The following is a 124889-nucleotide window of genomic DNA, read 5'->3' on the forward strand; positions in this document are numbered from 1 at the left end:
TTCTTTATTTCTCAGTTGGCTCAGAAATTGAGCAGGGAATGAGGGGTTAGTATTTATTAAGGCACCTAAATTCTCCATCCACCACCAAGGATTAATAGACCAGTTACTTTGACTAGACAAACTTCCATGCCTACCTAGCTTACAGGCCCTGTGAGAGTCGGCCATACCTAACGTGTTCATCCCATTCCCTCACCCCCAGGCAACTGATGATTAGACTGACCCAAGGCTACCAGTTAGATGCTCCCTCTCTTCATTTTTTTTTTCTTTTTTTTTTTTTTTTTGAGACAGAGTCTCGCTTTGTTGCCCAGGCTAGAGTGAGTGCCGTGGCGTCAGCCTAGCTCACAGCAACCTCAAACTCCTGGGCTCAAGCGATCCTTCTGTCTCAGCCTCCCAAGTAGCTGGGACTACAGGCATGCGCCACCATGCCCGGCTAATTTTTTCTACATATATTAGTTGGCCAATTAGTTTCTTTCTATTTATAGTAGAGACGGGGTCTCGCTCTTGCTCAGGCTGGTTTCGAACTCCTGACCTCGAGCAATCCGCCCGCCTCGGCCTCCCAGAGAGCTAGGATTACAGGCGTGAGCCACCGCGCCCGGCCCTCTCTTCAACTCTCAAGAAATTCACCTGTGACACAGTGACTGCAATCATTTGATGGTAGGCACCAGGAGCAGAATGGAGCAGGCACAGAAAGAGAAGGGGAGGACAGTGATTAGGCGGCTCTTGAAAATCTCTCTTCAAATTCACCATTCTTCCTGTACCCCAGTGTCCCAAATCTGAGTGTGCTAATTTGAGTTAGGGTCCCCAGGACTTTAATCAGTTAACAATGATGCCTCTTGCCACTCAAGTCTTGCAGAATTGTGTGTAAAGGGGTTGGGTGGGGGTGGAAAAGGAAGAAGAGACTCTAGGTTTGCAATTAGTTGTGGATTTGAATCTCCCTGGCCATATTTCCTTTTCAATATTTCTACATGTGTGAACAGAAATCATGTTTGTTCATTTGATTAATAGAATTGTGTTATCAGCGCATGCACTCCTCTCAGGAACAGACATTAACTTTTAGAGAATACAATCTAAACTCATATTGAAAAAGGATATATTTCCTCAATTAGAAGGATGTTTTGCCTTTTCCCCCAGAGTTAGTGGGCCCTATTATTGTGCAGAAAAGAGGTCTGGTTTCTTTCCTGTTCTGCCTGGAAAGCTATTGAAATAATAAATAAGCTATATTATCCTTTAATGGCTCCTCCTTTTTGTTATTCAGGAAGGGCTCCAGACTCAATAAATTGTTTCAACAGTCTACTTTAGGGGCTGGAGTGGCCACCAATTATTTTACAATAAACCTACCTTCACTTGAATTACCCAAGATAGTTTCCTTTACATGCAACTGACCTGATCTCTGTCTAGAAGAGAAATGGGTTCTGGCAAGTAGGTTTGCAAGCAATAGAGCCTCAAAGAATGTGGATACTGTCCCCAGCATCTTGGCATGGTCCCAAGTGGTAAAAATTCTCTCATCCTGGAAAGAGTAGTTTGATGAGGTTGGAACTATGGGACCAACCCAAACTGGGACTACTCACTTGATAACAAAATGTCAAGTTACAGAGCCCAGGCATGTGTAATAGAAAAAGCTTCGACCTCTAACAACACCAAGAATCAACAAATCCTTCCCTTGGAACCAAGAAGACCAGGCCATGACCAGAACCTGAACCCGGGAACCCTTTTAGAAGTGGGATCCATTGGTCCAGAAGATCTGGGGCAAAAATCCATCTCAACATATCTTTCCCTAAATGGCCAAATTTAAAGCCCTCCAATCATATTCTGGCAAACCAACATTCCTAAATCCTTTCCCTTGCTCAACTCAGCCCATAAATTTACCCCAGACCCCAAACTGGGGAGACAGAGTTGAGACTATTCCTATCTTCTTGCTGACCAGTTTTGCCATAAAAGCCTTTCTTTTCTCAAAAGCTGGTGCCACATAGTATTGGTTCCTAGATGTGACAGGCAGTGAGCCCATTTGCTCAATAACAAGGCCTAGCTAGCTTAAGTAGCCTTCTGTTCATTGTAAAAAAGTGATGCCTGACTAGGATCCATAATGACAGAAGCCTGGAGGAATATGAGCAGAATATGAAAGAGTCCCTGGCATGACTTTTTATACTGCCTTGCCTGGTGGTAAACATTAATTAAAACATTAACGTAATTCTAGGCTCATTCCCCAAGGATTCAGACTCCTCAGGTATGAAGGTTTGAGTCAGTTCACCCAGTAAAGAAACACTAACTAGTGTAGATACTGGTTAAAAGCATTAGAAATGTGAAATGGATTAAGGAGGACAGACAAAATAAAGATCAGCTGGCTAGGTGTGGTGGCTCATGTCTATAATCCTAGCACTCTAGGAAGCAGAATTGGGAGGATTGCTTGAGCTCACTTAGGAGTTTGAGACCAGCCTGAGCAAGAGGGAGACCCCATCTCTACTGAAAATAGAAAAAATTAGCTGGATGTAATGGTGTGTGCCTGTAGTCCTGGATACTCAGGGGGCTGAGGCAGGAGGATGGCTTGAGCCCAGGAGTTTGAGGTTGCAGTGAGCTAGGCTGATGCCACAGCACTCTAGCCTGGGTGACAGAGCAAGGCTCTGTCTCAAAAAGAAAAGAAATAACATAAAGACCAGCTTTACTTCTTAGATTCAAATATCTATTTCTTATCTAATTGGCATCAGAATTTTACTTGACTTTAAATTCAGCTTATTTTTACTGTGTTATTTTATATATGTGTGGGTATACAAGGGCTGTCCAGAAAGTATCCAGCCATGTAATATGAAAAATAGAGACATTTATTGAAGAAGGTACAAGATATAAGAAACATTGTATACAGGACAATGATGCCTCAGTCCACTTCAAAGTAGGCACCTTGGGACCTCACACAGCTCTCCCAGCATCTCTTAACCTGACCCATACATGTTCAACACTCTCAGGTGTTCTGTTTGTGTCAGGCCTTCTAGAATGTGGATCACTTTCAACAGATTCTCGACCATCTTTGAAGCGTTTGTGCCACACTTTTATTTGCACTGGACTCATTGCATAGTCCCTGAAAGCCTTCTGAATCAGCTGAATAGTTTCCAGGGAGGATTGTTCAAGCTTAACGCAAAATTTGAAGCAGATTCCTTGCTCTACTCGCTCAGTCGTTTTGCAGTGGCCACATGGTACACATGCTCACTCAGTGGCATCTAGAGGCCCACTGACTAGCACAGTGACACTGTCATTGTTCATGCATTCCAGTTACAATCCACTCTCCTTGGCTGCCAGATTACATCAATGCTGAGCAAACTGTTCTCAGTATATTAATGATGGCTGGATACTTTCTGGACAGCACTTTTGTGTGTGTGTGTGTGTGTGTGTGTGTGTGTGTGTGTATTTAACCCAATCTGTTTTCTGATATTTTAATTCATCTTAACCTACTTCTTTCCCTCTCTTTCTCTTTCTCTCTTTTCTCTCACAATATTTGGCATTTAAAATCTTGTTTCTTTCCCCTCTTCATTCTAATGGTCCCAGATTGATTAAAAGAATGAGAGAGGGAGTCCTTGACTTGGAGAACTTAGTCAAGGACTAAGCAGCACAGGCTACCTCCTGAGAGTACGACTACATGAAAGAGTTAGGAGGTCTTTTCTGCATGGCCCCTCTTCAAATCCTGGTCCAGAAAGGTCCGTATATGATATAGGTAAATACAGTTTCTCTTGTCGTGTTTGCTTTCAGTTTCAAGCAAGAAACTAATGCTTTGGCTTCTTGGGAGAATCTTATAGAGGCTTAAGTCTTAGATCTGGCCTGGGATTGGGGCAGGGATAAATATTTCAGCTGTAGAAAAAGCTTATTGTTGCCTCTTCCCTCCCTAACTCATTTGTGTAAGTTAAACAAATTACGATCTTTGAGGAGCCTAGAGCAGATGGTTGGTTATTTCCAGAAGATGAAATAGACACAAACCAAAGCAGTGCATTAATTCTTCTCATTTCTCAACTTTTGTTGCCAGAATATCCCCATGGTGTGAAGACTCTGTTCAGGGTGCGTATGTCTGGCAATGAATGCGGTTGATGACTTTCCTTGGACTGGTTGTGGCTTGTGTCCTTTCAAGGGTGATAGTTTCCTTAAAAGCCAAGGGACAATTGACAATTAAACAAGCAGAATCTATCCCAAACACTGCAGCCCTGCCCTGTGACGAGGCTCAGTATACTCACTGTGTTTCCTGCACTCCAGTCATGGATTCTCGCTGGTCTAGCTCTCTCAAGGTTGTTATGTCACAAGCAGAAGCTTAACTCTTATTAACATGTTTATGCTAAGGATCGTTGCAAGCATGATTCACTTCTTATTGGTGATTTACCTTGCTTAGCAAAGTAAGCGTTATTTTTTTCAATCAACAAATTTATACTGGGCCCTTTTACAGTCTAGGATCTTCTGTGCTGGTCACTTGTCAAAACTAAGAACTAAAATATCTGGTCAGGGTGCCCCACAGCCTCTGACTGAAATGATGTCTTCATCTAGCCTCAGCTCAGCTGCAGTACCTTTCTGAAGCTCCTATAACTGAAGTGCAAAAGGAGAATATAAGCTTGAGAGGGATGAGCTCCCTGCCCACCTGTTCATCCACAGTCCCTCAGACAAGCTTGCAGATATATCTGTGGCAAACAGTTGCAGATAAGTGCAAAGTTACATTTACTTTTTTTCATGCAAAATTGCATGCTCCAAACTAAACATACTCATTTTTTTTCATTACCTTCACGTCCCTTTTCCAGGGTGAGGCAGGATTACAGTGAACATTCTGAGCATTTTTACTATATAGACAGAAAGGAATCTTGTTACTTTGCCAGACACAGGTTTTGTTATACTTCTTCAAAAAGGACAAAATCAATAGCAATAATACTTCCATAATCAAGGTAATCCACGTTGGAGGGTATATATATTTGAGAGTGCTGATCTAGGTTCCCAAGCCTGGGACCACTTCAGAAACTGCTGTCCTATATCCTTTTCTACCAATTTTAAATGGTCCCAAATGCTGATGGAAAAAAATCACTTCTCCATTAATTGCTCTGTAATTTCATTCTTATTGATCATCTCTTGTCAAGACACGGCTTTTTGGCTAAATAGAAGATTTCTTTGTTTCTTTCTCTGAGAAACAGAAGCCCATGGCGTTGTTATTGGAAACTTGGAAGTTTGGGGAAGCACACTCACCCATGGCGTTGTTATTGGAAACTTGGAAGTTTGGGGCAGGACACTCACCCATGGCGTTGTTATTGGAAACTTGGAAGTTTGGGGCAGCACACTCACCCATGGGGCTGTTTTAATGAGAGGGATGAAGTCAATGTGGTAGCCACTTGCCACATGTGACTGTTAAGCACTTGAAGTGTGGGTAGCATGACTAAGAACTGAGTTTTACATTTTATTTAACTTCAATTAATTAAAATTTAATATGAAACAGTCACATGTGGCTAGTAGCTATCAAACTGGACAGTGCAGGGCTTGAGAAACCCTTGGATGAATTTAGGAAAATGGGTTTTGGGTCACACTGCTTGTTTCAGGCAGTGGATTGTGTTTGTCAATGTGCTTATGAAATATCTGCAAGGTTGTCTGAGGGACTGTGGATGAACGGGTGGGCAGGGAGCTCATCCCTCTCAAGCTTATATTCTCCTTTTGCACTTCAGTTATGGGAGCTTCAGAAAGGTACTGCAGCTGAGCTGAGGCTAGATGAAGACATCATCTCAGTCAAAGGCTGTGGGGCACCCTGACCAGATGGGGACAGTTTTGGAAAATATTTTCAGCTGCTACTCAGAGAATGCCAGTAATCCCCCACCTTGCAGGTTTCTCTCCTCTTTGAAGTTTCATTTCTTCACTACCTACTCATAACACCTACTCATCCTTTGGCAGCATTTCGCAAAGCTCTCTCTCACTCACCATCTCTCTGGGGGTGATAGGAGGAATGGTCTGAAGATCAGAGAGGGTAAGTAATATGGTTAGGGTTACCCAGCAAGTAAGTGGTGAGTGGCAGCAATAGGATTCATAGCCAGTTCTCCATTGTATCCAGGCCTTATTCCTCCTTGTTGAATCCATCTGAGTTCCTCCTCGCTGTCAGTCATGTACATCATTAAAAATACCCAGCATTCATAAAACCTTAAAAATTATTTTTTTAAAAATTAATTTCATTCTTGCAAGGGTATAATGCTTACTCTAGACCAGTATCAAAAAGAATAGAATTCAATAGAGAGAGAACATGCAGATGGTATGCAGAAATGTATTGATAATTCAATATGTGCTATCAGTGTGATCAGTATCACTACCAACTCAGTTTTATAAATGTAGCAAGATTTAAATTAGGTGATTGATCCAGGGTTCACTACCAGGTATTGGCACAGCTAAGATTTGAACCCAGGTGTGCTGGTGGAACTCCTCACATTCTGCAGAACAGGGTGGGGGCTGTTTTGTCCCTTCCCCCAAGGTTGTTGTTGGCATCAGGACAGACTAAGTACCCACAGGTCAGCTGCTGCTGGATCCTCCAATTCACAGAGCATTCTTCCCAGCTCACCCTGTGTTTCACTCATCTCCTTAATTCTCCTTTTGCTTTCCTACAGCATCTGCCTAGGTCATGGGTTGGGTTGCCAGATAAAATATAAGGTGCTCAGCTAAAATTGAATTTCACATAAACAATGAACAACTTTTTTAAAGTTTATTGCATGGGATGTACTACTACTAAAAAAAAATTCATTGTTTATCTGAAACTCAAATTTTCTTTGCTAGATCTGGCAACCGTAACCACTTGCAAATCCTCTGTCATCAGCATTAATGCAGTTGAGGTCCCGAGCTCCCTCTAGTCTTCTGAGGAGTTGAGTAGCATCTAGTCATTCAGTACAGAGGCAGGACACAAATGTTTAACATCAACTTCATGTAAGCACTGTGCTGGGCCCTCCGGAAACATGGGACTGTAACCTGATTAGCCCCTCCTGGCCTGAGTTTCTCTCTATGGGAAATGGACAGGAAATTTAATCTGGACTAGGCTCAAACCCTGACGCTGCCACTTACAGCTGTGGCCATTGGGCATGTCCCTTCCCCTCTCTGATCCGCAAGGCTCCCTCACTGGGTGGCAAGTGAGAAGAGAGAAACCGAAAGAGTGTACGCAAAGCTATATGCAAAGAGTCATGTGGTGGTTAGTATTTCTTTTTCAACAAATCTATTTTTATTGGATTTAGACTGCTTCTCTAGCTGCTGCGATATTTTTGGTAGCAAGTTTATTTGTCTAAGGAGCAGATGCCTGGGACGGATCCCAGCTCTGCTATTTATCAGTAGTGTGGTCTTGGCAAGTAATCTAACCTCTATGTTTCCCCACCTCTTCCCTGTGAAATGGCACAGTAATATTGTGTATCTCAGAGGGTTATCGTGAGGATTAATTGAATTAATACACACAAAAGGCTTAAAACTGTGCCTAACAAAAACCAATTGTTAGAAGTTGCTAGAGTAGCTACCCTCCAGAACTGGGATGGGAAGGAGGTGGAAGGGAGTCGATTTTTTATTTAAATAGAGCTTCAGAATTAGCAAATATATCTGGGAGAACTTTAAGCTTTCAAAAGCTGTGGAATGCATAGGGTCCAAGCTGAGATTTCCAAGGGACTATGGGGGCCCCAGCTGATACCTGGATTATAAGTGGACTACACAGAAAAGAACACTAATATTTGATACATATGTAACATGTATATTATATTTAGAGTTATATACACATATATAACTCTATTTATACATATATATAACTCTCTCTATATAACTATATATGTTTATATATATAGTTATATATATAACTCTCTATATAACTCTATATGTGTATATATAGTCAATTCTCATTATTTGCTGTAGTTATGACCTGTGAAGTTTCTGTGAACACTGAATTAGTGAGTATTGAACCATTACTTCTAGGGAAAACACAGGGTTAGGTTCCTGCAAGCCTCTGGTCACAATATTTTCATTAACTGATCAATACATACCCTTATTTTGTGTGTCTGGTTAAAAACACCTTATTTAATAAATATTGTTGATTCTTTAACATTGAACTCACGGCTGACAGCACTATAACTCATACCTGAACAAAGCTATGTAACCCATGTTATTTTCTCTGTAAGACACAGCACAGCCAGATAGTATTTTAGCCCTATGCTTGGGGGCCACTGTAAACAGTGAAATCACCAACAAAAAACACAAAAATGTGAAAAATGTGGCACTAAATCAACCATGAGAAGGGCACTTGTTTACAGTATCATAGCTGAAACAAGAAGGCAAAGCTTGTCTTGCTGGACCTCAGTCAGGAACATGTCCTATTAGGCAACTCAAATTTTTGGCCACTTTGTGTATGTCTGCAAGTGCCCACAAAAGCCCCTGAGTATTGATTCTGGGGTTACAAGTAAATTTTAGCAAGTAGATGAATTTGTACATGCTGAATCCACAAATAATGAGGATTGACTGTATGTATAAAAGAATAGAATCAGCAAATAGGAGGCCCAGAGGAGGGTGGACGGATCTAGAGGCTCAGAAAGCATGGAGCCATCAGTCCGCTGGGTTGGGGAGGGCCTGGGGTTCTCCTTTTGTCTCCTCCACAACCTTCGAGAACTAGCGACTGGTCCAAAGCTCTGTAATATGAGTCTGTAACTCTAGACTAGAGAGCACATTCTTGGTGCCCGTTGCCTGAGTCAGCAGTGTGCTCAGCTGATGAAGCACTGTTTTTTCCTAAAGAAATTTACAGCCTTGGGACATTAATTCCACCATTTACTTCCTGTGTAGGATTGGGCTCCTCCTCATTTGTCACTCTACAATTTATAATACAGAAGAGTCAATTTTTGCAAAATTGAGAAAAATAAGAATATCAATCCTATAAGGGAACCTTAAGCCCAGCCCCCCGAAGAGATTGACTCTTGATTTTCCTTTCTCTTCTCATGTAATTTAATTTTAATTAATTTAAAAACCAATATTTGATTTAGTTATTGAAAACTTTTACGTATATTTGGAACAACTTGGGTATATAAATCTACTTTTTCAACTATAAATTTTATGAAGTCTAAATATAGACCAATTATTTCCAATGAAAATGTAGTATCCAAATAGAGATGTTCTATGAGTGTAAGTATACACCAGATATCAAAGACTGAAAATAATGTGAAATATCTAAGTAATGCTTTTAAAATGATTACATGTTGAAATGGCAATATGTTGGGTATATTGAGTTAAATAACATTTTATTAAAATTAATTTTACTTGTTTCTTTTTATTTTTTAATGTGGCTGGAAATTTTAAAATTACTTACATTATATTTATATTGGACAGTGCTGAATTAGAACCATATTTTCTCCTTCTCACATTTTCTTTGTGATTATGGCACCAGTAGAAATACAGAGTGACTCCTCATAAGTCACATACCTGACCTATTGAGACGTCACAGACCTTCTCCTGTGGTCTTAGCCATAGAACATGACCCCCTGGAGCCCAATTCATCCCTCTAACCTTGCAGGGATCCAAGTTTGCTTTTCTTGGTAGGTCTTCCAGGCTTCGCCAAGTGGCACTCTAATCTGATTTCCCGAGGAAACTCCAAATCCTAACACATGCAAAGAGCAATTTCCATTTTTCCTTTGAGGATTCACGTTTCAATTTTACACGTTTCATAAGTACAGTACCATTGGAACATTACATTTTTCTGTCTCCATAAATGTTCTCATTCTAGATAGAGCCTTGTAGGTATAGGGCCTCCTCAATATCTTTTACAAATTTTAGTGTGGAAGTATAAATGAATGAACAGGCAAGTTGAACAGCAGGCAGTACATTGATTTTGCACAGTGTATCACCCCCGGGGGACTCAGTGGGTTACTCTTGATGCCATCATACTTAACAAGATGAAGTCTTGATGCCAAGAAGCTGAGGTACCATTCTCAAGGACCATTCTACCAGTCTCAAGGATCATTCTTGCTTTTTGATCAAATGGATAAGCCTTTAGGTCTAGTAAAACCTTTTAACCCTTTTCAAAGCCTCTCAACTGCTATCTGTGGCTGGCTTAGTGAATATATTATTGTACATCTGGTCTGGTTCTGAGCAGCTTTCTATCCCACTTCTCTTAATAAAATCCACCGAATCCTAATAAGATAAGAAATAATCGGTTGGGTACTTTGTGTTATGCAATATTGCTAAACCATGTCAACTGGCCTAAAGTGAGATGGAGTGGAAGAGTCATTGTTATTCTTTGCCCTGGGTGGTTTCACTTCTCCCACTTCCTTAATTGATTAGCAACTGTCTTTTCTTTAGGCACCAAACAAATGACAGTTATTTTTCAAACAAAATCTCATAACTATACACCATCCAACTACTGTAGTGCTAAATCATTATTATTATTATTTTTGAGACAGAGTCTCACTTTGTTGCCGGGGCTAGAAGTGCCATGGCATCAGCCTAGCTCACAGCAACCTCAAACTCCTAGGCTCAAGCCATTCTCCTGCCTCAGCCTCCTGAGTAGCTGGGACTATAGGTTTGTGCCACCATGCCCGGCTAATTTTTTCTATATATATATTTTTTTTAGTTGGCCAATTAATTTCTTTGTATTTTTAGTAGAGACAGGGTCTCACTCTTGCTCAGGTTGGTTTTGAACTCCTGACCTTGAGTGATCCACCCACCTTGGCCTCCCAGAGTGCTAGCATTACAGGTGTGAGCCACCACACTCGGCCTGTAGTGCTAAATCTTAAATCAGATTATTTTCCAGTTATGGAAGATACTGGGTGGCTCATAATGACTTCTTCTTCCTTGGACCCAGCCCCAGATACACAGGGGCATGTTTGTGCTAAGTTAAAAGTAGTTGTAAGACTATAGCTGTATACAAGCTTCTTTAAGTCACTACTCATCTGGAACTTCTGCCCATAGCATGGGTAGGCCCCTCTTCAGTGGTCCATTCTATCTCTCAGTCTAGAAGGCTGCCTCTGCAAAGTAGGGCACACCATTCCCCAATGATCTGCCCTGCCCTTCACTATGAGAGTGGTAAAATATATTCCTGGATCAGACAGACACTGTAGTTGAGAAATGCCATATTAGCTCAAAGTGGAGGGCTGTAGTCCCTTGGGGGCTGATGGCAGCTTCTCAGTGATTTGTCTAAGAACGCGAGCCCAGGTGAGCCCTCCCTGCTGTCAGAGCCCACTGAATTCCTCAGATTTCTGAAAGAGATTCAATAGAGTCTATTTAGTAACTGCTTCCAGGCTTTTTGCCTCTTGGAATGAGCCAAGGCATTTTTGTGGGAGGAGCCCTGACAATCGGCTCTAGCAGCAATTATATCCTCACAATTCTGGGCTTCTGCCAACCTGGGTTCCATCTCAGGTACATGGTGCTCTGGTGCACCCAGTGTGCCTTGGCCAAAACATATTGATTGACCTTTACAACATATTGATTGATTTACTTGTTGTTAAATTGTTTTTTCTGCTCCTAATCTGTTTGGTAGGTGTCTATATGTGTACTAGTTTCCTAGGTCTGCCATAACAAATTGCCACAAATTTAGTGGCTTAAAAAAACAGAAATGCATTCCTTCAAGGTTCAGGAGGGGGAAAATACAACATCAGTGCTGGTGGAGCCACACATCCTTGGAAGGCTCTCAGGGAGAGTCCAGTCTGTACCCCTTTCAGCTTCTGGGGTATATTAGTCCTTACATTCTTGGCTTGTGGCTGCCCTCTAATCTCTGCCTTTATCACTGTCTTTTCTGTTTCTGTGGCTTCTCCTCTACTTATGAGGGTACCAGCCATTGGATTTAGGATACACTCTAAATTTAGAATGATTTTATTTCATGATTCCTAACCTAATTATATCTGCAAAGACCTTATTTTCAAATAAGATCACATTCACAGAACTAGGGGTTAAGACTTGAAGATACCTTTTGGAGGGTGTACTATTTGCTATGGTTTTAATGTGTCCCTCAAATTTTTATGTGTGGGAAACCTAATCATATGTTGATTGGAGGTGGGGCCTTTGGGAAGTACTTAGGATTAGATAAGTCATCAGGGTGGGGTTCCCATGATAGGACTGGTGGCCTTATAAGAAGAGGAAGAGAGACATCTGACACACGCTCTTGCCCTCTTACCATGTGATGTCCTTTGCCATGTGAAGGCCCTCACCAGATGCTGGCACCATGTTCTTGGATTTACTAGTCTCCAGATCCAGAAGCTAAATAAACCTCAATTATTTATAAACTACCCAGTCTGTGGTATTCAGGTATGGCAATAGAAAATGGACTAAGACACTATTCAACCCACTAAAACATGAAATATAAAAATAGTCATTTGAGTGAACAATATGCCTGATTCTTGCCATAAAAGATATCCCCAAACCTATTGCTCATAATATACCATTCTAGATGCTCTATCCATTTGAATATTTTGATTTCTGGAGTCAATACAAATTCACTTCTTGCTGCCTCAAACTTATAGCTTTTTTTAATTGCCAGTGACACAGAGCTCCCTCATTGTGTGGAACGGCTTACCCCTTCCGTAGACAGGATGTCTATGACAAAAGGTGGAAGGTGGTGCATGTCTACTGAGGCTCATTCCCTGTTAAATGTGTGGCTCTGTTTGTGCCTCACATTGTTATTTATTTATTTCTATTAGACAGGTCATGTTGCCTGGGCTAGAGAGTACTGGTGTCATTATAGCTCCTTGTAACCTCAAATTCTTAGGCTCATGCAATCCTCCTGCCTCAGCCTCCTGAGTAGCTACAGGTGCACACCATAATGCCCAGCTAATTTTTCTATTTTTTATAGAAACAAGGTCTCACAATTTTGTTCAGGTTGGTCTCAAACTCCTGACCTCAAGTAATTCTCCTGCCTTGGCCTTCCAAAGTACTGGGATTACGGGTGTGAGCCATTGCTCCCCATCAACATTGTTACTTTTGAGTCAAAGGTTAAATCCCCGGAGGATGCCCAGTTTATCTTGGAAGCTAAAAGTGAGGGTCAGGGTTAGGGATGTTTCTGGAATAATGAACTCACATAGATAACTCTCATCCCTTCTTAGATTTTGATTTTTCTATTTAATAATCAAAGACTGTTAGACTATATTGCTATGTGAGACATAGGGCTCCAATACATAAAGCCACCCAACAACCACTGGTGAATCTCTCCACTAGCATCCAGTAATAAGGCAGCAATTGTTTTTCTTTTTTTTTTTTTTTTTTTGTCTAACCTATTCTGTGCTATGTTTTTCAAAAACTGCTAAGCCCATCAATGTTTGACACTTTCATAGCCACAAAATTTGGAATGACCATGTAACTCTGTGGAAGGCAAGTAGAAAAATTAGAGAGGGCTTCTGGGACATACGTCTTCTAAATGTTAAGTTGGTTTTCTCTTTCTTTTAGATCTTGTGCAGAGACGTGAGGCCTGGAACTGCTGTAGCTACCTTATTCCCAACCTGAGAATGATGCTGAGACCTGTGTGTGGGGTGTGGGGCCGGGGGATGCAACTCAGAGTTGAGCAGTTGAGAGAACTGTAAAGAACCAGACTTGGAGCTGTGATTCACAATCATCACTTTACCAGTGGTCTTTTCCAATTATGCTTGGATTGGGTTTCCTGTTACTAAGAACTGTTTGAATTGGGGTTTTGTCCCCTCAATCTGAAAGCATTTTAACCGGCACATCCTTGATGGGTTTCTCTGGGAAAATGTAGGTTTCCCTGGAAGAGATGGTGATTCCACCAGGCTCCCAAGGGAATCCATTTTCTCTTGTGGCAAGCAGGGGGACCAGGCTCCCTGACCTTGTATTTGCAGATGTCAGGCATGAACTTAGCATCACCAGATTTCTGGTATTAGTTGCCCACTGTCTGCTGTGCTTTTGACGCTGGGTCCTTTGATGCCCACATAACTATTTCCTGAGTGACACAAGTTTCTTCCACAGTTGTTATCAAGTGGCCCTCACGGGTTGGGTGAGGAGAGAAAGAGGAAGAGGAAGAGAGGTATTTGGATCAACAGACTACTTGAACTGTGAGAGGACAAATGGCTTGCAAAGTATAGCCAAAGACAAGGCATGGGGTTTCCCAAACTGATGACATTACAAATTCATGATCTACGTCATTAGCTGTACCCTCCATGCTCATTTTCTTCCTCTCTATAGCAGCAACATCAAACTTTCAGCAGATATCATCACCTATTTCCAGAGAGAACAAAAAACAAGAAACAAAAAACATTAGGCAGGAGCTGCAACCAACCTCCATCAAAATAAAGACATACCAATACCTACCCTAACCCTTTTAAGGGTTTCAAGGAAGAGGTGCCCTGCCTGTCCCCCAAGCTTGGGTGCAAGAGCTAAGGGCTGTTGAGCTTACCCTCGAAACCCCAAAAACCAGAGGGCAGAGAACTAGAGAAAGAAAACAGGGTGATGCCACCCAAGAGAAGAAATAGAGAAGCAGTTAATGAAGCCTGGGGCCTGCAGCTAAACCTTGGCAATGACTGTTATGAAAATACCAGAGGATGCCCCGCCCGCCAGCCCGCGCAGTGCAGCCAGCTCAGTCTCAAAGCCGAGCCTCCTGGATCAGCAGCGGAACATTCCAGGGCCTGCCTGCGGCGCCCAGCGGGGGGCGGGGGGGGCCGCGAAGCTACATTCGTCAGCAGTGTGGGAGGCCAGGGGTGGGCGGCAGCAGAAGCCCCTCTGGTTATCTCTTTCCAGCCCTCTCTGTGCCCATTCGATACATGAAATAAAATTTTCCGTGACTCGTCCGTTGGGCTGGGGAGTGTACGTCCCAGAAAGAGGGGAACTGGAGAGGAGGAGGGGAACTCAAACTCAGAGCCAGAGGGTTTGTGGGGAGCCGACTGGGGTCTCCTTGCTTCCCAGCGGGTCCCCGGGGCTGGGCAGCAGAACGGGGAGTGCTTCCGAAGGACCCCGCTGCCCACATCCCGCCAACGGTCCCCCGCCCCCGCCCGGCCAACTCCGCCTGCCTGAGTCACGGCTGGAGCTGGGGAGGAGCCCGGGAAAGGCCGCCCCAGCCCACAGTGTAGCCGGCGGCTGCAGGCTGAGCGGGCAAGGCGGTCAGGGATCATGGGGGAGAGCGCGTTGGAGCCGGGGCCTGTGCCCGAGGTGCCAGTGCGGGGCCCCGTGCACGCCGTGACGGTGGTGACCCTGCTGGAGAAGCTGGCCACGATGCTGGAGACGCTGCGGGAGCGGCAGGGCGGCCTGGCGCAGAGGCAGGGCGGCCTGGCGGGCTCCGTGCACCGCATCCAGAGCAGCCTGGGCGCGCTGAGTCGCAGCCACGACACCACCAGCAACACCCTGGCGCAGCTGCTGGCCAAGGCCGAGCGCGTGGGCTCGCACGCCGACGCCGCTCAGGAGCGTGCGGCGCGCCGCGCAGCCCAGGTGCAGCGGCTGGAGGCCAACCACGGGCTGCTGGTGGCGCGCGGGAAGCTCCACGTTCTGCTCTTCAAGGTCAGTGACCTCCAGCGTCCCCCACAATCCGGGGCCCGTCCAAGCCTCTGGGCCACCGTGTCGGGGATCCCTCTTCCCATCCGCCTACCACACGCACATTCCTGACCCCACCCGCCCTCGGTGGCAGTGGAAACGGACGTCAGGAGCCACGCCCACTTCCCACACCCCAGCCCCTGCCCTCCCTCGCACGCCGGAGCCGGCCTGGCCAATCCATGCCCGCCCAGCCCTAGCTCGGGCCACGTCCGCACGATTCGGTCTAAGTCCCAGCGTGTCCCCACAGTAACGGTGGTAAAAGTACATTCCGTGACTGCGGCCACCGTCGTCGTCTCTCGTCTCTCACCGGGTCTCACCCACTTCACAAACTTCTGCAGTTCGCCCGCAGCTCTCCCTCCCTCACTCCTCCCCCGCGCCCTACCTTTCCAGGCACGCCTTTTTCCCCTCTCCAGTTGCGGAGTAGAGGGTGGGGCGGGTTCCCCTTGTGCAGTTAAGGAGCGAGTCTCCGGCTGCTCTGGGCTAAGGGGCCGCCTGGGTCAGTGCCTTGTCTGCCACTTGCAGGAGGAGGCTGAAATCCCAACAAGCGCCTTCCAGAAAGCACCAGATCCCTCGAGCCCGGGAGAGCAGTCCGAGCTGGGCCCGGAGCAGCCAGAGGCCGACGTTGGAGAGAGCTCGGACGAGGAGCCGGTGGAGTCCCGGGCTCGGCGGCTGCGGCGCACCGGGTTGCAGAAGGTACAGAGCCTGCGGAGGGCTCTTTCGGGCCGGAAAGGCCCAGCAGCGCCACCGCCCACGCCAGTCAAGCCGCCTCGCCTTGGGCCTGGCCGGAGCGCTGAAGGCCAGCCGGAAGCCCAGCCTGCGCTGGAGGCCCCGCTGGAGCCAGAGCCTTCGCAGGACATCGAGGAAGATCCCGGGAGACCTGGGGCTGCCGAAGAGGCTCTGCAACAAATAGAAAGCGCAGCCTGATGGCTGGTGCCGCCCGCCTGCCTCCTCTGCCCCTATGCCTTGTCCCAAAATAAATCCTTTCAGAATGTAGCACTCACGTCCTAATAAGGAGCGAGTCCTGCATCTTGCAGTCCCTCTCTGGCTCTCCTTTCCCAGTTCCTCAAGCTCAGTACCCTGTGTCCTCTGAAAGAGGTGCAGCCACTCACATCTGCTTGCACTCACCATCAATAAAAGTAATTTCACCTTATCCGGACTCCATGTGAAGGGGTAGAGGTGGGGGAATAAGGCAAATGTTGGAACCTGGAATGTGGTTTGAATGTCAAATATTAATAGGTCACTGTACAATTTCTCCAGTTTCCACGGAATCCTGGGCTCTACTCTAGCGGTACATAGACGTATCCTGCTGGCCACTTGCTCCGTAAACACGTTTCTCCTGGGGATACCTAGTTGCAATTTTTAAAGCATTCGGTACAGTTCCTTGCTGTAGGTGCTCAATAATGGCAGCTAATGGCTTTCCTCTTAGTCTTTTCTTCTACCACCTCTTAAAAGTCGGGCTTTCCAGAATTCCCTTCTCAGCCCTTCTTTCACTCTGGGCCCTTTTTGGTTGACATTCACTCTTGGCCCCTCCCACCAGCCACATAACACCCTGCACCACTGTCTTGAGTAGCAGTTGAAATGTACTCCAAAAGTAGCCATCTACTGCCTTTAAGTTCCCTTTCAATTCAACAGCTATTTATTGAGCACCTACTCAATATGTGACAGGCCCTTCTATGCAAGGTTCAGAATTTCTCCCCCTCCTGTGTTTTATTTACCAATGAATGGCACAGTCATCTACACAGAAACCTGGGAGTCCTTGTTGGCTCAAGAATGCTCTCTAATCCCCCTACATGGAAACAGTTATCCTGCTGACTTGACCTCTGCCATCTGCTTACTTTTCTTAATACCTATGGCCACTGACCTATTTAAGGCCCTGTCTTCCTCCCGACTAGTATTCGAACTGCCAGACTGATTTCATCAATGTCCTGATTCAGACTTTTCAATGTCTCCCCACCATTTTCAGAATAAAGACCAAACTCTTTAATGTTATATTCAAAGCTCTTTGTGATCTGGTCCCTGCCCATTTTTGTAGCCACGCTTGTCTCAGGACCAGGTGCTTCTCTTCTTTGCTCCCAAAGCAACACTTGCACACCGAGTGCTAACTGCACTGATTGCGATTGTCTGCGGTTACTCCCCCACCCCACTCCACTAGACCGTGGCTCCCTTGTGTTAGGGACTCTTTTATTCATTTCTGTATTTTCCACTCCAAATCCTGTGCCTGGCACACAGCAGACCCTTGTGAAGGGCTGTGGATTGTTCCTGCCAGCAGTAAAGCAAGAACATCATAGAAAAATGAGAATCGGGAGAGGGGTGGCTAAGGATGGGGAGCATGATCACCTGCTCTTCAGTCACTGTCGCATAAAAACATTTTGAATTCCTACTATGTGCCAGGCCCTATGCTAGGGCTTGTGAACACCAAGATGGGACCATCTCTGCCTTCAGGGAGCTCAGGGTTATGTGGCAGATACAGACACCAACAATTTTAATGAATGACATACACGCAGCAATAGTTATGTGTAGGTTAATTCGAGAGCAAACAGGGAAGGGGCACGACCCAACCTGAAGGAGGATAAGTGGGGGTTGTTTAGGAAGTATTTTTGGAAATGGCCAATAGTGAGATGGAAATCGGGCATGGTGACGGGCAGTAGATGTTAGTGGTCATTAGTTTGGGTTCTCAGTTCCTTTATCTACAAAATGGGATAATAAATAGCCCCTGTGGGGCTGTTGCAAAGATTAGGTGACATGAGTCAAGTGCCTAGCACAGTGCCTGGAGCACATTTTCTGTTCCACAAATTTCAGATACACAATTCATTTGTCCACTCATTCAACAAACAAGCATTTACTGAACTCTTAGTGTATAACAGCCACTATTTTATATTTTAAAACCATTTTTTTAATTTTAATTTTTTTTTTCAGACAGAGTCTCTATTGCCCAGGCTAGAGTACAGTGGTGTGATCATAGCTCACTATAACCTCTAACTCCTGGGCTCAACCTATCTTCCTGCCTCATCCTCCCAAGTAGCTAGGACTATAGGCAAGTGCCGTGTCTGGCTAATTTTTACATTTTTTTTTTTTTTTTTTGTGGAGATGGAATCTTGCTATGTTACCCAGGCTGGTCTTGAACTCCGGCCTCAAGTGATCCTCTTGCCTCGGCCTCCCAAAGTGCTTGGATTGCAGGTGTGAGCCACCATCCCAACCCCTGGCACTATTTTAAAACCTGAGGATTCAGTGGCAGATAAGAAAGACAAGATCCCTGCCTTCATAGAGTTAAGTTCAAGAAGGAGGAGACAGATAATAAACAAGTAATCATGTGAATCAGAAAGGTCTCTGAAGAAAAGAAAACAGATTAAGAATACAGATAATGACTGGGGGGTGGTATAGTTTAGATAAAGACATTGGGGATTAATACTGGGACCAGAGTTACATGAATAAATTACTCCTCAACACTTGAGTTCAAGTAGTGTCACATTTTTTAGTTTCCTCAATTCAATAAGAAGAGTTTAAGCCCCTACATGCCACAATTGCTGGTCAGTCTATCAGTTATTTTAGTTATCCTTCCCTTCCCTAGATTGTAGGTAGCAGGGGCTTCGCACTCTCTCAGCTTTTGCATATCTCTGCTGCTCTTGCTCCTTTTGACCACACGATGTCACTGTTGGGGAGCCAGTGTGCTGGTTGATACTTCATTTCCTGTCCAGCTCTCCTGGGGTAGAGGGGATGTGGTGGAAACGGGTCTTCAATAGCTCCACCTGGGAAAATTTGGGATCCTCCTGCTGGCTCCCAAGACTAGTGCTGAGAATGCACCAACTTCCCAGCAGCCACCCCTTTCAAGGCTCTGCCGTCTGAGAGGGGGCGGTATGAGCAGGCTCAGTTCTCAATCCTCAAGGAAAAGTAAATCTTGTTTTTCCAAATCCCTGGCAATCTACCTGATTTTCCCATTTGAACCACCAAACAAAATTAAGAACTTAACTGTGCATTTCCCATATAAAATGTCTTGACCCCTAGAAGCCCAAAGGCTTGGCTAATTTTGGGAGGAAGAGGAATGGTACTTTTTATTGTCTACAGTAGCAAATAATAAAATCAAGTTTAAACAAAATTAGTTCAATTTCTTAATAGCTCCTTTTGTTACATTATGTTCTCCATTGTTGCTGCTAGTTATTATTACTAATATTATTATAAATTAAAGGGAGTAAAGACACTGGCACAGAGTACCTACTTGTTATCTAGCATGTGTAGCATTTAGAAAGCCTCTTTAAGCAAGTGAAAGGAATGCTGGTGGATTACTAAAATTCAGAGTTTGGTTCTCAGCTTATCAGGCCAGAAGTACAAATTTATGTCCTCCAGTGTTCCCCTGGATAAGCTTGTATTTTTCTTTGATTTTCAGAGAGATTTGTGTTAAGTTCAGATGATGATGACACCTATTTGGATATATAGTCTATAAAATCAATTTCAATATTCTCAAACTGAAGAAGGAGGGAAAATGATACACATTTATTACACTATGCCCCATATTTGCTCTACCAGTGTATTTTTACCTTGTTACAGAGTATATTAGTTCTTCTGAAAGCCCAAAGTGAGTATTCTTTTATAATATGCTTGGATAAAATGAAATTGTGTTTTAAAAAATAAGTATCAGGTTTCTAGTGTTTTAAATAAGAATATTACAAACAAATGATTTTGATCTGACAATATATAATATTAACTCATCAAAAGTTTGTGAAAGTATATTGTATTAGAACAAAAAACTAGTTGCTCTGAGAAAAGAACAATAAATTGAAAATATTAGATTAAAATAAGGAATAATTTAAAGTTAAATTGAATCATCAGAATAACCTCATGACTTTAAAAGACTTTCATTGTCATAAGAACACTTAAGGCAGCCTTTGGTGTCACCCTGTCTGCAGCCAGGAGTCATGGGAAAAAATCTATTGGGTACTTGGACTTGAGTCTCTTATGCTGATTTCCAACAGAAGAAACTAGGGCATAATTGGGGCCAAATATTACAACAAAGAAAATGAAGATAAACCTGGAATAGACTGTTGTTACAAGAAAACAAGAAAACCTTCATAGATGACTCTCAAGTATTTAAGGAATAAAAAAGACAAAGAAGCTATCTTAGTCTGTTTTGTGCTGCTATAACAGCCTAAGACTCGGTAATTTATAAAAAACATAAATTTATTTCTTATAGTTCTGGAGGTCTGAGCATGGGCATAATTTTCTTCATCACAGTGGTTCTCATTCTTCCTGTGGATTAGCATTACCTGGGGGCTTTAAGCATCACAGCTCCCTGGGCCTCAGAGTAGAGAGCAGTCAGATGTGGTAGGCACAGGTCCTGCTGCTCAGCGTGGGGTCCACAGACCAGCAGCACCAGCATGGCCTGGGCCCTGTCAGAAACCCAGATTATCCATATATTACTTTCCCTAGAGGTTGTACTATTAGTCACACCTAATGGGTATGGTGCACACCATCTGGGAGAGGGTAAGCGTGTAGCTCTGACTCAGGTGGGGCAAAGGCAATATATGTAACCTAAATGTTTGTACCCCTGTAATATTCTGAAATGAAAAAAAAAAGGGAAAAAAAAGATAATTCAATCATGTTTTCATTTACATTTAGTTGTCACAAACATCAAGCCAGATATTATAATTTTTAAAAATAAAAGCAAATACAGGCCAGGCGCAGTGGCTCATGCCTGTAATCTTAGCGCTTTCAGAGGCCTAGGTGGGAGGATCACTTGAGCTCAGGAGTTTGAGACCAGCCTGGGCAACAGCAAGACCTCCACCTCTACAAAAAATTAAAAAAATTAGCTAGGTATAGTGGTGCATGCCTGTAGTCCCAGCTATTTGGGAGGCTGAGGCAGGAATATTGCTTTGGTCCAGGAGTTTGAGGTGGCAGTGAGCTATGATGATGCCACTACATTCTAGCCTGGGCAACACAGTGAGACTGGTCTCAATAAATAAATAAAAATACAAAAGCAAATAGAGAATTTGAAAACTTTAGTTATAAGAAATTTCTGTCATTTTAGCTTTAATATAAAAATAACTGACTTTGCATAGATTAAAATGCCATTTTTTTTTTTTTTTTTTTTTGAGACAGAGTTTCACTTTGTTGTCCAGGCTAGAGTGAGTGCCGTGGCGTCAGCCTAGCTCACAGCAACCTCAAACTCCTGGGCTCAAGCGATCCTCCTGCCTCAGCCTCCCGAGTAGCTGGGACTACAGGCATGTGCCACCATGCCCAGCTAATTTTTTATATATATATCAGTTGGCCAATTAATTTCTTTCTATTTATAGTAGAGACGGAGTCTCACTCTTGCTCAGGCTGGTTTTGAACTCCTGACCTTGAGCAATCCGCCCGCCTCGGCCTCCCAAGAGCTAGGATTACAGGCGTGAGCCACAGCGCCCGGCCTAAAATGTCATTTTTATATAACTTAAATGCATTTTCTGTAATAATTTGCATGATTGTGTCAGAGATAAAATATTTGGCTATCTTTAAGAATTAAGGTCCCCACACAACTTATTTCACCAATAAATGTTTTTCTATCATAATTAGCAAAATCAAATAAGGAAATGTCCAAATTGAGAGATATGATGTCTTTTAATTATATTATACACTTTTACCACTGTATTTTGGGGTTTAAAACAAAACATTTAGTATAAAAGTCACCAAACTTGAAATTATGCAAATTAATTTAAGAAACCTCATATAGAAATTTTGCTGAAACTAGAATTGTGATAGATTCTTTCCCCTTCTTGATTCTGAAGCACCATCTCAAGGCAGAATTTTTAACTGTCTCAAAAAACTCCCTCCACCCTCGTTTCTCCCACAAGAATCTGTCATGGGAGAAACTTCTTGTTAATTGCCTGGGTGTGTTTCACTTTAAGTATCTTGTTTTTTTTCCTCCCTGATATGTGGCTTGATGCAGCCTATCAAGATTTTACTTATCCTTAAAAGAGAGGATTCATGGAGAAAACCATTCTGAAAAAAAAAAGAAATTATGGCTTTAGACATGATTTAACACATGGTGGCATTTTACTTTCCTTGAATAGAGTCCATCTTACTTCAATATGCTTGAGCCATACATCATTCCAGAACAGACAAAACTAATAGTTTTTTTTTAAAGTTTTCACAGACAAATCAATTTAACCCAAAACTGATAAGATTCACGATTTTGCAATTTCTCACACATATAAATCACACGTTTATTCTGGCCAAAACATACTCTTCAAAAAATAAGTTTCTTGGAGGCTGAAGCAGGAGGATAGCTTGAGCCCAGGAGTTTGAGGTTGCGCCGAGCTGTGATCCTGCCACTGCACTCTAGCCTGGCTGACAGTGAGAGATCTCATGCCTGTAAATTTTAAAAAGTTTCAAAAATAAGTTTCTTGTATTTATAAGTGGAATTTTCTTATTCACAATTAAGTATTTTAAAACATTTGCTTAGAAGGCATCTATTCAAGCAAACATATTTTGGAAATGTTGTTACGTAATTTCTCTCTTTCTCTTTTTTTTTTTTTTTTTCCTATTTTTGGTAGAGATGGGGGTCTTACTCTTGCTCAGACTGGTCTCAAACTCCTAACCTCAAGGGATCCACCCGCTTCAGCCTCCCAGAGTGCTAGGATTACAGACGTGAGCCACCACGCCCGCCCTGTGTAATTTCAAGGTCAGCACACATCTCCTCTCCCCACTCCCCCCAACTCCTGTGAGACATTCCTTTCCTCCAAGGGTGGAAAGATTGAACATACACATTCCAAACAGAATAATGTAGAGTTAAAAGTATCACTTTACAACCAGCGAAGGCATAAATACTTACAATTTCCATGTTTTTAGTTGCTTCCAGTCTTTTCTTCGCCATTCCTCTAGAAATGGTTGGCGAATTTAGAGAATACGTACATATCTCCACTGTCATGCCCCAAACCTTGACTTATCCAACTTCCTCTTTTAAGCTGGGGTTCTTCATTATTTCAGATCCTCTCTAATTTAAAGTTGACATGTGAAGGGACAAGAGGACATAGAGTAGGAATCATTACTTCTTTAATTGGAGAGAATTTGTCTTTAAAACCACTTCGGGACCAGCATCAACTATAGTCAATAGCCACAGATGAACGCGCACAGCCGAGCATTGACTTTAGCCGACAGCCGTGATATGACTTTTCTAATTTTTCATTTATCAAAATAAAATTGTGAACATTTAAAAATACTGTAATGAAAACATATATGTATATGTTACCTATTCTGATTTACGTTACAAGTAAAGTTGCCTGTAAAGTAAAACAAGCTTTCAGAGCTTTAAAACTTTCCTCATCACACAAAAGCAAAACAGATTCGTCATCAATGCACAGCACAAACTGTCGTGTGGACTATGAGTGCCGGCTGTGGGCAACGTTTCTCGGCTGGTGATTGAGGTGCCAAAGTGGTTAAAATTTGCAGAACATGATGTGGCTTTCAGGCTGTTGATGTGCCCAAGAATACACAAAGTGATCAAAGGGTTAGAGACAACAAGACAAAGGAAAAAATCCCCACATGGTATCCATCAAGGAAAGCCCTTAAAAGATCATGTCAACAACTGCTAACCTCATTCGAGAACAGGTTTTTGTATGGGGCACTTACTAATCCGTAGATGATGGTACAGACTCACCAGAGGCCATAATGAAAACTGTGGCAGGCATGTGATACATTTGTAGAGAGGGGAAAAACTGTTCCCCACTACCAAAGTAGGCTCCTGTCTGTTCAGTGAATAGGTGAACTGCTTATAGCACATAGTTAATGGAAAAGGATGTCTAGACAAGGATGTCCACTATGATTATTATTTTAACAATTATTACCCTGGGAATTTTAGCCAATATAATAAGACAAGAACAAAGTACAAATATATGAAAAGATGTTAATATACTGTTAACTTAGCAAATGTAGAACCATGTAAATTGTGTGATTACATTAAATATATATGTATACATATTATATGAAGTATAATATATATGCAACATAAAATACTTTGTAATGGGATGGGGAAAAATACACTTACATTTTTTATTTGCTATACTTTTCCAATTGTTTGTATTTATGAGTATGTATCAATTTTGGCAATAAAAAGAGAAAGCTTTTCTTAAACCTAACTAAGCCCCTAGGCTATAAGTAAAATGGCTTTCTACTTCTTTCTAACTTTCAAGCATATATAAATACTTCACATACTCATTGTCAAAACAAAACTGTATGTTTCTTAACCAAACTATATATATCTTTCACAGCAAAGTATAAACAGAAATTTTCAATTAAGAATTATGTCATTTTTTTCTTTATATAAATTTTGATTTTTATTCTTTCCTTTTCCTCTTGTAGCTATATATAGACACATGCATAGCTCAGGGAAATTTTGTTATAAAGAATTAGGCAATCAGCATAGAAGATAATACCACAAAGAAAAATACATCTACAATAATGAAATTTCATGCAGCTATCAAAAATGATTCAAATAATATTAATATGAGAAAATTTTCAGAATATAATGATTAAACATATCAGAAAATGAAATCATTTATACAGTATAATCTCAATTATGTTTTATTTCTATTAATTAGTTAATTTTTTTGAAGACAGAATCTTGCTTTGTCACCCTGGGTAGAGTGCAGTGGTGTCATTGTAGGTCACTGCAACCTCAAATTCCTGGGTTCAAGTGATCCTCTTGCCTCAGTCTCCTGAGTAGCTGGGACTGCAGGTGTGTGTCATGACACCCAACTAATTTTTGTATTTTTAGTAAAGATTAGGTCTCGCTCTTGCTCAGGCTGGTCTTGAACACCTGAAGTCAAGAGATCCCCTGCCTCAGCCTCCCAGAATGCTGGGATTACAGGCGTGACCACTATGCCTCAATTAAGTTTTAAAATTAAAATGTGCCTAAGAGGAAAACAACTAGAGCAAAATGTTAACAGTGAAGAAAATTCAGTCACATACTTTTTGGTTTATACTTTTTTCTCAGTTTTCGAAACAAGTTATGTTTACAATGAGTACATATTACTTTTACAAATAGGAAAAAAATTTAAAAACATTAAGCAACACTAAAAAATAGACCCAAGTAAATAAAAGCTGTCAGAAGTGAGAATGAAATTTATGACCATAAAATTGAGGAAGGAAGAATGAGGCAATTCGGTGCTGACATGGAAAATTCAGAGAAGAGTTGAAGAGACTCAAGTTAGTAAGAGTGCCTCATTTGATTTATAGAGAATGGTGTCTTGAGACTATAAGTTTTATTTTTCCAACATCCATGTCAGAGACTCTCAGATTGTGCTGAAAGGACAAAAAATGCAGAGCCTGAGTTGCTGCAGTCAGTCACTCCTCCCCAGCAGAGCTTTAATAATGGAGCACTCCTACGTTGCAGCTGAGCAGGTTTGTCCCTATCATACAGGAAAATCACCCAGCATATATAGGAAAATAAAACTGCAGGCATCTGGGTTACTCATAGGAAACTAAACCCAAATAAAGAGGTGACAGAGTGGAGGCAGTGGTAATGGCATAAATCCTAAGCACTGGCTTTCAAGGTATAAATACTTAGTTTCTCAGAGTATCTTTAAACTAGGGGTGTGACTGTGAACAGACAGAATCAAAAGACAGAAGTTTTCACAGGGGGAAAATAAGACAAGAGGGCAAAATCCTATACAATCACCAACTTCTTGTATACTCAGTGTGCCATCCCATATAATTACCAACTTTTTGTATATTCAACATGCTGTATTTAAAGCAGGATCTCAAAAAGTAAGCTTTCCATCTTCCACCCTATTTTGTTTTTCTTCCTTACTTCTGTTAGCCTACCTTCATTGTCCCAATTCCCAATGCTCACATACTTTGTTGCCTCCCTCTCAATCATCTCCCATATGCAAGTAGTCAACAGATCTTGCAGAAGCTAGCTCTCCAGCATTTCACAAATCCATTCCCTCATTTCCATTTCATTGCCACTGTCCTAGTAGAGAATCTCATTGCCTCTCACATGGGCTCCTAAAGTCATCTCCTAAATGTTTGTACTTGAATATATATATATATATTTTTTTGAGATAGAGTCTCACTTTGTTGCCCAGGCTAGAGTGAGTGCCATGGCGTCAGCCTAGCTCACAGCAACCTCAATCTCCTGGGCTCAAGCAATCCTGCTGCCTCAGCCTCCTGAGTAGCTGGGACTACAGGCATGTGCCACCAGGCTTGGCTAATGTTTTCTATATATATTAGTTGTCCAATTAATTTCTTTCTATTTATAGTAGAGATGGGGGTCTCGCTCTTGCTCAGGCTGGTTTCAAACTCCTGATCTCAAGCAATCCTCCCGCCTTGGTCTCCCAGAGTGCTAGGATTACAGGCATGATCCACCACGCCCGGACATTGAATGTATTTTATATACTTTGTCAGAACACTATTCTTGATTTTCTCAAAAACTTGTGACCTTTTCTTCCTTTAGTCAAAGTAAGTATTTTGTATGACATTTGTGATATCCCATTTGTATAATTGTTCCATTCCTCACTATGCTGTAAGCTCCCTGAGGGTAAGGTTATATTGAATTTATCTTTCAGAAATTCACGATGCTACATGCATATTTAGAAGTCATAAAATGCTTATTCCACTTCACAGTGGGCCCTTGGTATGTAATTATTAACTTGGCTTCTCTCTTCTCTTCCCCAAGTGATAAAAAGCTCCTTCCAAATCATACCTTAGGTAAGAGAAATGGAGCTGATGTGTCCTCTGTGAATCATAAAATCTACCCTCTGAACACTTGTTTTCCCCCAAATCACCAATCAATGATTGAAATACATTATTGGGAAATAAATAATGCCCAGCTCATCCAAAATAGGTTGAGGTTATCATCACTTTTTCATAACTGCCTGTTTCCTGGGAGGTGTTAGCACCTCCATCTTTGTTGGGGACTGATACACATGAAGCTCTTTCTACTAGGCACACGTAGTTGCAGCTGCTGTACTTTAATAGACAACCATTTTTTACTGCACTCAACTCTGGAATAACTGCTGTTACACTGTCACCACTACACAGGATGCTCTGCTTACATTCCTGGAAGCTATTTGCTTTCACTAGGAATCTCTGTTCCTCTTCCATTCTACCATTGCCCGTACTCCAATATTCTCCTATAGAGTTGAACCCCCTTGCCCTTTCTCCAACCAGAGTTGGGGTTGAATAATTTCAAAGGGAAATCTTACTGATCTCACCATGTCCCTTGAAGCCCAACTCTTTCAAGCATTCTTGTTTCAAAAGGAAGTTCCTGTTTTATGGGATTTCTCTCCTGCTCTACTAAAAACTCAGCTTGCAACCTTTCTCTCAAGGGAAGGGCTGGGATCTTGTTTTTTTCTCCAGGTCATTGGGTTGGAGGATCTAAGACAATACCTTAACCAGATTCATGGTCTTTTTATTTTAAGCATATTGCCCAGCCAGACCATTAAATACACTGAACCTTATGATAGTGTGGATTTTGTTCTTCTAAGCCTTTGTTATTAGTTACTACCATGGCTCCAGACTTCCAAGGTTTATAAGAAAATAAGCATCAAATATTTGGTCATGAATACCCATACCATTTTTCCTCCTGAAAGATAGACACAATAAGACTCATAAGTTTACCCTAGTAGCTTTCAGATTATACTAATGAGACAGAATTGAATAGAAAAACAGAGTTCTGATTTAGATTAAACAAAAATCAAATTAAGGCTTATTTGAAGATAGTGGACTACTAAAACTATAAGGATAATAGGCATACCTAAAAACAGAGGAAAAACTTCAAAAACAAGAGAAGAGATTTAAATAACTACATCTAAAAATATAAAACAAATATAATAAATTAAAAAGTTTAACAGCATGTCTTAGTCTATTCAGGCTGCTATAACAAAATCCCATAAACTGGGTAGCTTACTTCTCACCATTCTGGAAACTGAGGAGTCCAAAATCAAGGTGCTGGCAGATTCAGCGTCTAGTGAGAGTTTGCTCTCTGGTTCATAGATAGTGCCTTTTCTCTGTATCTTCACATGGTAGAAGGGATAAGAGGTCTCTCTCAGGCCTCTTTTATAAGGGCACTAACCCCATTCATGAGGGTTCCATTTTCATGAGCGTATCACTGCCCAAGGGCTCCATCTCCTAATACTATCGCCTTGGCTGTAAGGATTTCAACATAGGAGTTTTAGGGGGACACAAACATTATGACCGGAGCATAGCTTCCGCAAAGAACAAAGTTATAAAAGCCAAACTCTAGAGGAAATCTCTTTAGTATGATAGACACTTAGTGGATTGACTTTTCAGCCTCCCTTAAAGTAGCTGCCACATGGATTTGGCTGGAGTTACGTTGTAAATTAACAGATCCCTGTTCCTTGGTCACAGCTGACTGGCCCAGGACTATGCACTCCATCCAAGCTGGGTCTACTGTAGTCTTTTCTCTAGACAAGTTGTTCCAACTGTAGGCAACTTCTTCCTCCACGGGACATTTGGCAATGTCTGGAGACAATTTTGAGTGTCACAACTGGCATCTAGTAGGTAGAGATCAGGAATGCTGTCGAACATCTTACAATGTACAAGACATTCTCTCACAACAAATAATTAGCTTGTCTAAAATGTCAATAGCACAGAGGTTGGTAAACCTCACATTTGATTGATCCCTGGTATGAGCCTTACCCCATCTATTTATTATTTAAGTATCTATTAATATAATTAAGAATTGGGTGGAAAATATTCTGCTGGCATGTGATGAAAGGTAAGAAGGGGGAGCTTTAAGTTTTACTTGTTCTTTAAGTTATAGAGAAGACATTGCCTAGAATTCATAAAAACACTACAATGAGAAGGTTGTAATTCAGATAAATTGGTGGAGTTGGGTTTATTTATTTTTTCTTAGCTAGTAATAAACTTAGCCTATACCTCTTTCTCCACGGTACTCAATATGAGACTGTTAAAGCATTAATTTAACAAATATTTACTGTCAGTAAAGATGAATCCCTCACTCAATGTGGCATCTTGAAATAGAGAACAAGCTATTTCAGTTGGGAAGACTCTACAATCTATGTTTCTCCATGTGGTGCATGATGGAAAAAGATGCAGAGTTAACTTGAGGTGACCCTTTTACTCTGCCAATGATATTACATCAGAAAAATCCCAGGAATGTGAGAAAATATTTTCATAGGGATGTGGGGCAATTTTGTTCTTCGTTTTATTTTCAGAAATACTTGTACCTATTATCAAGGCACATGTCTATGTCTTTAGTGCAATAGAACAGGATTCTGGAGTGTTCCCACAAAAATATACCAATGAACACACAACATTAGAGCCATCAGCAAAGCAAAACAAAAGGGAGTGAAAACATACAAGATTATTTAAAGAAGTAATTTTTAGGGCAAAATACAAAAGGATAGGTATATGTATATGTGTGTGTATTTTTAAAATTTAGTTTTAAATATTATTTTCTGATTATGATTTAGGAGTGATTGCACAGAAAGCGGGAGGGGACATAATGTGGATCCAGTACAGATACACGTCATCACATCACCAGAGCAGGAAGTTACAAAGGGGCTTAATGACATAGAAAAGGGCATTCAGGCCAGTGTTTGCTGACCAGGCTCGTCAGCAGTCTGTCCGAAAGTAATGAGTAAATTACAGCCTCATGCCTGCTTACAAGTCAGGCCTCTCACAAACATTGTTATTGCGTAAAGGCCACCTGTACAGCCTGTCATGGCAGCCGCATCGCTGTCCATGGTGCCTGGTGTGGTGGATTGTCCAACCTAGTCAGGCCTCCAAGGAGGGAGCAGAGAGGGCTTCTGAGACAAGGGAAAGTGCTGACACGCCTAGGGGAAGCTGGGTGGTACCTGGGGCCCCTAAGAATAATGTTGGGAGGTAGTAATATATTTCTGGAAAACTTTAAATACTGGAAAAGGCTTTTGGATCATATTGGAGTTGTTAAATATTTTAATAAATTTTGTTTCTGTTTAATTTAACATCCTAGAAGGTGGCCAAGGGGGTATCCAGAGATTGCTGAATAAAACCAAGACGTAGGCAGGGCGTGGTGGCTCACATCTATAATCCTAGCATTCTGGGAGGCTGAGGCAGGAGGATTGCTTGAGCTCAGGAGTTCGAGACCAGCCTGAGCAAGAGCGAAACCCCATCTCTACTAAAAGTAGAAATAAATAGCCAAACTAAAAAAAGAAAAAATTAGCCAGGCATGGTGGCCCGTGCCTATAGTCCCAGCTACCCGGGAGGCTGAGGCAGGAGGATCGCTTGAGCCCAGGAGTTTGAGGTTGCTGGGAGCTAGGCTGAGGCCACAGGCATTTTAGCCCAGGCAACAGAGTGAGACTATGTTTCAAAAACAAAACAAAACAAAAACCCAGAAGTAAATAAATGCTGAATATTGCATTCAGCTCCCATAAATTGGAGAGGGTCAGGCAAATCATTGTTCTCATGGTGTGGATAGCAGTTGAGTTATATGTAGGAACTGTCCCAGAGCACGTTTCAAACATATTATAGTAATTTGGAATTTGTTGCAGACGTGTTGTCCAAATTAACAGAGACTATTAGTAAGAATAGGGGTGAACAGAGGACAGAGAACGCATTTTTCATCTGGTAATGTGCACCAACACATCCTGTGAACTGTAATTATCTGGGGTGGAGGGTGAGGGGTGGTTAATGTGACCCACAGTGGGAAGCTGTTGAACACATGAGCAAGACATTAAGCAGCTGCTTTACGGACTCTTTAATCTTCCCTGAAGCTTATGGAAGCCAAGGCCTTTCTGGAGAATAAGGGAGAACTTCTCACATCTTTTAATATGTCTCTGAGTCACCATTATGTGCATCTTGAGCCAGCTATCAAAATGACAGCCCTGGGCAGATGAGGAGAATAAAACATAAGACACTGACTCTTTTCAGTATGTTATTCTGCTGTCCATCCTCATGGCTTTATATAAGCCTTAATTTTTACCAGAAAATTTAAAAACTGCTTCTATCACCCTCCCCCCTCAGGGCTCCTTGTCTCCATCCAAAGACTGTGCCATTTGGCTCACAGTTGAGGGGCTATCCAGCAGGCTGGGCTGCCAAGGAGGGAAGGGTCTGTCCCAGGAGCTACTTTGGCTTTACAGGATGGATTTGCAATGATCAAAGGAATCAGAGCTGCCTTTGAATTCAATGGTTGTTCTCCCTGACCCTCCTATGGCTGTAAGAGACTACAACCCTGCAAAACAAATCACCTTAAAACAATATTACAACAGAACATAGGTCAGATCTTGCCATGTGGACAGCCTCAGGTTTCTGGTATATTGTTCATTTGGGTGGCACAGTTACATAAAAGAACAAAAATGATCAGGAAGGGACATCTCCTGGTTCAGGCCTTTTTTGGGTGTGCCATATATCCATCACCTCTCGAACCACAAGAAGCAACACATGGTAAGGATCGTGGCTGTTGTGAGGATGGTTTTACAAGTAATTCCAGTTTACTCTGCTGCATTGCTTGACAGCAGCATCTTGGAGGATCACATTCCTCCCTTCACACTCTCCTGAGAATGTGAGATGTGCACGGCCTGCCAAGCAGGTGTGTGAGACTGATTCTCGGGCAGTACTTGTCAGCATAGGGACTTTTAAATCTACCAAGAGGATATCTTGAAGGGGCTCTTAGTGGTATTCTGCTTCAAGAAAGAAAGATGATGGAATGAGACAGAGTCTTGCTCTGTTGCCCTGGCGAGAGTGCAGTGTTGTCCTTATCTCACAGCAACCTCAAACTCCTGGGATCAAGTGATCCTCCTGCCTCAGCCTCCTGAGTAGCTGGGACTATAGGCATGCCACTGTGCTTGACTAATTTTTCTATTTTTAGTAAAGACAGGGTCCTGTTCTTGCTCACGCTGGTCCTGAATTCCTGAGTTCAAGCAATCCTGTCTTGGCCTCTCATAGTGCTAGGATTACAGATGTGAGCCACCACATCCAGCCAAGTTGTGGTAGTTTTTTAACAAGAGCTAGGTATTTAGAATTCACATTTATGGTATTGTTTCTCTTGCCCTGGCAGGATATATTCTGAATGATGCAAGGGATTCTGAAACTCTGAACATTCTAGACATGGAAAAGCATAGTTCCATTATACTCTCACCGTGGGCTCTGTCCATTATATACCCACAATCACCATGTCTACAGTATCTATAGTAATTGGCTTTTCACATGATTTTCCAGGGATATTTTCTAATTTGGACATCAGGTAAATGATATTGGGACTCCTTTTACAATGACTGTCAGAAGCTAAATGTCCCAGGCAATTTTCTAAAGAAACTTTGATGATAAATCTATGGATATTAGAAGACCCAGTAAATGGCACCTCTTTTCCCTGCTTGACTTCTGAAGGGGTAAGGCAGATGGAGGTGAAAACCCATTTTCATTAATAAAGGTTGGGTGCAAGTACGTTGCTATGATATGTGGCAACAGTAGACTTCCCAATCCTGAACTCCTCCAGTATCAGGCACTTTTACTTAGTTATAGTCCTATCTAAAAAACACAGGGTCTAGCAGCCATCAGGGCTCCTGCTATCTGCAAATAGGAAAATTCCCAGAGTGAAAGAGGAGAGCAGGAGGGCAGGGCTGGACCCTTTGTGTGCAGTTCCCCTACCAAACTCAGGTAACTCACTTGAGAGGAGGAGTAAGACCTATGGCTAGAGGGTTTAGGGAAGAAAATCCTTCTCATGAAAACCGTAAGAACTAGAAAGTTGCCTTCCCCTACTAACAGTATCTTTTCTCAATTTTCTAGAAGTTTCTTTTTCCCAGCACACAATAGCTTTGTCCCAAATTAGATGATTCCGAAACAAGGGACTCAGTCATAACAGGCTGCACAACTCCTTGCTTTACTTTCTTTCTTTCTCTCTCTTTTTTTTTTTTTAACTTACTGTGACTCACCTGTCACAGAAGCCTTTTGCTAAACAGAGATTCTTGTGGGTGTTTTGTCCCTGAGCAATAATTAAACAAAGTTTTTGGCCGGGCGCGGTGGCTCATGCCTGTAATCCTAGCACTCTGGGAGGCCGAGGCGGGCGGATTGCTCAAGGTCAGGAGTTCAAAACCAGCCTGAGCGAGACCCCGTCTCTACCATAAAAATAGAAAGAAATTAATTGGCCAACTAATATATATAATATAAAATCAGCCAGGCATGGTAGCTCGTGCCTGTAGTCCCAGCTACTCGGGAGGCTGAGGCAGGAGGATTGCTTGAGCCCAGGAGTCTGAGGTTGCTGTGAGCGAGGCTGACGCCATGGCACTCACTCTAGCCTGGGCAAGAAAGCGAGACTCTGTCTCAAAAAAAAAAAAAAAAAAAAAAAAACAAAAAACTAAACAAAGTTTTTTAAATTGTCAAAATTATTCCAGCATTCTGGGTAATGCCCTTAATCTTGATGATGGACTTGCCATCTGCTGACTTGGGGCTTTATGACTCAGAGCTCCCAAGGAAGCATTATCTCCTGGGTTTGCTTAGTATTGTCCCAGGGGATGGTCCTAGAGAGTCCTACTCTCTGCTGTTAGGAATTAATATTTTGGTAATGGTAATGGTCCCATACACGTTTAAGCAAGTCATAAAGACCCAGAAGGGAATATGCGATGGTGAAAGATGCAGGTGGTCTTCTGAGCTAGAAAGGTATCCTCAGCATTCTTTAAGCAAGCCATTATCACCTAGGCATTGACAATGGGAAATGTTAGTCATCTCTAAAGTTGGGTCCACAATTTCAGGGTCACTCAGGACAGGCTTTTTAAAAATTTCTATTTTATTGATGGAGTTCCTGGTACCACTTCTTTGCACATTGTATTAGCGACTGGTCAAAGGACTTGTGACCTAGACTGCAGCAAAACTCAGCAGGGCCCCCAAGAAACTCTGCTTTCCTTACTTGCCTCTTGATTGTGAAGGCAACTGTCTTATTTTCCAGATTTCTTTTTAAAAAATCAACTCTTGCTTTCTTTATAAAATACTAGACCAGTGCATCAAAAGAGAAATACATACTTCCCTTTGGTCAGGTGACCTCCTTTTCCACTTCTCATCAAAAACTACTAAACAGTATGTTGGCCATCCTTGAGGAAAACATGACCACCCTTCCTATCTGCCATCTGGGCATAAGCATAAAGCTTGCATGGCCTTGATTTTAATAAGCTCATAAAACTCTATGTGGCAGTGGTTCAGCATTATATCAAACTTGTCTATGAGAGTTAATAAGAATATGAGGCTCTTAAATTTGTATTTTCACTCTGAAGTATACTTTTGGGGTATACTTTAAGTATACTAAAGTATAAAGTATACTTTAAGAGGAGCTGAATGACAGGACAATGTCTGCCAAGAAATGTCAGGCCGCTTCAATCAGTAGAACAGAAGAAAACACCAAGTGGCTTCTGAATAGGAGTGCCACCATAAAGGTTCCAGAAAGTTCCTGTGCTAGGTTGCTGGTAAGGTCACCAAAGGTGCTGGGCTGCCTCAAAAGTCTCTTTGACACTGTTGTTTTAAAGCCTTTAGGCCTTCTGTGGCTAGGCAAAGATAGGGCATACCCAATAAGCCATTAAATGATGGTTTGGTTCTAAGTAGGCATTAAAAGATACCTACTTTTGGAACAGGTAAAACCAGGACACTTAAACAGATTAGAATAAACATGAGTTAAAGATTTTATTTAACTGATTCATGAAGAAACTAGTGAAGTGTTATAACCAAAGCAATGGAAAATCCTAAGAACATACACATTTATAGATCAGAAATATTGAAATGACTATAAATAGAGCCAGAATTGTTTTTTTTTTTTTTTTGGTTGCTTCCCCACTGGACAGATTCATTTGCATGTCTGTGGGCAAGAACACTTTAGCATTGCTGTCAGTTATCTACAATTCACAGAGCTCTAAAACAGCTCCCACTGTCAGAATCAGAATCAGAATCAGACAACCCAGGTGTGCTTTGGGATGACAACATATAATTTTCCATTTAAGCACAAATTTTTCCTAATAGTCTCCTCATTTTTGATTTAAAAGAACATCAAAAAGATTCTTGATCACAAAATTAGTATGGCCCCATTAGATTTGGCCTGGTTATTTACACAGGTATAAGAATCTTAATTTAACATATGTTACTATATCTTCTTCAGGTTTGTTTTGCTAGTGGTTTCTATAAGGAATCTCATCTTGGACTTCTAAAAGTTTCTATTAATTTGCTGTTCTGAAGCTAGGAAGCTAAGGCCAAGGAACTTTCTCTGTAAGATTTCATCTGCAGTACCTATACATTTTGGGCAAATTCCTCTTTTCTTGAAGTTTTCAAAACATCCCAAGGATCTTGGCTGGCCGGGGACATGACCTCCCTTACCATCTCTAAGTGTGGACTATATAAGCCAGGTACCAAGCCAGTTTTCCTTGCAGGACTTTGCCAGCACTGGCTCCAAAAGTCAACCATAGTTCCCTAAAGTGACTGGTTAGGCACAGCCTACAGCTTCCCCAGGCAGGCTAGGAGTCCCTCCTCCACTGCTTGGGCCCAAGGGAGCCTGGTCAGAGAGGACTGGGGTGGGGGGAAGGGAGTGTGGCTTCTCCCACCTTAATGTGAGCTCTCACAACTCTGTTGGAGGTGAGCCCTGGCCAGAGCACCCCACCACCTGTCCCTGGTTGTCTGAAATCTTTTCCAAAGGGATGAAAGGAACTTTTGTCCAGTCAGTGCTCCTAATTGGAAATTATTTGGTAAAGTCCCTCACTGAGAGAATCTTTAGAAAATTTCTAAAAATCATTCAACAGAAAAAACAAAGCACAACCAGGCAGGACCTGTACATCACCACTTCAGTCTTCAAGACAGAAGCATTTTGAATTTGAGCCATTTTCTACCACTGTTCTGATTCTTAAGTGTGGGCCATCATATGATTAATTACTGCTTTTGTGTCCTGCTTAAGAAATCTTTGCCCACTCCTAGGCAATCTTCCTGCCAAGTCTGTAGAAGAAGCTCTAAGTCACCAACAAGAATGTGAGACTGTGACTAAGCCTCAAATTGAGAAATTAAGGCAGTTCATAAAGAAAAGAGAAAGAAAAAGGATAATTTAAGCAGGAAGAAAATATTGCCAACTGCAATGGTTATTTGGACCAGTGAAATACCGCCCAACTGGAAAATAATGCATAATCAGAGAAAAGGGGAATTGTGATGTATGGGTTGCCCCCTCTTGTTCCTTGGTGAATTTGGAGTCTAGCTGTAGGAAATGAATGAAATATCGTTCCTGACCTTTATGAAATGTTCCTCTCAAGAAGAAAGAAATGATGAAAAATCTTTGGTGAAATCAATTCCCTCGGAACATATCATTCTCTTTGATACAGAAGGTCTGTCTGTTGGTGAGCCAGGTACCAGTCTGGAATTAAGCTGGACAGATCCTATGCATATTCATCTCTCTACATCTTTCAGGTGGCCCACATCACGATGTTTTACATAGTGTCTTAGGAGCACATTTATGTTACAGGACTTATGTTAGGTCCCAGGGATGTCCTTCATTGTGGTAGTGCTCATTCTCAATTTGAAAGAGGCAAATGCTTTCATTGCATTTGCCAAAATCTCATAAATAAGCCATGCCAGTTGGCCTTTTTCTATGTGGATCACAGCAAGATGTTGAGATATTTTGCAACCATTGAAGTATTCTTTGAAGAGAATCTCTCCAAACTGTTTCTTCATGTCAAGTCTTATGGTCTTACACCAGACAGATGCTTGACAGACTGGATCTTCACACTGTGTTGGAAATTACCACTCCGCTTGATCTGGCCTGTCAAGTCTGGGATGTGTTTTGCAAAGATGGGGAGGAGTTTTTATTTAGAACTGGACTAGGAATCCTTCAACTGTGTGAAGATATTTTCCTACATATGGGCTTTTTTCATATAGCAGAGTTTCTAACCAAATTGGCGGAGGATATCATGTCAGAAAAGCTGTTCAGCTGTGTTGCAGCCACTCGGATGTGAGAAAGCACCAAGAAACAGACTCAGGTCTTTGTGTCTCTGATGAAGGATATTAAAGAAGGAGACAAAAATATCTTTTAAATGTAGCACGTTTAAACTATTAGAAGTTCAATTACACTATTTTCTAGGAATCTTAGGAATATTCTTATTATGTAAGTGCTTACTTATCTCTATCATCCAATCAGAAAAGAGCGTCTTTAACAAGAGACTATAATCTAATTTATTAATATTATACCACCTAGAGGTAGGAAAATTTTACATATTCACACAGGGAGAGGTAAAGGCCTTTCTAAACTATAGACATATAGACACACAGAGACAAAGAGAGCTTATAGCTTCAATTTAAAATTTTAGTCATGGTTTAAGAGTAAATACAGAAATCCCAAAACTCACCAGTCTTGGTAGGAGACTTCCCAATGTGCTCAGGATTCTTAAGTGATTTGGGTTTAAAACAAATAAACAAAAAGGACTAATAATCCAAATTCTTCATTATCTCTCACGCAAAATAAAATAGATCTCTATAAATCATTAATCCATTGAAAAAAACTCCCAAACTCTGTAAAATAATTTAAACAAGTTTATTCTGAGTCAAATGTATGTGACCGGCCCGGAGCACATGTCCTTAAGAGGTCCTGAGAAAATGTGCTGCAGTAGCTGGGTTACAGCTCAGTTTTACACATTCATGGAGACAGAAATTACATATAAGACCCTAAGTCAATATGTGGAGGGCATACATTGGTTTGGCCCCGAAAAGAGGGGTCTTGTAGGACATAGATTAGTTTAAAGATTCTTTGATGTGAAATTGGTTAAAGAAATGGAGCTTCATCTAAAGGCTTATAATGTTTTAGGCCGGGCGCGGTGGCTCACACCTGTAATCCTAGCTCTCTGGGAGGCCGAGGCGGGCGGATTGCTCAAGGTCAGGAGTTCATAACCAGCCTGAGCAAGAGCGAGACCCCGTCTCTACTATAAATAGAAAGAAACTAATTGGCCAACTGATATATATAAAAAAAAAAAATTAGCCGGGCATGGTGGCGCATGCCTGTAGTCCCAGCTACTCGGGAGGCTGAGACAGAAGGATCGCTCAAGCCCAGGAGTTTGAGATTGCTGTGAGCTAGGCTGACGCCACGGCACTCACTCTAGCCTGGGTAACAAAGCGAGACTCTGTCTCAAAAAAAAAAAAAAAAAAAAATAAAGGCTTATAATGTTTTAAATTAAAATAAGGAAGTCTGTTTATTGGAGACAAACCACTGGACATAAACCCAGACTCAAGTGATCTGTTAAGTAAACTGATGACTGAAGATGTGGTTTAAGCTTTGCCTTGCATAGCCTTAAGGCTGCTAATGAGCTACAAAGGGCATCTCCAACAAGGGAGGGGGGAATGATGAGGCATGTCTAACCTCCCTTCTAATGGCCAACAACTCAGCTTTAATGTATTTCTGGGGTCCCCATGGCCAAGACAAAGTCTATTAAGTCAACTGGGGGGCTTACCATTTTATTTTAGTTCACAATAGAGATCACCAAATGGTCAGACCATAAAATCAAATTCTCAGTCATTGCTACCACTAATGATTATTGGCTATAAATGAACCAAGACCAAAACATGAAATTAGTAGAGAGAAAAATGAAATTAGAAAAATAGCAAAAATACATGTATAAATTGAGCCCAAACTATTCTGGGGGGAGAAGGGGTAGGGCAGGGGGAATGCTGTTTTGCATTGCTTATATCTTGTGAAAGAGCTCCCATAGAATCAGAATCAGATCATGAGAAGGGTTGGGCTATCAACAACTCCATCATTTTATTGAAACTCAATTTTTTCTCTACATAAGGTTTTCATTAAGGTTGAGATGCTAATGCCACTTCTGATGTTAGAAAAATATGGTCCCACTGAACCTGCCTGCAATCCAGTCACCTCACGTCCCACCTCATTACTCCAGGATTATGCTTGCCACCCTTCCCCGACTCCAACCATCCTCCCAGCCTCCATCCAGTCAGGCCAGGCACCCCCACCCAGCACCCCCAGTGTCACCAGTCAGACCACACGACAAAAAAAAGAATCAGTCCTCCTCTCATGTTCTTGAAATCTCTATGTGAAAAGCTAAAAATGATTTATTTAAAACTAGAATTTGTTTAAAATCTCCCTAACTTCAGTTTCCAAAGTAAAAAGAAAACACCCACAGATCTAAAAGCATTTTCCTTAAACTGCTTTCAACAAGAAAAACAACAGGCTTCTCCTACTTCTCTTAAGCCCCTACGTAAAAATTCTTTTTGACTCAGCGTCACAGTGAATTGCCCTATCTCATTTCTCAATGGTAAAAAAAGAAAAAGAGAAATCTTCACAAAAATATACTGTAATAAACTGTTAATAAGGACAGAAATTAAAAAAGAAGGAAGTCTACCATTCCCATGTCTAAAATAGTGCTCAGAAAAGGTGGAGACGCTCCTTTCTCCTTTGAGGGCTTTAAAATGGAACTTTATGGATGCGTTGTGGAACTTAAAAGCAGGCCATGACGTTAAAATAGTCTCTCTCTGTCTTGGATGTGGCTGAAGGCCAGAAACAAAGGAAAAAACCAGTAGGTGGCAAGTCCCATTACTTCAAGGTGGGGTGCTAGACCACCTAGGTAGGACCAGCAAAGGTTTTGTGAACTTCAGATGAATACCCGCCTCTCAGCGCCTCATGGTTTCAGATTGAAGAACTTAAGAAGAGAGACTCCAGGAAAAACAGTTGAGGCACTGTGGCATTTTTTTCCTCCCACTTCCTCGCTCTGGGGTAGGGTTGGGAGACGGTGAGTTCTTCCTCATCCCAATCAGCTGGAAAACAGTGTCCCTCAGGATTGAGAGGGCCTAATGGACAGGAATTTGACCCATGTGGGAGAAGATTAAAGGCAAGGGCTGTGTCTGGGCCCTGGTGTTTGAATGGAGAGGAGGATCTACACTACTAAAAGCAGAACAATCATGAAGGTTGTTTTGGAGGAGTCCTCACCTATATGGGCTTCCTGCTAGAGGCTAGTAGGCAACAGGTGGTTGGAATAAATGCAGAAGCCAGTGGAGTGAGTGGCCAGCAGGGGAAGCTGTTACAAGCCCATGTGTTCAGTGGAGCCACCTCTGAGGACCCCACATGGGAGGAGTCCATATTGAACGTCCACCAAGATCATGGGAGCACTACCACCAAACAATGCAGTTCCCCTAAAATAAGGCCCTTCCTTCTCTCCCTCTTTCCTTCTCCCACCTCCACCCCAAACCACATAGGATACACACCCTAGAGAGAGTGGAGGAGAATAAGTGAAGCATTAGGTAGGAAAACAAAGAAGCCACCCCATTCCCTCGACCCTGACCTCATTTTCCTCACTTCCAGCTTCCAGCTTGAACCAACCTGGTGAAGGAGAGAAAGTTGAAATATTTGCCTGAGATAAAATTGAGAGTTTTGACGATTGTATTGGACTAGACATTTCAACTATGGAAGTGAGACTGTTTTATGATTAAAAATGAGAGGAAGACTTTTATTTTATTTATTTATTTCTTGAGACAGAGTCTCCGTTTGTCGCGCAGGCTAGAGTGAGTGCCGTGGCATCAGCCTAGCTCACAGCAACCTCAAACTCCTGGGCTCAAGTGATCCTTCTGCCTCAGTCGCCCGAGTAGCTGGGACTACAGGCATGCGCCACCATGCCCAGCTAATTTTTTTCTATATATATTAGTTGTCCAATTAATTTCTTTCTATTTATAGTGGAGACAGGGTCTCACTCTTGCTCAGGCTGGTTTGGAACTCCTGACCTCAAGCAATCCACCTGCCTTGGCCTCCCAGAGTGCTAGGATTACAGGCGTGAGCCACCACGCCCGGCCAGACTTTTAAATTTTTCTAAGAGTGTCTGGAAAAGCTACAGGAATGCAACCTGAGGTTTCATTAAGGGGCAGAGAAGAAACTAGCTCCTGAGAAGAGGGAGCAGGCAAAATACTAAAGTTGCTTTATGGGTACACCCTATCAAATACCACCTGTCTTAGTCTGTTTTGTGTGGCTATAACAGAACACCACGGACTTGGTTCCTTATAATGAACAGAAATGTATTGGCTCACAGTTCTGGAGGCTGGGAAGTTCAAGATCAAGGGGCTGGCATCCAGTGAAGGCCTTCCTGCTGTGTCATCCTCTGGCAGAAGGGCAAACAGAGGGCATGAGCACAAGAGAGAACAAGAGGGGGCAAACTTGTCCTTTTATAAGGAACCCACTCCTGCGATACCAAACTCACCCCCACAGTAATGGCATTAATCCATCCACAAAGGCAGAACCCTCATGGCCTAATCACCTCATAAAGATCCCATCTCTTAACACTGTTACAATGGTGATTAAGTTTCCAACACATGCTTTTTGGGGGACACGTTCAAACCACACATCACACTTTTAACATAATGGCTATACAAGTTTGATCCAAAGAAGACAGCCTCTCTTTCCCCACCTCTAGTAAGCCAATCACTATACCCCTAAAATAGTTCTACAGGACTTCAGAAAGTCCCATTGAGGATAGCCTAACCAGGAAAAGCTGCTGCAGGCTCCGAGGAACTTGTAAACCACAAAGGACACAGCAGTCAAGCCAGAAAATAACTTTATGACTTTTTTTAAAGGAAGGTCTTTTAACATTGGCTTCAAATTTTGAATATTCCATAAGATTCATAAGACAGAAAGTTGTATAGATATGTGCTTGTCAAAGGAGAAAAAAACAAAACTAGTATTGGCTTATCCAGCTAGTCAAAACCATGGAGAAATCAAGTTGGACGGAAGAGGCAAGATGCTCTACAAAATTAAAAGGCAGGTCTTTTATTTAGTGAGACTGACATGGCAGGAAGCATGCCAAAGATCTGAGAGAAATCTAGAGGCTCGCACCTTAGAGTGCCAGATGGGCACCTCCTCTCTGCTGAGAGCAGCAATGTCCTTAAACCAATCTTTGATACATGTTACAAGCTGAGGAGAGAATTATTTTCAAGGACCAGGTGCATGTACAATTTAAATGTAAGCTGTGCTGTTTATTTCTAAGCACAGTGAATGTTTGTGTACATTTGCTAACAAAGTAGGTACATTATAACCATTCTCCTCTGTACAATACATTGAAATATCTTAAAACACATCTGAAGAAGAGGATACATGGAGTTACTGGTGCAGATGATGTCAACATTCCTTCAAAGTGAACAGATGTGAGGCTGCTTAAATGGAATCCCTGCAGAACTACTGTGGCAGACCCTGTGGGCCAATCAGCTCAGCAGCCAAGGAGTCCTTGTTGACAATAAAGAACACAGGCAAAAGGGGGAGATGGAGCTGTGGGGGCTAAAGATGAGCTTGAATATGAATAACTATGGTGGGAGAATCTCAAAGTTCTGTCCTATATATCAGTACTTCTCAAACTGCAATGTGCATAGGAACCACCTAAGGATCTTGTTAAAGTGCAGGTTCTGATTTAGAATATCTGGGATGGGCCTGAGATTCTTCATTTCTGACAACCTCCCTGGGGACCACCCTGCTGGATCATACTTTTAAGAAGGGACTAAATTGAACAAAGGATAGCAAAAGAAGGAAAAATTGAGTGAAGGTGGAATGGAGGATTGTAAGCCCCCATGCTCTCCCAGCACCATGCTCTAGGACCACTTGAGGGGGAGAACTTTTATATTCCCCAGCAACCGAATCACCTTAGAGCAGTCCACTGCGGAATCCCCTCACGGGAACTGCACTGCCTTACTTACCTTGACTCTCGGTGGTGCAGAGTCGGGGAGGAAAATGTCATGGCTCCAGAGTAGTGAAAACCAGGTGGCAATGACAGTAGTGTCCCAGGCCAGTGGGAGTGCTATGAAGAATGGAACTAAGAAAACAATGGCAAGAGCTGCCAGGGAGCTCATGGAGAATACACATGAGATGTCACTGGGGATTCCTAGGAATACATTTCTGGTAGGGAGGATTTTAAGGGGCATGAAAAACATTGGAGAAATATGTGATCTCCAAAAAACCACATGTGTGCCCACAAAGAGTCAGCATTTGGACACCTGCCTCACAGGGCCATGGAGCCAGTCTGTGTTAGCCAGAGGAGCAGTAACAGAGGAGGGAGCACAGCATCACCTGGCCGAGGAAGGGGACACTTGCCTTTTTGCTTTACCTTCCTCCCCAACACTAGTGGGAGGAATTGTAAGAGGGATGTAACAGGAGTATCTAAGAGCCAAACTATGTTCCTATCTCTCCTTCTCTCTACTTTAATGGTACATATTAAACATTTTAGAGCATATTTCTGTGAATTTGCACATTTACCATATTTGTCCATTTCTCTATTGTGCTTGTATTTTGTTATTGATTTATATGAACTCTTTATATAGATTAATAAAATGAGGATTTTCTTGTGGAAAAAAGCCCAAGAGCTTGAATCTTATAGATCATCATTTATTAATAACAATAATAATGGCAGCTAATCTTTATCAGTCACTATTTTCTAGGCACTATACTAGATGTTTTACATGGATTCTCTCATTAGCCTTCTAAAAACCCTGTGAGGCGGGAACTGTTATCATTTGAGTTTTACAGGAAAAGGAAACAGATTTAAGCAGTATGGACAGTTCATCCTGTGCAACACAGCTGGTGAATAGTGGTGCAGCACAGCTAGTGCACCAGGATTTGAACCCGGGCACACTCTCTGGAGGAGGAGACAGGAAAGGCAGGAGGGTCTTGAGAATGCAGAGCATTGTGGAGAAGGAGTGTGCCAAGGCCATGGTTACCATCCCTTCCTCCTCTTTTTTCTGTTTTCTTTTTCTTTTCTCTTTTATAGTTGATACATAATAATTGTACATATTTATGGGGTATACAGTGATATTTCAGGACATGTAATGTATAGTATTCAAATCAGGGTAATTAGTATATCCATCATCTCAAACATTTATCGTTTCTTTGTGTTGAGAACATTCAATATCCTCCTTCTATCTATTTGAACTTCTCTTTTTAAACAAACATTAATAGTGAGAGCAAGCTCTGGGCTACCTACTGAGTAAAGAGTGGAGAGGGATACAGGTCATGGAGCTTACTGTGTGAAGGCAGAGTGCCGCAAACAAAAATAAGTATCTAGTCTTAAGATACTTACATATTTGTACATGCTATGAAGAAAAATTAGAAGAGCATATAAAAGATAATGAGTGGAGGACAATTTAGACTAATGGAATGGAAAAAGCTTCTATAAGAAATATTTAAACATTTGGATATCTCTTTCTGTGAGGTGTTATTTATTAATTGTGTTGTCTGTTTTTTTGGTATTGATTTGTAGTTTTTAATATACACTAAATACACATTTTTTGTTGTATGTAATTATAGTAAATCTCTTCTCCCACCCTCTAAATTTTCTTAATATTTTTCAAGAAAAAAATTTTAAATTATCTTAATGATGTCTTTTGAAGGAGAGAATCTTCTTGTTTTAATACAATCTACCTCATTGATCTATACAATTATGATTTTTGTACTTTTTCTATTAGGATATTACACTTCCATAAAAAATGAAAAGTACTGTTACTTAAAAACAAGAAATATTTAAACAGAGACGTGACAGATGAGTATAAGTTAGTCAAATGAAGAGAAGGGTGAAACATTTTGGGCAGATGGAATTGCTGCTAAAAAAAATAAGAAATTGTTCCTGATGTAGGAACAAATAGGGCTTTGGAACAAATGGAAGATGCTGGGTCAGTGGGCAGGGGTTAGAGCAGGCAGGGAAGTGTTCCAAGTGTCAGGAGGGGAATCACAGGGTTTCTGCTATTATTGGGGTGGATTAGCAGAGGATTTCGGCCTTTTTGGGCAAAATCTCAGAATTTGCCGGTCAGTCATGGAGTCAGAAAGTGACCCTTGAAAGTGTGGGTATGGGACATCTTGAGGCAGGAACTGACTTTTCTCTGCCTCAGGGGCTTCTGGTCTCAAAGGGGATTTTTCAGGTTTCTGTTCCCTCTTCTCACCTATTCGCTCCCCTAATTTTATCAGACCTCTAAACTGGGTTTCAAACTGTCCACTTAATTCCACCTGGAACTTTTCTACCTACCTACCCTCTTAGCACAGCATTTTCCCTGCAGGTATGGAAGAAATAGCTCAATTTTCTCTCTTTTGCTCAAACCAACTTTGGCATCCCCCCCCCCCCCCCCCCCCGCCCCAAATCAATAGGTTTTTTATTGCATCATCAAAATTACAACTCTGGCATTTTGTACCTTTCTTCCTTTGTTCAAAACTACTTCTCATTCCTGGAATTCCACTTTCTTTTCATAATGCCCCTAAAAAGAATTCTAGAGCTCTAGAAGAGAGCAGTCCAGCTCAGAGATTACTTTCTTCACAAAGCTTTCTCAGACCTCACAATCAAAAACCCTATTTTGCTCCTTAATGCCCATTCAAGGCCAGCATAATCTGCCTGCCTTAAAATATTTGATGTACATCTGTGTCTTCCAAAAGTGAGGGAGCCTGTCTAGGCATGGGCCACGTTACATCCACTTTCATAGATCTAGCCCCTTGCCTGCAGTTTCTTCTCTCCTTTCCTGTAATGGGAAATATTTGTTTACTTAAATTGATCAGTGGCTTGGCCAACTTTGTAAAACACACCTCTTAATAGTCCCAATATTCCATGAAGGTAAGAGTTACCTGGATGTTTGCTAAAATGTCAGAATCCTGGGTTTTGCCCTAAACCTAAAGAATCCGATTATCCAGGGGAAGAGAAATAAACAGTAACTTGTTATTATTAACAAGTGCCCCAGTTAATTCTTATCAAGTCAAAAATTTTGAAATTACTGCTGAGTACATTTTAGGTCAGAGAATTATCAGGTGCATGCTAAACGAGATGTTTATTCACTGACTTTTTTTTTCCACCTGTGGTTGAGCAGGTGTTATTGCAATATGATTGCTTTTTCTGGAGCTTCCTGCCTTTTATAATGGATGCAAATATATTTTAGATATAGAAGTATTTCAAAATGGATGTTTGGAGTTGAGAAGAAAGCCTGGGCTGGAGACCTAAATTGAAGAGTAAATTTGCATGGAATGGACCAGAAACCTGAGTTTGGAAGAGAATCTGCATTGATCAAGAACACCTAAGAGTACTAGGAACTATTAGGGGTTTTAGATATAACTCTGCACAAATTTAATCCTCACAATTGTCCTTATAAAGTAGGTTTTGTTATCTGCATTTTGCAGATTAGGAGATTCACTTTCAAAGAGATCAAGTGACACAAGTCATAGGATGAATAAGCAGAAAAGCTCCCAAATGTAGTGATTATTTATTCATTTAACAAACATTTATTGAGCACTTCCATGTACCATGTACTTTCTTGAAGACATTACCTATCTTTTTCTCTAGCAGCTTATAAGATTTTCTCCTTGGTTTTCTACAGTTTCACTCTAATGACTCTAGCTGCGTATTTTCTTGTATTTGCAAGAGATTAAAGGTATAGATTAAAGATTTCTTGTATTTGCAAGAGATTAAAGCTACTTTAATCTCTTGCTAGAAGCTGCCCTAAATTCCTTGCCACGTGGGCTCCTCCAACATGGTCACTTTCAAAGCCAGCAATGGAAAGAGAGACTGTGTCTCTTAACAAGAGCTAGTCTTTTATTTACAACATAACATCCTGGGAGTGACATCCCATCACTTTGCCATACTCTCTTGGTTAGATGAAACTCTCTGGTCCCTTCCCCCACACCTAGGGTAGGGGACCTTAGAGCTTGTCCACCACAGTCTCTTATTAGACTAATTACTTTGCCATAAGACCCCTGGTACTGTCAAAACAAAGACTAGAATTGGTGGAATATGCAAGTGCCTTCAGGGCAAAAGTGGCTGCCATGCCCTCTTTACCCTCTAAGTTTCCCCTTCAATTTTTGGCATAATTCCTTATTGTTTTGTCATCTCTTCATTTATTTTAAGGAAATGTTTCTTATACTTTGTACAGTTTTTCTTTTTGAAGTTGTTTTTAGCAGAATTGATCCAAATAACCAAGTCCACCATTATTGGGAAAAAGAAGTCCTGATTTTAGGACTTTAGATGTTCCAAAACTTGTTTAGAAGTTTTAAGAAGATTCACTCAGGCTGCTTTTTGGGGAACAGCCTGTGAAGATGTAAGCATGGAAGCAGAAAGATAAATTAGTTATCACAATAACCCAGGTGACAGATGATGGTGGCAACAGTACAGAAACACCAGACAGAAGGGGTAAATAATTTGAAAATAGGCCCTTTAAAACCAAACATCATTTTCATCATTTTCTCTCAAGTTTTGAGTTCAGGTGAGGGTTGTATACAAACTCATAACAATTCTGAAATCTGTAGTGTGGTTTTACCTTCCAGAATTTTTTTTGCCCTTCAGGACTTTATCCTCCATTGTACCATATTTACCATCAAACCATCTGTTAAATCCCTAAATATATTCTAGCTATAAATTTTTAGGTGACAAATCCTGGGCTAGTGAGTAATATAATCCCATGCACTGCCACCAATAAAATAAAAGGTTTCCCATTTTTCTATGTAGAGGACAATAGGGAGGTACATCTCCATCATCAGAAGAATCCTCTAGAACTGTGGTCCCCAACCCCCAGGCTGTGGACTGGTACTGTCTATGGTCTGTTAGGAATCAGGCCAGACAGCAGGAGGTGAGCAGTAAAGAGAGCAAATGAAGCCTCATCTGTATTTACAGCCACTCCCTGGTCACTTGCATCACCATCCAAGCTCCATCTCCTGTCAGCCCAGTCACTGTCTCCTATCACCCTCACAGTCTAGTTGCAGAAAAACAAGCTCAGGGCTCCCACTGATTCTGCAGTATGGTGAGTTGTATAATTATTTATTTATGTATTACAATGTAATAATAATAAAGTGCACAATAAATGCAACACTCTAGAATCATCCTGAAACCATCTCCCCCAACGCCCGGACCCCATAGCCCAGTCCATGGAAAAATTGTCTTCCATGACATCAGTCTCTGATCCCAAAAGGGTAGGGACCTCTGCTCTAGAGGGAAGTCACTTAAGACAGTTTGCAGCTTTGAATTGGGTTAGTGTCTCAAATATACTCTCAGACCGCTCCCGTTTTCTGAGTTTGAGAAGTAGGTTTAGCTCTTAATAAAGTTCTGTAGGCCACTTGCTCTATGTGTTGCAAGCTGGTAGTCTTTGGATTCCCTTCCCACTGCCCCACTTTATTTCTACCAGCCTTCTTCATTTAGGCAGCTCAGCCAGGTTGAAATGGGTTTCCTCAGTCTCACCTCCTTTGCTGTCTGCAGTATTAAATTGAAGACTCCAAAGAGTATGTTTCCATCTCTTCCAGCAGCCTGCCCCTTCCTGGATTTCATATCCTAGCCTGCAAGAGCCCTGTGGTTGAACCCTGCCTTTCCCTCTGACTTCATATCATGCACTTTCCCTCTGCTCATTGTGTTCCAGCCTTACAGTGCCTCCGTTTCCTGAACTTGCCAAGATCATTCCTATCCTAGAGCCTTTCCATCTCTGTTCCATCTGCCTGGAAAACTCTTCCTCAGACCCTCAGGTAGCTTGTTCCTACCCTCCAATGCAAAGTCCCAAAATCTTCCCTGGGGTTCAGCATTAATAGATTAAATGACCACCTACCATTATATGGTTTCTGCATACCAATCAAAAGAAGATGTTAACCACAGTCTAGCACAATAGGGAGGGCAGGCAAGCCAGTCTTGAGATAAGTTAGAGGGCTGTAACACTGCCTCACTCTCAAAGACCAAAGGAGTGATGATTTCACCTGAGCATATCTGACACCACCTAAGCAGTAAGAGAGGTTTTTAGGGCTACCAATTACTAAATTGATAATTGTTTTCAGTAACGGCATGCCTGATACAGCACTCACACTGAGGACTCTCAGTGATGCTACAGAGCAGTGGTCCCCACTGCTGTCTGCAGTATTAAATTGAAGACTCCAAAGAGTATGTTTCCATCTCAAAAAGTGGTCCCCAACCTTTTTGACACCAAGGACGGGTTTCATGGAAGACAACTTTTCCACGGACTGGGGACAGGGGTGGGGTGGGGCGTCGTTGGAGTGGGCAGTGCAGGGCTCAGGCGGTGATGCACGGCCCATTTCCTAATAGGCCACAGAAGGTACCAGGCCATGGCCCAGGGGGTTGGAGACCATAGCAGAGAGACCTGAGGCCCAGGTTGAGGAGCACCTGCCTTCCTGGGCTTTGTGGATGAGGAAAGAATGATTCTTGAGTGTGCGGACATTTTTTTGTGGGCTCAGTCACTCATCACCTCTGTGTTACCTCTTATAGAGTCATATGCTGCTATAATCATTTTTCCTCCAGAGGGGCCAATACTTGTTTTAATAAAGTCACAACCAACCTGTTGTTTCCTACTCAGTCATTTACTTGATCTATGGCTCTGGGCAAGTCATTTCACCTGAGACTTAACTTCTTCCCCTGCAATACGGGGATATTATGATGATCTCATCACGTTACCAGTATTACAGGGACCAGATTAGAACAAGGGAAAGCGCTTTGAAAGGGCTCAGTAGTGTTGATGAGGAGGTAGGATTGTTACAGTTATTTGTGCTTGCCTGATTTCAGTTACAGTGGTGACTGCCAGGTCCTGCGGAGTGAGGGCCCTGCCGGATCCGCAAAACATTAGAGTCAAGGTTTACACAGGCAGCGACTTCTGGACTTCACAGAAACACGGGTCTTTCCCGTCCCTGGTGAGGGCCCTCCCTCCTGGAGGAAGTGAGCACACCGGCTTTCCTCCAGAGTTCCTTCTTTTCCCCAAGATAAATTTCTATCCTTTATTTCATTTTCCTCTTTCTCCTCCTCGCCCAGCTATTCCCCCTCCCTAGATCCTGTCACTCAAACCACACCTCCCGCTCAGGCTGGCCCTGCTTCCTCTCATTGCCCTGCCTTTGTCCCCGTCCACCTGGCCAGCTTCTCCCCAGCCCTTCGTCCTCCTATCCCAGACACTCTTCTTCTCACGTCCTCCTCCTCTGCCTCCTGTCTGGAATGCCCATTTCAGCCTGCAGCACGGCGGTGCTGGCGGCCTCTTTTCCTCCTCAGCGGATGCTGGCCTCAGCGGTTTCTGTGTGAGCACAGCTGTCAGCATCTCCTGGCTTCAGCACCCATGGGTGGGGGGCCCAGGAACAGTGTGAGGTGAGAGCCCGGCAAAGCACCTGTGAAGGCTCAGACCAGCTTTCCCTGGGGCTTGCCAAAGAAAGGCGACTTATCCTTGCATCTTCACATTCCTGACCCAGCTTGGGTAGGTCCCTCCTCAGGGCCTGAACTTAAGACGACTTACTGGGAGGCAGCCTGACAAGGCAGAGACCTGGCAGGCAAGACCCAGTACCCATCTGCAAGGTCATTCTTTGTTGTACAAAGGTGGCGATTTTGTCTTTGCTCTTTATATAAAATAACTGTTTTTATAATTGTTAAATTGTAATTGTTATAATTAAAAGGGTTATTTGAGGAATGCACTGAATTGTTGATAGTGAAATCGTAACACATGAGCACCCCACAAGCTCCCTTAAAGGCCTAAACTTTAACTTCCAAAGCAGCCCACCCAGTGCTCTATAATTCAATAGAAAACTAAGCTGCCAAACAGAAAAGCCAAGAATACTCACATGTTATACAAAGATGTGGAGATAAATACCAAAAAAAAAAAAAAAAAAGGATAAAAGATTTGAAAGTGATTCCTTCTGGGGGAGGGGAATTGAGAGAGAGCAAGGAAAGGCAGGGAGCTGGGACTATTTGTCTTAATGTTGTAGAACTAGTTGGATTTTTAAACTATGTACATATATGACTAGTAAACTTAAAATAAGTAAATCAATGCTTGACATTTCAAAAAAATACTCTGAAGTACCCATGATGGGTGAAGGAGCAAGTTTATTGAACTTCATTACCTGACTATTATGCTTCAGTGTTATTTTTACTTTGGATTACATATGGGGGTGGGTGCCAGGACTGTCTCAATCTAGGGTCTCTAACAATTTTACTGAGCTTATACATTTTCCTGAGGAGATAGCTCTTCCATCTCATGTAACCCTCACAACTATTAATACATAGTAAGCCATGAGGTATCTGCAGGTGAGAGATACTGATAGATAAAGGAAGCTAAAGGTAAGAAAGGAAAAGTAACCAGTCAGAGCTTGTCTTCCCTTAGTAACTGGTGTTGAAGAAAACTGAACGCCAGATCCTTCTGCCAGCCAGACCAGTGTTCACACCAGGGCACTAGTACTAGCTGCCTATACTGTAGCTGCCTGTTTGTCTCCTCTGGCCAGACTTCCACTTTTGCTGTCTGGTTCTGGCTTCACCTGCATCACCATTCCAAGCTGGTGGGTGCCGCTATTCCCTGACATATATGAGGGCTGTCTCCCTCTCTGGCTGCCGTAACTAAAAATTCCATGCTTAAAGTCAGACTTTTCCTGCTTCAGCCACCTCACATTGCTCTTGACCTTGCCTTTTCTGGGGCTGAACTATAGGTCCACACATCTAGGCAACACGGGGGGCTGACCTTCAAATGCTCTGAAGTACCACCCCATTGTTTCAGGGAGGGCCTATACTGCTAAATTTGGAAGAATCAGGAAGTCATCCCTGGTTTGCGGCAAGAAAGGGATTTCTTTTCCCCGTCCATGAGCTGAGTTTCAGCTGGCAGGCTCTGCCCCTGTCCAGGTGGGGCCTTTACACCTGTCCCTCCACCCCACATTCAATATTATAGCCCTGTTTCTTGAATCTTAGTTGGGATCATATATCCCAGTAGGGAATGTCTCAGGTTTCTGCCTCTCCCACATTGCTGAAAGCTGCTTGTTTCACCCTGGGAACTTGGGCAGCCTTATCACTCAAACCAGCCTTATCATTCAACTGTACATTCTTCAAGAGCCCTCCATGGCTTATCTCTTACTACTTATATGCCTAGTCAGGGTTCTGACGCCGAACCTGTTTGATTAAGACAAAGTGCTACTTCACTGGACCTAATTGGTTAACTGTTTCCTGTCCAAGATGTGACCACATGGCTGGGTCAGACTTCTGTTTCCAAAAGACTGGGCCCTATCCAGAGGGAAGTGCTAATCTTTGTGCATGTTGCTAGTGATGAACTGAGAGTCTGGCTGACCACGTGCTCCCTAAGGTTGGGAGGCAGTGAATGAGGCTCAGAGCAGGAAGCAGCCAAAGGACCATGTCTGAATCAGCAATGAGGGCTACAGTTTCTAGGAGGCCCCCACCTCTAGGCATTGTGTCTCAGCAACAAAGCTTAGACCCCAGATGGGACCTGCTTTCTTCCTCACCCCTTCTACTTTCTTTCTTTCCCTCCCATCTGCCCTGTCTTGTAGATAACTAGAAGGAACAGAGTTTTTCCAGAAAGTGTCCCTTGCTTCCCACTAGTCAGCCCTGACTAACCAGAGTGCGTGGTCCTCCAAGACCCTGGCTGGAGATGTCTGGGAGAGGAGCCGACTTCTGGCCTGGGTCCACCCTGTGTGTGTTCACTGTGACACCTCCCTTTTTCTGGTTTGCCCTCATTTCACCCCGTAGTTTCTGAGACTCAGCCATGAAGCCTGGTTTCCTGGAAGGTTTGAGGGTGTGAGATTTCCAGGACAGCTGCTCCCTGTCTTGTTTTGTGGAGGTCAATCGCCAGGGGCTTCCCTGCAGGGATGGGAACACTACAACTGGGGCTTGCTGAGAGGTCCAAGCCTGCAGAGCTATAGACTTAACATTGGTTCTTCTACTCTGAGCCCTGGGGAGAGTCTTGATTGATTCCAAATTGCTCCAAACCAGTTCATTCCTCTCCAACCCTGAATGATCCCTCTGGAAGATCAGAGTCAGCATATGTACCGAAAAGAGAGTATAGGCTTTGGGATCAGGCAGACCTGGGTTCAAATCCTGACTTTGCCACTTTCTAATATTGTCTTATAACAGGCTCTGAGCCTCCCCTTGGACCCAGAGTTCTGTCCTTGTTATTTATGTTTGGCTGTCTGTCTGCAGAGGGTCCTTTTTTCCTGGTGTCATTGCAACCCCAAGTTGAGCCCTTCTTATGCTACATACCTGGTACAATGGTAAGCATTTTTTGAGCCTTGTTTTACTTACTTTTCCAAATGGCAGTATGAGATTAATATAATTATTCCTGTTTTATAGCTGAGACTGAAACTCACTGGGATAACTTACACAAAATCACTCAACTTTTTAAAGGCAGGGCCAGGACTTGAAAGGTCTTCAAGACTTGAAAGAAGGTAACACAGTAAAATGGAAGGAGAAAAAGCTTTTGAGCCAGATTCCTGAGCTCAGTTCTTGGCTCTATTCTGGCTGTCGGACCTCCTATAACTCCCTTTCAGTTTTCTTAGCTTCACTTTCCTCATTTGTTGAATGAGGGGAAATGGTCTGCAGAAATGTTCTAAGAATGAAATGAATCAGTGTATATAAAATGCCTGTCACAGAGCACCAAGAAGCGTTAGATTTCACCACCACCTCCTCTATCACCAACCAGCCTCAGTCATCTTCCTAGTACATCACGCCATTCCCAGCCAAATAGGAGACATCAGGCAGGAACAAAAATGAGTATGATAGAAGAGAGAAAGCAGTACTGTATGAGAATGCAAGCTTCGCTAGAGTGACCAAGCAGGACTTCCTGGGGACAGTGACATGCTATCTGGACCTGTTTTGTCAGAATTCAAGAAATGGAAAATAGATGGGAGGATCCCAAGATTCCACATCTGGAAACTGAATGGAGCATAGTGGCAGGAGATGGAGGTGCAAATGGTCCCATAGACTAAAAGGCTGCAGTGTGTGAAGTGGGCCATGCCTTTGTGCTAGGTTGTAGGCAGGGCCGGGGCAGCTGCAGGCAGGTGCACACTCCAGGCTCAGAGGCCAGACCCAGCCCTCCCCCAATACAGAGCCTCGCTGCCCCCTGGTGGTCAACAGTAGCCCAGCCCCTAGCTGGAGGGGCTAACAGTGGGGTGGCCTTTGCCATCCCTTCAGAAGGGACAGTGGGAGTGCTGGGGAGCATAAGGGCAAGCCTTACTGCCACTCTGCAGAAAAATTGGCATGAGAGAGAAAGGCCCAATGTCTGCCTTCAGCTGCTCAGACCAGCTGGGATTCTATTTTTAACCATCACTGTCGTAGGTTGACAGCTTGGAACGCCTTCTCCCTCCTTTTCTTCCTTCCTCCTGCCTCTTGCAGCCCAGAATCCTGTAGAAACGATGGATGGGAGCAACCCTAGCTCTGGTAAACAGAAGACCCATGCTCCCTTCTCACTGTCATCCCTCCATCCAGCCTTTCTCTCGGGTAATTAGTGGGTGGATTTTAGAGGCACATTGGCTATGATTAAGACAAAGTGATTAAGACAAAGCTAACGAGGCTTAAATTTCAGGGCTCCTCACATGCATAAGCCTCTTCCAAGGCCCTGGTCAGGGTCCCAGCAATTTTGTATCTGTAATTTTGTATTTTTTTAAAAAGGGCACCCAATTTTATAAACCTTAGGTCCCACAAGACTTGGATCTGCCCCTCACGCGTGTGGCTTCTTCCCCATCTCCAGCTCAGTGTCTAACTCAGTACAATTATTTCTGTCTTGCTCTAACTTATTGTATGACCTTGGGCAACTTTCTTTCGAGCTCTGGGTCTCAGTTTCTCCTGTCTGTTACAAGATGAAGTACCAAGACGCCCCTCTTCCAACATGCAATACCTCCGATTATCCAAGTGTGTCCCCGTGGTGAGGTCCTCAGTTCCTGTTCTTTGTCATCTGTGTGTCATTGTGTGGAGAGGTGATGTTGCTGGCCTCTGCCTCTCTCTGGGGCTATATCAGTCTTATAGTCAAAAGGAATCCTCAGACTCTCACTCAGATCCAGCCTGTACCTCCCCACAGCTGTCCCCAGCCCAGGGCCTCTTTGCTGTTGTGGCTCGTAGGGTGCTTCCATTTGGCAGAATCTTGGCTAGGTTCTGACGCTGGGGATGAGTGAGCGTGCAAGAAAAAGGCCCTACTCTTTAATTAACTTCTGTACACCTGTCATGGTCTGGTCCCTGATGTTTCAACACACACTGAATAAACCGTGCCTTATTATACAGTGCTTCCTCTTTTATCTTTTCATCAGAATTTTAATACACATCCATTAATATAGTACATTACCAATGGTATCGCTTTGGGAGAATGTGATCAGGAATCACGACGTATCCTAGACATACCACCTCCCAACCCACTCCCAGTTACTATAACGCTGGAGTGTCTGTAGGTACAGGATGACAACCCAGAGAGAACACACACCCAGCCTGAGACCAGGGGCTTTTTGGCAGGGAGTTGTGCACGCACAGGAGTGGGCAGCAGTCGGAAAGGCCTGAGAGGGAGGACACCACACAATTCTTTGCCTCCTCACCTGCCCCCCAAAAAGTCCAGACAGAAACAAATTCCAGGAGGAAGCTAAGTCATTTATTATTTCTTGAAGAGTTTGGGTGAGGAAGAAGGGGGCAGAGCCATAGTCCTTCACTGGAAAGGGATGACGGGATTTTCAGTGCAAAATAGTCAGGGAGGTGTGAGATTAGGCCTGATGGTATTTTCAGTGCTGGTTGAAGAAGGACATTGTGAGGACAAATGCTGGAGACAGCCCGCAGCATCCCAGGAGTCAGTCCTGTGCCAGGCTCCATAACCCCTAAAGGAGTCAGTGCTGTTAATCTATGTTTGTTAGGGGCAGGTCAGCTCTTTCTTGGCAGTGTCCCCACTGTGTAGAAAGCGTTCATTGCTAGGAATGCCGTGTGTGTATCTGTCCAAGGTCAATGCCATATTTCTACAGGCTGGGCTCTGTCCCACGTCAGGAGTATACCTCCTTTCCTGTACAAGGCTCCCTTCTTGTTTCTTCTGTGTCAGGTAAACTACCTTTTTCTGTGCACTGTGGTTAGTCCATGCTGTTGGGTGTCAGTTTCTTGTGTCAGCTGTGGTCAGTGTGTCTTGTGTGTGTCTAGATGGGTCAGTGCTTTCACCTGCCCTGCCTCAGCCCCCACACCCCCCCACCCCTCAGCCAGGCCCCAGCGTACTGATAGTGGTGTAGCTCAGCCTGGACAGGGAGGCAATGGAGGGGGTGGGGGGGTCCTCGTCTGGAAGAGGCCTGGGGCGTCTTCGCGGAGGCCGGGGACAACAGCGGGAGCACGTGTCCAGGCAGGCCTGGCGAAAGCGACGGTGCATGAAGCAGTAGACCAGGGGGTTGACACAGGCCGAGGCATAGCTTAGCAAGTGGATGAAGGAGATTGGGGCACCTGAGAGTGCGCGGTGTGCACCCGGGCCGTCGAAGGCGCGCCACGTGTTGGCACTGTACACTGGCAGCCAACACAGGAAGAAGAGCACAACGATCACCAGCAACATTCGCACCACACGCTTCTTAGCCAGCAGCTTGGCCTGGGTGGGCCGCGGGCCGGGCCCTGACCCAGGAGTGGGCGCCGTCAGCGCTGACAACTCCAGCGCAGGCCGAGAACGCGGAAGTTGCACATAGCAGCCATCACTGTCCTCGCCAGCCAGGCCAGTCTCAGGCCGGCAACGCCCGTTCTGGTGGACAGGGCCTGCGCACAGAGAGTGGGCAGTCAGGGCAGAAGCCAGAGTCCTCCCAAAGTCCAGCCCAATCCCCACCTGACCATCTCCGCCCTTCCCCTGCCACCGCGCCGCCTCAGCCCTATTTCTGGCCTTCTTCTTGCACCCCTTTCGGCCCCACCCACTCTAGTAGGCCCCACCCCCTTTCCAAAGCTCTGCCTCTCCTGGATTTCACCCACCTGGTCCAGCCCCGCCCGGCAATCCTCCTTGGCTTCGGACCCGGCTTTGGTTCTCGCTGTCACTGTCACTGTCAAAGCGAAGCCCTAAGTAGAGCTCACGGGAGATAAGCCCATAGGCCACGGCCATGACCACACCCGGGACGAAGAACAAGAGCAGCAGCAGCAGCACCGACCTGGAGACGGACAGAACACAGCCCAGTCACGCGGGTTTCTGTCCGTCTCTAACCACAGGTGGCGAAAGAGCCAAGGGTTGGTGTTTCTAGGGCTGTGGCCAGGTACCTGAAGTAGGAGTAGGGTTTAGGGGTGCTGCTGGGAAGGGCTAGAGAACCGGGTAGGGACCCCCAAGGTGGTGGATGCGGAATGGGAATTGGCGTGGCGGTCCTTGCAGCAGCTAGAGGCAAGTTCTGGGAATGGTCGTAAGCATCTGATGAAGATGGAGAGGGGATTTCCTTGGATAGGTTGTGGGCACCCTCACCAGGTCTGGCGGACCCGCGCACTGGGCCAGCGATGCACGCACTGCAGCACACGAGGCCCCACGGGCTGCACGACGGTGTACACAGGGTAGGGCACCATGAGCAGTCCCGACAGCAGCCACGTGGCTACAATCACTCGAGCCGCGTGGGAGCGCGTCTGCCACACGCGCGCCTGTAGCGGTCGGCAGATGGCGCTGTACCGTTCCAGGGCGATGGCTACGAGGCTCAGCGTGGACACACTCACAGACACCCCTAAGCGAGGGAAGAGGAAGGAATCACCTAGGAAACTTGCACTATACACTCGCCAGTGTGACTTCCTCCATCCCTCCCCACCCCTCCACCCCCGCGACTGGGAAAGACCCCTACATCCGGCTAGGACTTGAGGAGGGGAGGCAGGGGTGGCAGGGCGGTTGTGTCGCTCACCCATGAGGTAGGAAACCGCCTTGCAGATGACTGTGCCAAAGATGAATGTGCCCATGAGATTGGGCAAGAGGGTGAAGGGCATGCAAGCCACAGCCAGCAGGAGGTCGCTGACTGCCAGTGAGAGGAGGAAGGCATTGGTGACAGTCCTCAGGCGGCGGCTCAGTCCCAGGACCACGATGATAAGCACATTGCCGCCAACGCTCGTCAGGAAGATCACCGCGTAAAGCGTGACTCTAATGGCCAGCTCCAATTCTGGGCAGTAAAAGGGAGAGGTGGCAGTAGGGGGTCAGCAATCACTCAGCGAAACCCCCATCCTACTTAAACCCAACCCTCACTACCCACCCAGATCTCTGCATCCCCCACCCATGATCTACTCAGTAAAGTGAATTCGAATCCTTTACCCTTCTAATCCCTTGAGGCTCAGCTAAATTGGCCTAAGTCTACTCTTCCTTAAGAGAGCCTGTCTCTTCTCAAGGTTTATTTCAAATCCTTTCTTCTCTTTGCAGCCAAACTTCTTGAAAGGATATTTGTGTTTTCCCATTCACTGAATCCATTACAATCCAATGCTCTGTACCCCATCACTGTTTGGACACTTCTCCCCAAGGACACCAATCTTTAATTGCCAAATCCAAAGGTCCCTTCTTAGCCTATTCTATTTGACCTCCCTGTAGCATTTGACACTGTTGACCACCCACTCACTGCATTTTGAATCATGTCAGATTATGTCCTCATTCTCTTAAAAAAGCACCCAAACCCTTAGCTCTCTACTACCTATGACCCCTTGGCATGTCATCAAGATCCTCTGAGAACGGCCTTCCTCCTCCTCCCCCCACCTCCTCCATGCACTGTACCTACTTAAGCCACTAGATGACTCAGTTTTTTGAATGCATCATGTGCACTCGTGACTTCCTCCCTGCTCAAGTTGGTTTCTCAGCCTGGAATACTCTCTCACCAACCCTCCTCCCCACTTCCATCCCCCATCACAAGCTTATTTTCTGTAGCTGGTAAATTCCTATTCACTCCTTGTCTATTGAGACTCAAATTGACTGCCATCTCTTCTGTAATGCCTTTCTGGACACTTCATTTGGTATTAATCTCCTCTTCTTCTGACCCATGCATGCTCCTTATACAACTATTAGAGCCCTTTGTACTTTCTGCCTTGTGTTTTAATTATCTCCAAACAGTCATTCTCACTTAACAAACATTTACAGAGGACTGTCTTTGTGCCAGGCACTGGGGACAAAGAGATGAACATGACAAACTCCCTGCCATCTGAGAGCTCACATGGAGAGAAAAGCTCAGATACACAAACAGGTAATTGCCACATGGTATGATAAGGAGTGAGACTGGAGGATGTACGAGGTGCTGTGGGAGCTCACAGGGGGGCACTAGTGTTGCTGAGAGTGGCAGAGGGGCTGGGAGGCTGATCCCATTTGTTCGTGTCATTGTCTATTGAAAGATGGATTCATCTTTGGACCTCCATATCACAGGCAAGCAGATCTGGACTGAATTTCCCATACCCATGGCTTCAGCATGAGGGAGACTGGCACCCAGGGAGAGAGGGCAGGGGGCAGAGCCTCCCAAGTTGGGAGGAGGGAAGGGATCAGAGCTGTAGCCCTCTCTTCCACAGCCCCATACGTGGGTTGACTCTTGTCTTAGCTCCTAAACTGAACTACAACCATGTGCCGCATAACTATGTACCAGTTAACAACAAACTGCCTATACCTATGGTCCCCAACCCCTGGGCCACAGACTGGTGTTGGTCCGTGGCCTGTTGGGTACCCGGCTGCAGAGCCCCGTCACCACCCCTCTCACCCCTGTCCATGGAAAAATTGTCTTCCATGAAACTTAGGAATGGTGGGGTCTGGGGGGGACACACAGCAGGAGGTAAGCTAGTGAAGCTTCATGTGTATTTACAGCTGCTCCCCATGGCTGGCATCACTGCTTGAGCTCCACCCATCCCCCCAAGAAACCAGTTCCTGGTACCAAAAACGTTAGTAGTAGGGGGTTCAGCCCTCTACTAGCATAGCTAGTTATATGACAGTGTACTCATAAGATTATAATAGGGCTGAAAAAAAAATCCTATTGCCTAGTGTAATGTCAAGGGCAACACATTACTCATTGAGTGTGTGGTGATGCTAGTGTAAACAAACCTACTGCACTACCAGTCTTATAAAACTCTAGCACGTATAATTAGGTACAGTACATAATACTTGATAGTGATAATAAATGACTATGTTACTGGCTTATGTATTTACCATACTATTTATCATTATTTTAGAGTGTACTCCTACTTATTTAAAAAAAGTTAACTATAAAACAGCCTCAGGCAGGTCCTTCAGGAGGTGTTTTAGAAGAAGGCATTGTTATTATAGGAGATGACAGCCCCATGCATGTTATTGTCCCTGAAGACCTTCCAGTGGGACAAGATATGGAGGTGGAAGACAGTGATATTGATGATACTGTCTCCATGTAGATCTAAGCTAATGTGTGTGTTTTTGTCTTAGTTTTTAACAAAAAAATGTAAAAAGTAAAAAAAAAATTTAAAATAAAAAAAGCATATAGAATAAGAGTATAAAGAAAGACAATATTTTTGTACAGGTGTACAATGTATTTGTGTTTTAAGCTAAGTGTTATTATGAGAGTCAAAAAGTTAAAAAAATTTATAAAGTAAAAGTTACATTAAGCTAAGGTTAATTTATAATTGAAGAAAGAAAAATATTTTTAAAAATAAATTTAATGTAGCCTAAATGTACAGTGTTTATAAAGTCTACAGTAATGTACAATAATGTCCTAGGCCTTCACCTTCACTCACCATTCACTCATTGATTCACCCAGAGCAACTTCCAGTCCTGTAAGCTCTACTCATGGCAAGTGCTCTATATAGGTGTACTATTTTTTAAAAAAATCTTTTACACTGTATTTTTACTGTTCCTTTTCTATGTTTAGATATGTTTAGATACACACATACTTACTATTGTGTTACAATTGCCTACAGTATTCAATACAGTAACATGCTGTACAGGTTTATAGCCTAGGAGCAATACACTATAGCCTTGGCGTGTGTCAGGCTGCTATACCATCAAGATTTGTATAAGTACACCCTATGATGTTTGCACAACAATGAAATTGCCTGACAATGCATTTCTCAGAACATATCCCTATCATTTGGTGATGCATGACTGTATTTTCTCATAACAATAACCAATTTATTTAGAAGTTGTTGTAGCCATCAAAGAAGTGTTATTTATAAGATATTTCCAAACCAAACTCAGCAGTAAGATTATTTGCTCAGGACCACACAGCTAGTAAAGGGCTGACTCCAAATAGAAGCTAAGTCTCTGGATCCCTAAAATGCTTTCCCTCCTACTGCTTCCTGGCTGCTCTGTCATTCATCATGCTGCCTCCTTCTCTCAATCAAATCTCAATCTATATGCCTCTTTCTTCCTCTCTCTATACTCAATCCTGGCATTTCACTGTTTATGTTTAACTCTCTGTCTTTCTCACTAGACTATGAGCCTCTTGAGGATGGGGCAAGGTCCGTCTCATTCTCCAGTTTATTCCTAGCATTCGGCATAATGTCCAGCACATAGGAGGCAGTCAACACCTGATTGTTAATGAATCTTGAGTGAACTTGCCTTTCGAGAGAGAAATGCACCTGCTTCTTTTCTCCTCATCCCTCACCTCTGTGGAAATACTCCATCATGCTCTCTCTCTCTCTGCCTCTATCTTTTGGAGACACACCTTGGAAGATCCTTGGAGGGTCAGTGACAGGCTACAATTTGGGATGCATAACTTTTACTTTTATATACAAACCATCTGTATCTCTTTTGGAAGCTGGAACCTTCTCTGTAGGGAGGGATTATGGAAGGCTTATATGTGACAAATTTGAGAGGAGTGTGTGTGTGTGTGTGTGTGTGTGTGTGTGTGTGTGTGTAGGGTAAAATAAAGAACCTTTGGGAGGGAGGTCTCTGTGAGGGAAGTCCTTGGTCTCAGAAAACAAGAGCTGGTGGTCTATCTGGCACTCTTGGTGTCTCTTCCAAGACATCATTGTCCTCCTACCCCATCCCCCACCTCTTTAATCTCTCTAGTTCCATCATCTCTTCCACATCCTCCTCTGGGTGTTTCTCTTCAACTGATTCTTGATGCAGTTGCCACATCTCAAGTTAGTACATAACTCTGAAGTGTGAAAAGTACATTTCTCATCCGTCCATCCAGCTGATGTGCCCCATATGTGTGCCCTTGAACTGATTAATAGCTAACTGTGAGGGACCAGAAAGATGAAGCTAACTCTTACCCTTATGAAGTTTCTAATCTGCTTGGGGACTCCTGAAAATTAGAGGACAAAGTCCCAGTAAAAAGGACCAAAAACCATACAGTGCTTTGCTGTTTTACTGGACATTCCTAGTTATTATCTTATTCCCAGCCACCACAATCTCTCCAGGTCTTTACTGTTGAACAGTTAGGAGACGTGAAAAATTCTATAAAAGCAATCTTAGAGCCTGGCGTTTTGGGAGAAGGAAGGATGGATGAATAGATAAAGCACAGGGGATTTTTAGGACAGTAAAACTATTCTGCATGATAGTGTAATGATGGATACATGTCATTATACATTTGTCAAAACCTATAGAACTGCACAATACAAAAAGTGAACCCTAATGTAAACTATTGAATTTAGTTAATAATGTATCAATATTGGCTTATCAATTGTAACAAATATATTACACTAATGCAAAATACTAATAATATGGTAAAATCATGTGTGTGTATGTGTGTGTCTGAGGGTATATGGGAACTCTCTGTACTTTCCGTTCAATTTTTCTGTAAACCCCAAACTGCTCTAAAAATAGTCTATTAATTTTGAAAAGTCACATGCACATGAAGTAAATATTAATGTGTGTGTATGTGTGTGTGTGTACATCCATGTGTATTTGTGTGTTTGAATATGAGTGACTGCAGTGGCTTCAGTGATCGGGAACCTAGGGCAGGGGTGGAAGGATGGGAGACAGCACCTCCTGGGGTACAGCCACTTGAGCTTTGATAGTCTACCTGTGGGTATCATCTTCCTGGGGATGTATTTGTTCTATCCAGATGATGGCAGGAGAAGTAAGAGCACAACATTCCAGACAGCATGGCATAAAATGAAAACCAGGCTTTTCTAAGAAAGGATTCTACAGAACACTGACACTGCTGATGCCTTGAATTCTGCCTTCCACTAGCATGTTGGATCTGGTCACCCCCACACACAGACATCAAAGACATGTCTCTTTAGTAAGCACGGATCACATCCAACTGACTGTGCAATAGCTGGGTGAATAGGGGACATCCAATTGTCAGTGGGTACCAACTGAGGGAGCAAAAGCAATCTACAAGGGTATGTAGAGTAAGCATTGGGTAATGCTTTAGTCTTTGAAATAATACACGGGTGGGCAAAAGTAACACTTCTGTGGGCAATATCTGGAGAAGGCTAACATCTACATGTCTTTAGGCAATATCTGATAGAGTGTGGGTTATATTTAAGTTTAGGTAATATTGGAGTAAGTGTTGTAACATTTGAAAGAGTAAGGGTAATATCCAACTCAATAGATAACATCTCATTTTGTAGGTGTCATCTTCAGGAAGTATGGGTTACATTAAGAGGTCTTTATGTGAACAGGGGAATGGCTGAGTGAGCAGATATAATATCTAAGTATGCATGGGCAGTATTTAAGTGAGTATGGATGTGAGATGTTAGCATGTCAAGATATTAATCTGAGTAAAATAACTAAGCATCTGAGTGAATTTAGGTAATAGTTGAGTCTTTATGAGTACTATATGAATATGTGAGGGTAATGTCTGTGATTTTAAGGGTAATATCTACAGAAGGGTTACTTAAGTGGGCATAGGTAATATCTGATTGTGTGTGGATAGTAATAAAATGGAAGTGAGTAGTATTTGATGGACGGGTAACATTTAAATGACTGCGGGCAATGTCAAAGTGAGGATGGTAACATCTGTCTTTTTCTGGGTAGCATCTGAGTGAACATGGGTAATATTCAAACCTGTGTGGATTACATAGGAATAAAGTGGTAACATCCAAATTTTTATGGTAACATTGAAGTGAGCCTGAGTAACATATGCATTGTGGGGTTAGTACCCGAATGGGAGTGGTGAACAATGTCTCTGTGTGTAACATCTGAGTGTCTGGGTAACATCCACATGCACATGAGCACTGACATCCAGGCAAGTGAGGCCAATTCTTACACCTGTGCTCTGAATTGCTTTATGTCCTGCTTTCTCAGGGGCCCTTGCTCTATTGACTAGCCACTTTCTCATCTGTACCTCCAAACTTCCTCTCTCTTGGCCCATTATCCATCAAAAATTTTAAAGTGCTCTTGTTTCTATTATACACACACATCCAAAAGACAAACCTACATTCACATCCCCTTCTTCCTCAATTCCATGCTATTTTTGACACTACTTTTCTGTCTCTCTCCCTCTCCCTCCCAAACTTCTTGAAAGTTTTGTCTACACACCTGGTTCACTCCTCATAACCCATCCCACCACTGGTCCAGTCATCAACCTATGGTAGTCAGGCCTCAATACCCACGGCTTCTCCTAAGAATGTCCTTGTTATTGAACCCAAAGGATGCTGTTCTGACTCTCCTATCAGTATCCGACATCTGTTGGCAGCATCTGACATCACTTACCTCACCCTTCCTGAAACTCTCTTTTCTCTTGCCTTCTGGAAGAATGTAGCTCCTGTCTCTGATGGTTCAGGGACTCTCCTTCCTCTGCCTGGTTTTTAAATATTGGTCTTCTGCAGGGTCCTGTCCAAGGACCTCCACTCTTCTCATTCTACACAATCTTTTATGATATTATCTATTTGTATGGTTTTTACCTCCTCTAGGCAATGACCTTTCAAATCTGTATTTCTACCTCAGACCTCTCCTGTAAGTCCCAGAGCCCTGGAATCCATAGTTTACTGGGTAACCTCACCCGGATGTCCCACCAGCATCTAAACTCAGTGGGTTCCAAACTGAATTTATAATCCTGTCTCCCAAACCTATTTCTGCTCTTTTGTTATCTTCCTCATTGTATAAAGAAGCGACATCCATTCAATTGTTCAAGGCAGAAACCTGGATGTCATCCCTTGACCTCTTCTGCCCTTTCTGCTTCTAATCAATTGCTAAGTTCTATTGATTCCATTTCTAGCAGTGGCTCTCAAATCCATCTACTTCTCTCCATCCTCACTGCCAGTACCTTTGTCTAAGCTAGCACCATCTTTCATTCCAACCAGTGTAATATAGTAACTTTCCAAAGTGTCCCCCTGCCTTCCATCTCATGTCTCCCAGTCCATCCTCTGCACTACAGAACAAATCCTGGCAACACTTCATATAGCCCTCAGAATAAAATCCATACTCCTTAGCCAGGTCTCTCATGCTTTCTGAAAACCTGCAATTCCCTACTTAATTATCTGTCTCCTCCACTAAACTCTGAGCTCCATGAAGTAGGAATTGTGTCAATTTTGTTCAACTTACATCCTCACTGCCCAGCACAATTTCTCATTCAATAAATATTTGTCGAATGATAAACCTAAGTGAAAGTGCGTAACAACTAGGCTGAGAAAGCATAGATTATTTTGTGGGGTAAATAAATACTTGGATTACAATTTATTCCAACTTTCCCCTCTTGAGTTTAGAATGATTTCCTCCTGCTTAATATTGTTCCCTTACCTAGAATTCCACTCCTTCCTTTTCCACCCACTGAACTCTAACTTCAAGACCCAGCTGCCAGGTTCTATCCTTTGTGAAGTTCTCGGACTCCATCTTCTTTGGGTGCCAACAGTTCAGATTCTCTCATGGGACTTCCATGCCTACCGTAGTTTTCCATCTGCTTGTTTCTCCTTTGCACTTGACTATGGACTAAAGAGGGTCCAGACTGGGTCTAGTTCAACCCTGTGTCCCCAGAACCTAGCTTAGGGACTACAAGCCTAGGGCTTGGGAGAAGGCTTAGAAAGGACTTGCAGACATTACTTGGAGACTGAACAAAAGAAAGCACAGAGCCTTGAGAACTCCAGCGTGGGAGGCAGAGGGGTTTGAGGATGAGTGAAGTGGAGACAGGCAGCTCTAAGGAGCATCCCCATTGTTCAGCCAAATTCCGATTTGAAGATCTTTTTTGGGAAGGCTGAGGGTTAGGATGGAGGACACAGGAGATTATAACTCTAACTTCCCATTCAGACCTTTCAGAGTGCTCCTTCCCTCAATCAGCCCCCTTCTTCTCCCAGTCTTGCCTGTTTCTCCCTTCCCGTGCCTGCTGTGGCTCTGTGAACTGAATCTAAAAGGAAAAAAGAGATCTGGAAGGGTTGGCAAGAGGAGGTCCTTGCCTCCCAATGGTCTGTGTCTAGGAGGCGGCTGTGCGTTGGGGTGTATGCTGTGTTCTGGGGTGAGCAGGAGCTCTGGGTGTGACCAGGGGACCAGGACGTGAAGGAGTTCTAACTAGGTGGTGTGAAGCTGTGATGGAGTTGTAAGAGCTGTGGGGGTGAATATGCGAGGGGGAGCGGTTTGGAGGCTGAGGGAATACTATGAGGGGGATGGGGTGGGCATTTGAGGGGGTAGTGTAGGGATCATGAGGGCTCTGTTAGTGTTATGGGGTGCAGTGATGAGGAGCTTATGGAGGGGGCTGAGGGAGGCACCCACCTCGTGTCCCGGCTCCGCGGATGCGAGGGGGCTCGCAGCTGAGGTTGCCCGCACTGCTGCTGTTGAGGAGATGGCCACCTGGGCGGCACAGGGAAGCCCCGGGCCCGGGTCCGGATCCAGGCACGCTGCGGTTCAGCTTTAGTAGCTCCATGGCCCCCGCCGAGCCTGTCGCCTTACTCAGCTCGGCCCGGCTGCCTCCCACCGCGGCTCCACCTGCTCACGCTAGGATTCCGGCTCAGGCTCCCGCCCACCCCACTCCGCTCCCGGCTCCCCGCCTGGTCCCCGCCCCCAACCCTGGCCCCAGCCCCTCCACTCCCTCTCCGCTCGCTCAGCCTAGGTCCCCGTCCCTTCCCTGCTCTGCTCCGTCTCGGTCCCCCCAGGTGCCTCTCCGCCCCTTCTCCCGCTCCGGAGTTACACGCCTCCCTGTGTAACTGTTCACCAGGATCGCCCCCTCCCTAGACCTCTCCTGTCTTCTCTTAGAGATTTCTTTCCTGCCCACCCCTCTTTACCAGCGCTCCCGATTCCTGGGAATTCGTGTGTGTGTGTCTGTGTGTGTGTGTGTGTGTGTGTGTGTGTGTGTGTGTGTGTGTGTGTGTGTTTACGCGCGCGCGCTGGCAGCGTAGGAAGGAGTGTAGTAGGGTGGGATAGGGAGCGGCTGCTGCGGGGTCCAGCATCTTTCTCTGGTGTGTCAGGGGACGTGGAGGTGGCGTTGGAGACCAGGTCTGCGTGCGTCACCGGCTGCGGCCAAGGTGCCTTAGCCTACGCTCAGCGCCGCGTTTACCGTTCTGTGCTGCAGTGGCCGCAGTGACCGTGACACTATCACTACCGTAGTTCCCTTCAGCTCCTCGCCGTGGGGCTGGGGTAGCCCCTGCATGTGCCCCCGCACCTTCCACTGTCTATCTGAGGCCCAACACCCAGACTTCCACCTAAGGCTCCCAAGGAACCTTCAGCAGCGGGGCCGGGGCGGGGCACACGCGTCCACAGGGAAGCCTGGGCAGGGGAAAGGGCTGCTGGAAGGAAGAGTCTGACTTGGGTGTTGAGGGCGGCTGGGGGTGGTGGCGAGAACTGCCCGGGATAAACCCAGGTGAGGTGAGGGTGGGGTGGGGTTCCAACCACAGCCAGGAGCAGGCAAAAGAGGGGAGGAGGCAGCTGGCTTTCTCAGTGGTCTCCAGGCAGCGCCCACCCCCACGCGACACGCCGACACTCCCTGTTTGCTCTCAGAGCACATGGAGCCGCCTGTGTAGGGTGCCCGGTTCCCACGAGAGGGGGCTGGAAGGGGACTGGGTCACTGGGGTGCAGCAGGAACAAGGCTGAGAGATGGGCCTGCGGGACTGAAGTGAGTTCAGCTTTTCGGGGAAGGGCTTGCTTTTTCTACTATTTCAGCCTTGCTCCCTATCCATTCTCAATTCTAAAGAAACTCTAATACCATGTGAGATTCCAGCTTCTGGTTCCCAGCAGTAGCTGTAGGAGATAGGGGCATCGGTGAAAGAGCAGATTAGAGGATGGGGTCTGAGTTTATGGGGAATTCGGAGAGCCCTTATCCAATCTTTTGGAGAGGACCTGGTCCAGCCAGCACTAAGTTTATAGGGACCGAAGCATTGAAGGAGGGTGTAAGCCTGGGGTGAGTGTGGATGTCATCACCTGCTTCCCCCGCCTCCTGGCACTGCCTGTCTTGCCCATCAGAGAGCCCTGCACCAGAGGAGCTTGACTTGCTGTTTGTTCAGCTGCAGCACAGGTGGATCGTCAGATAACCTGCTGGATTTTTCCCACATTGCATGGTGGTAGGATGTAGGGGCATGGGAGCAAAGGAAAATGTAGGAGAGAGAGGAGTGGAAATAGAAGTAGACAGACATTCACTTATTCAGCAAACTATTTTCCGGTTACAGGGCTGTGCAGTAGTTGTGCAATACAGTCTGTCCCTGAGTAGCACCCACTCTAATGGGGATTTTCCCAAGTAAATCAATGATTGCAATTTATGGTTGCTAACTGCATCCACCAAGATGTGTACAACAGAAATTTAGGAATCACTCTTGATGCCTTGCTTCCTTATGCTCCTTTTCGCCTGTTATGGCGGCTGTGACACAAATGTTAGACTCCTTTTCAAAAATGAAGACTTTTTTCTCCAGCCACTGAGACTGCTGCTGAAGGGTGGTGCTCAACTGTCAATCGCTTTCAGGAGTTGCCTAGCACAAGAAAGCTGGCTCATTCAAGGTCATGTTCCCTTTCTGGGGCATCCTGTATCCAGTGACTAGTCAGCACAGAGGTAGAAAGGTTTAGTCCCCTTACCCCGATGGAGGACAACTCTGAAAGATGTTCACAACTCCAAAGTTCCTCATGGGGTTCACTGAAGTCTTTGTTGGGACTGAATTACTGCTCAGCTTTTCCTTTTACCCAATCCTATTTTCATCCTCTTTCTTACACAGGTGTTGACTCCAAGAACACTCCTTAGTAAACATCCTTCACAGTAATCTTTGTTTTAGAGTCTGCTTCCTGAGGAACATAACTACATCACTCCCATATTCAATCAATCACGAAGTCCTGTTGATTTTAGCTACTGAGTGTTCCTTGAATCCGTCTGCTTGTACATCGACTGACATTACCCTATCCTTGCACTACTCTCCTACCCTCCACCTTATAGCCAGAGTGATATGCTCAGAACCCGGGTCTGATTATACCATTCTTCTGACCTTTCTTTTGGGCTCAAGAAAATCTTTTAACAGTATCTACGGAGCCCACATGGCTTGACTCCTACAGACATCTCTAGCCATCTTATTTCAAGTCACTATAGTTCTTGTTCTTTCCACTGTGGAGTCACTGGTCTTTCTTTAGTTCCCCCTCCCTTTTTTTTTCTTTGCTATAGGTCCTCCAGTTACATGGCTTTTGTGTACTCATCCATCTGATCTTATTTCAAGCAACCATTCCTCAGGAATGTGGTGTTTTTTTTGTTTGTTTGTTTTGCTTTGTTTCTTTTTTGAGACACAATCTCACTCTCTTGCCTAGGCTAGACTCAGTGGTATCATCATAGCTCACTGCAACCTCAAATTGCTGGGCTCAGGCTCCTGCCACAGGGTCCAAACTAGATGGGACTGCAGGTGCACACAACTGCACCCAGCTAATTTTTTTTCCTACTTTTAGTAGAGATGGGGTCTTGCTCTTGCTGAGGCTGGCCTTGAAATCCAGAGCTCAAGTAATCCTCCCGCCTTGGTCTCCCAGAGTGCTAGGATTACAGGCATGATCCACCATGCCTGGGCCCTCAGGTATTTTTTCCATGGTTTCCTCCCCTGGGATAGGCAGAATTATAAGATGATTCCCAGTGACTCTCACATTTGTATAATTTTCTTTGAAGTGTGACTAGACCTGTGAACATGATGGGATATTACTCCCATGATTATGTTCTATGGCAAAGAGATTTTGCAGGTGGAATTAATGTTATTAATTCAGTTGACCTCAACATAGATTATCTGATTAGTCCTTACCAAATTACAAGTTTTCTTGCACTGGCAGCAGAAGAGGAAATTAGAGAGAATGGAAGAATGAGAAGTATTCAACACAGTGTAGACGGCTTGAAGATAGAGGGGACAACATGACAAGGGATGCTAGTGGCTGTTGCTGGCTTGAGGATGGAGGAGGGCATAGGACAAGTACCTGAGAGTACCCTCTAACTGAAAGCAGTCCACAGATGACACCCAGCAAAAGAACAGGGACTTCACTCCTTCCCAGAGACTCTATAAGAGAATTCGATCTGGCCAACATCTTGACTTTAACCTTGTGATAGCCTGAGCAGAGAACTCAGACATACTGTGTAGACTTCAGGCCAACAGATGCAAGAGCTAACAAATGTTGTTTTAAGCCACTACATTCATGGTAATTTGTTACAGCATCTATAGAAAAATAATACACCTCTCATCTCAGGAGGCAAGCCATACAAGGAAGAAGTGAGAGCATGGGAAATGTGTTAAGATTTAGAGAGATTTGGAAAGATTGAAGTGGCAGCTAGTGTGGAGAGCAACTTAAAAGGTAGGGTCAATTTGGAGTTCATGAGAATAATTCAGGTGAGAGATGATAGTGGCTTTAAAGTTATGGAGGTGGTGGAGAAGTTGAATCCAAGAGCTATTTAGGAGGTAGAGAGAGTTTAGAGACTGTTTGCATATGGAGAGTGAGAGAGGAAGATAAGATGAAAATGAATAAGGTTTCTGGCAACTGGACAGAAACCAATGATCACCAACTATGTTCCAGGCACATTACCTTTAATTACGTTGAACCTTCATAAAGAACTACAAATTTAGGCCCATTATTATTGATCACTATTTTAGATGAAAAACCTGCAGCCCAGAGAGCTTTTAAGTAACTTTCCCAAAGCCAAAAGCTACTAAGTGAAAGAGCCAGAATTCAAAGTCAGGGATTTTGGAAATTAGAATTTAGGTGTTCATACTATGCTGCTTCCCAGAATAAGCAGAAGTCTTACTAAATTTCTCTGATCACCTTATTTCTCCCATTTTACACAGTATTTTTTTTTCAAATTTTCTTGACTCATAAAATCCCTAATTTCATCTCCCACCCTGACACACAGACACACACAGCGTCCTTCGCTTTCAATTAACCTAGACTCCAACTTTATAGAGAAAATAGTAACTAGCAGAGAGCAACTCCCACCAGCAAATCTGTTCTGTTTTGAATATGTTGAGCTTCAGATGCCTATTAGACATCTAAGTAGAAATTCTCATAGGAAGCTGAATATACAAATTGTATAAGAAGTAATGCAAACCACAGAATTAGTGAGAGTGTGTAGAATTAGAAGAAATATAGGACCAGGTCAGATTTGGTGAAGGCCATTATTTAAAGCCTAGATAAAGAAAGACCAGCCTGCAAGAGAGACAAAGAAAGAGCAGAGAGAAAGGAGGAAAACAAGGGAGCAAACCATCATAAAAGTTAAAGTAGAACACACTTATAATCCTAGCACTCTGGGAGGCCAAGGTGGGAGGATTGCTTCAGCTCAGGAGTTTGAGACCAGCCTGAGTAAGAGTGAGATCCTGTCTCTACTAAAACTAGAAAAAGTTAGCTGAGCATCGTAGTTTGCACCTGCCGCCCCAGATACTTGGGAGGCTTAGGCAGGAAGATCGCTTGAACTCAGGAGTTTAAGCTTGCAGTGAGCTATGATGACACCACTGCACTGTACCAGGGGTGACAGAGGGGGACTCTGTCTAAAAAAGAAAAAAAAAATTAAAGTAGAAGAGATTCAAGAAGAAAGTGTCAAACTCATTCAAATGCTGCTCCTGGATAAGAAAAATGAGGACTGAGAAATGTGCTCTGAATTTAGCAACCTGGAGACCCTTGGCAACCTTAGGAAGAGACATTTTGGTGAGGTTGTTGAGGCAGGAGACAGGGTGGGTGTACTGAAAACTGGGTGTGACAAGAGGAAGTGGAGTGAATGACTTCAGGCAAATCTTTAAGAAGTGTTAAGTACTCAGGAAAGGAAACAGGATAGAACTAAGGGAGAGTGTGGGATGTTTTTTTTAGGATGGGGAAACCAGATTTTTTTTTTTTTTTTTGGCAGATGGAATTAATCCAATATATAGAAAAGACTAAAGATACAGGAGACAGACAGAGTGGTTAACTGACAATGCAAAGTTCCTGAGAAGGCAGAGAGGTATTATGTTACATGGTAAAGGGGATATGGGAATCAAGAGCAGAAGTGGAGGGTTGTAGCTTTTGATGGAAGTAGAGACTAAATCATGAGAAGAAATTAATAGAAGAGAATGATTATAAGTGAAAATAAGTTATGGCCAACTGGATAACAGCTATATTTCCTAGACTGTCTTTGTAGCTAAGTTAAAAAATGTACTTGATGACTAGAACAGTGACTGTAGGTGGAAGTGATACGTGCAGCTTCCAGATCAAAGTCTTCAAAGAGAAAGGTAGACCTTCTCTTCCTCATTGCCTCTTCCTGCAGGCTCCATGTGGATGTGAGAGTAAGCCAAGTTTGATCATGTAGTGAAGGCAACAGACGAGGGATGGCAGAGTGACAAGACAAAAGGAGTCTGCGTCTCCTATAAACTGTTAAGCCATTTTACCATCCCTGGTACTGCTGCATGAAAAAGAAAGAAACTACAATCATAAGTCCCTGTGATTTTTTCTCTATTGTCATAGCGACCTAATTTTCATCTTAAGGTAGTATATGTGTAGATTTGGTGGGAAACTGCTGTCTAATAGTTTTTATTTTCTCTATTAAGTTGGAGATCTGATTATCAGTGAGTGGTGTGCGTGTGTGTGTGTGTGTGTGTGTGTGTGTGTGTGTATGAAATTGAAATTATAGGAGTTAAGATGGTTTCAGAAAACCACATATAATGGGAGAAGGAAAGTGGATACCAGAGGAATGTAGTAAGAAAATTGGAAAGTATTAAGGGCCCACTTGAGGGTTGATGACCATGAATTTCTAGAGGTATCAGTTTCTCCAGCAGAGCTCAGCTGGTTGGATGCAAGCATGGAGAATGTTGATGGTTCAGTTCATCTAAAGCTGGGATTTTACCAGGTAGGTGGGATGAAAAAATAAAGGGATCAGGGTGAAATAATGGGCCATGAATTCTCAGCTGGTCACGGAGAAGAGAGAACTGTAGCTTAAAGTGACAGAGCCCAAAGTGAGTAATAGGTAGGCACCAGAAAGTTGGTAGTTGTTGGCAATGAGGAAGAGAAGAGGGTAGCATAATGAGTGTGTATGAACTTTAAGGAGCTGGGATCTACTGAGAGTCAAGAAGAAGCATCAGTGAGTACAGGACCCCAACTCTGGTACAAGGTTGTGAGAGGATGAGAAGCCACCCCTTTTTGCAGAAGATGTACCATTTTTAGGAGACTGCTATTTTCGTTAACAAAGGTGTTGGGAAAGTGTTCAATGAAGTTGAGGATATAAGAATTTTCTGAACTTGGAAAAGGAGTTAAAGAGGAAAAAACTTCTCTGAGAAGTTTTCCTTAATCCCACAAGTCTGGGCTAGGTGTCTCTCCTGTGTGCTTCTGTAATATCCTCTACTTCTCATAGTAATTCTTATAATTAATGCCTTATAATTGTCCTTTTGCTTTTCTGGCTCCTGCCCTGTGACTGTATTTGGAGATAGGGCCACTAAAGAGGCAAGTAAGGTTAAATAAAGTTATAAGAGTAGGGCTCTAATTGGATAGGATCACTATCCATATAAGAAGAGGAAGAGATCTCCCCCTTTCCCCACTGCTGCCACACATGGAGGAAAGCCCATGTGAGAATACAGTGAGAAGGCAGCTGTCTGCAAGCCAGGAAAAGAGCCCTCCCGAGAAACTCAGTCTGCTGGTACCTTGATCTGGGAATTCCAGCCTCCAGAACTGTGAGAAAATAAATTTCTGTGACATTTTGTTATGGCAGCCTAAACTGACTAATACATGCCCATTCTCCAACAGTTTCTCAGATTACTCTCCACACTACTCTCATTACTTATTTTCTATCTTTTCTTTATTCTCACACCCAGACACTGACTCCAGCTGGATGGTCATACTTGGCTTCAGGAACCTTGAATTGCTTCTAGTTTCTTTGTGCATGTCATATTGTTCATCTCTTTTTACCTTGCTCATATTCTCCCCTCCAACTAAATGCAGATGGGAGATGTGAGGTGAGGGCCAGGAAATGGTGGGTATAGATTGATTTCAAGAAGATAGTTTGTAAACAGGATAAAACCTAAGTAATAGATACAGTGAAGAAGAGGGGGGTATCATGAGCAGAGGAGAGAAGGGGAGAGGATGAAAATATAGTACCAAATGGGGTAGAAGCTCATTTCTCAAAATTAGGAAATTCCATCTATGTCAGTGATAATCCAGCATTTGGAGAGAATGGGATTACTCAGGGCCAGGAAGAAGGGAGGCCTTAGATCAGAGGAAGGAGGGAACTGCAAAGTCAATATCAGCAGCCAAAGGAGAGAGACCTGGACCCTTGTCCAGGAATAAGTCAGAAACCTGCCAAGGTTATTTGTTCTTTGGTTTTGGTTTTTATTTTTATTTTCTTGGAGGGGGATTTTGGACCACCTAGTTTGATTCTTGTAGCTGGAACAGTTTACCTTCCCCTTTGGGGAGTCTCAATCAGCAATGACACTGCCCCATTAGTCTAAGTGTGGCAAATGATCCTTCTTTCAATATCCTATATCACAATTGAGATAAGAGGGGAACATTTAAGTAACACTTCAGTAAATATTCAGGGGAAACAACCACAGAGAGCAGGATATGGTGCCTAATGCACAGCCAGATAGCCTGCTTTATAAGGTACTGCTTATTCTAGGTAGCTTGCAGGTCCACAGAATATCAGTGCTTTACCCAGGAAACCCAGTGTTCACAGATGTAGTGGCATGAGGGTCATGTTACAGGCTCTGCCTCCAGGCCCCTGGCTCTCTGGTGCACACACTTGCAGCTGGGATCCAGTGCTAGGAGAGAAACCAGCCATAGTTTGGTCCTTGGGGTGCTCTGCTCGTCCTTTTCCCCCTTTGCTCAGCCTCTCCCTCTGTGTCTGATTAGGCTGCCTTCTCTCCACATCTCACATCTCCACATTTCAAGGCCTTTTCTCTGCATTTTTTGATATGCAGATATGCTTCTGTACTGAGTTCCTGCCCACACATTCCCTGCCCACACAGGAGGCCCTTCTCTTGGGATAATTAAACAGAGGGAGCTGGCTGAGAAGGCAGATGAGCTAGAGTCAGAGCAGGCAGGGAATGTTGGGGAGAGAAAAGAAACCAGAGCAAGGACTTGCCTTCTAGGTTCCTGGACCTTACGTTGGTGTAAGCAGAGGCACATATGCGGGGCTGGCTCTGGCCTCATGGCCATACTTCAGACATTGACCCTCACAGGTGGGCCATGAGGGACCTGGATCTCTCAGGTCAGAGAGATTTTAACCTTAAATGAAAGTTTAAAAAGCCAAAGGAAGACCATTCAGAGAGAGGGCTTCAATGAACGCACCCAAGTTAGCAGCCTCTGGGGACCTGCTGGTGAAGGGAAAGGCTGAGGATAACAGGCCAAGGCACCAAAACTGGAACGGCAACCACAGACACAGAGAGGGCCCCTGGGCCTCTGGAGGTGAAAAGCACAAGGAATTTTCAATCTGTGTGGAAGGCAGTCCTGAATGTTCCCAGCATTCAGTGGTGCTGCCTGCCACAGGGCTGCTGACCTCCTCAGTAATGTCTCTCAGCCTCACCACTGATGTATTTTAGCCCTTGTGAAAAAACCGAACGAGAGTTTTCACAGACCACTTGAGATCAGGATTCCCCAACATTGTTTTCCTGACCCTGTGATTGAGTTTATCCCTGGGAAATTCTCCCAGCTTTTCCAGGCGATGCAATCCTGAGGCCCCGGAGGGAGCTGGAAGGAGGGGAGGGAAGGAGTGTCTTGCGCTCTCTGCTGGCCAAGACCGGGCATTGCCGGCACAATCAGAAGGTGCAGCCAGAGGCCTGAGACAGGCAAGAGCAGCACAGCCTGTGCCCAGGGCCCTCAAAGACATAACAGCTAGCTGCCAGCAGGACGAGAGTAAGAGTCATAGCTACTATTCGTTATTAAGGAATTGCTATCTTCCAGGCACTGGTAGGCAGTTTACATTCATTATCTTATTTACCTTTTAAGTCTTCAGCATTTCTTTCAACAACCCTGAAAGATTTTGTAGCAGAGTCTGAGACTCCCCCAGCTGGGACACAATGTTTCAGAACAAAAACTCAACTCTGATTGGCTTCAAATACATGCCCTTTTCCATCCGTTGTACTTTATGGCCAGCCTAACACTCGCCCTGATGTGAGCCAGGCTGTGATCCCAGCTCTGACCCAGCTTGATGATCCATTTCTGACCCTCACCTGGAGCCCTATGTCAGCGTCAGCCTCAAACTGGAATCAACCTACACTGCCTCCTGCTCCTGGCTCCTAGTGTTTGCACTAGATCTCTCCTTGGGTGGAATGGCCCTATTCGCTAGGAATCTGATTTCTTCCCAAGCTTGATACTTTATTTCCATCTGTCTTCTGGGGCTAGCAGCCAAACCCTAAGAAAGAAAAGGGTGGGGTGGGGTGGGCCAAAGAAACTGCCATGGGGGAGTAGCTAACCGGGAACACTGAGCAGGGTGTACATTCCAGGGTCCTGCACCAAGGAGAGAAGTGGGTGAGGCCTGTGGGAGGTCCTGAGGTCCTGTGGGAGGAAGGAGAGCTAAGCCAGAAGCATCTGGGCTCTCAGCAGGAGGGCCCTTGGAACAGCCTTGAAAACGCTGTAGAAGTCTAGCAGTGGCTCCCAAAGCCCTGCCCTCCTCTCACTGCTGTGTGGGTGTGGACTCTGGGGCTGGAATTAGCAACTCTTTTCCAGAGCAGTGGGCAGTGCCTTGTCTTTGCCTGCAGGCAGCCTTGCCAGCAATTCACAAGCTTTGCCTGACAACTGGCTCCTTCTCCCCCAGTTGCCACAGTTACTGCCCATGAGGGTCATTCTCAAGAAAGGAAGGAGCTTGCTTGGCCTTAACCTCAAGCTGATGTAGTTCCTTTCCTTATCTTCCTAAAAGAAACAGTATGACAGACTTGGGTTTCATTCCATGTGACTTAGGAGCCTTGTGATATTGGGCAAGTTATCTAATCCCAGAGCCTTGGTTTCAAAATGGGGTAATAAAGGCATCTTTCTCATATAATTGTAAGGACTAATTGAGACAAATACACTTAGCCCAGGCTTTGGAACAAAGTACTTATAATTTCTCAATAAATAAAATCTACTGTTTTTAGTTGCTGTATGGGCTTCAGTTTCCTGATCTGGAAAAATGAGCATAACAATAATTTAACTTTCCTAACATTGTTACAAGAACCAAATGAAATAACCTATGTATAGCAGTGTGTTATGAATGATTGTATAATTGTGTGTAAACTATTGGACATGCCCTTGATTCTCTAAATCAGACAATTCTCATTTTTTTCAATGACTACTTTATGGGAGACTTAGTCTTAGTTGTGTTTTGTGGCTGTCTTTCCACTCTCTCTTCCCTAATTTAGAGTCTTGCAAAAGTCTCTGGGGGTTTTATGTTGGACAAACATCTGGGGCCAGGCCTCTGATATTCAGACCATGCTGGTGATGCTGGTGTGTTCCTTGTTCAAGACTCTAGAGGAACTAGAGTTCCCACCTCTCGAGGGACTGCTCTGAGGCTGTAGCTCTGGAGAAGCCATTTCTACATCCAGAATAAGCTATGTAACCAGTTATCCCCCTACTTGTGCCCTGGACCAGGATTCTATAGAGTAGCAGGTGCACTTGTTCTAAGAGATCCTTTACTGGAACAGGATGTAGTGTTGTAATGTGTCAATGAAAAGCTTATTCTCAGCTCCCCAAATCCATCAGATACCACCAAAATGGCATTCACAGCATATCACTCATTCTAATTCATTGTGATTTGAGGGCAGAGATGGTAGAAAAACATCTTGAGAAATTGACACACATCTTCCTCCAATATTTGGTCTCTATCTGGTTCAACTCTCCTTCTTTGGTTAGCAAATATATATTTGGGTGCCTACTATGTGCCAGGCAGTTTTGGCCCTGGGGACACAGAGATGAATAAGACAGATCAAATGCCAGCCTTATGAATCTTATATTCTGTGAGGCAGATATTACAAAATAACTGTATATTTTTAAATGATTTAAAGTGCTATGGCCTTTATAATGTCTCCTGAGGGTAGAAACTCTTCACTTAGTTATACCTGTAAGTTCAATCCTGGGTACATTTAAAAATACCACTTGGCACAGCTCAGACATGAAGACTGGCTAGGCCCTGGAGGAGCTGAAATGGTGACCCTGGGTGAATCTGATTCAGAGAGGACATCAGACTCCTCCCCACGGACTGTACAATATCTTCCCTGCCCCATCCCAGGCAGCCCTCCTTCCAAGTACAACAAAGTTACTCTAAAACTCCTGACGCATTTATCTCTAATTGTCCTTGACCATGGTATTCCACTCCATCTACCCTTTACTCTCCCCCCTATATTTTGGAATACTGTGCCAAGAGGGAAGGCTGGATTTCTATCAGCACCAAAACCAGCTCCAACAACTGGTATGGTGGGACCGGGCCAGGCAAGTGGTCCTGGGCACTATTCTCCCGTTGGAATCAGCTCTGAATGCAGGAAAGTACCAGCCCCAGGTTCCAGGGCTGGGCCAAGGGGAAAAAAGAAGCAAAGGTATCTGTTCTGGCTCACTAAACGAGATCAAGTCCCTCAGAGTTCACAAAGTTGAGAACATACACTCTGGTGTGGGATGCAATGGCCGGCCTGCCTATCATCTATCTATCTATCTATCTATCTATCTATCTATCTATCTATCTATCTATCTATCTATCTATCTATCCATCCATCCATCCATCCATCTATCTATCTATCTATCTCACACAGCACTGTGATGCAAAAGCCTGCTTTGCCTTGGCTAGTATTGATTCTCTATTCTTTGGGAACCACAACCTCTTTGAATCTAACCCACACAGGCCCCTCACCCCTGTGACTCAGAATTCAGACAGAATCCACCCTGGCCCGCCATTGGATTTGCCTTTTATTTCCAGCCCCATAAATGCTTAGAGAGAAGGAAAACATTTTATTGAAGTGCAACATTCATGGTACACTTATGAATCACCCATATGGGGGTCAATTCAAAGGACATCTTGGACCTAGAGGGCTCAAAGTGTGTTCTCACAAGTGTGTGCACACCTTTGGAGAGCACCTATGTGTCTGTTGGTGTATGACTGACAGCATATGTGTGTTTAGGAGGAGCATGGCTGAATGTATGTATATATTATATGAATGTAAGACATATCTGTGCTTGTGAGAAAAAGCATGTGCACTTTCCGAATGGAAACTCCAGAGCATTCTGGATGGAATGCACAGTCTTGGGACCAGCATGTGTATGTGCAACTGTGTGTGTGTACTGCTGGTAAGTGGAGGATGAATATGTGCTACGCTCCTATACCTCGAGCTGGGCATCCACAGACCAATATGCTCCCATCTCTGTGACCAAGCAGACAGGATGGAAGAATTTCTGCAGGCAGGCTTTCCTACAAATCTGGATTTACTCAGAGGTGGGAGTCCTGTGGATGGCAATGCAGCCACTCTGGACCTGAGGGTCCCCCCTGGTCGACCCTGCCCTCCCCATCCTTGGAAGTTCCCTCCCCAGCTTCTTCCTCGTCATCGGCCTCAGCCAGGTCCTCAGGCATTGGCCACTCTCGAGTCTGCCACTCCAGCCGTTCGACGCGGTAGGCAATCTTAAGTGCGCTGGACTCCAGCTCAGCCAGGAGGCGAGCGAACTTGGTCTGCAGATCATCAAGCTGCTGGTCGAGGCCTCGCAGCCGGGACTCAGTGGCCTGCTGTAGGGCGATCTCAGCTGCCTCGGCATTCACATCCAACTTGTTCATTTTGAGCAGAATCTCACGTCCCTTCTCCTCCATGACCGTCTGGGCTTGTGGATACTCACTCAGCACCTCCCTCAGGTCCTCCTTGCTCAGGCAGAACAGGTCTGAATAACCTAGGCTCTTGATGTTGGCAGTGCGGCGGTTCCCAGACATGTTCCCTGTGGCCCATGGGCAGATGAGAGGATAGTTAGCAGGGGGGCAGTGGGGTGACATTTTACTCCTGAGCCAGGGCACCCAACTCCATATTTGTGTTTTTGAACCACTTCTTCTGCCTCATTAATTCTTTCATTCAGTAATGTACTGGGGACCAGGCTCTGTGCTGGGTGGGTATCATTGACCTGCCTCAAAGAATTCATAGTCTAGGGGAGATAGGCATGTAATAGAATAGTTACATAACAGTATGGCTGTTATGCTGTAGACATATGCATTAGGTTATTGTGGAAATATAGGCAAAAAGCCCCTACCAAGCTGTAAGGCAGGGAATTTAGGGAAACCTGGAGGAAGGGATGCCTGAACAGAGTAGAAAGTAACTAGACGAGGAGGGGAGCATGGGGGAGGAACTCTAGCCAGAGGGAGGAGAATAAGCAGAGGGAAAAAGGTAGAAAAGAGTCAGGTGGATGCAGAAAACAGTAAACAGTTCAGAGTGGCTGAAATGCAGGGCGTGGGGAGAATGGCGAGAGGAGAGAGTCAGGTTAAGCTGGTGGGAGTGGGTGGGAAGACAGGATAGGCTGAATGCTACAAAGTCTCAGAGCTAGAAGGGCCTTAGAAAAGGGAAGGGGAGCTACCATTTCTTGAGCACTTGCCATGTGCCAGGCACTGTACTACTGGATGTCTCACCCATATAGCTCATTTACTCTCACAAATAACTCTTTGGGTTTTCAATGTCATCTTCATTAGGTAGGCGAGAAAATTTGATCTGAACAGGGAAGTGACTTGTCCAAAGTCAAGCAGACAGCAGCCAACCACATACAGGATGTGGAGCTTGAGGAGGTTTTGGGGGACAAATGTGAGGCCTTCATAACTACTCGAGGTTGGACCTCTTGGGCTGAGAGAGCCAGTCTAGAGCACATCTAGCCCTAGTCAGTGACAGTGCACTCACCCCCTTTCCAAGCTTTCCCCTCTCCCATGACCCAGTTTCTTTATCTGTGATTAGGCATAACAACTCCTACTGCATAGGGCTGAGAAGAAGAAAAAATGAGCCAGTGTAGTGTAACTGGCCTGGCCCAGAATTGATGATCAGTAAACGGGAATTTCTTCTCTTCTACCTTTCCAGTTGGCTGTGAGAGAGTTGTTCTTTCTACTAATTCCAATTGTGTGTACCTGTGTAACCTTGGGCAAATTACCAAACCTCTCTGAATTTGATTTCCTTATATTTAAGAAAAGGGGAATAAAAATAGTAACTACCTTATACAGGTGCTGTGAGAGTTTAATGAGTTGATACATGTGAAGCACTTAGAACAGGGCATGTAGTAAGCATGTAATAAATAGTAGCTATTATTATTATCTCTGTCACTTTCCACTGGTCTGTTGGTGCCTTTGGTCAATAGCCACAGAGCATGTCTACTCTGTCTTCCAAGACGCAGCCTGCTCACTGACCTTGGCCCAGCTTCTTCTCTGGGAACAGATCTTCCATGTCCTGCTTCTCTCCTGAGCCATCTAGTGACTCAGGTAAGGGCTAGATTTGCTTACTCTGTAGGCCCTAAGTACCATCTGATCACAGCACTGGGTTCTTCTGTCCCTATCCTTCTCCCTAGTCCTTTCCTGGGAACAAATGCTGAGGTGCCCACCTTTGATGTTGATGATACTGATCTCCCCAAAGTAGAGTCCTGCACCAAGCACAGCATACTGTGTGATGCCATCATCTGCCACCACAGCCAGTTGACCCTCTCGGATGATGTACATCTCTCGGCCAATGTCCCCTTTGCGGCAGACATATTCGCCTGGTGAGTAGGTCTGCGGCTGCAGCTTTAGCACTAGCTCCTCCAGCAGGCTGGCCTCGCAGTTCTGGAAGATCTGCACCCGGCTCAGCGTAGACAGGTGTACAGATACAGCCACTTCAGCTCGCAGCCGCTCGGGTAAGTGCTGTAAGATGGCTAACTCATTGGTCATCTTCTTGTTGATGTGCAGGTGCTGGTACCTGGGAGTAAGTGCAGTGTCATTTCCTTACCAGGCCCCTACATACCTGCCTCCACCCGCTTCCACCAGGGCTCAGCTCAGCTTCAGCCGAGAGTCCAACCATACGAGGATCTCACAGGGGGCATGGAAGTTCCTGACAATTGGCTAATCTTTCCTGGTCATAGATATGTTTTGACCTCTTCTACCTCACCCAGGGTATGGAAGCCTTCATCACTTGACAACAAATAAGATATCCTTTACCTCCTGTCAGACTCTATCCTTCCTACCAATCTGTGAAGTCTTGTACCACCCCCACTGATAACTACTTCAGTCAGCAAGCCCCCATCCTCTCTAGAGACTCTCTGCTCTGGTTCCCCAACTCTGTGACACTTCCTTTTGTTCAGTCCAGGGTACAGATTATCATCACACACAGGCAACCATCTAGTGGTTGGCCCTCTCCTGGGAGGGGGTGGTGGTATTGTCCTTCTCCCCCTCCCTCCAGAGCCTTAGCAGCCCTCCCACGCAATGGCAGCTCCCACTCCTGGTCTCTGTGCTATCCTGCCTTGTGCAAGAGCTCCTCTCTCTATCCATCTCTAACCCACCCCTCCCCCCAGTGCCGACTCGCCTAGTTGAGGACATTCCTTTCCAAGTCCACCAGTGAATGCCACATTTTGACTGCCTTGCCTAGCCCACAAGCAATGCGAACCTAGTCACCTCCCTCAGGTTCTACTGCGTACCCTGTCCCTGTCCTGGTCTGGAACCCCGGTCTTCTCACCAGTCAATAACTCGCCGCTCCAGCCGGCGGTTGATGCGATGCAGCTTCATGTACTTTTTCACCAGCGCGTGATCTGGGTAGAAAGCCGCATCTGCGGTGTTCATGTTGTAGATGACAGAGCTCATGCTACCCATGATGGTGGCGAAACCCATGACGGCCAGCAGGAAGTCGCCCACCATGAAGAGGTACTCCTCCTCCTGGGCCGGCATTGGCGTGTCGCCCACCGTGGTCAGGATCAGCGTGGAGAAGTAAAAGCTGTAGAGATACTGGCGCCGCAGGCGCTCAAAGCCAGGCTGCGCGGGGTCCGGGTACACCCACACGTCACGCCCGAAGCCTAGGTACCGGGACAGCGCAAAGTACAGGCAGCTGTTCCAATGGATGACGACGAAAATGTAAAGCATCAGCTTGGCGATGCGAAAGGCGTTCGGGTAAGCTGTGCGGGTCTCTGTGCGGTCAAAGGCCTCGAAGAGCCGGGGTGCACGGAGAAAGCGGTTCAGCCTCAGCGTGGGTGTGTGCGGGCCCAGCCGCACGTAGGCCACGTCCGTGGGCACCAGGGAAGCCACGTCCAGCAAGAAGCTCCAGGTGCGAACGTAGCGTCGCGAGATCCTACCCTTGTCCACCACCAGGATGCCCTGTTCTAAGTATCCTGGGGAAAGGGAGGGAGGCACGGGCTGGTGTCAACAGTGGGTGAGGGTGGGCAGGCCGGAGTGGGACAGGGAGGTGGTCACAGGGACAGGGTGGAGGCTCCAGGGTTTCTGGGGCGAGCATGGAGATGGTGTCAAGCATAAAGGCACATGAAAATGCTATCAGGGAGGGCAGCTCTTTTTTGTTACTAAGAAACTTTCTTTGGAACGGGAACATGGAGCGAAGGGTCAATCTGAGGAGCTCACTGACCCGTGTGGAAGCGCACGACGATGTCCAGTAGGTACAGCAAGTCACTTGTGTAGTCCAGCACCAACCAGGCCACCAGATAACCGTGCTGCAAGTCGGGAAAGCAGGCTCTGCAGGGCGGGGATAGAAGCGATTGGTTTAAGGGCATGCTGTGTGTGTGAGGCGGTGTCCCCAGGTCCCTCAGCACTAGGCCTTGGGCCCTGCATGGGCACCGCCCCTCTTTAGAGTCCCACCCCTCTCCTCTGCCTCACTCTTTAGCGCTCTTGTCGGCTTAAGGCCCCTCCCTTAGCGCCCCAGCCAAACCTGCACACGACAATGATGAGGTTATACATTACTGGGAAGACCATCGTGTTCAGCCACCAGTAGTAGTAATCCCCAGATGGGTCCAGGACAGGTATCGACTTCCTGTGAGTAAGAAGGGAGGTCTTGCTTTATTTATTCACCAGACATTCCATGCTGTGGTTGCGACTGGAGGCACCAAGAGGAATGAGGCTCTGTGGAGTGAAATGAACAGATCCAACCCAGGGGACCAGGACTTCTCACCTGGCCTTGGATGGGGCAGGGGGACTGGACTCTGTTGTCTTCACTTTGCTGTCCTGGCTCATGGTTCTGTGGCCTGGTGCTGGGATGTGAGATATCCAGGGCCTCTCTGCCTGTAGGCAGCTTTGGGAGGTGGGGGCTAGTGCCTAACAGCCTGGAAGAGCTGCCCTTGGGTTCCGGCTGTGACTTCTTTGTCTTTGAGGCTCTTAGCAACACAGCCAGGGCTAGCAGCTACTGAAGAGGCGGAGACAGTGTAGCTCCTGTCCCCTGCCCTGTCTCCCAGGGCCTGTGCTTACACCTTCCCAGCTAAACACCTCTAATGAGGTCTCTGGAGAAGATAGGGAGGTGCATGCCTCAGAACGAAGCCTGGGCCTTGTTTCTGCCTTCCTCCTCCCCTCTCTGCACCCCAAACTGAATTACATAGGGTCCTCTAGTTCAGGGGAACCTGAATTTTACTGTAGGCCCAGACACTCTGACATTTTGGAAGTTCTCTGCTTGGACCTCGTTATTTACTTATTTAACAACTATTTACTGAATGGCTCATCTATGTCAGGTGCTAAAGTAGTCTGTAGGGACACAGATGCCTCCCACATCAGACATAAGCTCTGTTTTCATTATCTACATCCTTACTTGTATCCTAGCCTTATCTACATCCACGTCTGCCTTCCCTCCTTCCTGCTGCATGGTGTGATGGGGGCCATCCTATGGTGCTTTTATCCTTTTCCCTTCTTGTTACCTCTAGTACCTGCTGCCACCAGGTATTCTATGTGTTCTATGTATTCTCAATCTCTTTCACCTTTTCCCTTTCTGTGAACATGCTTTAATATCTTTCATACCCAAACAAACAAAAACCCTCTAAATTCTCCCTTAACCTGATGTACCTTTGTCTACTATCATCTTTCTCAGTCAACAAGTCAAAACCAGAACACCCACTATATGCCACGCCAATATTGTGCTAAATCCTGAGGATTAAAGGTGAATGAGACACACTCCCTGGCCTCTAGACGTTCACAGTCTGGTAGGGGAAAATAGGTAGACAGGCAGTTACACATCAGGAAATTACACAGGGGCAGTTGTTGCCAGGGTACTGATGAGTACTCTATTAGGTGGATACACAGAAGTCTATTACAGTACATGGGAAGGGTTTCCAACTGAGCCTGGGTGCTATAGGATGAATAAGAGTTAGGTATAGAGATGGGAAGGTGAAGAATATTACAGATAGAGTGCACAGAATATGCAAAGGAATAGAGACATCAAAAAGCAGGGGTGACTGGGGGAACATCATTTGGCTTATTTTAGAGGAACTGGGGGATAGTGGTGAGAGATGAAGCTGAATGATAGACAGAGGCCAGCTGAAGAAGAGTTTTGTCAGCCATGTTATAAAGCTTGGCTTTTACCCAAAGGCAATGGAGACTCTGTGAAGTGTTTTGCACAATTAAGTGATAGGATCAGATTTGTGTTGTTCTGTGATGCCATAATTTCTTTTTAAAAAGTATTATAACTTTATTAAAATGAAAAGATAATATTCAAAATAATGCCACAAAAGGATTCAAATCTTTTGCAATGCCATAATTTCTTAGTCTTCTGTTTATTTCTCCTTAGTCTCTTTCATAAGATCCTCTGCCCATCCTTCTATGTAGTGTTTTTAAGGTCTTTGTTTTAGGCTTTCCTCTTTTTCCATCCTCCTAACTATTTCTGGTTGATCTCCATCACCCACAGGACTTCATTTCTCATCCAATGTCTCCCAGGAACTTCCCTGAGTGGCAGTTACCTACATTGCAAACTACTTACTAGATGGCCCCACTTGGATATCCCACAGTCACCTTCAACTCACTGGGTCTATAACTGAGCTCATTATATTCGCTTATCTACTTTTTCTCTTATAATTCCTATCTGTGTCCTTTAATCCAAAAACCTAGGACTAGTATTTATTATTGTTATTGTATAACATTGTGGCAGTTTTTAAAAAATGGCCACAAATTCTTTGACACTGCTACTTTGTGACTGTTTCAACCAATAGAGTATAGCAGGAGTGGTGTTTTGTGACTTCTAAGGCTAGATCATAAAAGGCCATGCAGCTTCCTTCTGGTTCTCTTGACATGCTTGTTGTCTGGTAGCTCCCTTTCAGGATGTTCCCCCTTGGAACCTAGCCACCACATTTTGAGAAGCTCTGTTTGACTGTTCTTGGCTGAGTTCAGCCTTTGAGTTGTCCCAGCTCAGACACTAGACATGTGACTGAAGAAGCCTCCATATGGTTCCAGCCATCAGCCTCAAGTCAATTCCGGGTGTTGGGGCTTTCTAGATGAGGCTGCAGACGTCATGGGATAGAGATAAGCCATTGCTGCTGTGTCTTCTATGAATTTTCAGAATCTTTGAGCATAAAAAATGGCTATTGTTTTGTGACACTAAATTTGGGGTGCTTTGTTACACAGCATAGTAATCAGAACAAACAAATACATAAAAAGATGCACATTTCCTAAGTACCATATATAGCTTGATAAATTTTCATGAACTCAACATACCTATATAACAGCACTCAGATTGAGAAACAACTTACCAGTGCCTCAGGAGCCTTACGCTGCCCGCTTCTAGTCAATGCTTTTCCAAGGATAATCACTATCCTGACTTCTAGTGCCCTAGTTTAGTTTTGCCTATTTTCAAATGTATATAAGCTAAGAATCAATTTTTAATCCTTCCTCTTATTTTTCCTTTCATATTCACCCAGTTATCAAGCCCTAGTGACCTACCTTCTAATGTCCACATGTCTACTTCTCTGCATTTTTACAACTCTACTTTGGGCCTTATCAGTGCTTGTCTGGTCTTTTATTAAGGATCCTTCACTATCAATATGGCCATGCATAAAATTCTTTATAGCTCTCTATCATCCCAAGGAGAAAATCTAAATACCTTAACATGCTTAACAAAACTCACCAGTACCTGATGCCTGTCTGTATCTTCAGCCTCATCTCACAATGTTTCCTCTGCATGTTCCCTAGGCTTTAGATACAATGTACTTATTGCGGTTCACAGAACACTCCTCCCTGTTGTCTATTATTCCTTGCCTTGGTGTATGCTGATCCTTTCGGTTGAAACTTCTATTTCTTTTTAAATATTTTTTATTTCGAACTAATTTTAGGCTTACAGAAAAGTTGCAAAAATAATAGAGAGTTCTTCTAAACTCCTTACCCATGTTCCCCTAATGTTATCATCTTACACAACCACAGTACAATGATCAAATACATGTATTCAACACTGATACAATACTTTAAACTACAGACCTTATCCAAAACTTTCATTTCTCTTAGTTTATCTTACTTTTGCTTGATTCCCAAGACTCAGCTCCTGCTGGAATTTTTCCCTAAATCCCTTCGCTTTCCTTCCCCTCATTCTCTACATACTCAAATCACGCTAAGTGCTGTTTCTAGATGCCTGTTCTACCGTAGAACTTATTACACTACGTTGCAATTGTCTGTGTCTGGTTAAAGGGCTGAAGTCCTGAATGGCAGACTGGTTCTAACTAATCTGGAATACAGCCTGACATGTAGGCACTTTTTCTGAGATGGTTCCTAATGGGTCACAAGAGCAACACAGCACATAGGTGTTAGGGGAGCCCAGGGCGGTCACCGCTAGGGTACCAAAGTAGAGTTCCAGCCATGCAGGAAGGTGGGTATAAAATGAACCTGATTGCAGTCAGTCCTCTTTAGGGCTCGGCTCTTTTACAGACTCTCCCTCCGAACTTCTGCTGACTCCTCCCTTCAGACCCCCCCTTTCGTGCTAGTCCAGCCCCTTCCAGGCCCACCCGTCCACTCTAAGCACCGCCCAGGACCCGTGGCCCCGCCCCTTCGCTCTAGTGTTTCTTCCGTTCTCGTCTCTCTCCTAAGCTCCGCCCCTCTGGTCTTTCCTTTAAGTGTCGCGTCCCTCCTTCGGTCCCGCCTTCTGCCCTCCGGTTCGACCTTTCCTTCCCAGGCTCCACCCGGCCCCCGCGGGCCTCCGCCTCCCCAGAGGTCTTCCCCTATGACACGCCGGAGTCCTTCTGAGGGGCGGGGTTTACAGCACGAAGGGGCGGAACCTAGGGGAGAGGCGGTACTCCTCCCTCGGAATGGCGTCACGACCCCGCTCCTTCGCTCGACCGTTGCCAGGAAACAAGCGTCGACGCTCCAGTTTTGGCTAGGTCCAACCAATGAGCTGGTACGCCATTGCCTAGTCGTGCGTCGCTGGGCGGTTACGTGTGGTGCGCTGGGGTGCGGGCTGCGTGTGGCGCGGGGCGGGGCGCGGCTGGTGAGCTTGAGGAGCGATGGCGGCGGCCTGAACTCACCTAGCAGCGCTGTTACGACCGGGCCTGGCCAGGGTCGGCGTTCTGTGAGTGAACGGTACTCATGGCCGGAAGGCCAGAGGGGCCATGGGGGAATGCGGGACTGGGAAATGATGGCATCGGGTTTGGTGACTTGTGAGGGAACAGGGTGAGGGGCTGGCAGGTGGTGAGGGGCAGGTTGTGAGTGTCTAACGTAGCGGAGCAGGCTGAGAGCCTAGAGGTGAGTGGACAAGTACAGGGCTGGCTATATGAGGGGCTCCGATGCCTTCCTAGGGGCCAAGTTGAAGGGACTCCTGAACACTAAGGGACTGGGGCTACTGAGGGTAGGGGTGAGGGACAGCCCTACCATCAGACTGAGGGGTTCAGGTCTGTGTGAGGAGGGGAAGAGTAAGGGCGAAGGCGAGAACTTGCGGGGTGATGAATTGGTGAGAGAGTTGAAGGCAGGGCATGAGAGTAGGGAATGAGGATTGTGAGACTTGGATAAGGGTGAAAGGTTGGTTCTGAGGCCTCCTTCGATGGCCTGACCTGCCTAGTGCAATAGTTTTAGACTAAGCAGGGCAGCTTGGCTGGAAGTGTTGTGCACTTGACACCCCTGCTCCTGTGAACTCTACATATTTTGTAGTACAAAACAGTGAAGCCTTCATGGGCGATAGTGTAATAACCACAGTGATGAAAATCGTATTTGATGTGCAGTTTTCAGAGTAATCACTGGAACCCCAGTTCCCTCAAGTTCCTTCTGTAGACTGCGTACTTGAAGGTGGGCCCTCTCATGAAGGTTTATGGCTATGACTCCTTAGTTTTGTTTCTCTCCATCTGCTTCTGGACAACCTTCCTCCACAGCTGCTACTTGCCTGTGCTGAACTGTGGGTCTTTGGATTGACCACTTTTAGTTGCTAATTCTACTTTCATGGAGGTCACATGGTTAGTCACATACAACACTATATTTTGGCTCCCACCAAGATGGCCTTACTGTTTTTTTCTTATAGTTAATTTTTTTTGAAAAAAAATTACTTTATTGAGATAAATTTATGTACAGTAAACTGCTCATATTTAAAGTGTACATGTTTGATGAAACCATCACTCTCAAGATACTGAGCATTTCTTCTCATCCTCAAAGTTTTTTCCTAACTCTTTGCAATCATCCCTCCCTCCACATCCTGTAATTGGGTTCACTTTATTAGCATTGTACAGATCCCCTTCGCCCCACCAACTCATATGCACATGGAAAGTTTGAAAATCCTGGAAAGTTAGATTGGCTCTCAGTAATGATGGCCATGTTCACACTGTAGAGCTGAGACATCTTGACTCTTTCTAAACTCAGGAAGAAATTAGGCCTTTCTTATCCAGACCATTCCCTGAGAATTAGGCAGCCTCATTCTCCATTCTATTCCAGAAACTCAGCCTCAGAACCAACTGTTGTATCCTGTGGTATGTTTTCATTGCTTCTCTCTGGAGGCCAAACAGGTCTCATACTGGTGGAACCCTTGGCAGCCTGCCAGTCAGAACCCTGTAAGATTCCATTCAGAGTTAGAGCAGTGGTTCCTAAACACAGCCAAGAACCTGGTCCATGATAAAGTTTTCATCTATCCAAGATAGAAGGAGAGAAATAAAGACAGCTTAGTGAGTTTTTCTTGAAGATAAATTTATCCTAAGATTATCATTCCTATTCTTCTGGTGTTGAAATGTTCTTTCACTGATGAAATAATGGTGACAGTAGATAGTGGGTTTTTATAAAATGGTCTTATTTGCCAAAATAAAGAGTGACAACCTATTTCAGTTTTTAAATTAAAAAAAATTATTTCTACTGGTTTATGAACTCCAGAAATTTAGAGTGATGATGGTGTGGCTGTTGTATTAGGTTGAGGAAGCATACATTCATAAAGTAATTCTGTATAACTTCTGACATCTGAACAGCATTCATGTTCTACATAGCAATTTCAGATGTTACTGGATTTACATAGATATCTTATAGGCAAAAACAAGAATTCTCATTTTATAGATGAGGAATCCAATTCAGAAGCCAGAGATCACATAGGCATAAAATGGCAAAGCTGGACCCCAAATTTGGTTCCCTGAGAGTGAGGGTAACTTGGGGAAAGAAGATTTGTAACAGAGAGTAAAGGTGATGTAGGAACATTTTTTTATGATTTTTTAATTAGTTGATTTTTAAAGGAGACTGAGGGACTTAGAAGGGATGAGGGTTATGTTTAATACTATGGCAATAACATTGGAACAGTTACACTTAATACTTGGATCACATCCTGATAGTGGATCACATCATGATAATGATAGGATGAATCAAGTCAAATGTCAGAGGGTTCTTAGGGGCTGTCCAAATTCTTCATTATGTTGGAGAAAGCACTGGATTTGGTAAGCTTATTCTTTGCTGTTGTTTGCCAAACTCTTTGTTGAAATAGTAGTGCATTACATGTAATGGATTTTGGTTAATGACATGTAGCTGAGTGGTAGGTCTGAGTGGGTGAAACAGATGAAGATGATGATGTTCAGGTAGCAACATGTTTAGGAGGCTGTGCTAACCATTTATTCCATATCTGTTGTGTGTCAGGCACTTCGTTAAGTGCTGGGAGAACAAATAAATTTATTCATATAGTCGTTTATTCATTCAGCAAATACTTAATTGAACATATAGTCTGCCCTTGTTATACTCACGTTTTATGGGATAAGAAGATAAGTAAAACATGGCCCTGAGGTCTCAAGGAATATTCAGTCTAGTTAAGAGTGATAGACACATGAAAAGATAATTTCAATTTAGGAAGAGAATGTGAAATATTAATAGAAAAATATATCATAATGAGGTGATTACTTCTCTGTATCTAGTTTCAGTCTCTCCCTGTGTTCTAAACATATATACCTATTGATCTACTGTATATCTCCACAGGTATCTGAAAACTAGTATGTCAAAAACAGAACTCATTGTCTTTGCCCAACAACCTGCTTTTGCACCCATATTCCCCATCTCTTTCCAGGCAAGGATTTCAGTGTTATCTTTCATTCTTTCTGCTCCTTCACCCCCTGCATTCAATCAGTCACTAAAATCTTAAAATGTTTTCCTTTCTGTTATCTCTCTTATCTTTATCTCCATTGCCACATCTTTACTGTCAAAGCTACAGTTTAGCTCCTCCTCATCTCATCTGATTTATTTTTTAACAGTGTCCTATCTTTTTTTTATTTTTTTTATTTTTTTTTTTTGTTCAGTGATACTAACAGTGGTATACAGTGTCCTATCTTAAAACTTGCTCTTTTCTAGTCTATCCCTAGAATGATCTTTCTAAAAATACAAATCTGATCTTCGAATTCCTCTGCTTAAAACCTTTTGGCTCTTTGTGTCCTGTAGGACAACTTCCAAATTCCTTAATAGGGCATCATTTGGCCTCAACTCACCCTCTCCAGCCTCATCTCCTGCCTCTCCCTACTCAGTGTTCTAGCTTAAATACATTGTTCACAGTTCCCTAAAAACATGTTACTTTTTTGAGCCTTGATATCTTTGCAGTAGCTGTTTCCTCTGCTAAGAATGCCTTTTCTTCTCTGCCCAGTGAACTTTCCTTATCCTTTAGGATCTGGTTCAGTTTTACCTCTTCTTTGACATCTTCTTTGTTACTCTCACACAACAGGGGTAGAGATAACCATGTGTGACATGAGGATTCACTATTGTAAAGGGGAGTTACTGTGTGCTAGAGGTTCACTTTGTGAAATGGAAGGGCTCACTGGAGTCAGATAAAGAGATCTCTGCAAGAAACAGAGGTAGTAATGGGGGGAAGGGTGGGAGTGAGTTGGAACTATACCCTGATATCCTATTTGTCTGAGGGATGGAAAACCAGGGGAGAATATGTGTAAGCTGAGCTCTAGATTGGTAGGCTCCTATTAGGTGGTGGGGTTTTTTTTTTTTTCTTTTCCTTTTGTATCCCTGTGAGGTTTTAATTAGGTCTTTCTACTTTCATATTTAGTGTAACAGATCATTTATGCATCAGTCTTCTTGCCTAGGAAGGGCCATTGTAAGGAGAGATAAACCTCAGAACTTTACTGACCTGTTCTTGGAAGATCATTTTGGTTTCTTCCTGTGTGATATAGGTGTTGTTGCAGATATATCTCTGCCCCCAGCTCCCTCCTTCTCTTTGCCTCTCCCAGGGCAAAGGTTCATAAGTGAGGCTGAGGCACTTCCTGCCCTTTGTCTGTGGTTCTGAGGTTGGTTGACAACACCTTGCTGTGTATGCCTTTAAGGCTGTATTCTGGACCCTAAGGTGAGTGCCTGACCTTGGCCATTTGTGAGTCTGAGAGATCAGCTCCTCCTTCCCCTTTTTACCCTGTGACTGAGCCTGAAGGTGAATCTGGGAAGAGAAGGGGTCTACTTTTTTTTGAACTTTACTATAGGAGGAAAGAGCACCATAAGAGGGTGGTGATTCCACCTTCTTTGTCTTGTTCTGAACTTTTCAGAAAGTCTAAGTAGATGACAGGAACACTAAACTATGGCCTTCTTTTATGATTTTGCAGTATGTGAGCAGGGCCCAGATTAAGTGTTGGCTTTTGAGTTTTGAGATGCTGATTCTAGTGTGGCTCTTCTCTTTGAGGTCTTTGAAAAGGGATTGGGGGATGGTGAGAAAAGGTTCTAGATGCCAGTTTTCCTTGGGTCTGTGAGCAGTGCCCTTGGTTAGTGGAGCAGTAGAGCAGCAATAGGCATCCCAGGTATAGTGAAAGTTGAGAGCAGTTTGTTAATGTTTGGAATTGAGTTCCAGAAGCTGGAGGCAGTTTAGTTTGGGATATCTTAAAGCTTTCATTTGCTGAGACTATATGCTTGGCCTTTCTTCAGCTCACTGAGGTATGTATGTGAGGTAGGAAGGACAGACACATCAGAGCAGTTTCCATCTCTTCTCAATCAGAGATATGGGTACCTGGGTCAAACAGGATCAGTGCAGAGGAAAGGAGGAAAGGACCTGCTTTACAGAGGACCTGCTTTATACCTAGAGTGCTACATAGGTTATTATCTTTATTCTTAAAACTAGCAATACTTATTTTATCAGAAATTTATAGATGAAGAAACTGTGGCTCAGATGTTTGCAGTGATTTATTTAAGATCACATACCTGGAAAATGGTGGACTGAGATTCAGACCTTTGAAGTACTCCAGAGCTCAAGCTTTACCCACTACTTTGTATTATTCTTGTTTGACCATAGAGTCTCTATTTGTTTTCAATCTTCAAATGGGATATGATTGAAAAAAGTGTTCTGTAAACAATAATACTCTTTTATCAGTCAGACTCCTTGCAACTTGTAGATGGCTCAATCTGGGTTTGAGAAGAGTTTAATAAAGGAACTATATTTACAAAGGAATGGGCATGGTTTAAAGAAACCGACAAGGGATGGTGCAGTGTCCCAGGGCTAATAACAGTAAGAGGGACTAATAACAAGGGAGAGTTCTTACCACTTTTCTCAACTGTTGGCCTTTCCTTGCCTACTTAGGACTGCAAGTAGTTAGACAGATGGATAAATGCTTTTTCCATAGCATACCTGCTGCTGATAGCTGCTAGTCTCTGGGAATATGTTTGATGGTTTTTAGGAAACCATGTGTGAAAGACTGAACATCCATTCTCGGCTCTACTGTCTTCTCATCTTTTCTCCCCCACCTCCATTCACCTGAGTAAGTGAGGAAGGGAAGGTGGGGCTGGAGTGGTGGTAGATGTCAGCTTCCTTCTTTTCACTTTCAGATTTAGCTGAAGTGGCCCTCATCCTTTGTTTATTGCTATTTTCTTGCTTTCTAAGAGAAAGTGGTATACCTCTTTTTCTCAGACAATACTTGATTTTTCTTTCAGTTATCCTTATCTTATTTATAACCTGTCACTTTCTTCAGACTTCTTTTCTCACTTGACAAATATCCTTGAGGTTCCTCATTCTAAAACAAAACAAAAACAAATAATAATAACTCTTTCTGTTGACTCTCACTATCTCAGCTTCCAGCTTCTTTAAACTATTGCCTTATTTTATCCTTTCCCATATCACTGACTTTCTGAAAGTGTGTATTAGTATACTTCTTTGAATCCTATTTATTCTTTAACTAACTGCTTTCTTAAATTTATTAAAAACTTGATTGCTGAAACCACTGGATCATTTTCAGTCTTCATTCTATTTGAACTTTCTATTGAGCTATATACTGTGGGCAACCTTCAGTTTCTTGAAACTTCCTTTCTTTGATGTCAAGATCATCATTCTTTCTTGGATTTCTCTTTCCCTGTCTGGCTACTTTCACAGTCTTCCTTAAAGACTTCTCCTCCTTTGCTTTCTTAAATCCTGGTGTTCCCCTGGATTTTACTCTTAATTCCTTTCATGATCTGCTGATCTCCTTAGATAATTCCATCTACTTCCATAGCTTTATGATACCTATGAGCAAAGGTAACTATTGCATTTATATTTCTACTCTTGATTTCACTCTTGAGCTCAAGTATGATATTTTTGCTTGCTTTCTGGACATAATGAATATCCTGTAGGTGTTGCAAAACTTAACATGTCCAAAACTATACTCATCCTCTTTTCTAAAACACAATTCCCTTTGTTAAGTGTTTGTAGTCTGTTAATGGCATTATGTTTTACTGAGTCTCCTATACTTCCCATTACAGTCTTCTTTCATACTATTCATTTGCTAGGTCTTTTTTCTTTTATTTTGTGACTAATTTAAATCTAGAGGCAGATTTTCTGCATTTGCATCCCAGCCTTTCACTTACTAGCTGGCTCAGGTTGGGCAATTTATTTAACCTCTTTGGGTTTTGATTTCCTCATGTATAAAATGTGGATAATAATATTTGTAGGGTTTTATGAGGTTTAAATGAGCTACTTCATGTATTAATAGTTCTTAGAAGGTAGCATGGCATGTAATAAGTGCTCAGTATATGTTAGCTGCTATAATTATTATTAACTCAGCATTCAGTTCCATAGGATTTTTGAGTACAGGCACTATGTTGGCACTGGGATTTCAAAGAAGAATGAATAGGTCTTCTTATGTCAAGGAGCTTGCTATTTATTGGCAGAGACATTACAGATATGAATAATTTCAGTATTACATGGAACATGTTAAGATAGAGGTGAACCTCAAATTTATCTTTTCTAATATTGCTCTTACTACCTTAGTTCATGCCATCACTTTTTAATATGAACTATTGAAACAGCTTCTTATAAATTGTCCACTGCCATCTGTCTCTCTCTGATCCACCTCATACTACTATCCAACATATTTTTAATGGCAAATCTGGTCTTGTCATTTCCTTGTTTAAAAGCCTTTGTCTCCAGGGTGTCGATAGATAAAGCCCAAACTCTTCAGCATGATATTGAGTTATGTTTATAACCTTCACCCATATTTACCCTTCACCTCAATATCATACCTCTTGTCTCTGAGTATTCTGTGATTAAGCCACATTGAATTTGCAACTGTTCTTTAAATTTGTCATGTTGTTTCACAGTGCCATATTTTTGTTTATACTGTTTGTTTTTCATATGAAGAAAGCCTTTCCTTCTGCTCTCTATGTAACCGGTATGTCATTAAAGATCTACCAAAGATCTATCTATTCCAAAGATATTACCTCTTTGGAATCCTCTTACGGTGCCCTAGGCAGAGTTAGTTCCTTTCCTTCATGCCCCCATGACACTTTCGTAAATACCTCTATTTACAATATTTGTTGGAGTTTATGTTTATGCTCCCTTCACTGTTTATACCCTTCTTTGAATTTCCAGTGTTACTTAACATAGTGCCCAGTACTTTGTCAGTATGGATGTACATTGAGTTATTAAATGAGAAAGCCTTGCCTGCTCTTTAGGACTACCCCACCCCCGTTTAATAAGACTGTCACCCATCCTACACAGGCTTCCTTAAGCATAGTTGCTACCTGCTTTTAGTTATGAGCTGATAATTGTGTGAGAGAGTGTCTGAATGAAAGGGGATGTTGGTTAATATAACTTTAGGGCAAAATGTGGGGCTTGTGCCAGGTCTCTGAGTTCCTTTAGCCTTTGTTGAGTATATAAAGAGGAAGGACAATGAAACCACACCTTTCCTCTCAAGGTTTTATGCTTGTAAAAGACAGTACTGATGAGGGGGTAGTAGCTGTGATGGTCAAGAAACTATGGCTTATGGTCTGGGCCAAAAGCCAGCTATTTTGGTGCTTTTATCCTTTCTCTTGTGCCTTATCATATCCCTGGGAGTGAGTTTGAATGCATCTGACAGGAGTATGTGCTATATGTGTATATGGGAATGTGTCTGTGTGTTCTTTGTTAGAATGAAAATAGCTCTACTCTTTTGGTTGGCTCTGAATTCTACCTGTTAAGCATATTCAATCACTTAAGGGTCTATTTGCCCATCTCCCAGAGGCTACTGGGTAGGTTTCTAGGGAAGGACATGTGATAGGAAGAAAGAAATTTCTTCCTCATTTATCCCAGAAGGTTGGAGTCAGATTGAGACTGAGTTTCTTGATTGTTTGTTCATTCTTTCTTTCATTTACTCACTTAAGCATTCATACATCCAGGAAATATTTACTGAGTCCCAAGGTACTATTCTAACGTAGGATATACAGTAGTAAATATGACAGACAAACCCTGCCCTCAAAGAGCTTACCTTTTAGTTGGGAAGATAGACAAATGAATAAACCAATGTATAATTTTAGATTGTGAAAACTGCTAAGAAGAAAGGGTTAGGAAGCTAGAGAGTAAGGTGGGAAGATGTGCTATTTAGATAGAATTGTTAAAGCCTCTCTGAGAAGATGGCGTTTGAAAAAAACTGAGTAATGAGAGCAATGTGAGAACAGGAGAACATTCAAGGCAAAGGGATCAACAAATATTCAAGAAGGCCTCTATGACTAAAGTATGAGGGAGGAGGAGAATGGTGGAGGTTATACCGATTAGATTATTTAGGCTCCTAAAGGCCCAGGTAAGAATTTTAGATTATTAATACTAATGTGATAGGAAATTATTGGAGGGTATTCAACAGAGGAGAGATAATAGAGATAATTTAGGTTTTAAAATAGAGATAATTTATGTTTTAAAAATATCACTGTGGTTGTTGTGTGAAGAATAAATGCTCAAGGATGCAGGAGTAGAAGCATGGAGACCATATTGGAAGCTACTGCAATAGTGAGACATGTTTTGGGCATAGAGATGATAGAGTTTGTTGATGAACTGGATATTGGAAGTAAGGAAAAGAAGAAACAAGGGTGATGCCCAGGTTTTTGGCCTGAGCATGTAGATGAATGTTGGTATTATTTATTGAAATGGGGAAAGTTGGGGGAATAATAGGTTTGGTGGCAGAAATCATGAGTTCTGTTTCTTGTCTAAACATTAAAACATGTCAGGTGCTGTCTCTCTGTGTGTGTGTGTGTGTGTGTGTGTGTGTGTGTGTGTCTGTGAAGTTTTCAGCAGAGTGATAGTTCTGAATTCTTCCTGCTAGGGAATGGAGAGAAGTGAGCTTCTATTTATCTCTTCCATTCTCTCTCTTTGAATTAGATTTGCAAGTCTGGATTGGATAGTGACTTCTGGGTTTGCCATCCAGCCTGGTATAACCTCTGGCTCCATGACCAGTTACTGGCTCCTACAGACCGGATGAAGCAGACTGGAGACACAAGTGGAGAAAGCCTCCAGCTGGCAAATCCTCAGAGTGTAGCCCTCTGGCTGCTGGCCCTGCCCAGCCTGCCTCATGGAGAGGATGAACTGGCTGAGCAGACTGGCCTCCCGGGGCCCTGGGCACCGTGTATCTCAAGGGGCCAGTCTGCAGACCCCTGTCACAGCTGATCCTGAGACCTGCCTCATGGTCTTCAAGAATCACTGGTCCCAGGTAGGAGAATGTCTGCCAAAGATCCCAGTCAGCTGGCCACCTGAGTCTTCCTAACCTGTATTATCACCATCCCATTTAGTCACCTTATCAACTTAGATTCCTTCTATCTTCTGTCCTTTTCCCTCAGGTGGTGCGAATCCTGGAGCGGCAGGGCCCTCGAGCAGCTCCTGGGGGTGCAGATGATCTCAGTGCTGTGCGCAACCACACTTACCAGATGTTGACACTGCTGGCAGAGGATCGTGCAGTTGCCTCAGCCCCCACAGGCCCAGGGCCTCTATTGGAGTTTGCTCTGCGCGAGGATCTGCTGACCCGTGTGTTGGCATGGCAGCTGCAGTGGGATGAGCTTGGGGACGGGGTCGAGGAACGGCGGGCTGAGCAACTGAAACTATTTGAGATGCTAGTGAGCGAAGCTCGCCAGCCACTGTTGAGGCATGGTCCAGTTCGTGAGGCTCTGCTCACCCTACTAGATGCCTGTGGCCGTCCTGTGCCCAGTAGCCCAGCACTGGATGAAGGCCTGGTGCTGCTTCTCAGCCAGCTGTGTGTGTGTGTGGCCCGGGAACCTTCATTGCTCGAGTTCTTCCTGCAGCCACCACCTGAGCCTGGAGCTGCTCCCCGTCTTCTCCTCTTTTCTCGCCTTGTCCCTTTCGTCCATCGCGAGGGCACCCTGGGCCAGCAGGCACGGGATGCCCTACTTCTGCTCATGGCTCTGTCAGCTGGGAGCCCCACAGTGGGCCGCTACATCGCGGATCACTCTTACTTCTGTCCGGTTAGCACCCCCTGGCATGGGGGGTATGGTATGGCATAGAGACACTGGATAGCACCTTCCTATCCAGGAGATGTGGGAAAGCTATTTACCAGGGCAGTACCAATCCAGTACTTCCTGGATTTGAAAGCAGCCCCTTAGAGTTGGAGTGGGGATGAAACATGGGCTTAGATAGTTAGAGCAGGTACTAAGGCTCTTTGTGGGCCAATATTTCTAGGTGAGGTTTTGGCACATTGGGTAGTTAAATACCTGCTTTGGTAATAGCCCATACCCCTATTCCCATTAAAACTCTGGATTAATAGCTCCTCTGTCCCACTTTTTATATTGTCTGAACCTTTGGTAACCTTTCCTAGGTGCTGGCCACAGGTCTTAGTGCCCTGTACTCCTCACTGCCTCGAAAGATTGAGGTTCCGGGGGATGATTGGCACTGCCTGCGACGGGAAGACTGGCTGGGAGTGCCAGCCCTTGCACTCTTCATGAGTTCCTTAGAGTTCTGCAATGCAGTCATTCAGGTAGGACTGGAATTCCCCAGGGGTCATCTGTTTCTTGGTCATTCTAGGATCAAGGGCCATGGTGGTGCATTCCTAGAGTTGCTGTTCTGCCAATTTGGGGGTAGGATACCTACCTGTATTGTACCATTTTACTGCCTTCCAAATAGTGATCTCTTTATAGTGCTCCCCCTTCTTTCTTGCACTCCTGTAGGTGGCTCACCCCCTGGTGCAGAAGCAGCTGGTTGATTATATCCATAATGGGTTCCTGGTGCCTGTCATGGGCCCTGCCCTGCACAAGGTGAGAGTCATGGGTGGCAAGGCGGATTAGGAGCTAGGCTGCAGGGTGGTAACCTCAGTGCCAGGACCAATGTGGGAGGCAGTAGGTGGGGTAACTGCTCCCTTTTTCCTGTCTGCTCCTGATTCCTCCTTAGAACCTAGGGAAAATGACTCAGTGTCTGTGCAGGGAAGCCCTAAATTTCCAAACTTTCCCTTCCCTTCGTCCAGACCTCTGTGGAGGAGATGATCGCCAGTACCGCCTATCTGGAACTTTTCCTACGGAGTATCTCAGAGCCTGCCTTGCTCCGTACCTTCCTGCGATTCCTGTTGTTACACCGGCATGACACCCACACCATCCTTGACACCCTCGTTGCCCGTATTGGCAGCAACTCCCGGGTATGGCCCTTACCTCTGTCTCGGCTTACCTGGGTGAGCCATCTTCTCTCTCTGACCTTTGTTCCAGAAGGATGTTTCTACCCTTCTTTGACCTTTGTCTCCAGCAGTCACTTCAAAATTAGGTGGCATTTACTTTCTAGCATTAAATTTTTAACCATTTTGGGTACAGATTTTAATCTACTTTCCTGCTTTTATAATACATGAATCTAGAAGACAGTTACCTTTCTGTCTAACTTTGGCTCTTCATATGACTATAGGTTTTGCCACTGTGCCACGCTTATAATGTAGCATTGGCCTGAGGTTCATTTCAGCTGTTTATCATTCTGTAGACTGTGATGTGTGACTTGAAGATCACTTTAGAATTTGTGTCTGCTTTGATAGATGATCCAGTGGCTACTGATGTGCTTACTTTCTTTGTCCTTTGGATTTGCTGTGTCTGAACTATAACTTGGGGCACTCATCCACTCATCTACTTACATTCCTTCCTCCTAAACATTTTTATTGAATGTTTACTATGTGCCATATTGTTTGCTGTTACTGGGGATATACTGATATGCAAGGTAGACTTTGTTGCTGACTTCATGGAGCTTACTCAATAGAGAAGATAGACAAGCAAAGACATTAATAAAATAATTACAAATTGTGGTCAGTGTTATGAAAAAAAACAGTGTTTGGAAAATAAAAAGTGGTCAAGGAATACCTTTTTGAGGAGGTGACATTGAGCTGAGACATAAAAGTTGTGAAGGAGTTAGCCTGTTGATCAAGGGGAAGAACATTTTAGGCAGAGAGAGCAGCATGCAAAGGACATCAAATGGGGGAAGAGCTTAATGACTTGAGGAAATGAAAGGCCAGTGTGACTGGTGGTGTAGTGAGCAAGGGGGAGAAGGGATTGAGATGGAAGTAGAGAGGCAGATAAGATTCAGAACATGCTTTGCCTGGTAGACCACAGTAAGTAGTTTGGATATTAATCAATAGAAATGTATGTGAAATGGGAATAAATAGTTTCTAAGTGATAAAGACCTGAAAGCTTTCTAGGAAAATAAAGCATTAGGTTAGCCATGGACTTTATGGCATTTATTTTGGCTCTGGAACCATTTTTGTTTCCTTCCTTTATTACAAATAGTTGAAGTTCCTTGGATCCTTGTATTTAAAACAGAATTTCTTTGATCACCAAGGTTCTAGAAAACTTCTAGATAATTGATGTACCTGGTAGTAGAGTTCCAGGTCAGTGAGGTCCCTGGATAGCTATGTTTTATGTATGTGCAGTTTCTGAATAGGTAAATTAGGATATAGAAGAGATATTCCAGACTGGCTCTGATTAGATCAGTGTTTCAAAACCAGGAATACTTCAGAATCACCTATGGAGCTTTGAACATGACAGCAACTATTAATACAACAACACATTCTTAGCTCTACATTAGATCTCTTGAATTATAATCTTTGCTCAGGGCATGTGTATTTTTAAAATGTTCTAAAAAGTAATTATAATACATCCCTTAAGTTAAGATTTATTGTTATAAACCAAGAGGGAATAGTTGTCAAAGCTTTAATTTTACAAATATATCAAAAAGTTTTATTTCTCATTATGCTAAAGTTAGACCATGGTCTTATATCTGTTTGGACTTATGGATCGTCCTATTCATGTATAGATGGTTGATTTTCTTCTTGAGCTTGGTTTTTTTCCCCCTTTGTGTCAGCTCTATTCATCTTCCTTTCATCTTAATCTTATCCTAACTTTTTAAATTCTCCCTCATTATCTTTAGTCCTTAGTACCTATTTCTATTAGTCTCCCTTCCATTTGGTTCCCTGGTCTTAGGAGCCTTCTGTGTTCTTGGGTGTTTCTTATTGATTTCTGGTTCTTAAAGGAACCAGATCTCTTCCAGTGTCAAGATGCCCATGTTAAACATGCAGATGCTTTTCTTCCCAGTGTCTGGTCCTTTCAAGCTTGACTCTTTGGCTTGCCTTTGTAACTTATGTATAGCCTGTCTTTTGTGTCTTGAAATGAATTATTCTGTACTCTCTTAATGTATTTAGTTTCCTACTGCTGTCATAAAAATTACCAACCTTAGTGGTTTAAAACAGATTTATTATCTTACAGTTATGTAGGTCATATGTCTGACATGGATCTCACCAGGATAAAAATCAAAGTGTTGGGGGGACTGTGTTCCTTTCTGGAGGCTCTAGGGGAAGATCTGTTTTCTTGCTTATTTGTGTTATTGACAGAATTAATTTTCTTGCATTTGTGGGACTGATATCTCTCTTTTCTTGCTGTCACCTGAAGACCATTGCCAGTTTCTAGAGCAACCAGATTCCTTGGCTCTTGGTCCTCTTTTATCTTTGAAGCTAGCTAGCAATGATGGTTTGAATCCCTCTCATGCTTTAAATTTCTCTTCCTTTTGACCCAGCTGGAAAAGGGTCTATGTTTTTAAGGAATCACATGATTTGATTGGGCCCACCTAGATAATATAGGATAATCTCTTCATCCCAAATTCCATAATATTAATCACATCTGCAAAGTCCTTTCTGCCATATAAGGTAAATATTTACAGGTTCTGGAGATTAGGATATGAACATCTTTGTGATATGAACACTTTTCTACCTACCTACTTTTCAATGAGTCTGAATTTTTTCATTGCTAGTTAAAGTGATCATTTAAGATAGCCTGCTGAACATCCATGCTTTTCAAAATGTGCACTGCCGTTTCATCTCTTTTCTACTTAGGTGGTTGACTTTTAATTGTCCCACAGTCATTTACCAAATAATGAACATCCAGACTATGTGGGTAGTACCTTAGACTAAGACCCATTAGTTCTCTTCAGGGAGCTCAGGTTGTCTAATATACTTGCCATATGGGAAGTGTAGAGAAAGTGCTATGAAGGATTTTGAGGAGTGAAGGAGAGCTTATATGTGTCTGTTTTGTTTGCCTAGCCAGAGATGAACTTCCCTTCTCCCTTTCCTAAAACAAACAGTTTCCCCTGCCCTGAACCCACCTCCTTTTTCCTTTTCCTGTTAGCTGCCCTTGAGCTTTTCTTTATCCTACCTTCTGAGAGATATACTGGTATTAGAGAGGTGACTCAGACTCCATGTTCACAGCTTCACCCACTTCCTAGTTGGGATTCTTCCAGGTTCCCTCTGGTTTCTTGTTGGTAGGCATTCAGTTACTTTGTTACTACAGTCCCTGCTGACAGGCATTCACTTAATTATCATGTTGCTGTTGTCTCATGTTAATCATTCACTCACTCACAGTATTTCTTAGTGTGTCTTTTCATAGATTTTCATTCAAGTATTGCTAGAGTCTCTGCTGACAGGTATATATAGCCAGAGAGTGTGCTGCTATGTGTACGGTCGATAGAAATCCATTAGGTCGGACACATGGTTCATCCCTATCTGTGAGTAATGAAGTCTTGCCCACAAAAATCATATGATCATCTAGTTAATACTTGAATGACCAGGACTGGTACACATTTCTTCCTCTAGGAGTAGGTTTGGCCTGGGACAGGGATGGAGGGTGGGGTTCCCATTTGTTGAATAGCTTGGAGGATTGAGCGCTCTTATAGTGACTCCCTCCTTTGTCCCCCACTTGCCCAGCTCTGCATGGTCTCTCTGAGTCTCTTCAGGACCCTTCTGAACCTCAGCTGTGAGGATGTACTGCTGCAGCTGGTTCTCAGGTACCTGTGGGGGCAGGGCTGAGGGATGACTGACTCAGAACTCTCAGGGCCTTGTGAATTGCTGGGGTGATGGGTGGTATTGGGGTTGCTCATGAGTGTCCACATGGAGCCTGGCTTAGCTGTATAGTTCTGCTGGCCTGATGTTCTCCCAGGACCTATTCTTCCTTCCTGATTCACCCTGTGTCCCCTTTCTGCTGTCTTTCCCAGGTATCTTGTTCCATGTAACCACGTGATGCTGAGCCAGAAGCCAGCAGTGCGTGATGTGGACCTATATGGACGAGCAGCTGACAAGTTTCTCTCCCTAATCCCACGCTGTTGTCGTCACCGTGCCCCTAGCCCACCTCGTCCAGAGCATGCCTCATGGGCACGAGGTGGGCCTAGCAGAGAGACAGGGAGAAGGGAGGACATCACGGGTATGGCCTGGGTTCTGGGGGAGCCTAGTAAGAAGGTGGGGCTAGGGTGAGGGGAGGAAGGTGGCCATGCGTGGCTTTCTGTCTTTGGGGAGGTTGATTAGGGATCTTGCAAGGAAGATCCTTAACTTTACTAAAGAAATTTAGAGTGGGACTTTTGGGAAGAGCTGTTCTTCTTCTTCACTGTAGTCCTGTACTCTTCCTGTTTCCATTGTTTCTTTGGTGGTGGTGGTGGTGAGAGGGGGTGGTGGATGAGGATAACATTAATCTGGAGGTTAGAGAATCAGCTGTCTAAACAGGTTCCATATTTCTCTCCCCATTACCTTCCCTCTTAGTCTCCCTAGTTATCTTCTTTCTCCTTCTGGACCTCTGTCTCCTTGATTCCTCTTATATTTTTTTCCTCTGTAGGCCCTGGAAGCCCAAGTGTTGACTCCTCTTCTGTGGTGACAGTAACCCGGCCCTCCACACCATCTCGTCTGGCTCTCTTCCTGCGGCAGCAGAGCCTGGGTGGCTCTGAGTCCCCGGGCCCAGCCCCTCGCTCACCAGGGCTTGCTGCATCCCCAGCTTCCAGCCCTGGCCGACGGCTTAGCCCTGCAGAGGAGCCTGGTGAGCTGGAAGACAATTACCTGGAGTATCTGCGTGAGGCGCGCCGTGGTGTGGACCGCTGTGTCCGAGCCTGCCGTACCTGGTCTGCCCCCTATGATGGCGAGCGGCCCCCTCCTGAGCCCAGTCCTTTTGGCTCCCGGACTAAGAAACGCAGCCTACTGCCTGAGGAGGACAGGAACAATGTGGGGCAAGGAGAGGAGGAAGAGCTGGGGAGTAGGGGGCTGGCTGGAGTTACAGGGGAGAGCCCTGGCCACCTGCCCCCTTCCCAGTTCAATGGGGTACCAGGACCATGGCATGAGGGTGCCAAGAAGGTTCGTCTGGTGCCACAGGAGGGAGCTGGGGAACTGCTAGAGGGCATCTCTGAGGGCATGGCAGGACTAGAGGGCTTTGGGCAGGAGCTCCGGGAGCTGGAGGTGGCATTGAGCAATGGGGGAGCTAGCTCAGAGTCTCCCTTAGAGCCTCCACTACCTCTTGAGGAGGAGGAGGCCTACGAGAGCTTCACCTGTCCCCCTGAGCCCCCCGGCCCCTTCCTCAGCAGCCCTTTGCGGACTCTCAACCAGCTGCCAAGCCAGCCCTTCACTGGTAAGCTACTTAGCCTAGGCCTTCTCATTTGTGTACTCTTTGCATGTTCTCAACATGTTTGTGCTGGTTTCTGAGACTTCTTGGCCATGTCATTTCTGTGTACTTGCTTAACCCCTCATCCATTCTGCTTGGGTCACTTCCAGATACATGCCATGTCATACTATGTCCCTATGTCTGTCTGTATGTCTTTCATGCTTGTGCTGGTTTGAGTATTGACTTAGATATGAGCCTTGTGTGTCTTATGTGCATGTTCCTCCTGTTCCCCTAGTCTGGCTGTGCCTTGGGATTTGTGATTAGGATAGTCTGTGTTTGGTGAACCATAACAATTTTTATGAACTGTATGGAAGATATGGGTGTTATTCTGTATGAGAGGCACCTGTAAATCCTTTGTTCCATGCTATTCCTACCAGTTTATCTGTCTGGGTTTTGAGTCTCCTGTCAGTTCTCCTATGGCCCAGTGTCAAATCTTCTGGTGCTTTCCTCTCTACTCAGCTCCTTCCTTCCTACCTCTTCAAAGGAAGACCCAATTTTAAGTTTTTCCTGTCCACTCTCCCTGTTCCTTCTTGGTTGCCATGACTCCCCAGTAAGACTATTTAGAGAATTATGGTTTGGTTAGTAATAGGGTGAAATACCTCTTTGAGGGAAAATGACAGAGCTTGACCTCAAGCTTTTCAGCTGAGTTATTTTGGACTTTCAGGGATGGCCCTGGAAATAGACCCAATCTGAGTGGGTGGGCCAAGTCCTCTTTGTTGGCCAGCCTAGCCCTCTTCTGGCTCTAATCCTTATTCTACACTCCATTCTAGGAAAACCAAAAAAAAAATCCAAAAACATACCTCTGGGAAGCAGTGTAGAGGCTAAGGCTAAGACTGCAGTATTTGGATTAGGCATAACTTAAGTTAGTATCCCATGTCTGCCATTGGTGCATATAAATCACTTACTATAATGCTGGCACATTGTGAGAACTCAGCAAGTGGTAACTTTTCACTAGGATTATCATCTCTGGGTACATGGCAGATTTAAGTTGACCAAGGCAGCCACCCACCTTTCAGTTTGTAGTCAAGTTGTCATGCCTTGATCAGTTCATGTCCTGACTGTGCATGGGATATGCTGGCCATCCTGCTGGCACAGCACCAAGGCTTCTGCTCTGGAGTAATGCCAACTCCCTCTTCTTGAAGATTATGGAAAATACATCTTAATGTTTATCTAGTTTCTCATCTGCTTCTTCCTGCTTAATACCACTAGGAGGTATTGTGCAGGTTTTACCACAGTCTTGAAGTATTAATTGAAGCTCCTGTCCTTTTTCTTCATTGTAAACTTATTTGAGCTTTTTGAATTGTCTCCTGCAAGAAACTCCCAGGAAATGAGAGGAATAGAAAGATAAGAAGCTAACACTAGTCATGTGCACCTGGAGTGCATGATGTTTTAGGATCTTTTTCAGAATTCACTGCCTTCTGCCCTTCATTATTCTTGTCTCAATTTGTAGTACAGTTCTTAGATACACTCCTTTTCCCCTGATCAGAACTGTGGTGGTTCCAGAGTCCTAGTGCTGGTGATCTGGCTTAATTGAAGCCTGTTCTCCAAGTAGTTAATGCTAATTAATCCCTTCTGTTATCTTAAGAGTCTGTTCTGAATCAGTTTTCTTTGCCCCTGAACTAAGCGATCTTTTTACTATATATTCTATTCCACCTTCTTGGTTCCCAGCTTCTGAAAGACAGAGCTATGTCTTCTCTGGCCTCCCAAAGATTTCTCCCCTGAAAATTGGCTCACATAGTCACTTTCTTTGTCTTGTAACACGTTCTTCTTCTTTCTGACCAGGTTTAGTGTTCTTCTATGTCTTATGTGGAACCTAAATCTTCTTTTTGGTCTTAATCACTTTCTCTGCTTATTTGTTCTTTTGTTGGGCCTCTTGGGTGAAGGTTTTTAAAAATGTGAGAAATATGTAGCTTATGGTTATAATTGAACACTTAACATTTGCTAGGTCTTAGGCTAAATGTTTTATATTGATATCACATTTATCTTCTTCATCACCTTATGAGGTAGGTATATTTTCTTATTTTACCAAGTAGGGAAACTAGAGCTTGGAAAGTTTTGATTTATCCAATAAAATAACTAGTAAAGGGTTAAGCTGAAATTTGAAAGCGGACCTCTGTAACACCAGAGCCTAAGATCTGGCTCTTTGGCTTGAGTGCGTATAAAGCTGGCATCTGGACTCTTATGGGTCCATATGGTGTCTGCCATCTTATTTCCTCCAGAATTGCTAGTCATGGGATATTTAAACATACCTAAATAATTTTCATCTAGTGTGTTTGGGGGGTCTCTTGTTTTTGGGAGGAATGCGTGCAATTTGCATTGTGTTCAGGCCTTGTATCCTTGTGCCCGCCCCTCCCAGGCCCCTTCATGGCTGTGCTCTTTGCCAAACTCGAGAACATGCTGCAGAACTCCGTCTATGTCAACTTCCTGCTGACGGGGCTGGTGGCCCAGCTGGCCTGTCACCCCCAGCCCCTGCTCCGCTCTTTCCTGCTCAACACCAACATGGTCTTCCAGCCCAGTGTCAAGTCCCTGCTGCAGGTGTGCGATGCATGCATGCATGGGTGCGTCCAGGCTCCATGGTGGGCCAGGCCCGCAGCTGGAGTGACCCTGGGTGGGCTGGGAACAGGCTCAGTGGGACTAGAAAGGACTGTGTCAGACTAGAGCCACCCAGAAATGTCATGGAGTTGTGCTTCATAGGTGCTGGGCTCTGTGAAGAATAAGATTGAGAGCTTTGCAGCCTCCCAGGAGGACTTCCCAGCACTACTATCCAAAGCCAAGAAGTACCTCATTGCCCGTGGCAAGTTGGATTGGGCTGAGGGCACTGCAGCAGGACCTGCCCCCCGCCGCTCCGATCCCCTAGGTGAGGCCTATCCCATCACTACCACCACCACTACTGCCCCCCCAGCCCCAACCCTCCCTAGATAGTTTATTAGCCCAGGTTACTTGAGCTCTTATTAAGGGTGAAACTTTGTGCCAGGAACTGGAGAGTTGTAGAAAATTGAGTCTTAATATTTGTAGAACGTAATTCTTTTTATTAAGAGCCAACTCAGCAGTCACCAGCAAAAAATGCTCTAGGGTTTATGGAAAGGCAAGGGGATAGAGTAGTCTCCAGGCTGAAATATTGTTACAGTTTGGTAAAGGCCATGGCATTTAACATGGGCCTTGAGAGATGGGTAGGACTTAGGTAGACAAAGGAGTGGGAGGTCTTTATTCTTTTGTCAGGAGATATTCTGGACTATTTGGTTGGAGCAGGGGATTTAAAAGATGGGGGAACAGTTATTTGGTGGTTAAGCTGGAGAGATTTGGCCAGAACATAAGGTTCTCAGAGTAGAAATTGGGCTGGGTAGAAGTTGTGATAGTTTAGGCATTGAGTAACCACTGGAAGTTCTTCAATCTGTAAGTGGAGAGATGAGTATTTTAGTTCAGGTAAATTGGAGCTAGGGAGAAAGGGAGTCAGGAAGAGTAGTCAGAAGGCTTCTGCCATAATGCAGGTGTTACCAGGAAGGCTTCAATTAGAATAATGGAAATAGAAAGGAAGCATTGATGAGGTAGAAATGGAAAGGAAATATTGGCAGAATTTGGTGAGTGGTTGGGAGTATAAGGAATAAGGAAGAATTAAGCATGGCTGTGAAAGATCTTTCATTTAACAAGTATCTAAGCACTTGCCATATGTGCTGGGCATTGTCTTTGATACAGGGGATTCAGGGCAGTACAAGATGTGATTCCTGCCTTCAAAGAATGTAAAATCTGGAGAGTGACTAGAGGAATGTAATAACAGAGAAAGCAAGGTCCTGGAGGTGGCGAAAGTAATGGAATCTGGAGCACCAGAAAAGGATTAACTTTGGACAGGAAAAGGCTTTTTGTTTTTTCTTTCTTTGAGGCAAATGAGCGAGCAAGGAGGAAATGACTTGTGCCAAAGGAGTTGGCAAGTGCGGAGGGGAAAGTTAGAATTTCATGACGTCCTTTATTTGTTAATCAAAATACGAGGCAAAGTGATATGCTGAGAGCATAGATGAGAGCAGAAGTGAAATGGAGGCTTAAAGAAAAAAAATGTATGGGTTGGGAAGAGAGTACCACAGGGGTTATTGCACAGTTATGAAGACCCAGCCAGAGGTTCCTTGCATGATTTCCTCATGTTCTAGTACTGGGAGTATTTTTTGCTTCTGCAGTTCTGGCACTGGGGTCACTGTGGAGGGGCCAGTGATATAAGGGTCGATAAGGCATAGTCCAAGCCCTAAGCTCACAGATTAGTGTATGAGGTAGAAAACATAGAAAGAAATTATTAAAGCATGTTGGGATAAGGGCAAAATAGGAAGTCACTGGAAGGCAAATCAGATGAGGTTTCCCAGAGAGGTGAGGATAGTAAAATTAAGCCAGGGGGGATGAAAAAAATAGATCAGAATTTAGGGAGAGGAAACTATGGAAGCATGAAAAGCCTTCCAAGAAGGTAGGTGTGAATATACAAGCTAGTTAGGGTGTGGAGAGTTTGACAATAGATTGGAGTGTGAGCCTGGTTGTGAGGGGCTCTGAATGCTGAGTTTAATAGATCTGTATAGCATCTCTGTAGCTAATATTAGCGGTAGGGAATGGGAGCCATTATCACGATCTAGAAGCTAGAGTCTAGGTAGTGGATATGGATCCAGACCCAGGAATCTAGGAAGAAAATTAGAGGAGAGAGGACAATGTTTTAAATGGCTCATTTAAGGCTAAGCTGACTTGAAGTTGTCTGGTTGCAACCAAGGGGAGGGAGGCTTTGGTGGTAATAGGACAGAGACTGCTGAATGGTGGAGTGATACCGGAGAGCAGATCTTAGAGGGACAATGGAGTGTGACTGAAGTAAAATAGCCATGAATGATTGCATATGTGGCCCCTGTGGGTATTAAAGAAGCAGAGGATGTGGGTCAGGTGTTAGAGATAGGCGGGGAAGATGGAAGTAGTTGATTCTAGTTCAGGAGGGTGATGGAAAGCATGAAGTAAGGACATGTTATGGACTGAGGAGAAATAGCTTGGTGGTGGTAGGATAGTGACTGGAAAGAGGATAATTTATCATGGTGAGGGGGCATGGAGAAGGAAGGGATTTTGCCTGAGAATGAAGTGACTGAAGTGTTGACTGGTTAAAACTGAGACTGATGGTTGGCTGGGTAGGGAGGCTGGACAGAGGGGAAAAAACCTGGGCAGGCAGCATTTTGGTGTTAGAGTGAGAAAGAACCCTTCTCCACACTAGTCCTCAGAGTCGTCTTCAGGGATGGGACAGGAAATGGTACCTGAGGTTCATTTCTGGTCCATTTTGTTCTTTTTTCCATTCCCTCAGAACCCTAATGAAGAAGTCCAAGAACCTAAGGGGTGGGGGAATCTTCTTTCCCAGACCAAGGGATGTTGTTCCCTGATCCCAATACCTTCATGATACCCCTGTTTATTCCCAGTGAAGAGCCGGAGGCCGTCCTTGGGGGAGTTACTCCTGCGGCATGCACACAGTCCAACCAGGGCCCGGCAGGCGGCACAATTGGTCCTTCAGCCTGGGCGAGACGGAGCAGGACTTGGCCTAGGTGGGGGCTCCCCTGGGGCTTCAACTCCAGTTCTAGCCCCCCGGGGCGGGGCCCCTGAGCGCCAAGGTGAGGCTCTTCGAGTCAAGAATGCCGTCTACTGTGCAGTCATTTTCCCTGAGTTTCTCAAGGAATTGGCGGCCATCTCCCAGGCCCATGCTGTCACCTCGCCTTTCTTGTTGGATACTTCAGAGGAGGGATATGGGCCTCCCATCTCAGGCTTTGGGCCCCTCAATCCTTAACTTTCTTCCATGGACAATCAGGGACATGGGTGGCCTGGGCTGGGGCTAGGGCACAGGCTCCTTTTTATGCTTGGAGGCAATGGCAAAAGGACTTTTTAATTTATTTCAGATGAATGTTTTATGGAAAACTTGTTGCAATATGTATAAAAGGGAAATCTCTATTCTGTGCTCATTTTTCTTTCCCACCTTTTTTTTATGGGGCTGGGGCCCCAGAAAAGGTTGTACATAGATGGGGAGGTGGTTATGGGTATTTTCTCTTTGGTGAAGACTTTAATGCCAGGGTTTCAAGGTACTCCTTAAGCCCCTAGAGGGTGAGGGGACTTGAAGCCTAGGGAAAAAGTGGAATTCTCCCCCTTCTCTGGACCCCAGAAAGAATAAGCATCATGGGACCAGGATGGTTTGGGGGCAGCAGCAGCTGATGTTTATTGGGGACCAATATCCCTATGCCAGATCTTGGGGGCCTCGCCCCATGCATCTCTTGCTTCAGCTTCACTCGTCGCTGTCGAACTCCGAGGACAGACCCTGCAGCAGGGGCAGGGACATGGAGTGCCGGTCGGGGTCCCCGGGGTCCCCACCCTGAGCTCCTGGTGGGGGGCTGCGGGGGCTGAAGAGCCAGTTCTCTGCCAGAGTTGGGGATAGTCACAGCTTGACTCATGCCTTGGTCTTTCTGCCCTTCTAGTCCCTCCCTTTGGTCCTTTGTACCATCCCCACCCCCTCACCAGGGCCCCTTCATTCCATCTCACCCTCCCCTGGCTTCCTCATTCCATCTCCCTTAATAGAGTCCTGTGCTGAGTCATGGATTCCCCACACATTCCTAGGCTATAATCCTCATGCCCTCTCCCTCCTCCACGTTGTCCCTCCCATCCCTTTCATCTTCATTTTCCATAGCAGTACCTGACAGCATCTGGGGGCCCCTCCGGAAGGGGTTTCGGCCCTTGTAGGAGAATCTGGTGGGTCTGCCCTCTGGCCCTTCCTGGGGAGGTGCTGTAGGTGGGGCTGGGACAGGTGGGGGCATATCAGCAGCTTCCGAGGTATTGGCAGGTGCTGATGTAGGGGCCAGAGGTGTTATGATGCTGAGGTTGGGTCTAACCCAGTTGGCTCCATGGAGCAATGGGTCTTTGGTCAGAGGCTTCTGTGGTCCCAGCACACCCTTGGGCTGCAGTGAAAACTTGAGGCAGGTGAAGGCAATAGGCAGTGACCGTTGTAACCGAAGCAGCTGAGGCTCACGAGCTGTTGGCAGCAGCCCCAGCTGCAGCCAAGAGCAGGAGAAGACCTGGTAGATGATATAGATGCTGTGGGTGCTTCGGAGCCAGGGAAGAGTCTGTTGTAGGCTCACCTGCCCTGGTGGCAGTAATAGGAAGGCTACCTTCTTGCGCAGGCCACCCATACGTAGGTGGATCCGGCAGGGCTGCCCATCCAGCAGTCGCATCTCTTCATAGGTTATTTCTGCTCGGCCATTTGGTGAGTATTCCTGAGTGCAGTGGGCAAAGGTACCCTCAGACCCTGTCTGCTCCAGGAGGTTTGGTAGCGGCCCTACTGGTTTCAGCGCCTTCCGGCCCTGCCGACCTGGTAAAGCCAAGCGGGTGTGGGCAGGGCGGGACTGTTTGACTAACACGCCCAGGAGGTCATAGCAGGCTGCATCCGACAGGAAAGGTACTGCCACTACCTTGGACCCAAAGCGCTCCTCGATGACCTGCAGGTGTCCAGTTTATAGGTCAGGAACTGATTAGGGTCAGGAGTTAACTGGTTGCCTATTCTAGATTGACTCTCCCACCATTCACTGTTCAATTACATTTCTACAGTGTTGTCAGACTTATATTTCCTGCTTATCTTCCAGTTCTCTCCTGTAGCAAAACCTTGAATGTTTACTATGTGCCAGATTATGCTAGATACTGGGGATACGTAAAAGAATGAGACTTTGTCCTTATCCTAATATAGTTCTGTCTAATGGAGGTGGTAAAACTATAAACAGCTAAGTAAAATAATATAGAGAGCGAGGTGTGAAGGAGATAAGAAGTGATTGGACAATCTTTGTCTTGATGGAAAGTGGATCAAGGAAGGTTTTCAGGTGGTAATACTTGAGCTTTGAAGGAATTAACCAGGTAGGACAATGATCAGTCCAGGGCAGGGGTCCTCTTTTTAAACGGGGCCAGTTCACTGTCCCTCAGACCATTGGAGAGTGCACACTGTGGGCGGGCCAGGGATGAGTTGGCTGCTAAGCAGGACAGGCAGCCACGGCAAAAACACCAAAAACACCCGGAGGGCTGGATAAATGTGCTAGGTGGCCCGCATGTGGCCCGTGGGCCATAGTTTGAGGATGCCTGGTCCAAGCATAGGGAACAGCCAGTGAAAAAACCTTGAACTTACAAACCAGGAAGGGCACATTTAGGAATACCATTTCACGTTACTGACATGTAGGGTATGAAGAGGGAAAGACACACAGTTACTAGATTATAAAAGGCCTTGTGACTGTACTAGTGGCTGGAATCTTGTTTTGAGGGGAATGGGAAGCTACTTCAAAGGCTCTGGGTAGAAGGGACAGGATCAGATAGGTATTTTAGAAAGCTGATTTTTAATAGGAAATCATAAAATGAGAAAGATCAGTTAAGAGTATTGCAGTACTCTAGGCAAGACATGATTAGGCCCTGAGCTAAAATAATGGGGGAAGATATTAGAGATATTTAGATTATAGAATTAGTAGACCTTGGGCACTTAGGAGGTATAGGAAAAGAAATCCTCAGGATCATTCCTAGGTGACCAGTTACATAGGTGATGTCATTAGCCAAGAATGGGTACACGGAAATGGATTTGGAATGTCCATTCTTAAACTGTGTGTGTGTACCTCTCAGTATATACCTTTTGCCCTAGCTGTAGGGGTAGTTCTTTTAGGAAAGTCGAGGCCTCATCTTTGTAATGTTCTAATATGCTTTTAGGAATTTTAGTTCCCTTTGCTTTTTGTCCTTTTTGTCTAGGCATTTTTGGACTTAGTAAGCCAATTCTAGGAAGTTTACTTCATGACCAACTGTGAAACCCTGTAAGATCTTCTCTAGTAATTGTACTTAGGTATTAATGATCTTGACCATTCAGGGTTTTGTTGGCTGAGACTTCTTGTTCTCTCTTATGCTAGGGAGCAAGGGCACATAAAATTTCCTCTTTGGGCCTCTTTCATATTTGAGCCCCATGCTTACAGAACTATATATACTCTACTCCCCACTTCCAACTCCAGATCCCATGTCTGTGCCCCTACTAATGACATTGCCCACTTTGCTGGCTTTCTGGTAGAATTCACCAATGGCCTGTAAGGCCCCAAAACAATTACATAAAGCTGTTTTGGAAGTGCTGCCCCCTAGCGTAAGAGGAGGGTAGCTAACTCTGGAGGTTTTTTTTTTTTTTTTTTTTTTTGAGACAGAGTCTCCCTTGTTGCCCAGGCTATAGTGCAGTGGCTGTGGCATCATCATTACTCCCTGCAACCTCAAACTTCTGGGCTCAAGCAATCCTCCTGCCTCAGTCTCCTGAGTAGCTGGGACTACAGGCGTGTGCCACCATGCCTAGTTAATTTTTCTATTTTTGGTAGAGACGGGATCACATGCTCAAGCTGGTCTTGAACTCCTGAGCTCAAGTGATCCTCCTGCCTCGGCCTCCCAGAATTGATAGGATTACAGGTGTGAGCCGCTGCGTCTGGCCTGGAGTTTCATCTGTAGTTTGGATAAGCTGAAGTAGCTTGAAGACTACTACTGTCTTTTATTACCAGGCCAAGGAAATAACTGGTGTTCTTTCTTGGTTTACATGAAAGAATTTCTTATCATTTCTTCTCCTTTGCTTCACAGAGACCTGGAACATTTTCTTTTGAGTGGGGACATAAGGTTGAAGAACAGGGCTTCTAGAAGGCCCAGTTGGTTTTCCAGGGATGAGAAAAAAGCACTGGTGGGTTGACATTTTTGGATGGAGTGCCTTGCCCCATGACCATGAAATTATAGTGACTAAGCATAACTTCAGAATCTCACCCTATCTGTTCCTTTGTGTCTAGGATCCTGTACGAATAAGACAAATGGGAGTGTCTCCAGGAGAGGTCCTTCTAACAGAAATGTGACATTTAAAATACCTAGTTCTTACTGTCCAAGTTTCTGCTAAAAGGGTGAATCTATCTATGGTTTAGGTGGAGGCTTTTCCCCAGCATATGTGTTGATTTGCCTAACCCTAACTCTAACCCTCCTTGCCCTTGAAGTCCCCAGTGGTTAAGCTAAAATAGGAAAAATAAGGAAGTCAGTTGCTCAGTTCTTTTTTCTGTGTTCTTGGTAAAGTCACCATTTGAGATTACTACCTGCTACTATTGAATTTCTGCTTCTGGGTAGAAGTTATATGGCCAGCAAATTTAGGTTTCCTAGGGGCAGCCCAGGAAAGTGGTGGTGGAAGATTGTCTTCCTACATATACCTTGGTTGCTTTGAATTCTGAATGGGGAACTCTTTAGCCACATCCTGTTTAGCCAAATGTTTTACAGAGTGCCCAATAAACTGTTAGTGGTTCTGGGGACAGCAAACCAGGTCACTCAAAGGTGCCCCAATACTTTAATTTGCCCTATACTAACAGTGATTTATCTTGCACATCTCTAGCCTGCTTTTCCTGACAATTTTCCATTTAAATGGGATAGTGGGTTTTTCTGCTACTCAGATGGTGTAGCTTTCTGATAGTAGAAAGACTTCATTTACTTTCACCCTAATTCTGATTGATCTAGTCCAGGACCAACCTTCTATACTGCTGAAATCCGTTACTATAATACTTGGGAAGACCCTAGGCTCTCCTGTTTTTGCTTCTGGAAAGTTGGCTTTTGTGGTGAGCAGCTACCCCATTTGGAATGAGAGCCACATATGATTCAGGCTGCTTAGAGTATGGTAGGCAATGCTTTAAGATGGTTTCCTAAGTTTGATAGGCTGCCTTCTATGAATGCTTTAAATTCACTGTCTTTCATATCTATTAGCCAGAAACTTATCCCTAAATTTTCCATTCTGAGGAATTTGCTGACATGTAGCCAGCAACTGACAAGTGATTTGGTGGGATTTGTTGGACACATGCAGCCCAGAGACAGCTGCGATCTCCCTTCTTGAAATATACATATTTTACTCAAAACCGAAATTTCTCATGCTGTGGAAGTTAAGGAAGAGGGAGTATAAGTGAAGGGGTTGAAGGTGAAGTCCAGGTTCTATAGGAAGCTTAAAGGGTCTTTTATGATCCTCTTATACCCCTTTGACCTCATTTTCACCCCTACTTCTTTGGATTCTGCTCTTGAGGACTATTTTCAGTTTACATATATGCATTTTTCTTTTTCCTCTCCTGGCTTTTGCATATGCTCTACTTTTAGTTAGTATGCTATAAACACACTCATCCACCTGCTTATTAACTCATTCAGATACTTATTAAACACCTTTTATGTGCTGGGTGCTCCTCTCCTCCTTTGTGTGAATAACTCCTATTTGACTAGCTAGAATATTACTCTTTCTAGGAAGTCTTCCTGACTTCCTAAGGCCTACCTCTGACTTAGTGCTTCTCCTCTTTGCTCTGACAGCCTCTAAACTTTGCTTTTCAAGGAACATTTCTTACTGTTTTTACAATTGTTAATCACTTTACTGCAGCGCCTGGCACATAAGCAAGCACTGAGTAAATGTTCGTTATTATTGTCTTCAGGCTTCCCACACCTTCCTACTCACAGGCTGCTCAGGTCTATCCAGGCCACACTTTGTTACTTCTTCTTTAGTCTCCTTACTTTACTCACCTTATCCTTGATGAGTGTCCAAGTGGCATCAGCTTCATCTAGTGTCAGCAAGTGGGGGGTACCAACCAACATGGTGGGGTGTGGGAGGGATTTGGCAGGGCAGTGGCTGCTGTAGGAACCCCTAGCTGCCCAGGGAGGTGAGACCCCAGGCCTTGGGCTCTGAGCTACTGCAGCATGAGGTCATAGAGGTCCTGCTAGGTAATGGTGTCATGAGTAGAGAGAGGATAGTAACTTTTCTAGCCTCACTACAGCCTGTAATTCATACTCTGAGTCACCTATCCATCCTCCTGCTTTGGGGCAGAAAATAAAGGTATCTGTTAGGGAGCATTTGTATATGTCTATGAGTGTGTGTTTGTGTGTAGTTCTTGGTCTAAATTCTTTAAGGAAACAGGATCAGGTCTCTCCTCCCTTCAGCAATCTCCGTTAAATAATTTGCTATCTTGTTGGCTGCAGATAGCTTCTTTGTGAGATTGGATGGGGTCCTGAAGGACATGGGAGAAAGTATAGTCAGTCATGTGCCATACTATGATGTTTTGGTCAACAATGAACCACATATATGTCAGTGGTCCCACACCATAAGATTATAATACTGTATTTTTACTGTACCTTTTCTATGTTTAGATACACAAATACTTAGCATTGTGTTACAGTTGCCTGAAGTATTCAGTACTGTAACATACTGCAGAATAGTAGCCTAGGAGCAATAAGGCTATGCCATATAGCATAGGTGTGTAGTAGGCTGTACCATCTAGGTTTATGTAAGTAACTCTGTGATGTTTATACATTGATGAAATCACATAATGATGCATTTGTCAGAACATATCCCTGTTAAGCAACCCAAGACAGTATAGATCAGGATTTATATTGAGAACCAAACAGTGGTTCTCAACCTTGGCTGCAGTTTGGAATTAATTGGGAGCTTTAAAAATTACTGGATCCTACCCCTAGAGATTCTTACTTAATTGGTCTGGAGTGTACCTGGACATCATGATTTCTAAAAGCCCCTAAGGCAATTTTAAGGTATGGCTTTAGGCTGAATCCCATTATTAATAGGTGGATTACAATTGCAATGAAAACTAGGTGTATGTGTGTGCGCTATACTAAGCAGTAACAATGTGGAGGGTAAGAATCTAATTGGAATAATGTTGCCCTAGTAACTGGAGAGAATTTTCAGCAAGCCAGAATTACCCAGGTAAATTTGAAGAATTTATTTTTTTATGGTCCACTCCCTGTCCTACTCTGATTTGTGTGTCGTAGCTCCTCTCCCACTTCCACTCCGGCTCTTATCTATGTTATCTCCTCTTGTGTCTTTGTCTTGAGATCTCACCTAGTGTTTTGCTATAGAAGAGTGGTTCTTTGAAGAACTTTCCAGTACCTACTTTCCCACTCTGTACCTTATTTATCCAAGGAGTCTTCTCTCTGAGTCCCTCTGCAGAGTCCCCTTTGTGCCCAAGAAGATCTCCTGTGTGTAGCTAGTACCCTCCCCTAGCCAAGCCCAACATGTAGATCTATCCCACAAAGTTGGCTGTCTTCTCAGCTGGCTGAGGTGGTATGAGTAGGGGCATAGGGAAGGGTGGGAAAGAGTGTTATCAAGAAAATTTTCCTAAAGGAGAAGTAACTGGCCTCGGGAAGCAGGGTCTCCTTAGACAGAGTTATGGGTGTATGGGTGCAAGGTTTTTGAGCAAACGATTGACAGTGGAAATTTTCCATTTTCCTTTTTTCCAGGAGAGGAATTAATACCATATTTCTTTTTCCTCTCCTCTCCTCTCCTCTCCTCTCCTCTCCTCTCCTCTCCTCTCCTCTCCTCTCCTCCCCTCCCCTCCCCTCCCCTCCCCTCCCCTCCCTTCTTTTTTGTTTTTTTTGAGACAGTCTCACTCTGTTGCCAGGGGTAGAGTGCCATTGCATCAGCCTAGCTCACAGCAACTTCAAACTCCTGAGCTCAAGCAATCCTCCTGCCTCAGCCTCTCAAGTAGCTGGGACTACAGGCATGTACCACCATACCTGGCTAATTTTTTTGTATATTTTTAGTTGCCCAGCTAATTCTTTTTTCTATTTTAGTAGAGATGGGGTCTTGCTCTTGCTCAGGCTGGTCTCAAGCTCCTGAGTTCAAGCAATCCTCCCGCTTTGGCCTCACAGAGTGCTGGGATTATAGGTGTGAGCTACTGGGCAGCCCAGTATCATATTTCTTGAGCTCTTCTGTGCTAGGGGCTGTCCCAAATACTTTGAATTCATTATCTTAGTTAATCCTTTTCAATAATCTCTTAAAGTAGGCACTACTATCCCATTTTACAAGTGAAAGAACAGTATCAGAGAGGTTAAATAATTAGCCCAAGGTATATAGTGAGTTTATAGAGGATCTGGGATTCAGAAAAAAGTCTGCTTAACTCTGGCTCTAACCATTAAATGGTATTCCTTTTGGTGAAGGGAGAAGCCAACATGTTTCTTCTGTTCATTTTAGTGTTTGGTGGGAGTGTTCCATGCTAGGTGGAAAGCATAAAGTGGTTTAATGAAAGGGAAATGAGCATGGTGAGAAGAGAGGACCAACAATGGACCAAGTCAGAAATTCCAAGTTTCTTGTTAAGACAAGTGAAACCAAGTTCTTTCTTTCTAGCCCCTTTAGCACATTTTTTATTATAGCTGACAAGAAGAGGTCACCTGGTATAGTATAGTTGGCAACTCTGTTCTCTCCAGGAAGGACTTCTGAATGAGGCAGACAGAGGTAGAGTGAGAGAGACATACATAAGAACAAGAGACATAGACATGGGGTAAAACTGAAAGATGGTGCAAGGAGACAGGTGCAGCAGTATAGAAACAATGAAAGTGATTGATAAGTAGAAACAGAGAATGATGCATATCCAGATCCTAAGGGGACTCCAGCTTTAGAAGGAGGTACATGAGGGAGGTACAGGGGTGATGGGCTGTTGGTGAGGAGGATGAGGAGAGTCTCTTTACATCCTCAATAGGATGAAGAGGATCTTGTTAGGCTTTTTGTTCATGGATAGGGACTAAGAGGGGAAACTATACCAATGAACTCCTCAGTCAGAAGCCCACACCTCATTTCTTTCTCTTACTGTCTGATTACTATGATTCTCTTGGCTCACTAAATTTCATACTGCTCTAACCTGACATTAAGTAATTCTTTCTTTCTTTTTGGCTCAGAGAGTCTGAGACTGAAAGGTACAGAAGGAAAACAGATGACAACTGAGTCTTGGATGAAGTTGGTGAGCCCAAGGTCTGACTCTGGGCTGTCTGGGTCGTATCCTGCTCATAGGGTTTGCCTTTGGTGTGGCATGTTCTGGGTCTCTCTGGGAAAGAGGCACAGATCATCAGCAGGATATCTGAGAGTGACCTGAGTGGAGAGCATAAGAGGAACAAACAAATAGGGCTATTTATCCAGAGAACATGATGTTCTTTGCACAGACCTCTAGGGTAGTATAGAATAGTGTTGACAACAAAGACTTGATAAAGAGCCCTAACAAGTCTCTTCACTTCTCTCAGGCTACAAGGATAATCATACAAGTCCCTAATACCTTTTGGGGACAGATATGTTTTGGAATTCAGAATTTTTCAGTCTATAGAAAGGGAATATAGTATAAATATTATATATTAAGGAATAACCCAGTGAGGTTCAGAACAGTGCCCTGTAATTAAATGCATCAACATTTCTGCCATTAAATGTATGTATGTTCATACTAACATAAATACTATAAATAGGGTCATGATGGTTGAGGTCAGGTTTTGGGCCAAAGTTAAGAAAAAACTTGTCAGAGATTTTCTATTTTGGAATTAATTATAGACAAGGGGTTGTGGGCTTATAATTAATTCTTCTCAGGTTGTCATGAGGAAAGTACAGTAACGTTTTCTAAGCATATCACATGGTAAGTATGTATGCAATCTCAATTTGGAACAAAATACAGTGTCTAGGGGGGTGGATTTTTGGCTTTAAGGAATGAAGTTCTTACAGTAGACAACATACTGCTTTGGAACCATCTACTTTGGGGAGTTGTATACAAACAGAGGTTGAAGGTGCCTTAGAAGAATCTTCCTGTGGTGGGAGGGTGACAGAATTTATTGCTTATGAACATTGGCTGCATATAATTTCCCTTTTCATGTATCAGAGGGGAAAAACAAAAAATGGTGTGTGTGTACGTATGTGTGCCACGGGATTATTATACATTTCTTTATATTTATAATAATGTAATAAATATCATACTGTATACATCTTTGTTCACATTTTGATTATTTTCTCAGATTTATTAAAGGGGAATTACTAAGAGAAGGATATGAACATCTTAACAACTTGGGACCCATTAGTATTAGAATTTTGTCACAATTATCCACGAAATCATGCTTGGAGGGCATTTAAACTCAGAATCTCATTAAAAAAATTAGACTTGAGAATGACTGAACCCACACTTGGGTTAACTGTAGATTTCCTCCCAATCCACTTGGATTCAGTGTGATGACACTTCTGAAAATCACAGAGGTTCTAAGCTAACTCTTCAGTTCCTTATTAATGAGGATGTCGTGGTATCCCCCCCTCCCCACCATGTGACACTGGAGATGGCATCATCTGCTTTTTCTCATCTTCAGTGTCTTCTTTGTGGTGTCCCATGCTGCCTGGTCCAGCTGTCTGTGCTGAGCGGTCTGGGTTGTTCCTGGCTTCAGGTCTTCATGGCTAACTCCAATACTTGTTTTATGATAATTTTCCTGGAGAGCTTGGGTTTGCCTCTGCAGCCTGTAGCTTTCTTTGACCTCACAAAAGTGATTCCCTGCCTTCTGTCTAAGATTACACTCATTCTGAAGTCCATTCTGGTGTGAAAGACCTTTTGTCACGCAGTGTCCCGTCCTGTGTGGTGGAGTCTTAGATGAAAATGAATCCCCATGGGTAACACCATTTAACTTTCTGTTTAATATCTCAATACTGTGGCAGCTGCAGCCATGTGAAATATTACTATTTCATCGTGTGCTAACATTATGTGCTTCTAGTGATGACCCCTGCCTCCTCCCAGGCAGGGCACATGGTCAGGCCCCAGTCTACCCGTGCTGGTGGTACACATAATGGGGGCTTCACATTAAATATCTGTTGAGTGATTATCACAATCGGGCAGACAGTGGGACAAAGATGACATAATCCACCCCTAGACCTCAGACTCCTAGTGTACCTCCATCTCTACCCCAGGCTCCAGGCTCCCTTCACCTTCACCTCCACTTCTAGTTCTGTCCGTTAGAACTGGCTTTTTCTGAATATGAAGGTTTCCAGGAATCGGCTCCTGATCTGCTTGGTGCGAACCCCATAGATGAGGGGGTTGAGTGCAGGTGGCAGGAGCAAGTAGATATTGGAGAGAAGAATGTGTACAGGCTTTGGGACGGTGTGACGACCAAAGCGATGTGTGAGGTAAGAGAAGAGACCAGGCACATAAAAGGCCAGAATGACACAAATGTGAGAACTACATGTACCAAAGGCCTTTGCACGGGCTTCCCGGGTAGGCAGCTGCAACACAGCATGGGCAATGAGTCCATAAGAGCCAGTGATGCCCAGAATATCCACACCTGACACGGCCAGTGAAAGTGCCAGCCCGTACAAGTTGTTGGCCCGTGTATTACCTACCACCAGCTCTACCACTGCCATGTGTGCACAGTAGGCATGGCCTATGGTCTTGGCTCGGAAGTGCTCAAATCGTGCCACCAGCAGAGGGAAGGGCACAACAATAGCCACAGCTTTCAGTGCCAGGGCCAGGGCTGCGTATCCTACACGGGCTTTGGTGACTAGGATAGGGTAGTGCAGTGGACGCCCTACTGCCACAGCACGATCACAGGCCATGGCCAAAAGCACACCAGATTCCATGGCAGTCAACGCATGTACAAAGAACATCTGGACCAGGCAGGCAGCATATGGCACAGGTTGGGGTCCAAGCCATAGCACAGCCAGCAACCCTGGGGCTATAGATGTGGCTAAACCCAGGTCTGTGGCTGCTAGTGTGACCAGGAGTAGAAACATGGGCTGGTGCAGCACAGGGTCAATCCATACCACTGCCAGTAGTGCTCCATTGCCCAGCAGAGCCAGCAGATACATGGGCCCAAAGACCAGTGTCAGCCAGGTCTGGGCACCTCTTAGCCCTGGAATGCCAGTCAGTATGAAGAAGGTTGGGTGTGGGAAGGTGGAGTTGGGCTGGGGTGTTTCTGCCATTTTGTGGTGGGCAAAGCTTTAGGGATCATGGAGGCATGACTGCTGATAAGGGGAGAGATTTTGGGGGTGTCACAGTGGCACAAACCCACCCATGAGGTATGTGTAGGGGTAGTGCAGGGCTGAGAGGCTCACAAGGTTATAACCTTTGGGGGGGTGGTTTTGGATGGATAATTAAGGTCACAACTCTAGGTAGGATGGGAGAATCCTTTGCTCCTAAAAGCCCCTGAGTATTGTAGGGGGAGGAAGCAGTGAACAACGGTAATGAGGAAGTGTAGTGAGGTAGGGGTGACTGCTGCAGTAGATAGGGAGAAAGCCAGCGCTGGTTGAGGATCAGGTCTCAGGCTGCCCTGTCCCTGACAGTGTATCCTTGGGTGTGACCTCTGGGCCTCAGTTTCCCCTCAGCTGTACAGTGGGGGTGGGCACAATGATCTTAAGTGTTGCTCAGCTCTAACATTTTGGGCACCAACCCTTTAAGAAGAAAGGAAGCAGAGTAAAAAGAAAGGGCGAAACTGTAGTGGTAGGCAGATGGGATCTGGAGTGAAGGTGGGGGGCATGGTGTGGCAGAAGAAAACTTGGTGGGTTTTTGGGGGCTGGGGTGCTTACGTTATTCTGAACTTGATGCTGAAGTAGTGAATTTGAACACTAGCTGGAAGGTTGAAGTTGGGGATGGGGAGCAATGGAGAAAGACAGATGACAGCAAGGAAAGGAACTTACTTTCTCTCCTTCATAATCCAGAAAGGGGTCCCACTAGAGTCTTATTCCTGGGGTACCAGAGGGAGTAGAGGTGACACACGGGGAGAAAATGACACTTAGTCCAGAGTAGCAGCCACCTGAAGAAGCATCTCTGATGTTGGAAGAGGCAAGGCAAGTAGACCAACTCCTCCCAGAATCTATCCCGTAGCAGAAGCTTAAAAAATGTTGAATAGATTAAAAAAAATAGGAAGAAATCTCCAGCTTTCTAGAAGGTTGGGCTGAGGAAAGATCTTGAGCCTGTGTGTTGGCAGCTTCTCTTTATCTTGACCAATGCCTGTGGGGCCCTTTATGAGGCTGTTCTACCTGCTTCCCTCAGGGCCCTTCTCCCTCCCACCTGTGCCATGTTAACTCTTCCCTGTTCGGCTTCTTTTCTTAATGCTGATGGGCCAGTAACTCAGGAAGTAGAGTAAGGAGGCAGAGATGGGGGCAAGCAAGGAAAGAATATGGAGTAGAAAGATCTGAGAAAGAGGAATACTTCCTCTGAGAGATCTTTGCCGACTCCCTGATGGCTGGGAGAAAATTAAATAATTAATTAGTTAATTAATTAATTACAGGGTCTCGCTCTGTTGCCCTGGCTAGAGTGCAGTGGTGTCATCATAGCTCACTGCAACCTCACACTCCTGGGGTCAAGGGATCCTCCTGCCTCAGCCTCCCGAGCAGCTGAGACTACAGGCATTTGTGACCACATCCAGCTAGTTTTAAAATTATTTTTTGTGGAGA

At 44.2% G+C, this 124889-nt stretch overlaps 6 protein-coding genes across 12 annotated transcripts; 2 read left to right on the forward strand and 4 right to left on the reverse strand.

The window, feature by feature from the left end:
- Positions 1 to 14955: 14955 nt before the first annotated feature.
- Positions 14956 to 16606, forward strand: CAVIN3 (caveolae associated protein 3). The gene is made up of 2 exons (XM_012786557.2): positions 14956 to 15423; positions 15979 to 16606. Exons 1-2 carry the CDS (start codon positions 15040 to 15042, stop codon positions 16378 to 16380), a joined length of 786 nt encoding a protein of 261 aa, XP_012642011.2. The 5' UTR covers positions 14956 to 15039; the 3' UTR covers positions 16381 to 16606.
- Positions 16607 to 55685: 39079 nt separating this feature from the next.
- On the reverse strand, positions 55686 to 66851 carry CCKBR (cholecystokinin B receptor). Its single transcript, XM_012786558.2, has 5 exons — positions 66610 to 66851; positions 57932 to 58183; positions 57511 to 57760; positions 57036 to 57208; positions 55686 to 56828 (listed from the first exon to the last, which is right to left on the reverse strand). The coding sequence occupies exons 1-5, from the start codon at positions 66758 to 66760 to the stop codon at positions 56290 to 56292; spliced, it is 1365 nt and encodes a 454-aa protein (XP_012642012.1). The 5' UTR covers positions 66761 to 66851; the 3' UTR covers positions 55686 to 56289.
- A 12311-nt stretch (positions 66852 to 79162) lies between these two features.
- On the reverse strand, positions 79163 to 84270 carry CNGA4 (cyclic nucleotide gated channel subunit alpha 4). Of its 2 annotated transcripts, none has more exons than XM_012786567.3 (5): positions 84111 to 84270; positions 83784 to 83890; positions 82890 to 83535; positions 81787 to 82136; positions 79163 to 80157 (listed from the first exon to the last, which is right to left on the reverse strand). In XM_012786567.3, the coding sequence occupies exons 1-5, from the start codon at positions 84125 to 84127 to the stop codon at positions 79664 to 79666; spliced, it is 1614 nt and encodes a 537-aa protein (XP_012642021.2). In that variant the 5' UTR covers positions 84128 to 84270; the 3' UTR covers positions 79163 to 79663. The 2 variants fall into 2 exon arrangements, with proteins under 2 accessions (XP_012642021.2, XP_012642024.2); XM_012786570.3 differs by having other exon boundaries at positions 84084 to 84270.
- Positions 84271 to 88558: 4288 nt separating this feature from the next.
- Positions 88559 to 111619, forward strand: FHIP1B (FHF complex subunit HOOK interacting protein 1B). Of its 6 annotated transcripts, none has more exons than XM_012786560.2 (12): positions 88560 to 88690; positions 98124 to 98451; positions 98579 to 99217; positions 99568 to 99726; positions 99917 to 100003; positions 100210 to 100377; positions 103966 to 104045; positions 104253 to 104458; positions 104864 to 105643; positions 108033 to 108211; positions 108371 to 108533; positions 111097 to 111619. In XM_012786560.2, exons 2-12 carry the CDS (start codon positions 98314 to 98316, stop codon positions 111456 to 111458), a joined length of 2961 nt encoding a protein of 986 aa, XP_012642014.1. In that variant the 5' UTR covers positions 88560 to 88690; positions 98124 to 98313; the 3' UTR covers positions 111459 to 111619. The 6 variants fall into 6 exon arrangements, with proteins under 6 accessions (XP_075858342.1, XP_012642014.1, XP_012642017.1 ...); XM_012786563.3 differs by having other exon boundaries at positions 104253 to 104416; XM_012786562.3 differs by having other exon boundaries at positions 88560 to 88679; positions 104253 to 104416.
- Positions 111620 to 111853: 234 nt separating this feature from the next.
- Positions 111854 to 117357, reverse strand: C4H11orf42 (chromosome 4 C11orf42 homolog). The gene is made up of 3 exons (XM_012786572.3): positions 117227 to 117357; positions 112353 to 113151; positions 111854 to 112078 (listed from the first exon to the last, which is right to left on the reverse strand). Exons 1-3 carry the CDS (start codon positions 117296 to 117298, stop codon positions 111948 to 111950), a joined length of 1002 nt encoding a protein of 333 aa, XP_012642026.1. The 5' UTR covers positions 117299 to 117357; the 3' UTR covers positions 111854 to 111947.
- A 5096-nt stretch (positions 117358 to 122453) lies between these two features.
- Positions 122454 to 123416, reverse strand: OR52W1 (olfactory receptor family 52 subfamily W member 1). The gene has a single exon (XM_076002228.1). It carries the CDS (start codon positions 123414 to 123416, stop codon positions 122454 to 122456), a length of 963 nt encoding a protein of 320 aa, XP_075858343.1.
- Positions 123417 to 124889: the final 1473 nt, after the last annotated feature.

Source organism: Microcebus murinus, chromosome 4, assembly GCF_040939455.1.
Source record: "Microcebus murinus isolate Inina chromosome 4, M.murinus_Inina_mat1.0, whole genome shotgun sequence".
Classification (NCBI taxonomy): domain Eukaryota; kingdom Metazoa; phylum Chordata; class Mammalia; order Primates; family Cheirogaleidae; genus Microcebus; species Microcebus murinus.

Coding starts and splice junctions, on each gene's coding strand:
- C4H11orf42 (XM_012786572.3), bottom strand. CDS start 117,298: ATGTTGGTTGGTACCCCCCACTTGCTGACACTAGATGAAGCTGATGCC. Junction 113,152..117,226: donor GGACACTCATCAAGGATAAG/GTGAGTAAAGTA, acceptor GGACACCTGCAG/GTCATCGAGGAGCGCTTTGG. Junction 112,079..112,352: donor GGGCCCCCAGATGCTGTCAG/GTACTGCTATGG, acceptor CAACTCTGGCAG/AGAACTGGCTCTTCAGCCCC.
- OR52W1 (XM_076002228.1), bottom strand. CDS start 123,416: ATGGCAGAAACACCCCAGCCCAACTCCACCTTCCCACACCCAACCTTC.
- CCKBR (XM_012786558.2), bottom strand. CDS start 66,760: ATGGAGCTACTAAAGCTGAACCGCAGCGTGCCTGGATCCGGACCCGGG. Junction 57,761..57,931: donor GGCGGTTTCCTACCTCATGG/GTGAGCGACACA, acceptor TCCCTCGCTTAG/GGGTGTCTGTGAGTGTGTCC. Junction 57,209..57,510: donor GCGCGGGTCCGCCAGACCTG/GTGAGGGTGCCC, acceptor GTCCGTCTCCAG/GTCGGTGCTGCTGCTGCTGC.
- CAVIN3 (XM_012786557.2), top strand. CDS start 15,040: ATGGGGGAGAGCGCGTTGGAGCCGGGGCCTGTGCCCGAGGTGCCAGTG. Junction 15,424..15,978: donor TCCACGTTCTGCTCTTCAAG/GTCAGTGACCTC, acceptor TGCCACTTGCAG/GAGGAGGCTGAAATCCCAAC.
- CNGA4 (XM_012786570.3), bottom strand. CDS start 84,127: ATGGTCTTCCCAGTAATGTATAACCTCATCATTGTCGTGTGCAG. Junction 82,137..82,889: donor GAGCGGCGAGTTATTGACTG/GTGAGAAGACCG, acceptor ACTTACTCCCAG/GTACCAGCACCTGCACATCA. Junction 80,158..81,786: donor CAGTATCATCAACATCAAAG/GTGGGCACCTCA, acceptor CATGGGCCACAG/GGAACATGTCTGGGAACCGC.
- FHIP1B (XM_012786560.2), top strand. CDS start 98,314: ATGGAGAGGATGAACTGGCTGAGCAGACTGGCCTCCCGGGGCCCTGGG. Junction 99,218..99,567: donor ATCACTCTTACTTCTGTCCG/GTTAGCACCCCC, acceptor AACCTTTCCTAG/GTGCTGGCCACAGGTCTTAG. Junction 108,534..111,096: donor CCGCCGCTCCGATCCCCTAG/GTGAGGCCTATC, acceptor GTTTATTCCCAG/TGAAGAGCCGGAGGCCGTCC.